Source organism: Macrobrachium nipponense, chromosome 21 (genome assembly GCF_015104395.2).
Source record: "Macrobrachium nipponense isolate FS-2020 chromosome 21, ASM1510439v2, whole genome shotgun sequence".
NCBI lineage: Eukaryota > Metazoa > Arthropoda > Malacostraca > Decapoda > Palaemonidae > Macrobrachium > Macrobrachium nipponense.
Window position 1 is genome coordinate 64,052,774 of NC_087212.1, and position 144,179 is coordinate 64,196,952.

Here is a 144,179-nt window from a genome sequence, read left to right on the forward strand (position 1 = left end):
AACAATTTCGTCCCCCCATGGGATCGAACCACCGTCCAGGTAGCGGGGACGAAATCCAGGAGTTTTAGTTGGACGCTATCCAATCGGCCCACAGAGACTCTAAATAAGTTCATATCGATTCTGACCTTGCAAATCACCCTCGATCTGGATGCTTTCGTAAATTAAATCGATATGAAACCCCGTCTACCATGTTGGCCAATTCGAGCGTTTGACAGAACGTAGCCCTTTTGTTATGAAATAATTATCACATCGCAACGTGATCCATTTATATATCGATTCAAGGCTACAAATGTCCTTTTTTAATATCTAAATTCACTTTACCTCCCAAATGATATATTTTTCATATATGTACCAAAGGGGAATTTTTAAGTTGATAACAATTTCGTCCCCCCATGGGATCGACCACCGTCCAGGTAGACGGGGACGAAAATCAGGACAGTTAGTGACGCTATCCAATCGGCCCAACAGAGACCGCTATAAGTTCATATCGATTCTGACCTTACCAAATCACCCTCGATCTGGATGCTTTCGTATTAGAATCGATATGAAAACCCCGTCTACCATGTTGGCCAATTCGAGCGTTTGACAGAACGTAGCCTTTTTTTGTTATGATAATTATCACATCGAACCGTGATCCATTTATATATCAATTTCAAGCTACAAATGTCCTTTAATATATCTAATTTCACTTTACCTCCCAAATGGATAATATTTTTCATATGTACCGAAGGGGAATTTTTTAATTTTAAGTTGATTAACAATTTCGTCCCCCCATGGGATAGCGTCACTAACTGTCCTGATTTCGTCCCCGTCTACCTGGACGGTGGTTCGATCCCATGGGGGGACGAAATTGTTATCAACTTAAAAATTCCCCTTCGGTACATGTATGAAAATATATCATTTGGGAGGTTAAAGTGAATTAGATATTAAAGACATTTGTAGCTTGAATTGATATATAAAGGTGGATCACGGTTCGATGTGATAATTATTCATAACAAAAGGCTACGTTTCTGTCAGCACCCGCTCCGAATTGGACCACATGGTAGACGCGGTTTCATATCGATTCTAATTACGAAAGCATCCAGATCGAGGGTGATTTGTAAGGTCAGAATCGATATGAACTTATAGCGTCTCTGTTGGCCGATTGGATAGCGTCACTAACTGTCCTGATTTCGTCCCCGTCTACCTGGACGGTGGTTCGATCCCATGGGGGGACGAAATTGTTATCAACTTAAAAATTCCCCTTCGGTACATATATGAAAATATATCATTTGGGAGGTAAAGTGAATTTAGATATTAAAGGACATTTGTAGCTTGAATTGATATATAAATGGATCACGGTTCGATGTGATAATTATTCATAACAAAAGGCTACGTTCTGTCAAACGCTCGAATTGGCCAACATGGTAGACAGGGTTTCATATCGATTCTAATTACGAAAGCATCCAGATCGAGGGTGATTTGTAAGGTCAGAATCGATATGAACTTATAGCGTCTCTGTTGGCCGATTGGATAGCGTCACTAACTGTCCTGATTTCGTCCCCGTCTACCTGGACGGTGGTTCGATCCCATGGGGGGACAAAATTGTTATCAACTTAAAAATTCCCCTTCGGTACATATATGAAAATATATCATTTGGGAGGTAAAGTGAATTTAGATATTAAAGGACATTTGTAGCTTGAATTGATATGATACTACAATGATTATCACTATTACTCCTAACACAGGATAACTAGAATGCTAAACATAACAATACTGGAATGGATATACATTTTAAAGGCAAATTTACGATATTCTTCCCTCCACCCCCGAGATTAGTTATACCGAGTTTTTCCTGCCGCGCTAGAAGTCTGCAGTTTTGCCTGACATGGTAGTTGTCTGTTTTGCCCTTCACAGCAGTAGCCTGCAGTTTTGCCTGTTGCAGAAGTAGTCTGCAGTTTTGCCCGCCACTGTAGTACTCTGCAATTTTGCATGTTGCTGTAGTAGTCTGCAGTACTGCAGTTTTGCCCACCGCAGTAGTAGCCTGCAGTTTTGCCCAATGCAGCAGTAGTCAGCAGATTTGCCCAATGTGGCAGTAGTCTGCAGTTTTGCCTGTCACGGCAATAGTCTGCCGCTTTGCCTGCCGCAGTATTAGTCTGCAGATTTACCAGCAGCGGCAGTAGTCTTCAGTTTTGCCTATCACAGTAGTAGTCTGGAGTTTTGCCCGCCACGGTATTACTCTGCAGTTTTGCCCACAGTGGCAGTAGTCTTCAGTTTTGTCCATTTGGTACTATTCTGCAGTTTTGCCAGCTGCAACAGTAGTCTGCAGTATTTTCCTCCGCAGTTATATTCTGCAGTTCTGCCCGTTGTGGTAGCAGTCTGCAGTTTTTCCTGCCACGGCAGTGGTCTGCACTTTTGCCCATTGCAGTAGTAGTCTGCTCTTTCGCCCGCCATGTTAGTAGTCTTCATGTTTGCCCTCCTCGATAGTAGTCTGTAGTTTTACCTGTCACTGTAGTAGTCTGCAGTTTTGCCTGCAGTGGCAGTAGTCTGTAGTTTTGCCTGCAGTGGCAGTAGTCTGCAGTTTTGCTTGTTGCGGTAGTAGTCTGCAGTTTTGCCTGTTGCGGTAGTAGTCTGTAGTTTTGCCACAGTAGTAGTCTGCAGTTTTGCCTGTTTGCTGGTAGTAGTCCTGTAGTTTTTGCCAACAGTTTAGTAGTCTGGCAGTTTTGGCCTCTTTGGTAGTAGTCTGTATTTTTTCCCCGTTGCTGTAGTTTAGTCCCTGCCAGTTTTGCCTGCTGTGGCGTAGTCTGCAGTTTTGCCCTCTTTGGTAGTAGTCTGTAGTTTTCCCCGTTGCTGTAGTAGTCTGCAGTTTTGCCTGCTGTGGCAGTAGTCTGCAGTTTTGCCCACAGTGGTAGAAGTCTGCAGTTTTGCCTCCCACAGCAGTAGTCTGCAGTTTTGCTTGCTGTTTTCCCCGTTGCTGTAGTAGTCTGCAGTTTTGCCCACTGCCTCAGTAGTCTGCAGTTTTGCCTCCACAGTAGTAGTCAGCAGTTTTTGCCTGTCACAGTATTCTCCAGTTTTGCCTGCTTTGGCAGTAGCCTACAATTTTGCCCATCGTGATAGTAGTTTGCAGGTTTTCCTGCCATGGCAGTAGTCTGCAGTTTTGCCCATAGCTTTGTAGTCTGCAATTTTGCCTGCCTCTGCATTAGTCTGCAGTTTTGCCCATCGCAGTAGTAGTGTGCAGTTTTGCCCGCAACAGCAATTGTCTGCAGTTATACCCTCCATGGATGGTAGTCTGCATTTTTGCCTGGCGCCTCAGTATTCTGCAGTTTTGCCCTTCGGTGTAGCAGTCTGCAGTTTAACCTGTAATGGTAGTATGTAGTCTGCAGTTTTGCCCCCCACGACAGTAGTCTGTAGTTTTGCCCGCCATGGCAGTAGTCTGCAGTTTTGCCAGCCACAACAGTAGTCTGCAGTTTTGCCAGTCACAAGAGTAGTCTGCAGTTTTGCCTGCTACGGCAGTAGTGTGAAGTTTTGTCCATTGCAGTACAGTAATACCCTGAACTTACGCGAGGTTAGGTTCCAGACCCCTTCCGTATGGGAAAGTTCACCTAAGTTTTGGCACGGTCTCTAAAAATGCTAATAAATGCTTACTTATAGGGTTTGAACACTTAATATGATTCTAATCATACTCCCTAAGTATTAAGCTCTTTTAAATGAAATTAAAGTTACTGTAATTGGATTTAAAAGTTAGTTTAATACATTACCCTTAAAAAAGAAATAACTGGTTGACATAAAGATATTTACAGTAACTACAACGTATATACGTATCCATTTTCGTACAATCCCCGTAATTCATTTAATGCCATTTTCTTTTCCCAGAGTAAAAGAAGTTTTCTCTGCATCACTAGGTAAACTTCTTAAGTCTCTTATAATGAAGGTGGGTATATAATTCAATGAAATAAAGAAAACATATATGTACATACGAAATGTTTGCAGAGGGTGAAGATAAAGTTCAATCAATTTAAAATCATGTACTTGTGTGAGGCCTAACTATGAGAGAGAGAGAGAGAGAGAGAGATAGTGTCATGTGAGGTAAAACTCTGGAGGGGTATTATCTTTAGAAAGTACGAATGGGATCACATCTTCTGAAAGTACATTATCTGTATGAGCTGTAATTACGTAACATAGTGCATACAGATTGTATCAGTAATTTTCTCCTAGGATAATATTGTAATTTTCATAGTAATTTTCACAGGACGACAACTCTCTTATGTCTCTAATATGTTTTGCTAGTTGATCATGAAGATATTACATAGTGATAAATACTGAATTATGTATTGCCTTTGTATATATTTTCAAAAATATAATTAGAATAGACAGAATCTTCTTACTGATTTTACACCTTGCTGATTTTACACTTAAAAGCATGAAAACTTTAATTAATATACTAGTATGGACTTCAGAAATTAAACAACTTTTCTGAAGGGATATCATCTTTGAAAAATTGGAGGAACTTTGTGAATGGGTATTGCATCATGTAAAAGTACGTATGTGCACTAACTGTTGGTGCTGTAATTAACTTTGTATCATATTTATGCATGCGCAAAAATAGAAATAATACCTTTTTAATAAGGATATTATACAGAAAGGCATTACAAATTAAATATTTACGTAGTAAAGTAAACATAAACACACTTGCAGTGTTTCTGAAGGATTCGCAAATGTTCTTGTTATTGTGAAGAACTCACGTATGATAATTAGTTAGGTTCCAATGAATAGTTCATGCTCTTGTGAATTTGCGCAACTTGAATTGCATAAGGTTTGGGGTATTACTGTATTGGTCAGCAGTTTTGCCTATCACGGCTGTGGTCTGCAGTTTTGCTTGCTGCTGTAGTAGTCTGCAGTTTTGCCTGCTACAAGAGTAGTGTGCAGTTTTTCCTTCCTCGATAGTAGTCTGCAGTTTTGCCCTCCACAGTAGTAGTCTGCAGTTTTGCCTGCTGCGGTAGTAGTCTACAGTTTTGTCTATTGCTGTAGTAGTCAGCAGTTTTGCCTGCTGTGGTAGTAGTCTACAGTTTTGCCCGTCGTGGTAGTAGTCTGCTATTTTGCCTGCTACAGCAGTAGAGTGACCTGCTGAAGTAGTAGTTTGCAGTTTTGGCTATTGCTGTAGTAGTCTGCAGTTTTACCTGTTGGGGCAAGAGTTTGCAGTTTTACCTTCTATGGCAGTAGTCTGTAGTTTTGCCTGGTCTGCAATTTCGCCCTCCGTGATAGTAATCTGCAATATGACAAGCTGCAGTAGTAGTTTAGCAGTTTTACACATTACGATAGTAGTCTGCAGTTTTGCCTGCCGCAGCAGTGGTCTGCAGTTTTGCCATCTACAGTAGTATTCCGTAGTTTGCCTGTCGTAGTAGTAATCTGCAATTTTACCTGCCACAGCAGTTTGGAGTGGTAGTCGTCTGCAGTTTTGCCTGCTATAACAGTAGTCTGCAGTTTTGCCCATCATGGTAGTAGTCTGCAATTTTACCTGCCACAGCAGTTGTTTGGAGTGGTAGTCATCTGCAGTTTTGCCTGTCAGGGCAAGAGTGCAGTTTTGCCTGCTACGGCAGTAGTCTGCAGTTTTGCCCGTCAGGGTAGTAGTCTGTAATTTTACCTGTCGTGGCAGTAATTTGCAGTTTTGGCAATTGCAGTAGTAGTCTGCACTCTTGCCCCCACTGTAATTGTGTGCAGTTTTACCTGCCGTGGCAGTAGTCTACAGTTTTCCCCATCACAGTTGTATTCTGCAGTTTTCCCCATCACAGTGTTAGTCGGCAGTTTTGCCTGCCATGGCAGTAGTCCACAGTTTTGCCCATCACAGTAGTAGGTTGCAGTTTTACGTAATACGGTAGTAGTCTGCAGTTTTGCCCGTCATGGTAGTATGCAGTTTTACCTGCTGCGGTAGTAGTTTGCAGTTTTGGCAATTGCAGTAGAAGTCTGCAGTTTTGCCCATCACGGTGGTTGTCTGCAGTTTTGCCCACCTTGGTAGTAGTTTGCAAGTTTGCCCTCTGCTGCATTAGTCTACAGTTTTTCTGCCTCAACAGTAGTCTGCAGGTTTGTCTGCTGTGACAGTAGTCTGCAGTTTTGCCCCCACTGTAATAGTGTGCAGTTTTACTTGCCATGGCAGAAGTCTACAGTTTTGCCCATCACAGTTGTAGTCTGCAGGTTTGCCTGCTGCGATAGAAGTCTGCAATTTTGCTCTCCTTGACATTAGTCTGCAGTTTTTTGTGCACCTGCAGTAGTTGCAGTTTTGTCTGCCTTGGCAGTACTCTGCAGTTTTGCCTGCTGTGGCAGTAGTCTGCAGGTTTTCCTGCCATGGCAATAGTCTGCAGTATTGCATGCCATGGTAGTAATCTGTAGTTTTGCCCTCTGCGGTAGTAGTCTGCTGTTTTGGCCCTTGCGGTAGTCTTTTGCAATTTTACCTGCTGTGGCAGTAGTCCATAGTAGTAGTCTGCAGTTTTGCATGCTGCGGTAGTTGTCTGGGGTTATGCTTGCTGTGGTAGTAGTCTACAGTTTTGCCCTCTGTGGTAGTAGTCTGCAGTTTTGCCCACTGCGTAGTAGTCGGCAGTTTTGCCCATCGCATTGGTTGTTTTCAGTTTTGCTTGCCACGGCAGTAGTCCGCAGTTTTGCCCATGGTAGTAGTCTGCAGTTTTGCCTGGTGTGGTAGTAGTCTGCAATTTTGCCCTCATTTTTTTTAGTCTGCTCTTTTTCCTGCAGCTACAGTAGTCTGCAGTTTTGCCTGCTGTGGCAGTCATCTGCAGTTTCCCCCCAGCTGTAGTAGTGTGCAGTTTTACCTTCCGTGGCAGTAGTCTACAGTTTTGCCCATTGTATTGGTAGTCTGCAATTTTGCTTGCCACGGCAGTAGTCCGTAGTTTTGCCCATCACAGTAGTTGTCTGCAGTTTTGCCCGCCATTGTAGTTTGATGCAATTTTGCCCTCTGCTGCATTAGTCTACAGTTTTTCCTGCTTTGGCAGTAATCTGCAGTTTTGCCCCCCACTGTAGTAGTGTACTGTTGTCTGCAGTTTTACTTGCCTTGGCAGTAGTCTGCAGTTTTGCTCATTGCAGTAGTAGTCTGCAATGTTTGCCCCGGTACAGTAGTATTATGTAGTTTTACCCGCCGCAGCAGTAGTGTAAACTCTCGTCCTCCGCGGTAGTAGTCTGCTGTTTTACCCCATGCGGTGATCGTTTGCAATTTTGCCTGACGTGGCAGTAGTCTGCAGTTTTAAATGCCGCAGCAGTAGTCTGTAGTTTGGCCTGCCTTGGTAGTAGTCTGCACTTTTGCCCGCTGCGGCACTAGTTTACAGTTTTACCCACCACTTTATTAGTCTACAGTTCTGCTTGCCGCAGTGGTAGTTAGCAGTTTTTACTGTTGTGGTAATAGTCTGCAGTTTTGCTTGTCGCAGTAGTAGTCTGCAGTTTTGCCTGCCATGGCAGTAGTCTGCAGTTTTGCCTATAACCATAGTAGTTTGAAGTTTTACTTGCCGCAGCAGCAGTCTGCAGTAATTGCACATCACGGTAGCAGTCTGTAGTTTTGCCTGATACAGCAATTGTCTGTAGTTTTTCCCATCGCAGTGATAGTCTGCAGTTTTGCACATCGCAGTGATAGTCAGCAGTTTTGCCAGCCTTGGCAGTAGACCACAGATTTGCCCACCACGGAAGTAGTATGCAATTTTACCCTCAGCATCTGCACTTTTTCACACAGCTGCAGTAGTTTTCAGTTTTGCGTGCCTTGGCAGTAGTCTGTAGTCTAGTAGTTTTGAACCTACCGTTGCAGTTAATTCTGCAGTTTTGCCTCTGCCGCCTGGTAGTAGTCTGGCAGGTTTTGCCTCCCACGTAATAGTCTGCCAGTTTTGCCCTCCACGATAAGTTAGTTTGACAGTTTGCCCTCTGCAGTAGAAGTTTATTTCAGGTTTTGCCCATCCAACAGCGTGAGTCTGCAGTATTTCCCGCAGCTTTTGGAGTAATGTCCCTCAGTTTCCCCCATTGCAGTTGGTATAGTAAGTTCTGCAGCTTTGCCCATTGGCAGTTTGGTGTCTGCAGTTTTGCCCTTTCCTGCTGTGGTACTAGTCTTGCAATTTTTCCTGCATCTGCAGTTTAGCCCGCAGTTTTGTCTGCCTCAGTAAGTATGCAGTTTGCTGCTGTCGGCAGTAGCTGCAGTTTTAGTTCTGGTAGTTCTGTAGTTTTGCCTACCGTGCAGTAATCTGCAGTTTTGCTCTCCGCGGTAGTAGTCTGCAGTTTTGCCCTCCACGTAATTAGTCTGCAGTTTTGCCCTCCACGATAGTAGTTTGCAGTTTTGCCCTCTGCAGTAGAAGTCTTCAGTTTTGCCCTCCACAGCATTAGTCTGCAGTTTTCCCGCAGCTGGAGTAAGTCTGCAGTTTTCCCCATTGCAGTGGTAGTCTGCAGTTTTGTCCATTGCAGTGGTAGTCTGCAGTTTTGCCTGCTGTGGTAGTAGTCTGCAATTTTTCCTGCAGCTGCAGTAGTCCGCAGTTTTGTCTGCCTCAGTAGTATGCAGTTTTGCCTGCTGTGGCAGTAGTCTGCAGTTTTGCCCTTTGTAGTAGTCTGCTGTTTTGCCCCCTGCAGTAGTTGTTTGTAGTTTTGCCTGCTGGGGCAGTAGTTCGCGGTAGTAGTTTGCAGTTTTGCATGGGGCGGCAGTCGTCTGCAGTCAACAATTTTGCCCTTTGCCACGGTAGTAGTCTGCAGTTTTGGCCACCGGGTTACTAGTGTGCAGTTTGTTCTGCCACTTTATTAGTCTGCAGTTCTGCCTGCCATGGTGGTAGTTCAGCTGTTTTGCCCATTGTGGTAGTAGTCTGAAGTTTTACTGGTCACGGTAGTAGTCTGCAGTTTTACCTGCTGTGACAGTAGTCTACAGTTTTGTCCTCCACACTACTAGTTTGCAGTTTTGCCCTCTATGGCATTAGTCTGTAGTTCTTTCTGTCATGGTGGTAGTTCAGCAGTTTTGCCTGTTGCGGTAGTAGTCTGAAGTTTCGCTTGTCACTGTTGTAGTCTGCAGTTTTGCCTGCCGGGTAGTATTCTACAGTTTTGCCCATTGCAATAGTATTCTGCAGTTTTGCCCATTGCAATAGTATTCTGCAGTTTTGCCCATTGCAGTTGCAGTCTATAATTTTGCCCGCCATGGTAATAGTCTGCAATTTTGCGCTCCGAGGCATTTGTCTGTAGTTTTTCCCGCAGCTGCAATGGTCTGCAGTTTTGCTTGCCTTGGCAGTAGTCTGCAATTTTGCCCTCTGCAGTAGTAATCTTCAGTTTTGCCCATTGTGTTAGTAGTCTGCAGTTTTGCCCATCGCAGTAGTAGTCTTTAGTTTTACCCCCACGGTAGTTTTCTGCAGTTTTGGTCACCACAGCAGTAGTGTATAGTTTTGCCTGCCACAACAGTAGCCTGCAGTTGCAATGCCTGCTGCAGCAGTCGTCTGCTGTAGTAGTAGTCTGCAGTTCTGCATGCCATGGCAGTAGTCTGCACAGTCAGAAGTTTTGCCCTCTTCAGTAGCAATCTGTAGTTTGGCCCACCGCAGTAGTAGAGTGCAGTTTTGCCTGCTGCGGTAATAGTTTGCAGTTGTACTTCTCAGATAATAGTTTGCAGTTTTGCCCACCGTGGTACTATTATGCAGTTTTGACCACCACTTTATTAGTCTGCAGTTCTGCCTGCCATGGTGGTAGTTCAGCAGTTTTGCCCATTGCGGTACTAGTCTGAAATTTTGCTTGTCACGGTAGTAGTCTGCAGTTTTACCTGCTGTGACAGTAGTCTGAAGTTTTGATTGTCATGGAAGTAGTCTGCAGTTTTGCCTGCTGCGGCAGTAGTCTGCATTTTTGACAATCATTGTCATAGTTTGCAAGTTTTGCCTGCCACATCAGTAGTCTGCAGTAATTCACATCACAGTAGTAGTCTGTAGTTTTGCCTGCCTTGGCAGTAATCTATAGTTTTGCCTGCCGTGGCAGTAGTCTGCCGTTTTTCCCTTCACAGTTGTAGTCTGCAGTTTTGACCATCGTGGTAGTAGTCTGCAGTTTTGCCTATTGCGGTAGTAGTCTACAGTTTTGCCCCCCCCCCGCACGGTAGTATTCTGCAGTTTTGCTTGCCACAGCAGTAGTGAACAGTTTTGCCTGCTGCGGCAGTAGTCCGCAGTATCAGACTGCAGTTTTACATGCTGTGGCAGTAGTCTGCACAGTTAACGATTTTGCCCTTTGCAGTAATAATATGTAGTTTGGCCCACCACGGTATAGTTTGCAGTTTTGCCCTTCCGAGGTAGTAGTCTGCAGTTTTGCCCTTCCAAGGTAGTAATCTGCAGTTTTGCCCACTGCAGTACTAGTGTGCAGTTTTGCCCGCTACTTTATTAGTCTGTTCTGCCTGCCATGGTGGTAGTTCAGCAGTTTTTATTGTCGCTGTAGTAGTCTGAAGTTTTGCTTGTCTCCGTAGTAGTCTGCAGTTTTGCCAACCATCGTAGTAGTTTGAAGTTTTTCCTTCCACAACAGTAGTCTGCAGTATTGCACATCACAGTAGTAGTGTATAGTTTTGCCTGCTGCAGTAGTAGTCTGCAGTTTCGTTTGCTGTGGTAATAGTCTTCAGTTTTGCTCTCTGTGGTAGTAGTCTGCAGTTTTGCCTGCTGCAGTATTAAGTCTGCAGTTTTGCCTGCCATGGTAGTAGTCTGCAGTTTTGTCCGCCATGCTAGTAGTCTGCAGTTTTGCTTGCCGCAGCAGTAATTTTGCAGTTTTTCCTGCAGCATCAGTAGTCTGCAGTTTTACCCATCGTGGTAGTACTCTGCAGTTTAGCCTGCCACGGCTGTAATCTGTAGTTTTGCCCATCATGGTAGTAGTCTGCAGTTTTGCCTGCTGCTGCAGTAGTCTGCATTTTTGTCTATCGCGGTTGTCATTGCAGTTTTGCCCGCTGCTGCAATGGTCTGCAGCTTTGCCTTCCACAGACAGTAGTCTGCATTTTTGTCTGCCGCGTCTGTATTCTGCAGTTTTCCCCTCCAATGTAGTAGTCTGCAATTTTACCTGTAATGGTAGTAGTCTGCAGTTTTGCCTGCCATACAGTGGTCTGCAGTTTTGCCTGCCACGGCAGTAGTCTGCAGTTTTGCCTGATGCAGCAGTAGTCTGCAGTTTTGCCCATCGCAGTACGGTAATACCCCGAAATTACGGGAGGTTAGGTTCCAGACCCCCTCCCGTATGTGGAAGTATCGCGTAAGTTTTCGTGGTCTCTTAAAATGCTATTGAATGCTTTTTTGCCGAGTTTGAATACTATATATTACTCAAATAATGCTCCCTAAGTATTAAGCTAACTTTTCAATGAAATCAAAGTTACTGTAATTTGATTTAAAGGTTAGTTTAATACATTACCCTTAAAAAAGAAATAACTGGTTGGCGTAAAAATGCTTACAGTAACTTCTACATAAATACATATCCCCTTTTGTACGTAACTCCTAATTCTTGGGATGCCATTTTCTTTTTCCTTCAGAGTAAAAGAAGTTTTCTTTGCATCACTAGGTAAATTTCATAAGTGTGTTATAACGAAGGTAGGTACATAATTCAATGAAATAAAGAAAACATGTATGTACAGTGGGCTCAAATCTCATACGACATGCTCAAATCTCATGCGACATGATTCTTTTTGTATCGTCCATATTCTCAGACTCAACGTGATGTTGCCAAGTAGTGCTATTTTTTTTCTTTTTTCATTTGTAATGTCATTCATGTCGAAAAGTTTGTGAATTCACAGCTAGCCTTATTTTCCTTATGGTTAAATAGATATGATCCCTTTTATGCATTGGTATAATTCTTAATTTGTGTGATTTGAATTGATTTTTTTTTATCTTTACGTTGCTCAGTTCAAGTGTGTTGTGATAAGGTTAGCGGTGCCAGCAATGAAAGCACACTTAACATGCTCCTCGGACTGGTCAACATAACCATGTCTGCAGCATTATGACAGTAGACCTAATAAGCTCAACAGTCATAACAACAATTTCAATGTAGGAATATGAATTAAAACAAGTTTTATTTGAATGTTTTATTTGAATTTCGGCTGCGTTTATGCTGCCTGTATGTTGGAAAATGTTTTATAGGCCTACAAAAAAATCTAAGCCATCTGAGATGTAATGTTACTCATGAATTTATTTGTAGAGATCACCTGTTCTTTGAGGAATATGAATTACAACCAGTTTTCTTTGAATGTTGAATTTTCAGGCTGTGTTTAAGCTGCCTGTATGTTGCAAAATGATTTATAGGCTTAGAAAAATAATCTAAGCTTTCTGAGATGTAATCTTTACTAATGTTTTTATTTGTAGAGATTACCTGTTCTTTGAAGAATAAAAGATGGTGATGATTTTGGTTATATGGAGAAGATGGCTATAATCGAAATATCATAAGTACGTATTAATATCAAGGCATATGGAACACTGGTTTTTCAACTGGTTTACAATATTATTTTCTTAAAAGTCCTTCTGCTCGCTTTTGATGTATAATTTATTCTTTCATAAGGTAACTTGAAGTGCAAGAATGTGTAGATAACCTCTTTTGCATTCTAGCCAGAAATTGTTAATATAGAGATGTGAATGTTAAGCGTAAAAGAAATCTAACACCTAAGCCTAGGAATAATATCTTGGCTTTGACAAATATGCGAATATTTGCTAGTATGCTATCAGTTTTGAAATATTAAGAAAGATAACAAATAATTATGTATGAAAATCCAAATATTCCTTAAACACATAAAGTAAATGTTTTCAAGATAATTTAATGGTCGCTACTCATTGTAGACCTACTTATATACCTGGTGGTTGTTGTTGCACCAACACTGATACGTCACACATGCTCCCCTCACACATTGATATCGGTGGGCGCATTCTACTTTTGTATATACATATTTACATTTTCTCAGCATTGAGGGTAAAAACAATCAAATAGGATTATTTCAAATTTTATGTTTGCTTGAGAAGCATTATTAATGTTATATTTTTTTTTTATTTATTTATTTAACATTTGAACTGAGGTTTGATGGTGACTTCGTTTTGGTCAAATGCTTCAGCAATGAGTGAACAAAAGTTTTGAAAATGTTTCATAAGGGTTTTTCTGAAATTTGGCTTCACGTGACATTTTCTTACAATTTTCAAATATATGACAGATTTCACTCTTGTGAAGCATATTATGGCCTTAGCGTATGCGATGCTCGCGTTTTCGCATTGAAATAAAGGATAAATATGGAGCATGCTAGTTGCCAGTTTGTGAATTTTGAACGAAATCCTATGGAGTCATGTCGCATGAGATTTGAGCATCACTGTACATATGAATTGTATGCAGAGAGTGAAGGTAAAATTCAGTCATCTTAAAATCATGTACTAGTGTGAGGCTACCTGTGAGAGAGAGAGAGAGAGAGAGAGAGAGAGAGAGAGAGAGAGAGAGAGAGAGAGAGAGACTAATACGTATGTCATGTGAGGTAAAACTCTGGAGGGGTATCATCTTTAAAAAGTGCGAATGGGATCACATCTTCTGAAAGTACATTAACTGTATGTGCCATAATTTCGTAAAATAGTGCATACAGAATTTCTCCGAGGTTAATATAGTAATTTTCATTGTAATTTTCACAGAATGACAACTCTTTTATGCTCTGATATGTTTGACTAGTTGATCATTAAGGTATTATTTAGTGACAAACACTGAATTACGTAGTGCGTTTGTATATATTTTCAAAAGTATAAATATCATAGACAGATTCTTCATACTGATTTTACACCTAAAAGCATGAAAACTCAAATTAGTATACTAGTGTGAACTTCAGAAATTAAAAAGTTTCTGAAGGGATATTATCTTTGAAAAGTAAGTAACTTTGTGAATGAGCATTGCATCTCATTAAAGTATGTAAATGCACTAACTGTAGGTGCTGTAATTACCTTTGTATCATATTTATGCATGTACAAAAATAAAAATAATACATTTATAATGAAGTTTCTATACAGAAATTCTTTCCAACTTAAAAATTTACATAATAAAGTAAACGTGAACACTTTTGCAGTGTTTTTGGAGGATTCACAAATGTTCTCACTATCAAGAAGCGCTCGCGTATGACAATTAGTAGGTTCCAATGAATAGTTCGCACTACTGTGAATTTGCACAACTCGTATTACATTAGTTAAGGGTATTTCTGTGGTAGTCTGCAGTTTTTCCCATCGCAGTAGTAGTCTGCAATTTTGCCCTCCACAGTACAGGCAGTCCCCGGGTTACGACGGGGTTCTGTTCTTGAAACATGTCGTAAGCCGAAAAGCGTCGTAAGCCGGAACATTGTAATAAATCCTAAGAAAACCTTACCTTTAATGCTTTAGGTGCATTGAAAACTATGTAAACTGCATTGTTATTGCATTTTTCACAGGGAAACATTTTGGGTGTCATATTTCATCTGCCAGATCAGCGTTGTAGGTGTCGTAACCCTGTAACATGCATCGTAACCCTGGAAATAATGTCTGATGAATATAATTGAGAAGAGCCTTAACCTCGGAATGTCATAAGCCAAACCCATTGTAACCTGGGGACTGCCTGTAATAGTTCACAGTTTTGCAGTTTTGTCCGCCACAGCAGTAGTCTGCAGTTTTTCCTTTCATGGAAGTAGTCTGCAGTTTTCCATCATGGTACTAGTCTTCAGTTTTGCCTGCTGCAACAGTAGTCTGCAGTTTTGCCTGTCACAGCATTAGTCTGCAGTTTTTCCCTCCTCCATAGTAGTGCGTATTTTTGTCCATCACGTAAATAGTCTGCAGTTTTGCCCTACATGGTAGTAGTCTCCAGTTTTGCTTGGCACAGCAGTAGTCTGCAGTTTTGCCCTCCTCAGTAGTATTCTGTAGTTTTGCCCATTACAGAATTAGTCTGCAGTTTTGCCCATTACCGTAGTAGTCTGCAGTTTTGCCCATTGCAGAATTAGTCTGAAGTTTTGCCTGCTGCAACAGTAGTCTGCAGTTTTGCCCATCATAGTAGTAGTCTGCAGTTTTGCCTCCCACAACTGTAGTCTGCAATTTTGCCTGTCACAATAGTGGTCTGCAGTTTTACCTAACGTGGCAGTAGTCTACAGGTTTGCCTGTCGCAGTAGTAGTCTGCAGTTTTGCCGTCTATGGTAGTAGTCTGTTGTTCTGCCCGGTGCGGCAGTAATCTGCTGTTTTGTCCATATCGGTAGCAGTCTGCAGTTTTGCCAGCTGCCGTAGTAGTCTGCAGTATTACCCATTGCAAAAGTAGACTGCAGTTTGGCCTGCTGCGGCAGTAATCGGCAGTTTTCCTTTTGCAGTAGTAGTCTGCACTTTTATCTGCTGTGGTAGTTGTCTGCAATTTTCCCCGCTGTGGCAGTAGTGTACAGTTTTGCCTGCTGCGACTGTAGTCTGCAGTTTTGCCTGCCACAGTTATAGTCTGCAGATTTGCCAGCCATGGTGGCAGTCAACAGTTTTGCCCTCCGCGGTAGTAGTCTGCAGTTTTGCCAGCTATGGCCATTGTCTGCAGTTTTGCCTGGTGTACATTTTTTCCCTCTTCATTAGTAGTAACCAGTTTTGCCCTCCTCGATAGTAATCTGCAGTTTGGCCCGCCACGGTAGTAGTCTATAGCTTTGCCCTCTGCAGTTCTAGTCTGCATTTTTACCTGCCACGGTAGTAGTCTGCAATTTTGCTTGTCGCGGTCATAGTCTGCAGTTTTGCCTGATAAGGTAGTAGTGTGCAGTTTTGCCAATCAATGTAGTAGTCTGCAGTTTTCCCTGCTACAGTAGTAGTCTGCAGTTTTGCCAATCAATGTAGTAGTCTGCAGTTTTCCCTACTACAGTAGTAGTCTGCAGTTTTGCCTATTACAGAAGTAGTCTGCAGTTTTGCCCATTACAGTAGTAGTTGCAGTTTTGCCCATTGCAGAATTAGTCTGAAGTTTTGCTTGGTGGAACAGTAGTCTGCAGTTTTGCCTATTTTTGCCTGTCACAGCAGTAGTCTGCAGTTTTACCTACTGTTACGGTAGCAGTCTACAGTTTGGCCTGCTACAGCAGTAATCTTCAGTTTTGCATTTTGCATTACAGTAGTAGTTGCAGTTTTGCCCTTGCAGAATTAGGTCTAAGGTTTTGCTTGTGGAAACAGGTAGGTCTGCAGTTTTGCCTTTTTATTTTTGCCTGTCACAGCAGTAGTCTGCAGTTTTACCTACTGTTACGGTAGCAGTCTACAGTTTGGCCTGCTACAGCAGTAATCTTCAGTTTTGCCTTTTGCATTAGTAGTCTGCAGTTTTACCTGCTGTGGTAGTTGTCTGCAATTTTGGCTGCTGTGGCAGTAGTCTACAGTTTTGCCTGCCACGACAGTAGTCTGCAGCTTTTCTCCATCACTGCAGTAGTCTGCAGATTTGCCAGCCTGCGGCAGTGGTCTACAGTTTTGCCTTACACATTAGTAGTCTGCAGTTTTGCCTGCTATGGCCATTGTCTGCAGGTTTGCCTGGTGAACATTTTTGCCCTCTTCATTAGTGCTCACCAGTTTTGCCCTCCTTGGTAGTAATCTGCAGTTTTGCCCGCCACGGTAGTAGTCTGCAGTTTTGCCCGCTGCGGTAGTAGTCTGCAATTTTGCCATCTGAAGTTGTGGTCTCATTTTTACCCGCCACGGTAGTAGTCTGCAATTCTGCTTGTCGCGGTTGTAGTCTACAGTTTTGCCCGCCATGGTAGTAGTCTGCCATTTTCCCTGCTGCAGTACTAGTCTGCAGTTTTGCCTACCACGGTATTAGTCTGCAAATTTGCCTGTCATGGCAGTTATCTGGAGTTTTACCTACCACAGCAGTGGTGTGCTGTTTTGGCCATCACTGTACTAGTCTGCAGTTTTGCCTGCCGCAGCAGTACTCTGCATTTTAGCCCGTCGCGGTACTAGTTTGCAGTTTTACCTGCCTCGGCAGTAGTCTTCATTGTTGCCCTCCGCGGTAGTAGTGTGCAGTTCTACTTGCCGTGGCAGCAGTTAACAGTTTTGCCCATCACAGTAGTAGTCTGCAGTTTTGCCCATCACAGTAGTAGTCTGCTGTTTTGCCTGTTGCAATAGTAGTCTGCAGTTTCACCTTCTGCTTCAGTAGTCTACAGTTTTCCATGTTGCGATAGTAGTCTGCAGTTTTGCCTGCCGTGGCAGTAGTCTGCAACTTTGCCCATCTCGGTAATAGTGTGCAGTTATGCCTGCTGTGGCAGTACTATGCAGTTTTGCACATCGTGGTAGTAGTCTGCAGTTTTGCCCATCGTTGTCGTAGTCTGCAGTTTTGCCCTCTGCAGTAGTAGTCTGCAGTTTTGCTTCCTGCAGCAGTACTTTTGCAGTTTTGCCCTTTGGGTTAGGTGTCTGCAGTTTAGCATGCCACGGTAGTATTCTGCAGTTTTGCCCATCGTGATGGTTGTCTGCCGTTTTGCTTGCTACAGCAGTAGTGTGCAGTTTTGCCCATTGCGGTGGTATTCTGCAGTTTTGCCCTCTGCACCAGTAGTCTGCAACATTGTCCACCATGGAAGTAATCTGCAGTTTTTTTCACAGCTGCAGTAGTCTGCAGTTTTGCCTGCCTCAGCAGTAGTCTGCAGTTTTGCCTGCCACTGCAGTACTTTTACAGATTTGCCCATTGGGCTAGGTGTCTGCAGTTTTGCCCACTGCTTTAGTATTTTGAAGTTATGCCAGCCACATCAGTAGTCTCCAGTTCTGCCCATTGTGGTAGTAGTCTGCAGTTTTGCCCATTGCAGTGGTAATCTGCAGTTTTGCGTGCCACGGCAGTAATCTGTAGTTTACCCCATTGCGCTGGTAGTCTTTAATTTTGCCTGCCGTGGTAGTAGTCTACAATTTTACCCTCTGTGGCAGTAGTAGGCAGTTCTGTCCACTTTGGCAGTAGTCTGCAGTGTTTCCTGCAGCTGCAGTAGTCTGCAGTTTTGCTTGCTTTGGCAGTAGTCTGCAGTTTTACCTGTCATGGCATTAGTCTGCAGTTTTGCCCATTGTGGTAGTATTTTGCAGTTTTGCCCTCTGCAGTAGACTGCAATTTTACCCACCGCAGTACTATTTTGTGGTTTTACCCGTGACATCAGTAGTCTGCAGTTTACCCCGTCATGTTAGTAGTCTACAGTTTTGCCCATTGCGGTGGTAGTCTGCAGGTTTTTCCTGCTGCTGCAGTAGCCTGCAGTTTTGCCCTTCACGTTATTAGTCTGTAGTTTTGCTCACCGTGGTAGTAGCCTACAGTTTTGCCCACCACGAGAGTAGTCTGCAATTTTTCCCTCTGCAGAAGTAGTCTGCAGTTTTACCCACAGTGGCAGTAATCTGTTAGCTTTTTCCGCAGCTGCAATAGTCTGCTGTTTTGCCTGCCTCTGCAGTAGTCTGCAGTATTGCCCTCAACAGTAGTAGTGTGCAGTGTTGCTTGCTGTGGCAGTAGTCTGTAGTTTTGCCCTCCTCTGTTGTAGTCTGCAGATTTTCATGCCGCAGCAGTAATATGTAGTTTTGCCCATCGCAGTATTTTTCTTTAGTTTTGCCCGTTGTAGTATTAGTCTGGAATTTTGCCTTCTGTGGCAGCGGTCTGCAGTTTTGCACTCTATGGTAGTTGTCTGTAGTTTTTCTGCACCTGCTATAGTCTGCAGTTTTGCCTGCCATGGCAGCAGTCTGCAGTTTTGCCTATGTGGAAGTAGTCTGCAGTTTTGCCCATCACTATTGTAGTTTGCAGTTTTGCCCACAGCAGTAGTAGTCTGCAGTTTTCCCTGGCACGATAGTAGTCTGCAGTTTTGCCCTAAAGGTAGTAGTCTTCTATTTTGCTTGCCACGATAGTAGTCTGCAGTTTTGCCCTAACGGTAGTAGTCTGCTATTTTGCCTGCCGCGACAGTAGTCTGCAGTTTTGCCCTCTGCTGTAGTAGCCTGCAGTTTTGCCTCCCACACCAGTAGTCTGTAGTTTTGCCTTCCACAGTAGTCGTTTGCAGTTTTACCTGCCACAGCAGTAGCCTGCAGTAGTAGTCTGGAGTTCTGCATGCCGTGGCAGTAGTATGCAATTTTGCCCATCGGGTAGTCCTCTGCAATTTTTCTTTCGTAGCAGTAGTCTGCAGTTTTGCCCTCCGCTGATAGTAGTCTGTATTTTTTGTCTGTTGTGACAGTATTCAATCATTTTAAAGTCATGTACTAGTGTGAGGGCTAACTATGAGAGAGAGAGAGAGAGAGAGAGAGAGAGAGAGAGAGAGAGAAATAAATGTGTCATGTGAGGTAAAACTTTGGAGGGGTATCTTCTTTAAAAAGTGTGAATGGGATCACATCTTCTGTAAGTACATTAACTGTATGTGCTGTAATTACGTAACATAGTACATACAGATTGTACCAGTACTTTTCTCTCTGAGGATAATATAGTCATTTTCATAGTAATTTTCACAGAACAAAAAGTCCATTATGTCTCATATGTTTTACTAGTTGATCATGAAGGTCTTATATAGTGATAAACACTGTGAATTACGTACTGCCTTTGTATATATTTTCAAAAATATAAATAGCATAGACACAGTCTTCATACTGATTTAACACTTAAAAGCATGAAAACTTAAATTGGTATACTAGTATGTAATTCAGAAATTAAACAAAGTTCCTGAAGGGATATCATCTTTGAAAAGTGCATTACTTTGTAAATGGTTATTGCATCTTGTAAAAGTATGAATATGCACTAACTGTAGGTGCTGTAATTACCTTTGTATCATATTTAGGTATGTAAAAAATAAAAATAATACGTTTATAATAAAGATTTTATACAGAAAGCCTTTAGAACTTAAAAATATACATAATGAATTAAAAATAAACACTTTTGCAGGCTTTGCAGTGTTTCTGGAGGATTCACAAATGTTCTTGTTATTGTGGAGAACTCGCGTATGATAATTAGTTAGGTGCCAATGAAAAATTTTTGTTAGTTATGGTTATTACTGTAAGTTATCGTTATTTCTGTAGTAGTCTGCAGTTTTGCCCATCGCGTCAGTAGTCTGCAATTTTGTCTGCTGCAGCATTAGTCTGCAATTTTGCCCATCCCGGTAGTATTTTGCAGTTTTCCACATGGGTGTGTAATAGAGTGCAGTTTTGCCCATTGTGGTAGTATTCTTCAGTTTTGCCTGCCGTGGCAGTAGTTGGCAGTTTTGCCTGCTGTGGCAGTAATCTGCAGTTTTGCCCATTGCTGTAGCAATCTGCAGTTTTGCCCATGCTGTAGCAATCGCAGTGCATTGCTGTAGCAATCTGCAGTTTTGCCTGCCACAGCAAGAGTCTACAGTTTTGTCCCCCACAGAAAGTAGTCAGAATTTTTGCTTGCACCGTCGGTATTCAGCAGTTTTGCCCTCTGCGGTTGTAGTCTGTTTTACCTGTAATGGTAGTAGTCTGTAGTTTTTCCTGCCACGACAGTAGTCTGCAGTTTTGCCATTGCAGTAGTATTCTGCAGCTTTGCCTGCTGCAGCAGTAGTGTGCAGTTTTGCCCATTGCAGTTTAGTAATACCCCAAACTTACGCAAGGGTAAGTTCCAGACCACCTCCCGTAAGTGGAACTTTCGCAGCAGTTTGGCACGGTCTCTGAAAATGTTAAATACTTACTTCTAGAGTATTTTTTAAAGAAATTTAAAGTTTAGACGTCGAACACTCAAAATGCCTCTATTTAATGTTTAGACTTTGAACACTAAATATGACTAATCATGTTCCCTAAGTATTAAGCTAACTTTGAAATGAAATTAAAGTTACTGTGATTTGATTTAAAAGTTAGTCTAATACTTTACCCTTAATAAAGAAATAGCTGGTTGGAGTAAATATAGTTACAGTAACTACTATGTACATATGTACCCATATTCGTATGTTACCCCTAATTCATGGGATGCCATTTTCTTTTTCCCTCAGAGTAAAATAAGTGTTCTTTGCATCCCTAGGTAAATTCTTAACTCTGTTATAACGAAGGTAGGTACACAATTCAATGAAATAAAGAAAACATGTATGTTCATACAACATATTTGCAAAGGGTGAGGGTAAAATTCAATCAATTTAAAATCATGTACTATAAGAGTGAGAAAGAGAGAGAGAGAGACAAATACATGTCATGTGAAGTAAAACTCTGGAGGTGTATCATCTTTAAACAGTGCGTATGAGATAACAGTTTTGCCTTCTGCAGCAGTAGCCTGCAGTTTTGCCCATACGGTAGTCTGCAGTTTTGCCTGCTGTGGTAGTAGTCTACAGTTTTGCCCTCCATGGTAGTAGTCTGTAGTTTTTCCCAGTGCATCAGTAGTCTGCTGTTTTGCCCATCAAAGTAGTAGTTTGCAGTTTTGCCTGCTATGGTACCAGTCTGCAGTTTTTCCTATCACAGTAGTAGTTTGTAGTTTTGCCTGCCATGGCATTAGTTTGCATTATTGCACATCGTGCCAGTAGTCTATAGTTTGACCTTTTGTGATGGTAGTCTGCGGTTTTGCCCGCCGCAGTAGTATTTTGCAGTTTTACCTGCCTCTTTATTATTAATCTGCAGTTTAGCTTGTTACAGTATTAGTCTCTAGTTTTGCCTGCTGCTGTAGTAGTCTGCAGTTTTCCCTGTTCAGGCAGTAGTAGTTTGCCATTTTACCTGCCATGGTAGTAGTCCGCAGTTTTGCCTATCACGGTAGTAGTCTGCAGTTTTGCCTGCTATGGTATTAGCCTGCAGTTTTGCCTGCTATGGTAGTAGGCTGCAGTTTGCCTGCTGTCGCAGTATTCTGCAGTTTTGACTGCCATGGTAGTATTTTGCAATTTTACCTGCTGCAGTAGTAGTCTGCAGTTTTACCTGCAACAATAGTAGTTTGCAGTTTTGCCCATTGTTGTAGTATTCTGCAGTTTTGCCTGCTGTGACAGTAGCCTGTAGTTTTACTTATTGCTGTAGTAGTCTGCAGTTTTGCCTATCGCGGTAGTAGTCAGCAGTTTTAACTGCTGTGGTAGTAGTTTGCAGTTTTACCTGATGCAGTAGTAGTCAGCAGTTTTACCTGTGGTGGTAGTAGTCTGCAGTTTTACCTGCCATGTTAGTAGTCTGCAGTTTTGCCTATTGTGGTAGTAGTCTGCAGTTTTACCATACCTCTTACCGGTTTGTTAGGTTTATTTTCTTCAGTTTTGCCTGTTGTGGTAGTTTTAGTTCTGCAGTTTTTAAACCTCCGTTGTTATAGTTTTCTGGTTGCAGTTTTTTGCCGTTTTGTGGTAGTTTAGTTTTCCCCGTTTGTTAAACACCTGGCTGTGGTAGTTTGCAGTTTTGTGTGATGCAGTAGTAGTCTGCAGTTTTGACTGCTGTGGTATTATTCTGCAGTTTTACCTGTGGTGGTAGAAGTCTGCAGTTTTTAAACCTGCCTGTTATAATTTCTGCAGTTTTTGCCTGTTGTGGTACTAGTCGCAGTTTTGCCTATTGTGGTAGTAGTCTGCGTGTTTTACCTACCGTGTTAGGTAGTACCTGCAGTTTTGACCTGTTGTGTAGTAGTAGGCTGCAGTTTTACCTACCGTTTTTTAGTGGTGGGTAGAATCTGCAGTTTTACCTACCGTGTTAGTAGTCTGCAGTTTTGCCTGTTGTGGTAGTAGTCTGCAGTTTTACCTTACAGTGTGTAGTAGTAGTCTGCAGGTTTTGCCCGGTTGTGGTAGTAGTTTTGGGCAGTTTTACCATACCGTCGTAGTAGTCTTGCAGTTTTGCCTGTTGTGGTAGTAGTCTGCAGTTTTACCTGCTGTGGTTAGTTTGCAGTTTTGTGTGATGCAGTATAGTACGGCAGTTTGACTGCTGTGGTATTATTCTGCAGTTTTACCTGTGGTGGTAGAAGTCTGCAGTTTTACCTGCCGTGTTAGTAGTCTGCAGTTTTGCCTGTTGTGGTACTAGTCTGCAGTTTTACCTGCTGCGGTAGTAGTTTGCAGTTTTATGTGATGCAGTAGTAGTCTGCAGTTTTGACTGCTGTGGTAGTAGTCTGCAGTTTTACCTGTGGTGGTCCGTAGTTTCTGCAGTTTTTACCTGTTTGTGTAGTAGCTGCCAGTTTTAAAACTGCCGTGTTTATTAGGCGGCAGGTTTTGGCATGTTTGTGGTAGTTAGTCTCCGCAGTTTTACCTGCTGTGGTAGTAGTTTGCAGTTTAACCTGCTGCAGTAGTAGTCAGCAGTTTTGACTGCTGTGGTATTAGTCTGCAGTTTTACCTGTGGTGGTAGTAGTCTGCAGTTTTACCTGCTTTGTTAGTAGTCTGCAGTTTTGCCTGCTTTGGTAATTGTCTGCAGTTATGCCTTCTGTAGCTGTAGTCTGCAGTTTTGCCTGCCATGGTAGTAGTCTGCAGTTTTGCCTGCTGTGGTAGTAGTCTGCAGCTTTGCCCTCTGTGGCTGTTGTCTGCAGTTTTGCCCTCTGCAGCTGTAGTCAGCAGTTTTGTCTGCCAAGACAGTAGTCTGCTGTTTTGTCTGCTGCGGTAGTAATTGCAGTTTTGCCCACCGTGGCAGTAGTCTGTGGTTTTGCCCATTTCGGTATTAGTCTGCAATTTTGCCCTCCATGGTAGTAGTCTGCAGTTCTGCCCACCGCAGTAGTAGTCTGCAGTTCTGCCTGCTGCGGTAGTAGTCTGCAGTTTTGCCTGGCGCTGCAGTAATTTTGCTCATTGTGGTAGTAGTGTGCAGTTTTGCCCTCCACGTTAGTGGTCTGCAGTTTTTCCTGCCAGACATTATTCTTGAGTTTTGGTTGCTGTGGTAGTAGTCTGCAGTTTTGCCCACCGCATTAGTAGTTTGCACTTTTGCCTGCAGCAGCTTTAGTCTGCAGTTTTGCCCACCGCATTAGTAGTCTGCACTTTTGCCTGCAGCAGCATTAGTCTGCAGTTTTTCCTGCCTTGGCAGTAGTCTGCAGTTTTGCCTGTCACAGTAGTAATCTGCAGTTTTTCTCTTTGCACTAGAAGTCTGCAGTTTTTTGGTAGTAGTCTGTAGTTTTGCCTGCTACAGTACCAGTCTGGAGTTTTGCCCATCGCAGTAGTAGTTTGTAGTTTTGCCCTCTGCAGTAGTAGTTTGCTGTTTGGCCTCCACATTAGTGAGCAGTTTTGCCCCCCTTCCCAGCCACAGTATTAGTCTGCAGTTATGCCCACCACAGTAGTAGTCTGCAGTTTTACCCCCACGGTAGTAGCCTGCAGTTTTACCTTATGTAGCTATATGTGCAGATCAAGAAACGTTGCTAGGAACCTTAATGTTGTAATTAACCTTTCCTCAGGAGGTATAGACTTCCTCAATACTATATTTTTCTTTGTTATTTTTGGAGACAAGGAATAAAAGGTCTCTGAAGACATCATCAGTCATTCTTAACTAATTTCTATAATCTTCCAGATTATTTTTCTTTAATTCATTCAATAAGTCATATGATAAAACCTCTTTCTTAGCCATTGGTTTCACCCATACTTTACTATTTTTCTTGCATATTTCATGCTCGTATTATTATCATTATTGCACTTATCTTCCTTTTACTTGGTGCCATGATTTAAAAACACTCATTATATCAGGACACTACAGGACTGAAAAGAATACGGCCACTGTATATTAACTCTGCCCTCTCAAAACATGCGTAGAGTAAGTCATCTGTGTGTATGGGCAATACCCAAGCGGACTGGAGTGCACACTAATCCCGGCAGGACAAACCCGATGCCAGTAGCTTAAGTGTATGGCCAGCTTAAGTATGTGATACTGTTCTTACTTATTTCATTTACAATTTACGGAATAAACTTAACAGAACAAGGATTACACGGCATCATTCAGTTAATTAAAATACTAAATGCACTGAGGGAAATACTCTGAAAAGGGGAATCTGTCTCCAGATAAGTCACTAAGAACGAATGGCAACAGACTTTATAAGTGTTGAATTCATGCACACTTGGGTCAAGAGGAAACTTGCATTAACCAAATAACACTTCACATCGACTTACAAAAGGCAGAGAGATGTCTGACGAGTATAAATTTACCTCAATATGCCTATCGTATGACTATTAAGAAAGAACAAGATTCGAGGAGGAATTAATTCACTTCTATTATTGCCATAGGGAATAAATACTTCATTAATTCACTGAATTCAAGAAAACATTTTACAAAGATTTTACACTCCACTTGTAGGTTTGCACTTTTAGGTTAGCAAGGCAGGAATGAAAGGTGAAAATAGGTCAAGAGAAAAGATAAAGGCAGGTTAAGGGCAGATTCCTGTCGATTTCCAGATATACCTGATGCAATTTGTGGAGACTTGGGAAGGAGGTCTTTCTTGGACTGTCTCTCTCGTGCTACTGACTTGCTTTGGTCAGTCATCAAATCTCCCTCTACAAACAGATGCTTTTGTGCGATTTTCCTTCTGGTACAATTCTGGAACACAAAAGAAGTCTGAGAAAGATCAGAACAGGGAGTATTGAAGGGGTGCAGCCCAAGTGTTTTCCCTAGGGGAATATTAGAATATTAGAGCCCTCCAAACTACCATCTTACTCAAATTTATTTGGTTATTACTTTTAAGAATGTTTCAGTTTCCGCAGGAGGTACCTGTCTTTCATGACCGGCGAAGCCCCTTTGGCAGTCGCTGCCTCCTCCTAAGAGGACCTCCCTGGTCTCATCTACTCTTCTCACCATTTTGCGTTCTCATTGGCAATGATATAATGTTTTCTTCTTTGGAAGCAGACCATCTAGTTAAGGACACTTTGAAGGTTTTTGAAGTCCTTAGTTTTCTGAAATGTAGGATGGGCGCACTGGCTAAAAAAATCGAAGACTATCAGGATCTAGCAGGAGACATCACTGCAGACTGACTAGGGTTCTGTCTTGTGCCAAAAAAGCCATTAGAGATGGCGCTCTAGAGCTTCCAGTTCTATTTACCTTTGGTTTACTAAAGAAAAGAGAGCTCTGGTGCTTCTTTACTGGACCAGCATCACCTCTTCACTCGGGACACAGTGAAGAGAATTGCCTCAGGCCTACAAAAGTCTATACAAGATTTATTGGCCCAGTTGTTTAAGTATCCCAAGGATTCATCTGCTTTTCAAACCAGGACTTCCTCACTCCTCCAGCAGCAACCCTTTTGTGGACCCATGCAAATGTTTGATTCATGGCCAAGTCTATTAAGGTGAGTTCTGCCAAGACAGTGACTAAAAAATTAGAATTGAGTCCTTCATATAACCATAGGAGCCAGACATCTAGAGTTTTGGGAAAAGTGAGGAGCCTTGAATCATCAATGTTCTGAAGGTGAGTTACAGCATCCTGCTCTTGGAGAGTCCCCCCTTAGTCACTTCTCCCATCACATTGACAGCATACTTGATAGACTTGGAGAGGCATTTGTCCCTTTTGGAGGAAGTTTCCTCCCTCATCCAGAAAATGGCCATAGAGGAAGTCGAGAACAGGAGCACAGAGCGGTTTTACAACCGATTTTTTGTGTTACTGAAAGCATTGGGGCTGGAGACCAGTCTTTGATGTAATCACCCTCAATCATTTTGTCATGAAGACAAAATTCAAAATGGTGACAATCCATTCAGTCCTTTCATCTCTTCACCAGATTGACTAAATGATAACCTTAGACATGCAGGATGCTTCCTTCCAGATTTCTAAACATCCAGCTTCCAGTAAGTATCTAAGGTTCATCTTCCAGGACAAGGTGTATCAGTTTCAGGCCCTTTGCTTCGGCATTTCTATGGCCCCTCAAGTATTTCCTCGAGTCCTTGCTCCTCTCTCAAAATGGCTCCACTTGGTAGCGCTCCCTCTCAAAGGAAAATTGCATGAAGGACTTCCACGAAACTTCTTCTTACCCAGGAACTAGGCCCTCTTATCAATCATCAAAAGTCCCAGTTGACCCAGTTGCAAGAGATCCTTTATTTGGGGATGAGTCTGAACTCTCAGATTTTTTAGGCTTTTACGTATCCCAAGAGAATTTCCACTGGCCTTCAGGTGCTCCAGAGTTTTCTAGCCATTTTGTCTTGCTTTCCTCAACAGTGGATGAGCCTACTGGGGACTCTGGCATCCACAGAGATGTTTGTCAGACTAGGCAGACTTCACATGAGACTTCTCCAGTTCTATCTGAAGGCCAACTGGGACAGGAAAACTCAGCTAGACAAGTGTTTCCAATCAACCCAAAGATCAAATTGGACCTGCAGTGGTGACTGTTAGAACAAGGTCTGTCAGAAGAGAAGTCCCTTCATCCTCTGAGCCCCGACCTAAACTATTATTCAGATGCCTTGGACACAGGCAGGGAGGGGTCTTCTACTAGGGAATCAGGAAGTCCCAGCACCTGGACCCCGGATCAGCAAAGCCTACTTATAAATATGAGAGAACTGAAAGCAGTTCAGCTACGCCTTCAGAGGTTTTCAATCATGGTCTGCAATGAAACACTAGTGTTGTATGCAGACAATACCATGGCCTTATCATATAACTGAAAACTTTGCAGCACCCATTCCTTTCTCTCTGCTAAGCAGCAAGAGATCTACTCTTGTGGGCAGAGCAAAATTGAGTGACTGGTCACCCTATTTATCCAGGGGAAGTTAAATGTTATGGAAGGCAAGCTGAGCCATTGGAAGCAGGTCCTTCCCACAGAGTCGACCCTGGATCCCCTGGTTTGGCTAGATCTTAGAAGCTGTTGGACAGACCAATGATAGACCTGTTTGCCACTCCCAAGAACCATCCTTTTGCTCTATTTTGCTCTCCAGCCCCAGATCCTCTTGCATGGCCAACAGATAACAGATGCCATGCTGCAAGATTAGTCCAATATGGATCTGTACACTTTCCACCCTTCAGGCTGGTCAGGGAGGTGCTAAACAAGTTTCAGCACACGGCAATATAACTGTGACCCTCTTAGCCCGGTTTTGGCCCCTGAGGGAGTGGTTCCCAGACCTCCTTCGGCTGTTGGTAGATTATCCAAGACTCCTTCCCTAAGAACTGTCTTTACTTAGAACAACCCACTTCAAAATGCACCACCAAAGGTTGTCTACTCTTGCCCTGACAGGTTTCAGACTGTCTGTAAGCTTGTTAGAGTGAAAGGTTTTCCAAGGGGAGCTGCACAGGCTTTTGCACAATGCAGGCAAAAATTTTCTAGCCTCAGTCAAGCCTGTTACACATTCCCGGATATCAGCAGACAGTCACTGGAAAGGCACCATTTTGGATGCGTAGTTTGTTTATCATTCTTCAATTAACCTTTCGAATAGAAAGACCGTCACAAGAGCCCTCTGTTTTGGATATCAGTTTCAACTCAGAATTTTATGGCTTTTCCGTCTGCCAAGAAATTGCAGCTGCTTCCAGATGGTCCGCAAGTTTTTAGCCCTTTTTCTTCTTGCTTGGAATATTAGTGGATGAACCTGCTTGGGACTGTCGACCACTGAGACATTAGTCACATTAGGCAGACCTCATATGAGAGTTTTGCATCCTACCTCCAGTTATCATACAGTTCTGAGGATTCCAGTGCAGACGAAAACTGCTGTAACAATTTTTTATTCTTCACAGCTGCCAAAGATGTACGTAGACAACAGCCACCGTTCTATGCTTCCTGTTCAGCAGTAAGGAAACTAGTCTTATATCACACCCTTCCTACAGTTTTGCTGTGGTGTCTTCTGTCACTTTCTTGGTCTGATTTCCTTTTGGAAAGGCATTACTTCCTATCCTGAGTGTCCTGGGTTATCTTACATGGTCTCCAAGCTAGAAGAGAAAGTTCCATGATCTCTCTTAGACCAGCGCCCCTGACACCAACTCTCTAGTGCCTGGCGCTGATTCCCAAATGCCCAGCGCCTGTTCCAAAGAGGCACTATCTATCTAGTACTTGATTCCACTGTGTAATATCTAGAGACCACTCATGAACAATTCTGCTTTTCCTGAGCTCCCGACACCAGCCACGATCACCTGTCAACAACTCTTCAGTGTGTGTCCCGCATCTTAGTGCCATATAGCCCACTCACAAGCATTTTATCTCTGCAGTTTGTTCCTCCTTGGCCTGTAGTTCGAGATGTGTCCTTTGCAGACAAAGACAATTATGTTCTAAGTTTATGAGTTTTTTTTTAAGAAAGTTGCCTCCTGTGGCATTTTTCTTCATCATCCAAGAAGTCTCTCAAGAAGTTGGGAGTTTGGTTTTCACATAAAGGAATTAAGACAAAGTGTCTTTTGACGTTCCTCCCTGAAGATGCATCAACGGAACTAGATTTTCTTGTCGAAGATATTGTCAAGGTTTCAAAGTACCTTTTCACAGAAGGAGCACTGGCTAAAAAGACTGAGGATTTTCAGTTTTTTATCGAGAGACATGACCTCGGACAATCTCTTAAGTCCTGTTCTGTGCAGCCAAGGATGATTGCAATAACTTTTAGAGATTTCTGCTTTCTACTTGAAATCTCAAGAAGAGAAAAATATGGTGCTCCCTTTCTACTGAGGGAGTCACACAGTTACAGTCAGCCCTGCTATTTTCACCTCCGGACCTACAGAACAGTTTAGAGAATTATGTCTGATCTGCAGATGGAATTGTCACAATCTGGTTTTTTGACAAGGCCACTGCATGTCTGCTAGCTTATTCCAAGCTTGCTGGATATAAGTTGATGCCACGTAATATGTCTTTAGCTTGTACAAGTTGTTGATTCCACAATGAACGTTATCGATTCCACATAAGAAGTCGAGTCCGCATGGATGTCTGTGTGTCAAAGAGTCCGCAGGGTCAGCAGCTAGTCTGCATGGTTGTCAGTTAGTCCGCACGGTTGTCTGTGAATCTGCACACTGATCTGCAAGTTCTCTTGTTTGTCTGCAAGTCCACATGGTTGTCAGTGAGTCTGTATGGCCTGCAACACCTTTTTTCTCTTTAAATAAAAGACAAAGTTCAAGATGAAGATGAACCAGACAGTCCTGTCATCCATTCTTCAGGCCGATTGAATAAAACCTGGGACATGCAGGAAGCATCCTTCCATGTCCCAGCCAGTCTCTGGGATTAACTCAGATCTGTCTTATGGGACAGGGTCTCCCAATTTAAGGATATGTGCTCGATCTCTCTATGGCACAAGACTTCACTCGAGTTCTTGCTCCTCTTGCATTTGACATTTTTTCTGGAGCATCAGTCTTTTCCTAGATGACTGACTTCTTTGATTCCCTTTGAAGGAAAAATGCTTGAAGGTTTTCAACACAAGAACAACTGGGACAGGGAAACATAACTAGACATCTTTGTTTTTCCCATAAGCCTGGATTAAAGTCGGTCCTACAGTGGTGGCTGTCCGAACATAGAGGGAAATTCCTTCATCATGTGAGTACAGACCTGGATTTTTACTCAATGCCTCAGATCTAGGTTAGGGAGCCCACGTTAGGAACTGGGTAGTTTCAGGGATGTTGTCCCTGGAAGAACGGAACCATCACATCAATGTCAGAAAGCTGAAAACTTTTAACCTAGGGCTTCAGTGCTTCTTGACCTTAGTTTTTTACCTAGGGCTTCAGTGCTTCTCAACCCTAGTTTCCAGTCACACCTAGACTTTGGTAGCCTTTAAGACAAGCCCACAGTCCTAACATATACATATATGCGAGCAAGGAGGCTTTGATTTTCTCTCCCCAAACAGCAAGAGAACTTCTACTTTGGGCTGATCAAATTGATTTTTCTAGAAACTATTGAGCTCTGTTGGACACACTGAACCGTCAGAAGCATGTTCATCCCTCCGAGTGGACCTTGGACCCCCTGAGTGGCAGGCCAACTTTGGACCTTGTTTACCACCTTACAGAACCTTCCCCTTCCTATCTTTTGTTCTCCAACCCCAGACCCTTTAGCATGGACAACAGACACCATGCTGCGGGATCAGTCCAGTCTGGACCTCTGCGCCTGTCCTCCTTTCAACATGGTCAAGGAAGGGCTGAACAGCTTCCAGGCTCATCGCAATGTTACGATGACCCGCCAAGTCCCGTTCTGAACCATGAAATAACGGTTCCTGAACCTGCTATGGTTGTTTGTGGACTCTCCACAAACCATATCTACTCAGACAACCTCTTCACAATCCATATCTACTCAGACAACCTATTTTCAAGAGATACCACCAAGGGTGGTCTGCTCTTGCTTGGAAAGGCTTCAGATTCTCCTGGAACTTGCCAGAACGAAGGCTATTTTTTTTAGACTTGCTACAAGAGGCTATTGAAAGATGCAGAGGTCAATCTTCTAAGCTCTTTTTACCAGACTAAATGAGCAATTTTCTGAAGCAGGTGCCTCAGACTCTTAAGTCTCTTCTTCTGAGACATCTATGAGTCAAATTGAGGATTACATCTTTTATGTGAGGAGATCTAGCACCTTGTGTAAAAGGGTATCGAATTATGCTTGCAAAGGATCCTAGTAAACCCAGTTCTTCTGGAACCTGGAGGTAGTGGTGAAATGACTGCAGGGTCTCGCTTTTGATCCCTTTCATTCCTATTCTCCAAAAACCCTTACCCCCAAGACTACCCTCCAGGAGACCTTGGTTTCTGCTAAAGTGTTTTAATGAGATCCAAACCATTGTTTTAGAGTAGGGTTTTGCTCAAGGAGACACGGTTTGCTCGTTTACCCTAGGATTTTTAACCAAGAATGAGGGCCCATCCATTCTTTCTCCTGTAAGCAATTTACAGACTTCCTTAGCTCTGAGGAAGAAGAGAGAGCCCTCTGCCCAGTTAGAGCTTCCAGGTATTGCCTGATCAAGCCTCGTAGATCAGAGGTCCATCCTTAACCTATGGTGTTATGACAAGAACATGTCTCGCCTTCTGACAAAGAATGCATTACCCTTCATCTCAAATTAATCTTATTTTTGAGACACTCAGATTCAGTAGAACAGTTTGCCTATTTTTTAAGTGAAAGCTAAGGACGTCAGAATAGCCTCTATCTCTTTAGATTTCAGGCACAATATGCCCCTTACTTCCATTCTGCAATCAGCCTACTGGAAATTTAATCGATCTTCACCTCTCGTTTTTCTTGAAGGTTAAAACAGTGTTTGAAAACTATTCAGTTCTTTAGGACCATCATTAATAACTGGCATGGTTTTGAGGGAGGAAGCATAGGATTTCCTCCTACTATCTCTTCGCCTCGTAGTAATCAGCCGAGTTTTGGGGAGCTGGGTGGTATAATGTACCTGGAGCACCCACCACTCTCAGTGGATGGGTAGTGTTTTATTTGTGTAGGTGACAGCCTAGTCTTTTTTTTTTTTTTTTTTTTTTTTTTTTTTTTTTTTTTTGTACTGCACCTTGAGCAGGGGCATTTATTGATGCTTTGCTAGCCATCTTTACTGCAAAGTTCCCGCTTAAGTAGAGGTGCTCCACATATACCATCACGCCACTATAAGTTAAGATGAGCACCAGCCAGAGGCAGTATTGTGCAATAGCTCTCTTAACATACAAGAAAATGACAAGCATTGTTGTCAATACTAGCAACTTTATTTTATTTCAAATCATTACCAGAACTTAATGTATTGGAGTAGAATATGTCCATGTATCCCACCTCCTATCAGTATTGGATTCAGGTCTCTAATTATTTGGTAAGTTACTTATATGAAAATGTTATTTTCATAATAAAATTAATTTTCATATATACCAAATAATTAATGAATCAGAGCCTGCCCTCCTCTGATGGACACAAGGGCACAAACAGAATTAGGTTGTCTGCTGTCATTCTTAGTATTCCTGTTAGTGGGCAGGACTAGTCGTACTAACGCCAATTTTGAATTTAAACTGCCACGCAGGCTGGAAACAATAGCTATGTAGTTACTTGATAAGTATATATGTGTCATGGTAATTGCTTTATAGCAAAGAAAGATAAAGGAAAGGAAAACGCATCTTCGAGAAGTTCTGCAGCAAGAAGGCATTTGTGCATGAGTTGGAGGTGCCTGTTCTCATGATGGTTCTAGAATCAGCAGGAGTGTTGTGGAAATTGACAGGCGCCGACGTGACGGGAGGAAGGCCGCGATTTCTGATGCAATATTCCATCGAGATTCTTCTAAATCATTCCGGTAATCTCGGGAGTCTGTGACGTTCACCGTAGGCCCCACCCCCAGAATGCTGTATAAATACGACGGACGAAGTAGGAGAAGGCAGATCATCAGTTAGTTACAGAGTAAGAGATCATCAGTAAGAGCCACAGATCAGATTATCAGTGAGAGATCAGCAGCAGAGATCATCAGAGTGAGATAAGAGAAGAAGGACGAAGGATCAAAGAGAACAAGGCGCTCGAGAGAGTTTGGTCGAATTCTGGTCAAGTCGTCATCAGGAGTGGACGACCGAGTTATTTCGACGTAGAGCAAGACTTCAGAGGAGAAATGTTCTGCAAGAGGTTTAGAGAAGTTCCTGCCCTTCGAGTATTAAGAGTAGACATTATTTTCCGAATACGGAGGCAAGAAGGCGTCTACAATTAGAGTTCTCCTTTTGTGAAGCCATCGCTTCAAGTTGCAAAACTGGTCAGCAAGTACTTTCATTACCTCACTGTTCTCCCAGTTCATGCAGTATAAGATTTTACCTTTTTTATGTAAATAGGAGACACCATTCTGCATTTATCTTTGTTAGTAAAGCTTGTAAATAAACCTTTGTTGTGTTAGTGTTTCTTTCTATATTCGTATCCCCAGTTTCAACTGTTTGTGTTGATTTTTTTTGTTTTGTTTATCATAATATCGAACCTGAAGCGGACCTCTCTCGGTTCGTAACATTGTGGCGACCTTTGCCAGTATATTTTGACACGATAACAGATTGAAACAGGGAGAATATAGAAAAAACTAGAATGAGTGAGATGGTGAAAGAGTTTATTGAGTCAGGTAAGCTTCTAGGTCTAGAGGGGAATGATCTCCGTGAGTATGTTGAAAAGAAAGAAAGAGAAAAGTATGAGAGAGATGAAAGAGCGGCTGAGAGAGAAGTAATGAAAATGCAGCAAGAGAGAGAAGCAATGAAAATGCAGCAAGAGAGAGAAGTAATGAAAATGCAGCAAGAGAGAGAAATGTTGGTAATGCAGCAGGAAGAAAGAGAGAAAGAACGTATGCATTAGTTGGAAATTGCTCGGTTAAGGGAAAGTACTCGTAACAGTTGGACAGCGAGAACGAAAACGAGGCGGATAGGTTAGGCATGAGTGCAGTGCCGAAATTAGTACCAAAGTTTGATGAGGAAGATGTAACAAAATATTTCATGTGTTTTGAGAAGTTAATGGAACGAGTAGGTTCTTCTAAAGAAATGTGGACTTAATATTTACAGTCAATCTTAAGTGGTAGGGCACTTAATGTGTATAGTTGCATGTCTAAGGAGGAATGTGATAATTATGATATTGTGAAAGAAACTGTTCTTAGCGCGTACAGGTTAGTACCGGATGCGTACCGAAAGAAATTTAGAAATTTGAGAAAGGATGAAAATATTACGTATGTAGAATACGGTAAGAAGTTAGAAAGGTTGTTTTATGATTGGTTAACTTCTGCTAAAGTTGATGATTTTGATGATTTGAAGAACTAAGTGTTGTTAGAAAACTTCAAAGATAATGTATCCCTTAGATTAAACTTTATATAGAAGATAGGCGAGAAGTTTCTTTTGCAGGAGCAACTAGGCTAGCTGACAAATATAGTTTAACTCATAATTTGAGTGTTAGTAAGAAACGAAATGATCCTTCGTCTGGTAGAGTACAAAGCGGTAAAGGTTTCAGTCCTAGTAATAGCAATGCGAGTAAAAGTGACTATTCCTGTTATACATGCGGAAAACCTTGTCATAGGTCTAAGGTTTGTAAGAGTAAAATGGCATCTAGGGGCTCAGAATTAACTTGTTTCCGATGTAATGGAAAAGGGCATTTAACAAGAAATTGTGTAGTAGAAAGGAAGGACGGTAAGAAACCAGTGTCTCTAGTTAACCTTTCGTCAGGTAGGAGTGATGTAATGAGAGAAACTAGGAAATTTTTTGGTGAATTTCTGTCAGAAGGCGTAGTTTCCTCTCTTGGAGGAGTGTGTTAGAGAGAAGTAGTCTTGCTTCGAGACACAGGAGCTGCTGTCTCACTGATTAGGAGAGAGAGTGTGCCGAACAGGGCAGAAATCAATTTGGAAGAAAAAGTCATGTTAGGTGGATTTCCTAACACTTGTGTTCTTTGTCCTTTGTTGAAGTTGAACTTAGAAAGTCAGGTAGTGTCAGGAGAAGTGAAACTTGCTGTTGTTGACATTTTACCCGTTGACGGCGTTGACATTATTGTTGGTAATGTCTTAGCTTTATCCAATAATGTGAATCCTGTTGTGAGGGATATTCCAGTGCCTGAAATGGTAGTAACTAGGTTGGGTTTAGATACAGACATAGACTACGGTCATAATTTGTTCATGGATTCGAACAAGACTGAGTTCGTGGATTCGAACAAGTGTGAGTTCGTGGATTCGAACGAGTGTGAGTTCGTGGATTCGAACATGAGTAAGTTCGTGGATTCGAACGTGAGTAAGTCCTTGGATTCGAACGAGAGTAAGTTTGTGGATTCGAACATGAGTGAGTTCGTGGATTCAAACGAGTGTGATAGAGGTGGCGAGGTTGAATCTTGGCATGAGTGTGGCTGAGAGACCTAACTCTATTGTTGACAGTGATAACCAAACGGAAGGTGTAGGTGTCAAGAGTAACGTAGTAAATGTACCGGTGTCTAGTACTAGTTACGGTGATGAATTAGGCTCTAACATTTTGTATAAGGATGAGCTAGTCAAGTTGCAGAGAGAGGACGAGACACTAATCAAATTTTTGAATATGAGCTGGATGATGATCTTGATGATGTGTGTAAGGAAACTTTTTGTTTAAAGGACGAAGTTTTGTATCGTTATGTTCGTCCTAAGTCAGGTAGTAAAGGGGAAATCACCGAACAATTAGTGGTTTCTAGGAAGCTTCGTGAACTAGTTTTGAAGTTAGCACATGATGAGCAAGGACATTTGGGAGTAAATAAAACTTTCAAGTGTATTAGTAGGGCTTACTTCTGGCCTAAAATGAAAAATGACGTAAAGAGGTATGTTTTAAGCTGTCATGAATGCCAAATTGCCGGGAAACCGAATCAAGTAATTCTCAGAGTTCCGTTGGGTAATATTCCTTCAGTAGGCGAATCTTTTGAGAATGTATTTATCAATATAGTCTGGATAAATACAGTCGGACCTTTGTCTGTAAGTAAGGGTAGAGAAGATTACATAACTAATCTTGAGTATTACAAAAACAATTTAAGAGATGGTTGGCAACTAGTGAAGGAGAACAGGAGCCAAGGGGGGACTAAACGGAAACATGATCTTAGAGCGAAAGAGACAAATTTCCGTGTAAGAGATAAAGTTTTAGTACTAGTCCAGAAAGAAGGTTCCGCTTTATCTAATAGGTTCGAAAGTCCTTTTTCAGTGTTAGAGGAGAGGGGAAATATACATCATGGTATTAATATGGGTAAGTGTAGAGCAAAGTCAATGAATGTAAATTTGTTTCAGAATTATAAAGAACGTCCCGTACCATGGCCACTGCCAGTGTTCTATGTGACAGTGTTACTAAGAGAAATTAGTTTTGAGAAAATGCGAGAGGTGTTTTAACATTTCAAAGTTTAATCAGAGATCAGAAAACAGAGAAAGAGAAAAGGATAATGTGATAGCTAAGAGCCTCTCTAGAGTTTTCAGAATGAGTAGCCTAATGACCATTTTCTATTTTGGCATGAGTGGTTGAGTGAATGGACAAGTATTAAAGCTTTATGCAGAATTGTTCCCCTGCTGTTTAATTCTTGTTTCTCTTTAGATAAAAAAAAATCAGATGATTTCATTTTTTTCTCTTTTTTGGGGGGACGTGTCATGGTAATTGCTTTATAGCAAAGAAAGATAAAGGAAAGGAAAACGCTTCTTCAAGAAGCTCTGCAGCAAGAAGGCATTCGCGCATGAGTTGGAGGTGCCTGTTCTCATGATGGTTCTAGAATCGGCAGGAGTTTTGTGGAACTTGACAGGCGCCGACGTGACGTGAGGAAGGCCGCGATTTCTGATGCAATATTCCATCGAGATTCTTCTAAATCATTCCGGTAATCTCGGGAGTCTGTGATGTTCGCCGTAGGCCCCACCCCCAGAATGCCGTATAAATACGACGGACGAAGTAGGAAAAGGCAGATCATCAGTTAGTCACAGAGTAAGAGATCATCAGTAGGAGCCACAGATCAGATTATTAGTGAGAGATCAGCAGCAGAGATCATCAGAGTGAGATAAAAGAAGAAGGACGAAGGATCAGAGAGAACAAGGCACTCGAGAGAGTTTGGTCGAATTCTGGTCAAGTCGTCGTCAGGAGTGGACGACCGAGTTATTTCGACATAGAGTAAGACTTCAGAGGAGAAACGTTCTGCAAGAGGTTTAGAGAAGTTCCTGCCCTTCGATTATCAAGAGTAGATATTATTTTCTGCAATACAGAGGCAAGAAGGCATCTGCAAGTAGAGTTCTCCTTTTGTGAAGCCATCGCTTCGAGTTGCAAAACTGGTCGGCAAGTACTTTCATTACCTCACTGTTCCCCCAGTTCATGCAGTGTAAGATTTTACCTTTTTTATGTAAATAGGAGACACCATTCTGCATTTATCTTTGTTAGTAAGCTTGTAAATAAAACTTTGTTGTGTTAGTGTTTCTTTCTATATTCGTATCCCCAGTTTCAACTGTTGGTGTTAAATTTTGTTTTTTGTTTTTTGTTTATCATAATATCGAACCTGAAGCAGACCTCTCTCGGTTCGTAACAATATGAAACTTGAATTTATTATAAAAATAAAAAAAAATTTCTCAAGGAGATGCAGTTTCCTCCTTCACCCTAGGTTTTTTTGGCCGAGAATGAGGACACATCCAAGCCTTGTCTCATTCATTTACCATTAAGAATTTAATGGACATTCTTGGTAATGAGGAAGAAGAGAAAAAACTTTGTCCAGTCAGAACTCTTTGGTACTGTCAGAGTAGGGTACAAAGCACTCTTTCTCTTACTGTCTGTTTACCTTGGTTTTCGAATTTTGGGGAGCCTAGGGGTACAATGTACCTGGAGTATCCACCAGTCCTAGTGGATAGGTTGTGGTGATTTTTATAAGTATTTTCAGTGTATGTGACAGCGTTGTCTGGTTGTTTTTAATTTTGTTACTATGCCCAGGGTAAGGGCACCTTTTCATAGACTTTGGTAACCATCAGGCATATCCTCTGCTGCAAAGCCCCCTCTTAAGAAGAGGTGACCCACAACTCACCAACCATGCCACTACAGGTTAAGATGAGCACCAACCAAAGGCAATATTCACTTGCAGTACTCTCTTACCAGGTAAGGAAACAACAAAGCATTGTATTCAATGCTGGCAACATTTTTTTCTGTCCGAGACATTATCATGCTTTAAAGTTTTAGAGTAAACTATGTCCATTATCCCACCTCCATTCAATGTGGGATTCAGCAATGTAATTGATAAGTTACTTATATGAAAATGACATTTTCAAAATAAAATCAAGATTCATATGTAGTACTTACCAATTACATAATTACAGAATCAAAGTCCACCCTCCTCCCCACATAGGGACAAGGGCACAAACAAATGCTGGGTTGTTTCCTGTGTTCCCTGGTAGAGGATGGGCTCTGTCACAGACAAAACAGAAGCACGGCTGTAAATTTAAAAAAAGTTGCTGTGCAAGTTGGAAACATTAGCTTTGTAATTACGTAGTAAGTAGTATGTGTATATGAAACTTGATTTATTATGAAAATATCATTTTCATATAAATAACTTATCAATTACATTGCTGAATCCGACATTGAATGGAGGTGGGATAATGGACATAGTCTACTCTAAAACTTTAAAGCATGATAATGTCTCAGACAGAAAAATGTTGCCAGCATTGAATACAATGCTTTGTTGTTTCCTTACCTGGTAAGAGAGTACTGCAAGTGAATATTGCCTTTGGTTGGTGCTCATCTTAACCTGTAGTGGCATGGTTGGTGAGTTGTGGGTCACCTCTTCTTAAGAGGGGGCTTTGCAGCAGAGGATATGCCTGATGGTTACCAAAGTCTATGAAAAGGTGCCCTTACCCTGGGCATAGTACCAAAATTAAAAACCACCAGACAACGCTGTCACATACTCTGAAAATACCTATAAAAATCACAATCACCACAACCTATCCACTAGGACTGGTGGATATTCCAGGTACATTGTACCCCCAGGCTCCCCAAAACTCGAAAACCAAGTTAAACAGACAGTAAGAGAAAGAGTGCTTTCTACCCTACTCTGACAGTACCAAAGAGTTCTGAATGGACAAAGTTCTCTCTTTTCTTCCCTGATGGTAATGTGCCACGTCCGTCTGTTTCCTGACCTCAAGAAGTGCTATCCAAGAAGAGGTGTTCAGATCTTCCTGTTCAAGTTTGTAGGAAGGATGACAAGGCTCCCATCAAGAAATCTTTGATTATAGGAGTCTTCTGTGAGTCAAGCATTTCCCTTTGGGTCATGAAGCCCCCTTTCACACATCCAGTTTTCGACATGTTCACAGACCTGTGCTGTACAACAACCCCTGTCTCCCCATCATTCTCCTTAGTCTAGTTCTCCAGTGAGGGACACTTCATCACATTTGGGTTCACACATCTACTTTGAATGACGGCTTTGCTTTGTTTAACTAGTCCTACGAGTTCTTTTCGTAGCAAACGTCTGTTAGGCTATCACTCCTGCTCACATTCTTTCAGGAAGATGGGTTGACTCCAATTCACGCACAGGTATGTAATGATAGGTACATGCGTGAAGATGGGTTCGTCCGTTTTACTTCTCCAATCAGATCGGAATTGCGGACTCGTACGTTATCTTCCCATCGTCGTTTTCTTTCTCAATCTCCCATGAAGTACCATGGCTAACATTTGGATTCAGATGGCTGTGGACTTAATCCTAGTCCTGCTAGGCTGTGGAGGGATGCACATCCATCGGGCAAGGATAGAGGGTCTACAGCTCATCCCTATGATCAGGAAACAGTTAAAGATAGGTTTCTCATATCAGCTAAATACATGCTAATTTCAAGAAGAGTTTTAGGTCCTGGTCGGCCATATGCTCCAATATTAAACTACAGATCAAAAAGAAAGTAATGAGTGAGATATTTGTGTCGAAGATACAGATGATCTATATAACCAAGAACTTACTATTACTTATATGCTGAAGTGGTGGGGCTGATTCATGAGTTCAACTACTTCCCAATGACATCAATTGAGTTGTCTTGGTCGAACCATGCAGTCAGTACTAGCTCATGTGAATTCTATAGTCTCAGGTAGAGATAATTCTTTATTTTAGCAGATCACTCAAGCTTCCTCCTCCACTTATTCATCATAAAGGATTTTACATGACAACTAATATAGAATTATTATCTAGACAGGTCAACCCAAATTTGGTTCATTTGGCACCAGGGCTGACTTTGAATCAAATTAAGGCAGAAAATGCTGCCTATACCCATCAAGAGGCTTCTACTTTAGAGATTACTGTCTTGTCTGCTTTCCAGGTGTCCTCGTGGATTGATATGTGGTTGGCAGCAGTAGGGAAAATCTCATCTTCTGCTGTCAGAGATGCCGAGGAGGTGGATTGTCTGTCAGACTGTCGCAATTTGGTGCAAAGGTTATCTCCTATTGTACTCACCTAACTGCTAACCTTTGGGCAAATCTACTTCTAAAGAGAAGGGATGACTCTCACTAAGGTTGCTCTTTTAATGGGCTCCGACTCAGTATTAGCTTTGAGAAATGGTGGTATTCTGATCCCAATATCTCTTCCCTAAAGATCAGCTTGACATTGCCATTAAGAGACTTCAGGCTGATGATAATTGTAGACTGGTTCATCAAGCAGTTTCATAGTCTTCCATATCTTCTTGCTCTGTCATCTCAAGAATCAAGCCTGTTCCCAAAAAGACTTCAATTGTAGCATCTACAAGCAAACTCAGTCAACCTGCTCAATCAGTGTCCAAGAAAATTCCCCAACAAAGGCCCTTTCAATCTCACTCTGCCAGAATGGGAAGAGGAGGTAGAGGCAGAGCTACAGGAGGTAGGTAACCAGTCAGGGGATGCCTGGTGAGCCATTTGGCTATGTGGCAAAGATTTGGAGCAGAACCGTGGGAAGTAGATGCTCTTCAGGTAGGATATCTATTACCATTCGACCTTGCTCCTCTTGTCTCTATTCTGCCTCTCCTTCAACTGACATATGCCCAAGGCTCTTCGAAATTCCAAGCTCTTCAAGAGGAAGTGAAGAAGATGATGGAAAAAGGAGCAGTGGAAGAAGTCAAACATCCTTTTCCAGGGTTTAACAGATGGGTCGTTCTGGTTCCCAAAGCCGCAGGCGATTTGGAAGACAGCAATAGATCTGTTGACCTTAAACCTGTTGAGGAGGAAGACAGGGTTCAAGATGGAAACATCTCGAACAGTCCTAGCAGCTGTCAGGAGCAACAATTTCATGCTCTCAATAGATTTGAAGGACAGTTTCTTCCAGATTGCAATCCATATCTTCTCCCAGAAGTTTCTTCACCTCAGTCTTCTCGGGAAAAGTTAAGCCAAAACGGATTATCTTCTCTGATTTTGCTGCAGCTTAGGTATCGTGATAAATTGAGACAAGTCCAATCTTCAACCCAGTCTGAAGATTCTTTACCTGGGAATGATCATAGATATAGTCACATTGAGTCTTTCCATCAGATCAAAGAATAAAAAAGTTCAGGATGGTAGATCGCTCCTTTCTATCCAAACAAAAACAACCAGCACGAGAATGGCAAGTGATTCTAGGTCTTTTGAATTCCCTGGAAAAGCTGGTTCCCAAGGCTGTCTACATCTATGTTTTCTCTAGTGGAGATTGAAAGAATGATGGTCTCCTAAGAGAGATTCCCCTGTGTTTCAAGTCCCCCATTGACACAAGTAAGAGAAGACCTACTGTGGTGGCTGAATGGTGAGAATTTGAAGATCAGAGTGCCTCTTTATTCACCCTCTCTAGAGCTTGTCCTTTTCTTGGACGCCTTATACGATGGGTGGGAGCACATCTGGAGGAACTGCTAACGTTGGGATGTCGGAGCTGCTAATGTTCTGATGTCGAACAACACAACAGTGGTCGCTTATGTAATCAAACATGGGGGGCTAGTGTCACGCCAACTTCATCCTCTGTGGGTACTCTTGTACCAGTGTGCATTAGGTCACTCAGTGGGCCTCTCTGTCAGGTATATCCCATGCAACATGGTGGCCAACAAACTTGAGTTGCCAGAATCAATTCCCAGGGACAGGGTGGTCTCTACATCAAGAGATAGCAGATAGGCTCTTCCATCTGTGGGGGAAAACCAATGATAGACCTGTTTGCAATGAGATTCAACAGGAAACTAGAATTCTACAGTTCAGTGGTTCCAGATCCCTATGCAGCATCCATGGGGCAATCTGGAAGCCTATGCCTTTCCTCCCTACTGCCAGATCCGTCAGGTCTTGAACAGGGTGATAGTCTCACAGAATCTCAAGATGACCCTGGTAGCTCCTTTGTGGCCCCTTGCAGATTGGTTCCCAGATCTGCTTTCTTTACTAACAGCAGTTCCAAGAGAAATTTTGTCCTTCATAACCTCCTTTGCTGACTTTGCATAGAGAGGTATCATCAGTCAGTTCAGTCCCTATTTCTTCACAGCTGGAGACTCTCAAGTATATCCTACAAGCAAAAGGTTTTTCTCACAGATCAGTGACACAAATGTCAAACTATCTCAGAAAGTCTTCCTCAGTCGTGTATCGGAAAATGAGGTGTCTATGGTGATTGGTGTCATCAGCGCAGTTGCTCTCCAGTTGGAACTCCTGTGCAACAGATAGCTGATTTCTGTATTTTTCTTCAATTAGAAAAACATCTTTCGGTTTCTGCTATCAGGGACTACAGGACTGCCTTGGGGATAGTGTTACACTTGAAAAACGTGGACCTGAACTCTTGGGAAATCTCAGTGCTGCCCAAAAGCTTTGAACAATCTTGTTTTTTAAGAGAACTTAAGCCTCCTACGTGGGACCTATAAGTAGCCTTACTCGTGCTCCATTTGAACCTTTATGTTGATCTTCGGAAAAAAACCTCGCCTTTAAGACAGTTTTCTTATTGGCCTTAGCTTTATGAAAGAGAGTGAGGCCTGTCAGGGCTCTGTGTAGCTATCTGAAAAGGACTTGTCATCTCAGGCCAGCATATAATAGACTTTTTGTTAGCAAGAAGTGTCCAAGAATACCATTTCCATTTGGCTACATTAGGTTATTAATTAAACATGCCCATAGTTCCTCGTCAGTTACTAGTGCCGACACAGTGCAAGCAAGAGCACATGATATCAGGGGATTAGACCCTTCATTGGCATTCAGAAAGAACTACTCTGTTCAGAGGATTTTGAAGGCTGGTACTGGGCTTCATTAAACCACCTTCACATCCTTTTACCCAAGGGACGTTGCTCACAGGTCTTTAGATACTTTTTCCTTGGGTCCAGTGGTGGCTGCTCAATAAGTTGTATAGCTCATCCAGTGCCCCTAGAGGGACAGTTTGTTTTTTGCCTAAGATGATGGTATGAAAGTGAGGATGATTGAGATGACTGGTCTTTGTCTTTTTCTCTTTCCCCCCCTTTCCTCTCTACCAGTGGGCAGTGAGAAGATTGAGCCATTATACGCTGGACCTGGTTAAGATACAGGTGAGTGTGCAGTCTTACTGTTTGAGTTTTGTATTCTACAGGAATATAACCTTGTAGTAGCAATCCCTTCCTCTCTCTAGCAGGGAGAGAGAGGAAGGATAACAAACATGGCTGGTGGCTATCGTGGTTTGTTATCTGAACAGATATAGATCTTTAACTTCCATCTGTACAGTGACTCTTAACATTGTAGTTTTAGCCCAGTAGTGAGTGTTTGATATACATTTATCAGACAGATCAGAGGCTTAAGTTTTTTTCCTTGGATTTCTAGTTTCCAGGAAGTGAGACCAGGTGTGCTGAACCTCCAGTAAGTTCAAGACTTTCTTTCCTCCCACCAAAAGATATTCTATCCTAAAGTTAAGATCCAAGATTGTTCCACTTGTGAACAAATGATAAATTTTTAATCAATTGGTATTTTTCATAGCTAACAAACCTGGGGTCATACTGACCACCTCTAGCCATCCCTCTTGTATTTCATGGGCTGGGAGAAACTGAGATGTCACAACGTGTAGGGAGGTCGCAAGCAGCCTCCTCACCCATCAAGATGGGTGCTCTTCGATGCCACCATTTCCTTGCATCAAAGTTATTAATTGTTTTTTTACCAGTCTCTCACTTGCTACTGACTCGCTTTGGTCAGTTATCAAATCACTCTCTACAAACAGATGCCCTTTGGTAATTTTCTTCCTTGAACGATTCTGGAACACAAAAGAAATCGACGAGAAAGAAGATCAGAACAGGGAGTGTTGAATGTTTGCAGCCCAGGTGCTTTCTGTAGGGGAATATTAGAAAGTTGAAGACGATTTGCTTGGACTCTGCGCCCTCCAAACTACCATATCACGCCTCAAAATTATTTGGTTATTACTCTTGAGAATGTTTCATTTTTTTAACAGGCATAAGGCCCGATACTCAAGACAATATATGAATGAAATTGCACAAAAAGAAATATGTAAATCCACTATTTCACAAGAGAATACATTCTACACTTAAGCATGGTACACACTATGCCATCGTGTATCAGCTACGTGATGCAATAGTGGTGTTGAAAAAAATTAATAGCGGCCAAACTGTACTGCAACACTGCTCACTTGTTCTCGCAGTTCAGCTTTCAACGGCAGGATGTCTGCCGATGATGTACTTTGCCAGGAGACTCTACTGTGGGGTGTAGTTTTTCTGTGTGCTGCAAAAAAGAAACTTTTGAGGAAGAAACGTAGAACCTTGTGGTGTAAGCAATGGCTTTTTCGGCGACCTCTGATGGGAAGCTTCTATGAAATATTTTTGGAGCTACAAGTCGAAAATCCAACAGACTTTGAAAATTACACAAGAATGCCAATCCTTTCATTTTATAAGTTGTTGGAAAAAAATTGAACCATATATTTGTAAGCAGGACACCAGCTTTTGAGATAGCATATCACCAGGAGCTCGTTCTTGCAGCTGGAGGATCATATGCAAGCCTCCAATTATCAACCAGGATTTCAAAACAGAGCCTCGGTCTAATCATCCCCGAAACCTGTGAAGCCATCTATAATGTCCTTAGGGAGGATTATTTGAAAGTAAGGTTCAAATATAGGTACAAAGTACACAAACATTTTTTTATTACAGGAAATGCAGCTCATCAAAACACCATAACTTCGGAGCTCCAGACTTCTGTGATGCTTTGATTGCAGACATTTCCCTGTAGAATTGTGTCTTCAGTGTGTGCAGCTTTTTAGTAATGTCTTCATTCTGCAATGTACAGTTTACAAAACTCGATAACTCTGATTTTATGGTTTCCAAGCTTGCACTCATTATGTTTCTCATCTTGTAATGCTTGCATTTGATGTTCCAAACAGATGAATGTTCCTTCAGTAATTCAATAAAATGTAGTGTTAGTCCTTGTCCACTCAAGGGGTTTGGCGGGTGGTGGTGAGCGGACATCCTCCCCCTCAGAACGTTATTGCATCACTGAGCTGCGCAATGAAATGGCTCGGCCCCAACAACACGTTGGTGATGCTGCTTCGTGTTGAAAAAGCTGTTTTTCAACACATCCATCTAACACTGCGAGCATCATGATGCATAGTGTGTACGAGGCTTTACGGTAGACACCCTTTTGTTCTCACTGCATAATTAAATATTTTTAAGGTCATTAGCATATATACTTTCTAGTTATCTCAAAAAAACTTCAAGATTGAACAATCTTGCTTTGTGAGCTCCATCAAAACTGGTGAAAATGTTTCTTCGATTGCTTGATATATAATCCTTATAACTTAATAAACAAGAGTAACCAGAGTTCCCTCTTTTGAGGCATCTAACCCCCAAAGAATTATTATTTAAAATAATATGATAAAAGAACCCACTAAGCAGCCCAGACATATTTCAATTTTTTCCGATGCCTTATACTTTCGTAACAACCTAAGAGAGCGATTAAAAAAGGCTCTACTTACGAAAAATGGGCTGTCAAATCCTTTTTCGTTGATATCAAGTGACGGCATTTGAAATTAAACATAATATGAATGTAGGGATAAGGATGGAATGAAATCTATGTGAACAAAGATACTCGTGCAAAATGGGTAACTCCTCGGATTCATACAAGGCCAGATGTAGACAAAAACTTATTTGATAGACCATTTTTCGAAAGTTGATAATGTTTGTAATCGCTAGCTTAGTTTCAGTTTTGAAGGTATTAAGTGTCGTTAGAGAAATAGATGCATGTATGGGTTGTTAAGCGGGTTCTTCTGTCGTCTCATTTTGTACAATTTTTTTTTAGTTTAAATACCTCAAAACAACTTTTGGTTACTCTCTTTTATAAGTTATTATATTATATGGGTTATAAAAAACCCAAAATTTTTCAAGTTTGAATGTTTAGGAGGATAACAAGAAACTTTAAAATGCTATCGACTTCAATTTTTTTTTAATGTACTGTGAGAACAAACGGATGTCAAGATCACATGAACCTCTGTTTTGTTTTTTTCCTACTAGGACTCCGCTTTTTGTGTCATTTCAGATATGAATAGTTTTGCTTTATAAAATTGTTTTAAAAATGGAAAAACAAGAAAGGAAATGAACTGTTTAAGTAAGCAAAAAATACACACACACTACTTCCTTTTTGGTGTAAATTATTCACTTGGTATAGAGAATTCTATATTAAATAATACTTATGGTTTAATGAATGTGATATGTATGTGATATACATTATACATATATATATATATATATATATATATATATATATATCTATATATATATATATATATATAATATATTACTATTATACATATAACATATATATATATAATATATATATATATATATATATGTATATATATTAACATATATTTTTTTTTTTTATCACATTCATTAAACCATAAGTATTATTTAATGTAGAATTCTCTAGATTAAATAATACTTATGGGGTTAAATGAATAATGATATATATATATATATATATATATATATATATATATATATATATATATATGATATATATATATATATATATGTATATATATATATATATATGTATATATATATATGTATATATATATATGTATATATATATATGTATATATATATGTATATATATATATGTGTATATATATATATATGTATACATATATATATGTATATATATATATATGTATATATATATATAGTATATATATATATATGTATATATATATATAGTATATATATATATATGTATAGATATATATGTATATATATATATATATATATATATATATATATATATATATATATATATATATATATATATATATAATAATACTTCAGGGGGTACCATGAATACATTAGTAGATTGCCATAGTTTATTAAAAAACGTTTCGCACACAATTCTCGGTGCATCATCAGTCTGTGAACAATAAAAGTAAATACATTATAAAAAGGAATTCACAAAATTACAAGGTAATTAAAAATTAATGGTTTAAAAAGAAAAAGCAGAAGTTAAAAGTTAAAAATACGTTAAAACACTGTAAAAAGAGAGAGAGAGAACTGAGACACCAACCATCCAAGGCAAAAGACGAAGAAGGAATAGCAAAACCTGACGTCCCAAACAAAAAGTCAGTTATGCCAAATACAGAGGGGAAGCCGTGGTGTGATTGTTCAAATAAGGGGGAACTAGCCTTTTGATAAGTAATGACTCCAGAGTAGTTAGATGATCCGGTGGGTCCTTTGTATATCCAATAATAGAGAAGTGCTGTTTCAAGACCTCTATTTTGCATATAGCAGCATGATTTTTAATGTTAGAAAAACTCTGGTTGCTTAATTCTCTGGCCTGTACGAAAACTGAAAACCCATGTGGCTGCAATATCTCACTTGCAACAGCCTACGAGTAGATCCGATGTAAGAGCCCGGACATCCAGGGCATGTGAATTTGTATACAACATTAGATCTCATGAAGGATTGCAAGCGATCTTTACAGCTGAAAAAGAACCTATCCTGCATGGATTATTAGAAATAAGTTTTAACTGAAGACAGGGAATTTCTTGTTCAATGATCTGTTTTAGTCTACGTGAGAATTTCGTATCAAACACAAAAGGGATGGAAGCAAAGAACAGTTTCTTAGGAACATCAAAGTTGGGCAACGGTGGCTGGAGAAATTTGGTTAAAAGTTTATTGATAACTCTAAGTACTACGTCTTTGGGATAGGAATTTTTCTGAAAAAAACCTAATAAAAATTCTATTTCATTATGGAAAGTTGGCCAGTTAGACGAATTGTTAATGCCTTGGACAAGAGTTATGAAATGGTGTTTAAATTTAAGGTTCTTTGGCATGAACTATAATATTGTTTTAGCTAAACCTGTATAGGTCTTTTTTCTATAGACAGCTGTGGTGAATTCAGAATTACTTCTTGTAATATTGATATCAAGAAATGCAAACTATCTCTGTTCTCCACCTCCATCGTAAATTGAATATTTGGGTGTTGCTGATTAATATATTCCAGAAACTGTGTGCTTTGCCAAGGGTACTTAAAAAGAGCAAAAGTGTCGTCTACATATCTCCTGTAGTATGCTGGTTTAAAGGAAGACTCACATTGATTTAAAAATTTTGTTTCTAAGTCACACATAAAAAAGTTTGCAAAAATGGGGCCGAGAGGGGATCCCATAGCAACTCCATCGACCTGCGAATAGAGTTGCTGGTTAAAAACAAACATGGAGTCTTGCACAGCAAGTTCCAGAAATTGTTTAAAAATAGTCTATTAAAACCGTAAAAACAGAGTAAATCATTGCTGATAAAAATCTTGTTTAAAATAATATCAATTGTTTCATTTAATGGTACAATTAGTGAAAAGTGATTCAACATCGTAACTGACCATAAAATAGTCACCATCCTGGTTGATAATTTGTTGTTGAAAGTCGTACCCGTTTTTTAATGTATATTCATTAATACTACATTCAGAGAGTAAACCAGCTAAATACTTAGAGATCGAGAACGATGGGCTATTGTAGGCGGCCATAATAGGTCTGACAGGGGTATTTGGTTTATGTATTTTTGGTAGACCATATAAAACTATAAAGGAAGAACCCGTTACAAAAAGTTTTTGATAGGTAGCATCATCTATAATATTATCATTTTTTTATTTTCTTAGGAATCTATTAATTCTATCTTCTCGTTTATATATATCTAGAAAGTTAGGAGCACCATGGGATTGGAATGGTAGTGTCAGTTAAAATGTTTTCAATTTGCCGATAATCATTCTTATCAGTATAACTACTCCCTTGCCTTTGTCAGGCTTGCAAATCACTATGTCATCTCGTTTTTTCAGGGCCAGAGTATCTCCAAATCGTTTTTTTCTAAAAAATTGTGTCCAGGTTGTTCTTAAATTGGAATAAGTTTTTATGTATCAGAGCAGACATTTTCTGTTGTAAGTTACCTGTATTCTTTACCACATCAAGTTTAATAAGTCTTTGAAAACAGCACCTCAAATGGAAGAAAAATCTGGCATAGTTCGGGCTAAAAGAAGGTAAACAAAAATCTAAACCAAACGAAAGTAAGAACTCCTCTCTCTTAGATAAAATGTAATTGGACATGTTAAAAATGCAGTAATTTCTTTGATAAAAATCAGGAATGACAACGCCTAGGTTTTGAAGTTTCTTTTGATGCCTATCACATACAGACGAGATAAAATCATTGACAAATTTATAAAAGAGTCTTTGGTACAATAATCTATCCAAGAGCGATAAATCAGCAAACAGTGCTTTCTTAAGTTGTTCGACTGTTGACGTAAGTCTTCGAATGGACTATTCTTGGTGTCAATTTCATTCCTAATAAGGTCTTCATGCTTCTTGTAAAATTCGGTGTTGTAGAGGGAAGATCTATAGAGCCTGAATCTAACGAACTTCGGGACGACATCATTCAATTCGCAATACTGAAGAAAATCAAGGTCACATTTCGCTTTCTCAAGCCGAAGGGTCGCCTTCTCCAGTCTGCGAGACAGTAGTTATTTAAGGTAATAGCTGGATATTCGGTGTCTCAGTAGTTGGGCAAAGTGGTGAATTCCTCGAAGGCGAAGGCGAAATAGGCGAACAGAAGGAACGAAGGAAAAAGTTGCTGTATCATCTTCGGTGGAATATGGAGGCTCCAGTCGGCGTAGATAATAATACTTCAGGGGGTACCATGATACATTAGTTAGATTGCCATAGTTTATTAAAAACGTTTCGCACACAATTCTCGGTGCATCATCAGTCTGTGAACAATAAAAGTAAATACATTATAAAAAGGAATTCACAAAAATTACAAGGTAATTAAAAATTAATGGTTTAAAAGAAAAGCAGAAGTTAAAAGTTAAAAAAATACGTTAAACACTGTAAAAAGAGAGAGAGAGAACTGAGACACCAACCATCCAAGGCAAAAGACGAAGAAGGAATAGCAAAAACCTGACGTCCCAAACAAAAAGTCAGTTATGCCAAATACAGAGGGGAAGCCGTGGTGTGATTGTTCAAAGAGGGAACTAGCCTTTGATAAGTAATGACTCCAGAGTAGTTAGATGATCTGGGTCCTTTGTATATCCAATAATAGAGAAGTGCTGTTTCAAGACCTCTATTTTGCATATAGCAGCATGATTTTTAATGTTAGAAAACTCTGGTTGCTTAATTCTCTGGCCTGTACGAAACTGAAACCCATGTGGCTGCAATATCTCACTTGCAACAGCCTACGAGTAGATCCGATGTAAGAGCCCGGACATCCAGGGCATGTGAATTTGTATACAACATTAGATCCTCATGAAGGATTGCAAAGCGATCTTTACAGCTGAAAAATGAACCTATCCTGCATGGATTATTAGAAATAAGTTTTAACTGAAGACAGGGAATTTCTTGTTCAATGATCTTTTTAGTCTACGTGAGAATTTCGTATCAACACAAAAGGGATGGAAGCAAAGAACAGTTTCTTAGGAACATCAAAGTTGGGCAAACGGTGGCTGGAGAAATTTGGTTAAAGTTTATTGATAACTCTAAGTACTACGTCTTTGGGATAGGAATTTTTCTGAAAAAACCTAATAAAAATTCTATTTCATTATGGAAAGTTGGCCAGTTAGACGAATATTTTAATGCTCTATGGACAAGAGTATAAATGGTGTTTAATTTGAAGGTTTTTTTGGCATGAACTATAATAGTTGTTAGCTAAACTGTATAGGTCTTTTTTCTATAGACAGCTGTGGTGAATTCAGAATTACTTCTTGTAATATTGATATCAAGAAATGGCAAACTGTCTCTGTTCTCCACCTCCATCGTAAATTGAATATTTGGGTGTTGCTGATTAATATATTCCAGAAACTGTGTGCTTTGCCAAGGGTACTTAAAAAGAGCAAAAGTGTCGTCTACATATCTCCTGTAGTATGCTGGTTTAAAGGAAGACTCACATTGATTTAAAAATTTTGTTTCTAAGTCACACATAAAAAAGTTTGCAAAAATGGGGCCCAGAGGGGATCCCATAGCAACTCCATCGACCTGCGAATAGAGTTGCTGGTTAAAAACAAACATGGAGTCTTGCACAGCAAGTTCCAGAAATTGTTTAAAAATAGTCCTATTAAAACCGAAAATAAACAGAGTATCATTGCTGATAAAAATCTTGTTTAAAATAATATCAATTGTTTCATTTAATGGTACATTAGTGAAAAGTGATTCAACATCGTAACTGACCATAAAATCGTCACCATCTTGGGCCCCATTTTTGCAAACTTTTTTATGTGTGACTTAGAAACAAAATTTTTAAATCAATGTGAGTCTTCCTTTAAACCAGCATACTACAGGAGATATGTAGACGACACTTTTGCTCTTTTTAAGTACCCTTGCAAAGCACACAGTTTCTGGAATATAATCTAGCAACACCCAAATATTCAATTTACGATGGAGGTGGAGAACAGAGACAGTTTGCCATTTCTTGATATCAATATTACAAGAAGTAATTCTGAATTCACCACAGCTGTCTATAGAGACCTATACAGGTTTAGCTAACAACTATTATAGTTCATGCCAAAGAACCTTCAAATTAAACACCATTTATACTCTTGTCCATAGAGCATTAAAATATTCGTCTAACTGGCCAACTTTCCATAATGAAATAGAATTTTTATTAGGTTTTTTCAGAAAAATTCCTATCCCAAAGACGTAGTACTTAGAGTTATCAATAAACTTTTAACCAAATTTCTCCAGCCACCGTTGCCCAACTTTGATGTTCCTAAGAAAACTGTTCTTTGCTTCCATCCCTTTTGTGTTTGATACGAAATTCTCACGTAGACTAAAACAGATCATTGAACAAGAAATTCCCTGTCTTCAGTTAAAACTTATTTCTAATAATCCATGCAGGATAGGTTCATTTTTCAGCTGTAAAGATCGCTTGCATCCTTCATGAGATCTAATGTTGTATACAAATTCACATGCCCTGGATGTCCGGGCTCTTACATCGGATCTACTCGTAGGCTGTTGCAAGTGAGATATTGCAGCCACATGGGTTTCAGTTTTCGTACAGGCCAGAGAATTAAGCAACCAGAGTTTTTTCTAACATTAAAAATCATGCTGCTATATGCAAAATAGAGGTCTTGAAACAGCACTTCTCTATTATTGGATATACAAAGGACCCGGATCATCTAACTACTCTGGAGTCATTACTTATCAAAAGGCTAGTTCCCTCTTTGAACAATCACACCACGGCTTCCCCTCTGTATTTGGCATAACTGACTTTTTGTTTGGGACGTCAGGTTTTGCTATTCCTTCTTCGTCTTTTGCCTTGGATGGTTGGTGTCTCAGTTCTCTCTCTCTCTTTTTACAGTGTTTTAACGTATTTTTTTAACTTTTAACTTCTGCTTTTCTTTTTAAACCATTAATTTTTATTACCTTGTAATTTTGTGAATTCCTTTTTATAATGTATTTACTTTTTATTGTTCACAGACTGATGATGCACCGAGAATTGTGTGCGAAACGTTTTTTAATAAACTATGGCAATCTACTAATGTATCATGGTACCCCCTGAAGTATTATTATCTACGCCGACTGGAGACTATATATATATTAATCTATATATATATATATATATTATATATACATATATATCTATATATAGATAAATATTAATATATCTATTATATTAATATAGATAATTTATATATTATATATATATATATAATATATATATATATATAATTTATATTTTATATATATATACATATATATATATATGGTGTAGATTATTCACTTGGTATAGAGAATTCTACATTAAATAATACTTATGGTTAAATGAATGTGATATATATATATATATATATATATATATATATATATATATATATATATATATATATATATGTATAACTGAATCACGAAAGTTAGGAACGTGATAAATCCATAAATAAAGATATATGCTACGAAGGAAAAACAAACGAAGAAGTATCTGCGAGACCTTTCGACTTTTTTTTTTCCTTCGGGGCTTATATCTTTATATATATAGATATATATATATATTATAATTTATATATTATTATTTAATTTATATATAAGGTATTTATTACATACATATATATCATTCATTAAACCATAAATATTATTTAAAGTAGAATTGTCTATACCAAGTGAATAATTTACACCAATAATGAAGTACTGCTTCTGCATCAGTCAAGGTTCAAATTGTGGCTTGGTTCAAGAGCCGATAGACTGACTGCTAACCCAAAAATCCGGAGATAAAAAACATGTATATATATATATATATATATATATATATATATATATATATATATATATATATGTGTGTGTGTGTGTGTGTGTGTGTGTGTGTGTGTGTGTGTGTGTAAAACCCCCTATTCACGTTTCAGGATTCGCGGCTTTGCCTGTTAGCAGCTTATTCTGTAGAATTGATATCAAATTATTCAAGGGAAATTCGGTCATTTTCGTTGAGAAATATTCACTAATTATTGTATTTTCATTAAGGGAACGTTTCATCATTTGATTTGTGTTTTTAAGTTAACAAATTACAGTCTGACGTTTTAAATCCAGCACTCAATGGTCTGGCAACTGCTACCATGATCCAGGACGTTTTTTAATCAAACGCCATTAGTTTTTTCGGATGTCAGAATTGAAGATTGTTCCATTAATAGACAAGCAGTTTATCAGTTTATTTGCAATGAAAACGTTCTGTGAGATTCAGATTTATACAGCATACAAAGAACCATATTTGCATACAATATATTCGTGTATCATCCGATCCAGTGTACCATGCGGTCGTTAAAATTTTGTCTAAAAACGTGACTTCATATAGTCGTGTATAGTGCAAGATGTATTTTCAGCAGATTACATTATTGATAAAATGCATTATTAATGGTAGATGCCTTTGATAATGCATATTATATCTGGTGTAGCTCATAACTAATAAATATGCCTAGAAACAGAAGTTCATTAGGTTAAATGTGCAATCAGGCTTACCAACCTTGGGATTTGTCTGAGAATTCATTACTATTTCTTATAATTAACAATCACCTACTACCGCGTGCAAAACACTGGCTTAATCAACAGTAGGTACACAGTAAGTAACACACGTTTATTAAGGGTTTAATTACAGTTGGTGAATTGTGCAGATATTCAGTGGTTACTTCCATAAATAATAATAAAATAAATATTTATTTATCCTTCACAGAAAGGAGAGGTAATTGTTATGAAAGTATGCCACTTAATTTACAGTTGTAGCTGTGGCTGAAGAAACAATAATGTGCAGGCTACAAAAGGTTTTGCAATAGGCAAAAGCAATAGCCGATACTGCCAAAATCACACTTTTACTTCATTTGACTCACTGCATTCATAGATGAATAAAGTTACATTTTAAAACCCAGCATTGATAATTAAAGAAAACAAATTTCTGAAATGCGTTTCGTTTAGCAACTAATGGCTGTGATGATGATGGTAAAATGCAATCAGCTGCTGGTTTTAAGACTAAACATAACCAGGCAAATGGCGCCTGAACGCTATGTTCATAAATTATAATACGATAATAATATGACAATAATGCTTGAAATATAGTTGCCTACAGTACATAAAACAACAGTTTTATTAAAATTATGATTATTTTTTATTACAATTGGATTAGTATTTGACTTGCAAATGGGTATCTGTCAAGTACAGCCTGACCAAGGTTAAAAAATAGGTTTCGGAAAGTCACTTGGTACAAGAGTTTATATGGTAGGCAGAATAAGCTCACAGAGCAAAATTTGAAATTACGAGTGGCAAAGGGGAGTGTTCTGAATGCAATTTTAATTTGCAACTCTGTTTGTATCTGAATCTTGGGTGTACAGAATTAGGACGGTGCTTGTACACTCCGTGCTCCACCTCATTTATGACAAAACAAATTTACTCAAAACTAATGTCACTCTGGAGACTAGCCATTTATTGCATATATATACTATGAAATGTACGACACATCCAGGCACTGTACTCCCCAAGGTGGGATGTGACCAAAGTCCTCACTACTCTCTCCTGGCCCTTGCCTCAGCCAAGCAAGTTGGAGAACTGCACACACTCTTGTATAACGTCACCCTATCCGAGGGATGGTCATCTCGATGTCTAAGTTCGTCCTAGACTTTGTGGCAAAGAACCAGAACCCTTCAATCCCAGACCTAAGCTTTGAAACATTCTGAATCCCATTGTGGAAGAACTTTGGAATGATAAGGATGCGATACTCTTGTGCACAGTGAGGGTCTAGAGAGAATACCTTAAGCAAACAACTATCACAGACCTGTTTGCAAGAGATTATTTATCAGGACTGGATGAGAGAATGGAGAGCTCCAGGAACATGATTCCCTTTGCGGTTGAGAGTAGTTATCATGGCATGTGAGGCTACAGAAGGAGACAACCCTTCCCGAGGCATGATAAGGACTCACGGCATAAGGTGCATTAGACTGTCAGTAGCTTTCAAGAATAGCCATTTGGTCCTACAGTTCCTGAAGGCAGGGGTCTGGAGAAGACCGTTATCCTTAACTTCCTTCTGTCTCAAGGACCTTGCACACAAGTCCTTAGACATCTTCATCTTGGGCCCAGTGTTCAAAGCCCACCAGTTGATAAAAAGGTTTTGAGATCTTCAGGGCTCCGACCAAGAAGTGACAGGAGAGTGACAGGAATGCCAAACAGCAGGAGTACTTAGAAGATAACATTCTAATGGTACTTTCTGACAGTAACTTGAGCTCTAGTTGAGCAGAGGATGTGGCTTTTGGGTTGTAGGGGTTGGGGTTAAGTGCAACTTTGACTTCTACGGAGATAAACCCATCATTACTCTCTATGAGAGATTGGCCTGCCACCTCCAAGTGAGACACTATTTTTGAAGGCTTAGGTTCGTTTTTGCGTTGGAACAAATACCAAATGCTAAAGTAATTTGTATTTTTCCTAACATGCAAACCTGTTTTCTTAGATATATTTTTCCCCTCCATGTACCAACCTGCATTGTTTTGATCTCCTCCCAACTGTGTAGCAGTGCGCAGCTGAGGACGGGCTAGTTTACACAATGGAAGAGTATTGGTTGTTCAAAGTGCCACACTGGCGTGGTCAGTATGGTGTTGGTGTACCACCTCGGTGGCTGCGAGTTCGATACTCGGGCATTCCACTGAGGGGTTAGAGATGTGTATTTCTGGTGATAGAAGTTCACTCTCTACGGGGTTCGGAAGTCACATAAAGCCATTGGTTCTGTTGCTGAATAACCACTGGTTCCATGCAACATAAAAACACCATACAAACAAACAAATAATGGTTGTGCAAGACACAGGTAACTGTCTGCTTGGTAGCATTTTGTTTTTTTAGATGACTCGGTGACAGTCTAAGCATACCAAACTTGAGTAACTCCATCTATGAAAGTGTAGATTCTTATGCTAAGAAAAATGCAAATTACTTTAGTATGAGGTATTTTAGTCATAAAGATAAACCACGATTTAATTTGTATGAAGAACAAGAAGTTTATCATTTATGGAGGAAGCATTGCTCAGACTGTACTATAATTTCACTGAGCTTAAGGTTAACAGTTGTGGTGGTCTATGAGAGAGCTTACATTGAGTGAGTGAAGATCTTGCTCTCCAGTGGTGACCATAAAAGTGGTGATTTAAGGGCAGAAAACCTTAAATCACCACTTTTATGGGGTGATTCAATCATCACCCCCCACCCCCCCACACACACACCTTGCAGGGGCTTATGGAACTGCTCTATATTACCCAAAATAGATGACAGAAATTTTGGTTCAGTTCTCTATGAACACATAGTGCAATGAGTCTGTGATGTTGCCTAAGTCATGCTCTCTGGTGCCTAAGTTATTGTCAGTAGCCTTCAAGTTTAAAGAATTTAAAACTTATCTTGTGGGCCTTGATAGTTATGGTGGCATAGACCATTGTAGGATCTTTCCCATCATTTTGTAAAAGGCTACTCCTTTCATTGTTCCTAAGATTACTACTGTATTCAGAAGATTAGTTGGACTTGCAAGTTTTCCTTCTGTTTAGAAAAGTGAAACATTGCTGCAATAACTAAGGGACTAAGTCCACCCTCATGCTCCTCAAAATATAGGCCGATTTCAGTTACCCCCATTTTATCATGGGTTTTTGAGAAGCTACTTTCTAAACGTCTTTGTAGGACTGTCGAAAAAAAATAACCTGATAACTGCATTACAGTTTAATTTTCTTAAAGGCCTTGGTACTTGTGATGCTCTCTTGTCAATATCTACTGTCTTGCAGAGCTGCTCCCTTGTCAATATCTACCATCTTCCAGAGCCGCTCTCTTGTCAATGTCTACCATCTTGCAGAGCCGCTCTCTTATCAATATCTACCATCTTGCAGAGCCGCTCTCTTGTCAATATCTACCATCTTGCAGAGCCGCTCTCTTGTCACTGTCTACCATCTTGCAGAGCCGCTCTCTTGTCAGTGTCTACCATCTTGCAGAATGCTATTGATGAGTGTGCAGAGGCACACACCACAAGTTAAGGTTACTGAGAGTTTTTTATTGTTACTTAAATGAATTCTTAATAGGCCAGAGGGTCAGTTTTGATGGCCTGTATTGCAGCTTTAGTAATGTAAATGCAGGTGTTCCTCAAGAACCTTTGCTGGAAGACAGTCGAGGGCTTGAGACCCAGTGGTACTGATTCATTTATCACTTATATTAACCCTTCTGTGATCGTTCCCCATTGGGGGTATTCTCTAAGTTGGGTGAACTGGATATTTAGCAAAATTTGTAGCTTAAAGATTGTATATGAATCACAGTGAGATAAAAATTTCATATATATATATTCGTGGGTTTCGCTATGGATCATATCTACCCATTGTTCACGGAAAATTCACATATTTGTGGTATTTTTCTATAAGAAATATTCACTACAGGCAGCCCCCGGTTACCATTGGGATCGGTTGCTGGTGCTTTGGTTTTATGTCACTTGTTCAATATATTCATATAAAGCAGCGTTGTCTGCTTATCAGCTTCTTAGCCTAAGCGCCGAGAGACCCTCATCAAATATAAACATAATGAATATGCATCTTTTCCTTGGTTCTTTTAAAAGTTATGCTTTACGTACTTCCCTGTATCCAATAATACTACATGTAGTCTCATATTACTATTATATTATAAAATACAAACAAAGCGATAAGTGTTTTGGTTTGGAAAAATCAGCTGAGGGCAGAGGTAAGTTTATTTTGCCGTATTTAACTCGCTCCAGAACAATTTTCTTGCTTCTAGCTAGCATAAATAAATCTCAAGAAACTCAATTTATATGGGACAAGATTATTTTCGGTATGTGAAGTGTTTTAAAGTCGAAATATTACTTAAATACGTCTAGTTGTGAATAAGATATAGTTATTTTGTTCGTTAATAGATGGCGTTAGGAGCATGTTTTATTGTGTAAAAAAAATTACCAAATTCCGTTTGCTATTTTCACCCTATTTCATCATAATATGAACTTTACGCATTTATCTTTTACGACATGAAAAAAACAGTAAAGTGTGTTCTTTCATGCCCTGTAATTTTTAATAAATTACTTTTTCTCCACTATTATTTGCGGTATAGTTTCATCCTTGTTGCTGATGCACGATAATTTAGTCATCAGCAGTGTGAACATTGTTTTCTCAGCTTCAGCTACAACTGCCGCTTAGATTTAGCAGTATATTTCCTCGCCGATATTTTCTACATAGAGAATAAAGGTATAATGTAAAACATATCAGTCCCATTCTAATTAATGTTATTTGTTACATAACTACGGCAATTTTTTTACTATCGCCAATGGCTGAAATGCAAGCAAAAGTGTTGTTATCTGATTCAGTTTTGGTTGTTTGTAGTAAAACAACTGTTTTCATTCAGTTGATTTTTGCTGTAGTGATTAAACAACAATTATAACATTACTTACGAATGAAATGCCACATTTTTTTTATTAAAGAATTACTACATATTAGGGTAAAATATCTGACCGTGCCGCTGTCTAAGGCATCGATAACCAGAGTAGGGCACCGTTAGGTGGACTGTGGCACCCGTAGACTTGAATTTTGGTTAGCAGCTGTTTTCGGTTACCCTCAAGACCCCAGCAACGGAACCGCTGCCAGTAACCAGGGGCTGCCTGTAAATACTGTATTTTCTGATCAATTTCATGACTAAACGTTTTTTGTGTTAAAACTATTAAAATATTCCGGCATAAGCATTTATAGAGGGTTTTTCTTGTGTTTGAACTAACAAAATAGGCAGTTCTAAGCATTTTTAGAGAGGTTTTTGGTCTTTGTGGATTTTAGTTATTTGCGGGTGTGTTGTATGAATCCCCACGAATACCAGGGTCTACTGTCTATAAACAAGCAGTCCCTGGTTATCAGCCAGGGTTCCATTCCCGATGGCATGACGATAACCAAATTCAGTGATAATAGTGCACAATCCCTGGTTATCGGTGCTGCTGCTAACCAGGGGTCGGTGTCGATAAGCGAGGATGGTGCATATCAATGCTGAAAAATTTAGTTATCATCGTTGCTAGACAAGCTGATCGCCGATAACCGGGGACTGCCTCCATATATATATATATATATATATATATATATATATATATATATATATATATATATATATATATAGAAAGTAACTACTTACTTTATATATTTTGGCCTTGTTATGGGCTCATTTTATGAGATGGAATTCTGTTGTAACTGATCATATTATATATATATATATATATATATATATATATATATATATATATATATATATATATATATATATATATATATATATATATGATCAGTTACAACAGAATTCCATCTCATAAAAAGGCCAAAACATAGTAAGTACTACTTTCTCTATATATATATATATATATATATATATATATATATATATATATAATACATACATACACACAGACAACCCCTGTACTTGCGTCTCAAAATTTGTGGACGCACCTATTCCCCGATTTTTATGTTGACCCTAACTGTAAGCTATTTCCAGGAAATTAGGCAATTTGTGGATTTTTTTTTTTTTGGTTGAGAAATGTTCACTAATTAGATTATCTTGATGTTATTTTCATGACTAAATACATTTTTTTTTTTTATAAAAATGGATTTGCTAATTTTCAAATATAATTTAGTTTAATATAATTGAATAATAACATTAAATAAAAATAACAATTCTCTCTCTCTCTCTCTCTGTTTTGTATGATAAATAAATGATTACCTAATACATAATATAATAATAATAATATTAATAATAATAATAATAATAATAATAATAATACTCTTATTGCAATGCATTTCTATAGTAAGTTATATTAAAACATGAAAGAATAGAATTCATCCCTGCCTTTTGTCTTGTAGCAAGCAAAGGTGGGCCTGTCAGACATGTCACATTACTTGACAGAAAATGTCCGTGGGTCCAAAATTGTTGCCAACTCTTGATCAACTCATTTGTACTTCTTCCCTAACTTATCTCTTTTTTCTCTTTGCCAAAGGGTAGAATGAGAAATGGATAAATAGACAAATAGATGCGTAGTTCAGCCCCCTCTTCTCTCTCTCTCTCTCTCTCCCTGGAAAACTATATATGTATGGCATGACTGAGGAGAATTGTTGACCATAGAGATTCCTTTCAATCTTTTGAAATCATGAGTAGTTATTCTCTCTCTCTCTCTCTCTCTGTTATTGGGGGTGTGTGTTTATATTTTTAATGGTAAAATGTTTAAGATGACTTTGACTAAAGATTAATGCTTATAACTGACTTATAACTGCCAAATACCCAGTACTCATTAAACTAAAATGCTTATAACTGCCTGTTTTAACATTTTCACCACTTAATTTGATAGTTCAAACAAAAATATAGTACCTTAAATTATCATACAAAAACTATTTAATATCATTTCAAACAAAAATACATCCCAGATCATCATCCCAGCACCCAAAGTAACCTTACTCAGTACTCTTCTACTACTGTTACACTTAAGTTGGCTAAATATACCTCTAGAATGCTTGTAACTGCCTATTTTAACAGTTCATTGCCAAACTTGAGAGTTCAAACACAAATATACCTCAAACTATCATCCCAGAAAACCCTAATATCATTTCAAAATCATGTTGCAAAATTATATACTAGCCTACAACTCTTACTCTTAAGTATCCCTATCATTCATATTGATATTTTCCTGTGTAGTAAGATGGTTTTGAAGTTATATTTCCTGTACAGCTACGTATTTTAGGGTTGTATTATGCTGAATGAGTGATAATGACAGAATCATGATGAAGAAGGAATGCAGGTAGGTAGATTACTGCATTTTGAACAACATCAGCTTTTTTAGCTGTCGATTACCTACTGCATGAATATACGTACTACCTTTTTTTAGGAAAGACTGAAGAAAGTGAATTTTCCATTGTTTTAAGTGTATTTTTCTCTTCGACTGGTGTATGATGGATACTTTTGATGGCGAACGAGAGATTTTGAAAATACATTTTAAATCTTTGATTGGTGTTTAATGAATAGGTATATCTTTGATGGAGAGGAGATTCCATTCGGCTTGCTTTTCATTCCTTTATCCGATTCCAATGAATGCCATTGATGGGGAGGGAGAAGTTTTCAGGGATACTTGCATTTTTCCCCTTGTTCAGTATCTAAAGAATACATTTGATTTAGAAGTATTTTATTCGCGTCGGCCTAATTGCTGAATTCCTTTTTTTTTTTTTTTACAACAGTGAAGTTCATTGTTGCAAAACCCATAAATAAACATTATATCTGCATATTCCACATTACTGTAACGGTAAGATCTTGTCTCCAGTTTCTTGCTCACAAAATGAATAAGGAATCTGACACTTGTAACCCGAATACGCTCTACGCAGAAAAGCAAGGCTTTTAGGGTAACAAGCAAAGTGATTAGCACCATCCCCTTCTATGTCATAGCCGTGCACACTGTGATGTCCCATGCATGCCATCTTGCTTGACCATTTAATGATGATGGTTATTTTAAAATTTCACCTCACCGACAAATGAAGCTTTAAAATGCATATGTTTATAGAACGTTTTCTGCTCAGAATGACATTTCTTTCATTTTCCCAAATATTTGCATAAACTTGTGTTACACCCTATATATATATATATATATATATATATATATATATATATATATATATATATATATATATATATATATATATGCTGCATCAGCTGCCAGAAGCCTGTAACCCAGAAATACGAGTTTTTAGTAAATGAGTGGGGGATTGGCTGCCATGCAGGTGTGTACTGAGCCGGCTCTACCATTGGCTCAATCATACGCCTTCTAACCTTATAGTTTGAAACAGGTTGGAATACATGATTTCAAGCCTTCGTACTAGCAACACAGAGCCATTTTCTGCCTGAAAACTACCACCACGTGGTTAATAGTGTTCTTTGGTGTGCCATATCCAGCACTAACTAAAAACCGCCAAATTGTGTTATGCCCTTCTGGTAGGGGATGCCATATATCTATATATATATATATATATATAATATTAGGTATAATATATCTTATAATATATATATATAGAGATAGATAAATACAGAAGTTAGTGAAATAATGCATATCATTGGCATTTGCCATGGTGAGTTTACCGCTTCACTAGGTATTTCAAGGAAGAGGAGACTCTAACTCTCCTGGCCCTAAGCTGAGGACAGGAAGACCCAAGAAGACAACTGAGAGGATTCAGAAACCAATAAGGTTCCTGGTCCTCTCAGTTGGCTGGGCTAGCATTGGTTAGAAAGGAATGAAGTTCCTTGTTGATGATAATTGAACCTAGTGACTGAGCAAGATGTACACTTCAAAGATAAGTGATGAATTATTTTGCTGTCAAGCCTCTTGAATTTAAATGGTTAATAATTCGACAGTTTTTTTCACAAATGTCCATGATCACTAAAAATTATTCATTTAATTTTCCATCTCCTTGAGGGGGTTACAAAGTATATTTCAATGGTAGGTACTACGTGGCCCCAATATCTATAAACAAGCCCTGCTTAAGCTAACCTTCCTGTGGTGGAGTAGAGCCGTTGGTGCATTGTTTGAAGTGCTGATGAAAGGTATTTGCAGCATTTCTTTGGCCCTAGCTTCAACCATTTCTTAGACTTCTTCATTCTTGCTCGTTAACTTCTCTAACAGTTACTACTGTGGAGTTTTCACTCAGCTCAACCTTTGTACTCTTGTACTACATTCAGCGAATTTCTGTATCTTGCTGTCCAATTACTCAAACTCCCACTTTTATAATAATATCGTTTATTTCGGTTCAAGACCATATACAATGAACATACAAAATACACAGTAACATACACAATCTAGATATGAGTCAGCATGATAGGAAAAATTAGTAATCGGCACTTATCCACAAAATAGCTGAGGTAGCATAAAAGATAGTAAACATAATACTGGTAATAGTAATAATATTGGTGAGAAAAAAAAATGCATTGAGAGTTATAACAGTTAGTGCACAAATTATATAGCTTAAAATAGAGACCTTAGGTGGTTACAGTAGTCTGGTCCAGAGGGCTAAATACATAAATTGAATGTATATATATATATATATATATATATATATATTATAATATATATACATATACACATATACATACATACATACATATATATATATATACATATACATATACACATACATACACATATACATATATATACATATACATATATATATACATATATATATACATATATATATATATATACATATATATATATACATATATATATATATATATATATATATATATATATATATATATATTATATAAAACTTTAACTTGATAGTAATCACAGAAATAATGAAAAAATAAAATATCAGCAATAAATATAATAATGACAAAATCTGCAGATGACATCTTGCTAATACAGAGATTAAGTCCTTTAGGGGACAAAGGCCTCATTTTCCCATCTTTCCCACAATTTAGATCTTCTTCTTGCTTCACTCCTTAGGATGCTTTGTATGAGCGAGTTTGCCGCTGTTTCTCACTCGGGTTACCAGGCTGGACATTGTTCGCCGTACAATGATTTTTAAATTGTCCAGGTGGTTTTCTAAGAACATCTGTGTGGCGGAGTGGTAGCGTGGAGTGTTTGTGAGGCGTCTCAGAATGTCATTGTGCACAACAGTGATACGTCTCATGGTCTCTCGGGTATAGTTCGTCCAGAGGGAACACCCATAGATACTGTAACAGTACGAGCGGAAGAGCAGCAGTTTCACGTCTCGGTGACAGAAGGCAAACCTCCTTGCAATCATGTTGCCAGTTGCACATAGTTTACGACGCCTCTGTTCAATGTCTGCCGTATCTTTTAGGTCGTCGGTAATAATGTGACCCAAATACGGAAATTCACGCACAAATTCCAGCCGATGGTTTCCGAGGAAAATTTGTGGTTCTGCAATATGCTTAAGCGATCTCGGGAGCAGCGACATGCACTGGGTCTTGGTTTCGTTGTAGATTATATCAAATTCCTCTGCATATTGGCGGCAAGTGTCGATGAGTCGTTGGAAAAGATGCCATGCACTGATGGGGAAATCAGAACCATATCGTCGGCGTAACAGAGGTTGTTTATAGTTGTTTCATTGACAGTGCATCCGATTGGGAGTGAGTTCAGTTTGACATTCAAGGCATCTGTGTACGTATTAAACAGGTATGGAGAGAGAATGCCCCCTTGCCGAAGCCCGTTTAGGGAGCCGAAGGTGTACGATAAATACGTTGGCCCCATTTGACACAGAATTGCTGTATGGAGAACCAGCAATGTAAAATGCCAATTAGATATAGGGGTGTGCCCCTTTTATGCAGCTTCAGGAATAGCTTCAGGTAGTTTACTCTGTCAAATGCTTTTCTCACATCTACGAAACACAGGAAAACCGGAGATGCTGATGATAGGTAGTAGTTCAGCAATTCTTTCAGTATGTAGATGCAGGTGTCGGTTGAGTGGTTTGCTTTAAACCCGAACTGATTGTCAGTGGTGTGTAGAAAGGGGAGAAGTCTTACAAGAAGAACCGACTCAAGTATCTTCGATGCGATCGTTGTGATTGCAATTGGCCGGTAGTTGCCAGGGTCAGCTGCATCCTTTAGCTTGTTTTGATTAATGGTATCAAGTGAACTAAGAGTAGGGAGTCTGGAAGAAACTGGTGAATTATGCACGCATTGAATAAGGCAGCTAGCAAAATGTAAATTATCGGATGGCAGAATTTGAAAGCCTCTGCGGGAAGACCATCACAGCCGGGCGATTTATTATTAGGTATGCTGTTTATGGCATCGCTGATGTTACCTGGCGTAATACGGTCTGCAAAATGAAATTGAATGTTGTCATTAAGGAGGTTATCTACCTCGCTTCGGGAATCCTGATCATTTATGCAATTCAGGATATTGTTGAAGTGATCACCCCACATCCTTGCGATAGCCTCGTCTCCGACTGCTTCCCCTACTCTCTGTGATAGCTTTTTAGTTTTGGGATTTAAGGACTGGATATCTTTCCAAAGACGAGGGTAATCACCAGATTCTACGTTTCTAGACATTGCATCGGCTCTTAGTTGTTTTTCATTTAACCTGCAGTGCTTAAGAGCAAGTTTGAATTGCGCTCTCGCCTGCCTCATTAGTAATGCAGTGTCCTTCCCTTGGGCTGCCATTTTGCCTCCACAGTAAAAACATTTCTCGTGAGTGTGTATACAGATCCTTAACCAAGTCATTCCAACCAGGTATATTACGAGAATTACCTTGACGAAATCTAAAGGCAGTCCTGCCCGAAGCAAGCATAGCGGAGATTATGTTTGAATAGAATTCATTCAGATCCCTCTTGTGGTGGTCATTTCTACATTTTGTGTTGGTACACAGTAAGGCGTCAGCCGGTTGAATTATTGACCGCAACCTGGTTTCCGTTGTCGCCCTAAAATATCTGGTTTTCTGTTGGTTTTTAAACTCCCAGTTAACCGCTGGAGGGCGGTCAGTTAGTGGGTTCACGGTAGGGAGGGAAGGGGTACTGAAGGACACCTGTAATGGGATGTGATCGTAGCCCGTTGCAAGATTGTAGCGAATATTGCAGGTCATAATAGAATCATGAAGTTGTGGAGATGTGATGCAGTGGTCCAGCCAGGAGGTTGTAATTGCGTCCGCCCTATTATGTACATATGAGTAGGAGGAGGGAGGGAGGAGCATTACATCGCTAATTTGGAGAGCATGATTTTGACAGAAGCGAGTAATTTCATTATAAAATTGTTTTGTGGGGAGAGAATTAAGGTCCCCTATTATACAAATATGATCAGCAGGAGAATCTTGAATAATACTGTGTAACTCCCCTAGGATCATGCAGTAATGATCAAAATTATTGTTATTTTCCCATGGCATATAAACATTAATTATTAGGATTTTAGAGTTCCCTACTGTCACTTGAAGCCCAAGCAATCTGTCACTCCTGTAGGTCATCACCTTTATCATATTGTCTAACGATTTGTGCCACAGGAAAGAAAGTCCCCCTTTCGGACGACCGGCTATGATTTGATCTGTAACTTGCATCGATGAAGTCGAGAAGGTTCTGAAGTCTTCATGAATTGAATCGCAGATGGCAAGGTCATGAGGCCAGAGGAGCGTTTCTTGCAATGCAATGATGCCGTTGAAATTTTTGCAGAGCATGTTTAGGAGAGGAATGTTCCGCTTGAGGCCAAAAATATTCCAAGAGATTATGTTTAATGTATCCATGGCTACTCACGAAGATGGGAGATGAATGCGCTGATCATTTGGGTGGATGGGGGGGTTATCCAGGGGGAGTGGGCAGTCACTCGCCGTGGGCGGTTGGCTGGCACTTGCGGTGGAAATGACCCTGGTTGGAGTGACAGTAAGTTCCCCTGGGGGTGGTTGGTCTCGGATTAGGTTATATCTTGAAACTAATATATTAGGACCGAAATTCTCGCCTTTAAGAACGTCGAGGTGTTGAAATAGGCAGGTAATCCTGTAGGCCACTTTATGTATACTTCTGCATGGGAGTTCGTGAGAGATAAGTGGGTCAGAGCCAGTGAGAAACTTGACTCTCTCCACTATGGCGTCTAGCGTCACCGATGAGCGCAGATTGTGAATTGCTACGTGACATCTCTTCTCAGGTTGGGCTCCGGTCCAGCGGCCAAACGAGAGGATCTTCTCTTCTTTCTACTTGTTTGTATCTGCCAGCCGCTAGACCCCTCAAGATCACTCTCATCTGCATCTACGATGGGGGGTTGGCGGGGAGAGATAGGGTGGGGAGGATCACAAGGGCTGGTAATCATCACAGGAGGTCTATCTTCCACCGGAGGCACTGGGGAGGGAGGGGAGGTTCGGGGACCAACTGTCTCCTCAGAACGGCTTACAGGTGAAGGGGGCACTTCCGTGTTGCTGGGAGGCGAGGAAAAACTGGATGCCGCATTCATAGGAGTTTGGTGGCTATCTGTGCGATTGTCAATCGATCCCTGCACTCCTTTGATCGCATCCCAGATCCGTGTGAGATCATTTGTTTCCACCGTTTTAAGACTGTTAAGGGAATCCTGCAGTCCTATGATCACGTCCCAGATTCTTGATAATTTATCATTTGTCTCCTCGATTTTTTCTGAGTTTTTTCCCATTATTTCTGAGAGGGATTTTGCTGTTTGGAAGGCATTTTCTGCCGTGTGGTACACTGCGGGTAGGCTTAGGTCAGCGGGCCCCTTTGGAGGCAGGTTGTAAGGGTCATCGGCGTAGATTTCCACCGAGCAGGTCCTTAGCCACTTAGTGATATATGATATTTTTTTGTGTGAGGACAAGTTCTTCGCGGATCGCTCCTTGAGAATGCTCTCTGGTATTAGATCTTTGCATTTCGTATATGCAACGTTGATTTCCTCATCGGAGAAGGCATCACTGACAGATTGAATAGCGGACTCGACGTCGGAACGGTTCGATTGGTATAGGGTAAAATACAGACAATTGTTCGCGAGTACGGAACTTGTGTGTGGTGCCTGGGTCACTTGCGCAACGGTTGGAGGTTGGTCGGATGACATTTTTGTGGTAAGGGAAGGGCCAAGCACTAACACATACACTGCATTCTTTTACCCATTTCCCAGGACCAATAGGCCTCGAGTAGCTGTGATTTGAAAGATTTCTAAGGCACTGATTGGAGCAGAAAGAATATTAGAATATCTGCAATTGCATAACACTCTCCGGCTTATACGCCGGGTATTACGTGGAGACACTATTAACACATTGCTTACTGTAAAAGGTATAATCACCAAGGGCGAAAAACCCTTCTTATCTGTGAAAAAACGCGAGAGAGACCTCCAACACGTCCGCCCCACACGCAGTCTGTTTATGTCCGTCACATGAGCACTGAGTGGTAAAAAATAGTCCAGTGCTTGACTTCACAGCCTAAATTTCATAAAATCTAAATCAAATCTAGCTTAATCAAATATATACTTTTTACTTAGTCATTTGCAGAAGACTAAAGACTAAGGTTTATTTTGGGGTAATAGAGAATTAAAACTGAAACATTGAAAAATGTTTAATTATCTGCCGAAAATTGCAAAATTTTTACTCTTTTTTTTTTTTTTTATTTCCTCCATTCCTTTTTATTTCATTTTATGACAAAATCTACATTGTGTACACAAAGATGAGTAATCTTTAATTTGGTGCAATGGAGAACTAAAATTGAAGAGTTAATAAACTACATTTTTAACATAAGCAGACCTGTGGAATTTTTACAGAATTTTTTGCTAATTTGGATATCATCCAATTCCTTTTTTTCCATTCTATGACTAAATCTACATAAATAGAGTACATAAAGAACAGAAATCTTTAATTTGGGGACAAAGAAGTAAAATTGAAAAGTTGAAAAAGTTCGAAATTTTTTTACATAAACAAACCTGTGGAATTTCTACATAATTTTCTGCTAGTTTGGCTTCCTCCAATTCATCTTTATTTCAAATTTACAACTAAATGCTCTTTTTTAATAAATTGTTTTTTACACATGTAGTTCCAGTGGTTATGATAATGGTTTTATCATGTTTCATAAAATTTGTGAATTAGTTTGGTAAGTTGAAATTATTTTTATTTACACCTATGTTTTTTCTTTTCAGGTATGTATTGTGGACTGTCTTGGTTGAATATGTTCTTTGCATCATTCTTTAACACTTAGGTAAGTACTTATGTTAAGAGATACAGCATTACAAATATAGTATACACTATATGTGCATGCATGCATGCTACTGCAGTGTTGGTGACACTACCTGCACATCTCTGTCCTAGTAATTCATTGCCCCATAATCGAAGGTGGAAAAGCGGCTAGTTATGAATTCTTTGGGTGAAGTTCTCCATAGATGGAGTAAATGGTAAAAACTTGGAAATTATTGCTCTTTGAAGTGCAATGGTTTGTGATAAAGACATGATGTTCTACAAGGCAGAGGAGCACCTAGTTCGGGTTGCAGAATCTTATTAGGATTAAATGCTCTGTAAATTGCGGCTGAGCCTCTTCTGTCGAGTCCAGTAACAACCAATCTTTCATGCTTTTTGATGCTGGTAGAGGAAAATAATAGTATTCTGGCTGATTTGTGTACCTTTGAGTCACGAGGAAAAACAAAACACTCAATCTTGAGCTTTTTGGTGTCCTTCAATGGTATAAATGTATGATAGTCTACTTATTTAAAGAGGGAAAGCTGAATGTTTTGCCACTTAGTGAGACAAAAGTGACAGGTCAATGTGTTTAGGAGTGGGAAGGAATGAAATTAATTTTGTTTGTGGTAGTCGTAAGCTGTTGAGCCAGAGAGGGGTATTTCTTATAAGTAGTATTATTTCAAGGATTGCATGGGTAAGATTCCTTGTGGCAGAAGGGAAATTTATTACTTTGAATGTATATGTTTCAGGAATTAAATAGAATGAAAGTGGGAGATAGTGAGTTTTTGGGAATGTGTATGGTTGGTGTAGGAAATATGAAATTGTGGCTGTACTGAGATGCAGAGATAGATGGCCGAGAAGGAGATGGTATTGTCAATATGTTCGGAGTTGCTGAAATACATAAGAATGGAGAATGTTTTGTAGAAATTTCTCTGGAAATAGTCTTGAATATAAGAAATATATGATTCCTAAATAATATTGGTATTAGATGTATAGTAAAAAAAAGGGTATGTGAGTATAATGGTCAAAAGACTGGTATCCAGAGGTTTATCTGATCATTTATATGTTGAAAAAAAGTGTTGTTTAGGAACTGATGAAGATCTGATTTAATGTAATTGTAAAAAGTGACTTTGATGAAAAGGATTTCATAAGACAATATAAGGACGATGATGTGTGAGGTGTGTGAATGAAAAATGTAAGGATGAGGTCCTTACAGACCTTACATCTTTTTTGGGTTGCCCCAGGTCCCTCAGTGTGAGGCACCTCTAATGTCTACCAGAGAGTTGCTAATGCATCTTCCAGTATATTATGCATCTTCCAGTCTTGGATGGTCTGGGATGCAGCTTAGATATTTGTCGAGCTTATTCTTAAACACATCTACGCTCACTCCTGATATATTCCTCAGATGAGCTGGCAACGCATTGAATAGACGCTGCATTATCGGTACTGGTGCATAGTGGATTAATGTCCTGTGTGCTTTCCTTAGTTTTCCTGGTATATTTTTGGGCACTACTAATCTATCTCAGCTTGCTCTTTCTGATATTTTTAGCTCCATGATGTTTTCAGCAATTTCTTCTATCTGTTTCCATGCCTGAATTATCATGTAGCGTTCTCTTCTCCTTTCTAGACTATATAATTTTAAGAATTGTAGTCTTTCTCAATAGTCAAGATCCTTATCTTCTTCTATTCTAGCTGAAAGGGACCTTTGTACACTCTCTATTTGTGCAATATCTTTTTGATAGTGTGGGTACAATAACATATTGCAATATTCAAGTGGACTACAAACATACGTTTTATAAAGCATAATCATGTGTTCAGCTTTTCTTGTTTTGAAGTGCTGTAACACCATTCCCGTTTTTGCTTTGCATTTTGCCAATAGAATTGCTATTTGATCATTGCATAGCATGTTCCTATTCACCATCAGACCAAGGTTTTTATTAACTGCTTCCTTATTTGTTATTGCCTCGTTATTAGGTCCCCTATATGCATATAGGTTTCCTTTTTTATCTCCATAATTTATTGATTCAAATTTATCAGGGTTAAATAACATCCTATTTACATCTGCCCACTCATATTCTTTGTTACGGTCTCTTTGTAGCGCGTTTCTATCTTCATCACAAGTAATTTCTCTACTTATTCTTTTGTCATCGGCGAAACTACTCACTACCGAGTCCTTAACATTAATGTCTATGTCTGCAATCATAATAACAAACAGCAATGCAGATAACACCGTACCTTGTGGCACACCGGATATTACCTTAGCTTCATCTGATTTCTCATCGTTTGCAATAACTATTTGTTTTCTGTTGTGCAAAAATTCTTTTATCCATCTTCGTACTTTGTCCACTATATTATGATTTCTAATTTTCTTCACTAATATATTATGGTCTACCTTGTCAAAAGCTTTTGCAAAGTCCAGATAAACCACATCTGTTTCTTTTTCGTTTTTCATATTTATATATATGTTCTCACGGTGGACTAACAGTTGGGTTTGTGTACTTTTTCCGGGTGCAAAACCATGTTGTCCTATACTAAATAAATTATTTTTTATTAAATGTTTCATAATATTTTTCTTTATTACCCTTTCATACACTTTCATAATATGTTATGTTAGACTCACAGGCCTATAATTACTTGCCTCTAGTCTTGATCCACTTTTGAAAGTAGGGGTAATATATTGTAATTTGTACTCATCATAAATCTTGCCTGTATCTACACTTTGCCTTAATAGTATTGCAAGGGGCTTTGCAATAGAATGAACTACTTTCTTTAACAAAATAGCAGGGACACCTTCCTTTTTTTCATTAGTTAATCTCCCTTCATTTCTTAGAGGGCCTATTTCTATTCTTCTTTTATTCATCTTTTTCGCATATGAGTACAATAGTTTTGGGTTTTGCTTGATATTTACTAGGGTTTTTTCTTCCAAGTCCCATTTTTCATTTTCTTTTGACTGTATAATCTTTTGTTCTGCATTTTCTATCTTACTTTTTAGTTCCATCACTTTCCATGCATTCTTTTTTTTTTTGCAAGACCTTTTTTCCACTTTCCGATTTTCTGGAACAAGATCCTTCTGTCTCTTGGTATGCATGACTGATGTTGACTTTTCTTCTTTGGTATATATTTATCCACTATTTTCTCTAATATTTTATATAATATATCCGTATTCACCTGTATATCATCACTTACGAGAATGTTATCCCAATCTTTGTTTAATTCTTCATTTATTTCTGACCATTTTATATTTTTACTGTAGAAATTGTATTTTCCATATCCTTCCCCTTTTTTCATCTCTTGCTTATCTCTGTTTTCACTTGCTTTGGAATGGACTGTTAATTTTATGACATTATGGTCTGAAACACTTACATTATAAATGATTATTTCTTTAACATAATTCACCTCGTTCACAAATACTATGCCTAAAGTATTTTCCTTTCTTGTTGGCAGGTGATTTATTTGTTGAATGTTGTATTCTAGTAGCATATCTAATAGCTTTTCGAATTGCCTCTTATCTTCTGCACTACTATTACTCTCTTTTTTATATGTATAAATACAACCACGATCTCCTATTCGTTCTTTCCAATCTACGAAAGGAAAGTTAAAGTCACTGGATAGGAGAATAAGCCAGTCCTTTTGATTTCTACATATACCATCCATTTTTTCTACTAATGTGGCAAACTCTAGTATTAGCGGGTCTATATATTACTATGTTCATTAATTTTTCAGATTCAAATTCAAACGCTATTAGTTCACATTCTGAGTTACTATATTTCTCATATATTTTTCCTTGTTTTATGTCTTTCCCAGATATCACGGTTCCCCCTAGATTCCTATTTTTTCTATCTAATTTATAAGTTTGGAACCCTTTTATTTGATCATCATTACAAGTCTCTTGGGAATACCAGGTTTCACTTATATTCATTGTGTCTATTTTCTTTTCAGTTTGGGTTGGTTCTTCTAAGAACTCTATTTGTCTGTTTGAGTTACTCGTAACTTAACCCTGCGCATTCATCACTATGATGGTTTGCATGTTATCTACTTCATTTAATATGGGTAATAATAAGGATTTTCCCATGTCTCTCTCCTGTTCTGGCATGTTGTTCTTTTCTTCATTTCCAGAAATTCTGACATTAAAAAATCCAACTTTTCCAATATATTTGATCTTCCTTCATCATATTTATTAATTTTGTGTATGAATCTGCAATTTTCTCCGTATCTGCGCCATCCCCTAGCATCGTATGTACAGTACTTGTCTCTTGCTCTGTATCTTGAAGCTGATGCTTGCAAATTCTTTGCCGACACTCCATAGCACGATGATGGCTTGTTTTTTTCCTTCACCTCATGTTCTTTGTTCCTTTCTTTATTTGTTTCTTTTCTATGTTGGATTTTATTATTTAATTGATTATTTCATTGATTTTGATTCATGGCTACAGGGTGCATATATTTACATTTTTTGTTGAACTTATATCCTTTTCCTTCTTTTAGGTTTTTGCATATTTTTGGATGTAGATCTCTGCATTCATCCTAATAACCGTCTAGGTATGCACATTTACCATAGATCTCATAATTGTGACATACCTTGGGATGTTTGTAGCAACATTTTTCACCGAATCTGCAGCTCTCTCTTTTCAAAAGGGTGCAGACTTTGTCTTTCTTTTCTATTTTTTCTTGCTCTTTCCCATCAGTATGCAGATCTGGGTAAAGCCTCTTCAGGATTTTATTTTGTGTTGTCATGTCATAATTTATTTCTTCATATGCATGCTGCTTGATTGCCTTATATGTAGTATCTATGAGTATCTCTGCATCCATACTCTTGCCCTGCTCTTTGTTTTCATATTTTTTTCCTTCATTTTTGTTTTGTTCTCTTCTTTTCCATTTTCCCTCTTCTTCCTCGTCTTCTTCATCCTCTACTATTTGCACATTAAGTCTTGATTTAATAACATTGTCTATCCATGAGAGACATGTTGAGCAAAGTACTTTAGTATCCTTTCTCGTATTTTGCTGGACTTCAGCGCATTGGGGATGCGTGGGTATGTTGCATGCATAACATTTCCTGATCAGGTTTTGTGGATTTACTATACCACACCTTACACAGTTTGCATGCTTTAGGCATTCTTTTTCCTATTTCATCAATTAGTTTATTCACAATGTTCACCTTATTCATTTTCTTTGTCAGAATATGTTGATTGATGTAAATTTTCTTTATAAGTCTCTTGACCACTTGAATTTTATTTGGAACTCCTTCAATTATTTTCATGATATTTTCTGCTGATTTATTCCAGTTTGAAGGATGATATTTTCTGCTGATTTATTCCAGTTTGAAGGATCATATCCTTCCAATATGACTATGTATACTTTTGTATCTTTTTGATTAGGGCTGTTATTGATCTCATAGATGAGAAACACCAGCTCCCTTCCTGCTAACTCATCATATTGCATATCATCAATGCAAGCAAGATTTTGTCATCTCTTGCCAGAGTTGGAGCTTACTGTTATCCTGATCAAATTTACAATAATTCATTCGATAAACTAACTTAGTAGATGCTTTATCCTACTATTTTTACATTAATCTTATCACCGACAATTCTTGATATGATTTGTTTTCTAGTCGTTTGTTAAATGTGTGATATCGGTTGATTAATCAGACTGTACACAGGTACGTCTCACCAAGCAAAAGGGCACTTCTCGAGAGTGAGTACATACAGGAAGGCAGAAAGTGGTGTAATGGGCAAGTGAGGCGTATAGTGGTGGGGATACCAGAGGTTATTAATAAGGGTTGCAAGCGCATGACAGAAGAGAGGGTAATGTACAGTTTATCAGGAATATAGTGTCGTCAAGTGGGAGAGAGAGAGAGAGAGAGAGAGAGAGAGAGAGAGAGAGAGAGAGAGAGAGAGAGAGAGAGAGAAGTAAATGCGTTAGATGGAGCACTAAGGTGCTAGATGTTGAGGGAGAATAAAAAGTTACTATACCTTTCAGAGAGAAAGATTAATGTTGATGAACAGGTGGATTGCAAGCAAAAGATGCAAATGGAGTGCTGCCCCCTCGACTTGGGGATCGCCTTGATGCGTTGAGGGGGCTCTTGGACCTCAGGAATTTGTTCCATGGTTTGAGTTCAAGAGTCCCGTATATCATAATATTTTGTTTTTTTTATTAATTTTGGAATTTTCCACATTTGCTCAAATTTATTGGACCTGATAAATGGGAAAAGATATCATACTTGGACTGGGTTTTTATCCGAAGCTAAATAGTTGGACCATCAACTACCCAATAATGTTTGTTCCTGAGAGATATCAGATTGATAGCTCAAGGGCGGAACTATTCTGCAGGGCTGGGCCACGGATTCCAGTTGGATATGGTCTTGGGATGAGACTCGGCATTTTGTCCGGTTTGCCCATAATATGATTAGGGTGGGGTTGATTGTATTCTTGTAATACCCTTGGTACTAGCAAGTGGCTTTGGCTTACTCTTGAGTTACTCTAATCGTGTTGTTCCATCCCCTGTGGGGTGGGTAGGGGCTTGGACATTTGGGAGTGGACTCTCACTTGTGCCGTTGGTGGCAGAATAAACTCCATGAAAGGTTAATGAGATGTTTTTAAGGTTTTCAGGTTTAATTTCCCTCTTTTTATACTTTAATTTTTATGAGTAGTAGCTATAAAAATTCGAGTGCCCTCAGCCCTTTGATGGTACCGTCTTGGCACAGATGACAACCAATGAGACATCTTCCAACCTGTGTTTGGAAAAATCTTAAGAAATATCGTAGTATAATTACACTGGAACCCTATGCTCCAGTACAGAGTAAACCATATAAGCCACCCAAAATAAGTAAATATCGTGTTAACCCAACCTTGACTCAAGGTTCCTCACCTCAGAAACAGACAAGAAAATATCGGCATTGAAATAGGAAAATTTCATATTGAATCGAAATTCAATTTCTGTAATGTCATTCAGACAGATAAAAGACCAGATGTGGTTGATAAAAACCATAAAAAAAATCAATAAAAAATTACTTGACTATATGTACCTTTATATTGATAATATAAAGATAAATATCAAAACAAATGTCAGTATGAAGTGTACAGGTTACCATAGTACTTCTTAATGTTAATTAAGAACCAATAGAAAAGAATATATTGCTGGATTCCCTTAAAAAGAGGTACAGCAAAGTGCAAGATTGTGAAAAATACCACATAGCAAGTAGACGGTGTACTAATGGAAAAAACGTTGAGAATGGCAAAGATAAAATTTGAAGGCCAAGAATTACCCTTGAAAATTAACATTATGGGCTAAAATAGAGAGATGAGACCGTATATTCCAAAACCACTACATTACCAAAACTGTAGTAAGTATGGACATTCAAGGAAAAATTGCTGTAATACTACGTATGTCTGTATTGTGGATCTTACGAACATACCACACTGTGGATGTGCAGTGAACCAAAATGCATGAACTATGGGCAAAATCACTATGTAGTGTCCAAGGAATGTATTTATTATTTGTATACAATACAGAATTAATATTACTGCAGGAGAGAACAGGAATGCCCATAAAAGAGGCCTAATTGGAATTGAAAGTTAGAGGAATGCATCCCACTAGGAAATATACCTTTTCTACTATAAGAAGATCAAATAATGAAACAAAAATAGAAATAGACATTTTAATTTTTAAGGTTAATTCTTGGCTTTCAAATTCAGATAAATCTGAATTAATAACTACGTTGCAGGAAAAACTAAAATAGCAGAGAACCAAGAAACTGATGCAAATCTTTATATGGATAATATTAAGATATTAAGACAAATGGAATAACAAGAGATATTAAAATAAAATTGCAATGAACTGCAAGCTAAAGATAAAAAAAGGCCTTTGAATAGAACTCCACCCAAAACCAAAAGCCAACTATTATTAAAGAGACATCAGTTAAACTAAAGACAAAAGACCCGAAGAAAGAACATAAGCCATAAAATGATAAGAGTATACTAGATATGTCTCCTAAAATAATAATAAAATCAATGGAAGCAGATACCCAAAACATCAAAGAAATAGTAGAGGAAGGAATTATTAACAAGGGTGGTTATGTGAAGGGAGAAGAGATTACTCATCTCCAATAATTGGAGAAGAGATTACTCATCTCCAATAATGAAAACGTGGATGTAATGAATTGTGCAACAAAAACAGAAGCATAACAAAAGACAGTTTAACAGACATAATACAAAATTCTATAAAATACAGAAATAGAGAAACTTCTAGTTTAGACACTCACTAAATAGACACCTAATATGTTATAAACAAAACAAATAAATGTCGTACATAAAATTTTACAATAATGCAAAATGATATTGCACAAAAATAAAATAACACTTGAAGACATTAACGTTATATTTTTGATAATTATATCCCTTAGAGTAGGACACCTTGACGAGTTGAGGAGCTAAGGGACCCTGGCTTTCCGGTTCAGGTCATGATGAATCATCTTACTAGTTTTTGATGAATCTGAGAAGGAATCGTGTTTTGGACCGGGTTTGCATTCGAAGCCAATTGTGGGAATTGTGGTAGTTGAATCGCCACCTGATATGGTTTGGACTTAAGAGAGATAGTGATGGGCTTTTCCCATTGCTATCTTTACTTGGAGATGGGACTCCTGGCTTTTGTCCAGAAGTCCACCAATACGTTGGAGTGGGGAGTCGGTCCCTATTAGCGGGGCAGAGCTCCCAGCAGGCGTATTGGCTTATACCTGGACCACTGCAGGCGTATTGGTGCTATCCTGAAAGGGTAGGGCATGGGATGAATATAACCAAGCAGTTTTGGGTGGGTGGGTGAGCCGGTTTGTGTGTGGTAGTCTGGGGTGTGTATGCTTGACATATTGGGGGTCTCTTTGCTGGCTTTGGAGCCAAATTGTGTTGGGGTGGGGAAGCTAGGTAGTAGAAGCTGCCTGGTTTTCCCTTTCTGATGTGTTGCTGGGGGTCAGTGTGGGGGGGGGGGGGGGGGTTGGACTTTTTGGGTGTTGGTTGTTGACTCTTTGGACTTCTGCACATAGACTGGCTCGCTGTTTTTTTTTTTTTTTTTTTTTTTTTTTTTTTTTTTTTTTTTTTTTTTTTTTTTTTTTTTTTTTTTTTTATGGATTTGGCCACTAGTTTTCACTCCTCTTGATCCGCCGACTTACCAGCATTGGCAATGACATCTGGCATGGAAAAGGATATTATAGGTTGATGCAGTATTTCCATAGGGAACTCCACAAAAGAAAGATTCTAAGAGTGATGAAAGTCACCTTAAAAATCATTGATAATTCTGAATGCATATGAAGTACCTCTTGAATGCCATTATGAATCTATTTTTGTATCATTTAAACAGTATGGGAAAATTTTAAAGATATGTACGAACTTCAATGAAGCTGATGAGAAATGGGAAGCCTGGATCTCTTTTGAGAAACACAAAGGTGCCTTTAGTGCCACATGTAACATTGAAAGTATTCTTCATAATGGTAATATAAAGGGAGCACTTCCTGACAAATTCCCTAGAAATTTCGATGTTTATCGCCCAGCTGACTGGAGTGCAAATGAATCTCTGACTCTTTAAAATAATCTACAGAGAGTACCTAAACTCTCCCAATGGCTTATAGCTACTGCAAAAGAGGAGAATTATAATTATTTTAAATTCAGTAAATATTTGCAAAAGAAAGTAGGCACCATAGGAAATGGTGACATGTCTAGATTTGGTATGAAACCTGTTCTTATTCATTCTTATTTGTGCTTTACAGTTTAAAAGTACGTATATGACAGTGAAATGTTAGTAGATATTAAACTCCATATTAATTTTAGTTATGGAAGAGGGGTAATCTTTAACAGGGATTTACTTATTTGACTTCAAAGAAGAGGAGATATTAGATATGTGTCCAAAACAGGTTTGAAAGGTAGTACATAAAATTTTAAAAACTACAATGATAGTTATTACTTTTGAGGATCATAATGATCCCTCTCTTTTGTATATAAAAAATGAAAGAGTGTCGGTACGGCGGGTACAACCATACAAACAAAAATCATTACAGTGCTTCAACTGTTTCAGATGTCATATTTCTCAATTCTGTGAAAATGACAAGTTGTGTGCAACTGTTCAGCACCAGCATATGGCAGATGCACATTTGGCACTCAATGCATTAATTGTAGTCTGGGTCAAAAGTCCAGTAATAGAAAATGCCCATTTTCATATAAGTAACTTACCAAAAAATTACATAACTATATTTTCTAACTAGTATGACAGTTTAAATTCAAAATATATTGCAACGCTTTGATTATTTATTGCAGGTAACGGTCCTGCCCACTAATGGCAGTACTACGAACAATTCTGTCGGCCTCAATGTAAACATCGGATATTTGTGGCAGCTTATTTCATCATTTGCCGACTATTTAGCCGAATTTCAGTGATGTATTATTGCTGGTTTTGAGTAACATTCAAGCCTATAACTTTCAGAATTAGTATTTTGATATTAAGATCTGATTTAAGTTCATTCTTTTTCGTAAATTGATTAAATACTTCCTTGATTTCTATACTTAGTAAGTAGGAAATCTGCTACTAGTGATGCAGAAGCAGTCATTGTCCACTTAGCATAGCATAGCCAGGCTATAAACTTTACTTGAGTAGAGATACCTTAGGCAGACTGGCATGAAGAACAAGAGTTAGTTAAAATATTGGCTAAAGAATGTTTGATTTTGCAATGAGTAGCTACGTATTAACACAAACATTGCATCCATCTTTGCCAAGTAGCGTAATGATAATAACTGCATTCGCTGCCACCTTTACAAGGTAGTGTAATAAAATGTAAACATTTCATTCTTTACCATCTCTGCTGAGTAATGTAATAAAACGTAACACATTGCGTTTGCTACAGGATCGATATTTTTCGGTAGTGAAATGCATATCTGCAAGTCTCAAATAATGTTTGTTAGAAGTTGAGATTTCCCTGTGTGGTAAAGAAATTAACTAAACATCTCATTAGACTTCCCTTTGCAGAGAACTGAATAATTGTAAGGGCAGAAGGTAGTAAGGAGAGAAATTGTGCTTATTTTGTTTGCGCTGGGTTTTTGGAAGTTTTGACGTTCTTGACAGTCAAGAATTGGCTCCAAGTGCCCATGAGCGCTTGCCAAGCTCGCTTGACGTCCAGTTGTCTGGCACCATATACAACCTGTGAGAACCCAGGGCCCAGCACTTAATTTGCTCTCATGCTACTAGCCCTGTAATTTTTCCACTTGCTCCTGTGCCTGGCTCTTGCACTTCCTTCCATGCCATTGCCAGTTGTGTCTGGGTTAATAGAAGTTAACCTTGTAATAGTGAAGTGTTATGCAAGGGAGGAGGTGTCTACTCATCCCCCGTTGCTCTTAGACAAATGTCCCTGTAAGACTCCCATGCACCAGGACTGAAAGTCCAAGGGAGGTCGGGGGTCACACAGGGGTAGCTGCTCCTCAGTCGAGCCTGTTGTCGGTCCCAGGTATCGATAGACAGCCACTGGAAAGGCATCTTACTGGACGTGTAGTGAAAGAGGTGACCATCCGGCTCCTCAGAGTCCTAAACCCAGTCCTGTTAGACTTCCATGCAACAGGGAGGAAGCATACTGAGGTCCATGAGAGTAAGAAGGGGTTTCCCCCAAGATATACTCCTCTGTTTTTAATTCCAGTCAATGCCCGTATCCGTGTTCTCAAGATTCGTGGACTCACCTATTCGTGGATTTTTACAGTTGAGCCTATCAATAAATTATTCTCGAAAATCCGGCAATTTGCGGACTTTTCAGTCGATAATCTTCACTAATTAGTGTATTTTGATGTTATTTTTATGGCTATGACTGAATACATTTTTATGGTGCAAATAGATTTACTAATTTTCATATATTAATATTGAATAATACTGTATTTAAAGTTAATAAGATTAAATGATATTAAATAATAAAAATAATAATTCTCTCTCTGTGTGTGTGTGTGTGGGAAAAGATACTTACAGGAAACCCCCGCTGTTATTGGACTTGCCTATTCACATTTCTTTATGGATTGTATATACCCATTATTCACGGAAAATTCACCTATTCGCAGTACATATTTTTCACTGAGAATTATTCACAAATTACTGTAACTTCATATAATTTTCCTGACTAAATGCACTTTTTGTGATAAAAATATTAAAATACACAGGTATAAGCATTTTTAGAGGTTCGTTTGTGTTTTAACTCTCAAAATAGGCAGCTCTAAGCGTTTTTAGAAGTTTTAAGTGTTTGCGGATTTTAGCTATTCGCGGGAGGTTCTGGTATCCATCCCCCAGGAATGCGGGTGTTCATTCTACTGCTAATTTGGGTCTCTTAACCAATTGTAATTAACAAATATACACACTGTTTGTGTGTGTGCTCATAATGTTTTAAAAATGCTAGTAAAGGTAATAGATCTTTGGGAGACAAAAACAAACATAAATTTTGTTGTTGTCAGTCACTAGTAAAGAGAAATAGAGTAACATTCCTGTGAAATTAAAGAGATAAATTATCTCTCTCTCTCTCTCTAAATTCTCTCTCTCGTCTCTCTCTCTCTCTCTCTCTCTCTCTTGCTTGGCACAAGATATGTCATAGTGGTAGCTCACTCAGTTATAAGCATTTTTACAGGGGGTTCTAAGTATTCTTTGTTTTTAACTGTTCGTGGGGGGGGGGGGGGAGGTTGCGTTGTGTCTGGTACGCATCTCCCGCAAATATGGGAGGTCCACAGTAATGATTGTCTGGCTATGCAAACTCGTAAACCCAGTCCCTGTCAGACTCCCAGGCACCAGGGAGGAGGCATACTGAAGTTCTTGGAAGTCTGAAGGGGTTTTCCCCCAGCTACTTACTCCTCAGTCAATCCTGCTGTCTGCAGGTATTGACGGATAGGGATGTGCTTTCTTTGTCTGCTACAGATATGGATACCTATATAGACAAGTGGTGTTGATGGCGATCCTCGTGCGTATCTCAGCCTTTAAAGAAACATATCTTCCAGTTGTGGAGCACCAGTTTTTCGCCCCAAAATGTTCTACCAATCTAAGTGCCCAGCAGTTTCAGAGCAGACGGAGTTTGAGCGCCTTTTAAATGAGCGCCTAGTGTCCAAGCACCCAATGTCTGAGCACCCACCTGTATACAAGTGTCTGAGCGTTCACCTCCAAGCACCCAGTGTCCGATCATCCACCTGTCGATTTGGTGCACCTATCAGGCATCTGGCACTAACCTGCTAGGACCCAGCACCAGTTCCTCTTTGGCTCAGCACCTGAACCTTTTGTTTAATAACACACTGTCGTTCTTCCTTGTGCACCAGTTCAGATTACATATGAACCAAGTCTACCCATGGACAAGGACATCAGGAGTGCTGGCTAGAGCCCTCCTAAGGATTTTCAGGTTCATCTGTTGGAATTTCACTTTTCTGTCTACCATACTATACTCTGATGTCCACCAAGGTGTTAGCCTGGTTGGACAGTCTTTATATGAGGTTCTTTGCAACTCATCCTCCAGTTTTCATCCAATTCAGAAGTTTCTAGTGAAGAATGAAAATGCCATTAAGTTCTTCATGGCCACTGAAGATATTCATGTTAATGATTGCTGTACTCCACTTCCTGTCAGTGGCAAGGAAGCTAGTTCTCACGTTCTTCTTGCTGTTTCACTCTTTGTTGAACGACCTTACTTGGGCTCCAAGCAAGAAGAGAAGTGCCTTGCACCTTCTTTATGGTTATGGAATTCTTCAAGCCTTTCATAAACTGTTCCAGGTAATATTTTCCACCATGTACAGTTCTGCATGTTTTCATTTTGTACGAAGGTGTTGAAATCCATGCCAAGTGTTATCAAGTTCATTAATGTCAAGTCGGCAACTAGCCCGCACGGTCTGCAATTCTGCACATTTATCTATTGGTTCTCTCGTTTTTCTACAAGTTCGCATGGTCTTCAGTGAAAGGCATGTCCCATACCCCCTTTCTTTTTCCTTCAATTAGAAGACAGAGTTAAGTAGAGACGGAACCCGGAAAACCATCTATCAATCAGGACTTAGAGGAGAACTGCCATTGTTTGTTAAGACTTTTCTAACACAACGCTTTCAAGTTAGAGTTGGTAATACTCTATCATAAAGTAAATTCCAAGAAGAAGGGGTCCCTGTTTGCACTTGCTATCAGTGGTGTTTCTCCTCATATTCCTTATGGTGTGTTGCACACACTTTTCGTTGATGTTCTTTCTGTTTGCAGTAAATAACAGTTTCGATATAGGAAAAACCTATTTTTGGTAGTTGCTGTCGAATCCTTAATAGATTACCTTTCCATGGTCTATCCATAGTTCCATGGTTACCAGACAAATGTCAAAGAATTCTCTTTTAGCTTTTCTTGTTGCCAGGTATTGTGTTATAATGATACATATAACACGTGATAGATTCAATTGGACTCAGGATAAGAGGACGCTTTCTCTTATCTTCAGCGAATGGTAACCCCTGTTTACCTACATCGAAACCTGCAAGGGGAAGAATTAGTGGCTATGTGTATTTGTACCGTCTTATTGTTTACATATGACTAAAAATGGATCAAGAAGCCATTCCTTTCTGTCACTTCTTGGTGGAAAATTCTGCAAATAATGGGTATATACGGTCCGTAGAAAAATCCGCAAATAGGCAAGTCCGTGAATAGTGGGGATCAACTACACACACACACACACACACAGTCGATCTCCGGTATTCGCGGGGGATGAGTGCCACAATCCCCTGTGAATAGCTAAAATCTGAGAATACTTAAAATCCCTCTGAACAACGCTTAGAATGCCTATGTTGATAGTTCAAACAAAAAAGCCTCTAAAATGCTTATAACTGAGTATTTTAATAGTTTTATCACGAAAAGTGTATTTGGTCATGAAAATGACATGAAATGCAGTAATTAGTGAATATTTCTTAGTTAAAAATTCCTTAATTGGGGAATTTGTAAGGAAAATGTGTACTATATACTATGTTCCATGGAGAAATCCGCGAATAGGTTAATCTGCGAATTACGAGACCGAGAATGGTGGGGGTTGACTATATATCTATATATATATATATATATATATATATATATATATATATATATATATATATATAGATATATATCTATATATATATATACTAATTATATCTATATTATATCTATATATATATAAGATATATATATAGATAGATATATATATATATATATATATATCTATATCTATATATATATAGATATTATATAGATATATATATATATATAATTATATCTATATATAATTAAGATATAATAAGATATATATAGATATATTATAAATATCTTATATTAATGATATTAATAGAATATTCTATATATATATATATATATATATAATTATATATCATATATATATATATATATATATATATATATATAGATATATATATATATATATAATATATATATATAAGATATATATATATAGATATATATATATATATATATAATAGATATTATATATATATGTATATTATATATATAGAGATATAGATATAGATATATAGATATAGATATATATATATATATATATATATATATATATATATTATATATATATATATCTATATATATATATATATATATCTATATATTATATATATATATATATATATATATATATATATATATATATATAATACATAAATGTATAATGTGGATTTATATTTATTAGGATAAATGAGGTCGACAAACATAGTGTTTGGTGTTTTAGAGACAGGTGCAAAGTGCAGCGAATTCCTTAGATGCTCGTGTCCGTTCCCACCAGAGAGACTGCAAGCACGCAAGTGACCTAAATAGCGAAAAATTAGATGTTCATGACATCAGAAGAAAAGGTTATGTGAGGTCACCAATATGTGTGCAGGATAAGACATGTACATGGGAAATGGAAAGCATAAGTACATCGAAACCTAGAATAGACTAGCAAGCGTACATTCTTGCGTCGGTTAGTAGGCATAAGTGCATTTGTCCGTGAGCGCAAAGGAGATCAGATAAAACCCCAATGGGACCTTATCAATTGATTAGACAAGAATCTGCCTGTGGTGATCTGAAAACTGGAGGGCGCTATAAGGTCCATCATAAAGTAAAGTGAAAGAAAGACTTTTAAAAGTTTATATAACGACATTGAGTTTAGTTTCAAGAAAGGGGAAATGTAGACATTTATCCATTGCACTCGTGATATATTTCAATGTTTGATAATTGTGGTATCTTAATTTCCAATGGATTCGGTTGTTGCTACCAAAAAATGAATTCCCCAGGCTTTTATATGACGTGTATTGATAAAGACTCACGTGGTTGTCTGACAAGTGAGGATAAGGGGGATAATGATATCCGAGATGATTTCATGGAAGAGTAATGGTGGTCTAATAATTTTCTTTGGGATTTTCTTTCATTCATTTTATTCCATTTTTATGCTAAGAATTAATGATTAATTTTCAACTATCTACAGGGATGACAGGTGATGGGAACAAACCAAGGTAGGTTTCACTATCAGGTAGGAGTTCTCTCCTTTTAGTTAAATGGGGTCTTTTGACCCCTTAACAGTTGGTGGCAGTGGTAAAGGGCAATTAGGCCTATGGATTACATTTCTGGAGAGACTGGGAATTATATAGGAGTTAGGAGATAAGGTAGATGTTAGGAAATAGGGATTATACGTAGTCATGTATTTTTGGCAACTGTCCGTCTACTGCTGACAAAGGCGGTGAAGTCACCGAAATTCGAGTAGTCAAATGGTCAGCCAGCCTTCTAAGGCAGTGGCATTGTTCATTGTGTGTATTAGGTGTGAAAAGTTTTTTAAAGACAGCGGAGATTATGGTATAATAATTACAATGGGGCGGTCTTATGTGAATTACCATAATAATTACGTGTGGTCGCAAGTGTAACCAAATATATGCATGCTAATGCGGGAGCAGATGACTTAAACGTGTTTAATGTGCCTTCCCTTAATGATGACGTAAATGTTCAGTATTTCCTTTTATTTTTATGTTGTTAACAATTTGCTCACAGGTGTATTTTATTTTGTGTCTGTGGGATTCAAAGAACAGTAGTGGTTTGCTCATAATTGCGATGCATGAGTATGCAGTACGGCGTGTTTCAGTTTTTAATGTGAGCATGTGTGAGAGAGAGGTTGGCCGATTGATTGTGTTAGACTCGGCAAATACCGAGGAGAGGCAAACGTTAACTGCTGATAACTTGGGCTGTGAAATAATTGTGGAGATATCCTCCCATAGAGTTGAGATATATTTGATTATTGGGAATTGGTGCATGCAATTTCTTTTATTGGGGATTGACACGTTATTACTTTTGCTGTTGGTGGTTTGCGTGGGAATAAATTTATCGATGCTCTTGAGGTCAGGACGAATCCTGAATTATAAGTCCCTCTAAAGAAGGAAAAAAGGCCGAAGCAGGTAACACTCAAACTTTGGTGCATAAGATAACTAATATAAGTGAGGGAGTTAGCCCTTTTCGAGGCATTGTTGACGGCGTTCTGTCCCAACCAGTGCAAATTTTTATTGAGGGATTGAAGAACTACTTAAATGCCAAGGGAATTAAAAGTGATGCAGAGGTGTTCACAGAGGCAAATGCCTTGTTAGATTTCAATAAAGGGGATTTGTCATTTAGATGCTGTAGTTTCCAATACACAAAATGTCGGTCATAGACCGAATTACAAGCATTTCTGAGGGCAGCCTATGGAACAAAGGAACACAGATATAATGAGAGACCTAAGAGGTTTTTACAAGATTAGGAAAGGTAATAAAAACTTTATTGAGTATAGGTCAAAACTTTTTGACTCAGCGGGAGAATGGATACAGAAATTGAAAAATTCCACATAGGTAAATGGGAGTAGTATCTCACTTAACAGTTTACAGAAAATAATCAATTTTTCCCAGCTTCTTCACGACGTCCTGGACGCCATTGTAGATAGCTTTAATAAAAAGATTGAACCCACATCAGATGAGGAACTGATTTATTCCCAAATTCAGAAACACGTGGCCAAATGTCCCACAGTGGATAGTACATTTTTTAATGGGACCCGTCCAAGAAATACAACACAAAGAGACTCAGATTTTCCTTCTCCCCGTTTGTGTGCAAAAGTGGAATATAAGAGAGGATGGATCAAGGGCAGCAGCAGTTGCATTGCTTCAATTGTAATAAACCAGGGCATACAAAGAAAGTATGTAGAGTCAAATATTGTGGAATATGCAAAAGTGCACATCACAAGTCCGTCTCAGAAACGGAGGGATGCAAGAACCACACTTCAGAAATTCGGGAGTTATAATATGATACCTTCACAGGCTAGTTACTCAAAGGGGGCAGTGGGATTGGCGAAATTTTTAGAAAGCCAATCAACAAAAAGGGTACAGATGATTTGAACGTGCCATTGTGGTCTCGTTGGGGACGCCCCAGAGCCCAGGCCAATTGTACATGGATTAGTGGGAAACATAAAGATCCCAATTTTTATTGATACAGGAGCATTGGTTAATCTAATGGACATTGATCTATATCAGTCCATGTTCTCCCAATACCCTTTGAAATCCTCAACGGAGATTGTGTGTGATGTGCAAGCCCATAGATTAAATACCTTGGGTTTTATAAGAACACGGTTTACTCTGGGTGTTAGAGCACTGATACATTTTTGGTGATAAAAGGGGTTGTGTTGGGCAACAGACTTTTGCTGGGCCATCCTGCAAGTAGGAGACAGGATATCGGTCCATACAGGTGTTAGTGGTATAACAGTTGGGATACGGGGTGTTTATATTCCATATGCAGATATAACTGAAACTAAGGATACAGAGGTTAATATGGGGAATACCAGCAGTGATATTGGTAATGATATTGGGGATACTAGCGGTGGTGTTGGTTATTATAACTGAGGATACTGATGATCACGGCGGTGTTAATTGGGATATTTTGCTTAATGGCGGTGACAGTGGCGGTTATGATGAGATATCAGTAATAATGATGCATATAATAGGGGTACTGGTGACAATTTTGGCGGCATTAACAGTGGTGGTATGGGTGGTGATACTGATACTTACAATGGGGTTATGGTGGATGGGATGAGGAACACTGGTGGTGGTATTTATGGGGACGTGGAACAGGAAAGTACTAACCACAAATATAAAGGTGTTTTATCAGAGGATGTTATTTTAAATACAGGTTTGTATAAAGACTGTGGTCAAAGTCAAGCTGAGGGAAGTGAAAAGACCCTAAGAGATGTGCATAATTGAGGGCAGTGTGAAACTAAGAGGGGTTATTAGCAATGTATTGGTGAACAAAGTATCAAACACTGGTATTACATGGATGGAATTATTGAACTGTAATGATACAGTTAGGAAATATCAGAAGAATACATATGTGGTAGGCCTCCAGGAGTGGAATAATGTTAGTGGTTCAGTGGCTATCGTAGAAGGGAAAACTGAGTTTTCAGTGGCAGAAATGCAAATAAGAAAAAAAATCTTTAGGGAACATTTAGCCAATGCAGACTACAAGGAACATACAGAAGCGGTAAGTGAACTTTGGAGATACTGTGACTTTAAAAGGGGATAAGTTAGGACTGACTAATGCGTTAGAACATAAGGTAAATCTAGAAGAAGGGACAAAACCCATTTTTATTCCTGCATTCCGCATACCTTTTACAAATCAGAGAACAGGTAGAAAAAGAGGTCAGTAAATGGGAAGAGGAAGGAATTATTAGACCTGGTGCGTCTGCATACAACTTTCCTCTGTTAGCAGTACCTAAGAAGGACTTATCTGTCCGAGTCTGCATCGATTTCAGACGCTTAAATGAGAAAACAATCCCTGACCGTTATCCAGTCGCGTGCATACCAGACCTTTTTGTAGATATGGGGGGGGGCATAGAATTTATACGTCGAACGACCTTGCACAGGGTTTTTTGCAGGTCCCTCTTAGCGAAAATAGCAAGGAGTATACTGCTTTTTCAGTGCCCAAGGGACACTACGAATTTATGTAGATGCCTTTCGGTTTGTCAGGTAGTCCTATGACCTTTACGAGGTTGGTAAGCACAGTTTTGCATGGGTTATTAGATACAAATGCCTCTATGTACATGGATGATATATTGATTGCAACAGATTCGATCGAGCATCACATGGAAGTGTTTAAGGAAGTACTTAAGAGACTTAGGTTAGCAGGATTGAAAATTAAGCTAGCTAAGTGTTCCTTTTTGAAGAAGCAAATTTATTTAGGTCATGTCTTATCTAAAGAGGGAGTTAAAGTAAATGACGATAAAGTCAAAGCAATTGTAGATTTTCCTGTCCCTAGACAAAGAAGCAAATTAAATCATTCCTGGGGATAGCTGGATACTTCCCGAGGTTTGTGAAAGGGTTTTCTACCATAGCAGCTCCTTTAACAGATGTGTTGCGGGAAGATATTCAATTTTATTGGGGAGAATCGCAACAAATAGCTTTTAAGAAAGTTAAGGATGCATTAATGAATCCCCCAGTTCTGAAATTTCCAGATTTCAGCGAACCTTTCACACTAGTGACTGATGCCAGTCAGGAGGGTATAGGTGCTTGCCTTATGCAAAAATTTGATGGACAATTCTATCCGATAGGTTATTATAGCAAGAAATTTAGGACAAATTTAGTTCATTTTAAAATGTTGCTAATGGGGAATAAAGTGGAGGTTCTTACAGACCCTATGCCATTATTAGACCTTTTTAATATTTCCGATCTTTCGCCCAAAAGAGCTCGAGCTTTATTAATTATCAGACACTTTGATGCAAAGCTCAACTATATAGAAAACAAGTTAAATGTAGTTACAGATGCCCTTAAATGGAAGGATTTCAAGTTGGGGTGGTTACTAGTGATTCTATACAGTGGGATATCAGTCTCATAAAGCAAAGGCAAGATGAGGATGAAATTTTAGCAAACGCAAAAGCGTTTCTCAGAGGGAAATCAGTCTAAAGGTTATAAGTTACCTTTATCAGGTTTTGAATTACAAGGTAATCTGTTGGCCAGGAAAATTAAATATAAAATAAGGACAAGTGAAAATAAAGGGGACACGACACAGAAAGTGATTCCAAAAGTCCTAATTCCAGTAGTTTTAGATATAGTACATTGCAAGTTTGGTAGTCCACATTTGGGGATAGAAAAAATGTATGATGAGATGCGTAATAAGTATATTTGGAAAAATATGTGGACAGATGTGGAAAATTTTTTGAAAAGTGTACAGTGTGCAATGCTTGCAAACCCGCAAGGGTAACTTCTTGCAAATTAGGGTCATATCCAATACCAAGTAGACCTTTTCAGAGAATACATATGAATATCTTAGGAAATTTTTGTGAATCAAGATACATCCACAATTATCTATTGGTAATAATAGATGAACTAACGAGGACAGTAGAAATTTTTCCATTTAAGCATAAAATGGCCGAAGAAGTAGCAGTAGCATTTTTCAATGGGGTTATCTGCAGATATGGCTTACCCGAGGTTTTGTTGACCGACAATGGTAGAGACTTTGTAAACAGGACCTTAGTGTCTCTAGCAGAAGTCATGGGGATACAGAAAGTAACAATTATTCCATACAGACCTGAAGCTAACGGGATATGTGAACAAGCAAACAGGAAAGTGCTCGAAGTTCTCAGGAAGACTATAGGAGGAAATGATAGGAACTGGGATAGATATATCGATATAGTTAGACATAACATTAATACTGGTCAGTGATTCCATTAAAATGTCTCCATTTGAAGGATTATTTGGTTGCCAAGCGCGAAGCACATATGATTTGTTGCCTATACCTCATCATGGAGAAGATACAATCGAGGCATTAATTTCCACAGCAAAGGAGAGACATGCTTGTCTCAGCCGTAATCTCGAAGCTAAGACCCGAGAAATGGTGGAAAGAAGCAATGAGAAATCATTAAATGTTAAAATTGCTATTGGAGATAACGTATTCCTGAAAATCAATGTGAGAAATGAACTAAATTACAAGTTAGGTCCAAAGTTTGAGGGTCCTTTTAGAATTATTGAAGAAATGAAAGGAAACAGATTTGTAGTCTTAGATGAAAAGACAGGTCGGGCGAAATTGAACATATATCAAAGATTAAGAAGACTGGATGATTATAAAAAGGTGACACCGCGTAGTTGCATTTTATTTCTAGATTTTGCAAATGGATGACGAAACGTGATTAATCAGTCTTATGTAACATTCTTTTCTTTTATTCTTTTACTATTTTCTTATTATGCGCAACTGCAGCAATTTGGCATAGAAACTGAAAGTAATTGTTGTAATAATGGAGTAATGGTGTGAAAAATGTTGGGAAATACCCTAGAGTTAAGAAATGTTATAAGGAATTTTGGGGGTAATGACTTTTGGTGGTGATGATCTTTGGTGATTTGGTGATTCCTTGTGATAATTTTTGGTGATCTGGTGATTCCTGGTGGTGTTGGTTTTTTTGGGGGATGATTTTCGGTGGTTATTTTGGTGGTTATGATTTTTGGTGGCTATGATTATTGGTAGTGATCTGTGGTTTTATGAGCCAATGGGCTGGTGACTGTGGTTCTTTGTGGTATTATGGCTCTTGGGGGTGGTACTGGTGCATTGTGGTTTTACGGTTTCCTTGGTAAGGTGGTGTATTCTATGAAGTTATATTCAGTGGTTATATGGCGGTATATAGTATGTGGTTGATAATTGGTGGATTGTGGTTTTTGAGGTGTATATCCCGACTAGGTGATTTCTTGGGTGATATATTCATGTGGCAGTATCACAAATGGTTTGCTTTGAGGTATATTTGGCGGTGTCTAAATGGCTTAGGATTTAGCTTGTGGTTGTGTATTTTATATTTGTGGGTATATAATGGAGTTGGACAATTTTTGGGTACCCGTGCGGTAACAATGAGGATTTCTTGAGGACATTTTTTGAGGTTATGTGGTATCAATGAGGATTTTGAGAATTAATGTGGTTATATGGTATCAGTGTGGATTTATTGAGGATTCCCCAGTGAGGATTAGTGAGGATTTAGGGCTAATTTGAAGTTAATGGTGATTTCGGGATTTACGAAGCTAACTAGACAGGGCAATGTTGCTGATTAAGGATATGTTGAATAAACAAATTGTTTGTTGCTGACAATATGTGGTGTCTCGGATGAGACCAATTGTTGATATTTTCTTTTGGAGTTGATTACTCATAGTTTTGTACTGCTCTCAGGAATTCTAGATTATGACATTCTATGGTGGGGAATTTTAAGGGGGTCATTCGGAAAATGATACTGACATGTTGCGGTGGTAATTTATGTAGGTGATACAAACTACATTTGATAATGTGATAAAAGAATTGAATTATTAATTTTTTTATAAGGGGAAACCTGTAATCGGGATTAAGTGGTTTTAATGGTATCCTTACTTAGGGTTTCTATCGTAGAGAGAGGGTGGAATTTATCTTAAGATACGTAAGATAGAAATAAGATTCAACATTATATTTGATGGAGCTTAGTTATATAAACATTACGAGTTTTTGTTGTATAATCATTATGGGTTTTGTTGGTGTACTTGTCAGATAAGGGAGTAATTGTGAGTGGTCAGTTACTGATAAAGGTTCTCCTAGTAAGTTTTAAAAAGGGGTCAGTATATAAAGACCATATTTATTTTAATGAGGAATTTCAATCTTAAGTAATTGACTATGAGGTTGGGCATGTTAGTTCATGACAAATTCGTGTTTTAAAGTAGGAATTTATTTCTAGTAGTTCATAAACTTGTAAGGGGGTCAGTTAAGACCTATAAATAACGAAACACGGACACACGATGACTTTACAAAATTCACAAGCTCACACCGAGCGGCGACAACGAAAACAACTTAGGATCTACAGTGTCTGATGTTTAGTCTTCAAGAATTATAGTGACAAGAAAAATGAAGTTTCCGTTCCAAAATATTAAGGAAATAGATTAGGTCAAGGAGCATAAGAGCTTAATTTAATAACCTCCAAATCTTTTCCCATCATACTGCCCCAGTTTTGTCCATATCAAAAGCTCCTACAGCAAAAGTTTGCTTGGGAAAGAGTTTCATTGCAAGGCTCCTCATTAAAGGGCCCTTGATAAAACTCAGCCTATAGTTAAAGTCTGATATTGCTGTTAAATGAGTTTTTAGACATTTATGTTAACTAGTGTAACAAATTTGAATGCAGTAGGCCCATCTTTGACCCTTTGGGCCCTAATTCCCAAAAGTGGGCGTCACCCCCCCCCCCCTGCTAGCAAGGTTGGGGTAGGTAGGCTACAGCCCCCATCTCCCCGGTCGTAAGTCGATTGGGTGTAGGCTCCTTAACCCTTAAACACCGGAGCGGTAAATAAAAAAATGACTCCCGTATGCCGGAGGGGTTTGAGAGTGAGCGCGTAAGAGGAAAAAATATTTTTTTCAAAAAATCACAGCGCGCTTAGTTTTCAAGATTAAGAGTTCATTTTTGGCTCCTTTTTTTGTCATTGCTTGAAGTTTAGTATGCAACCATCAGAAATGAAAAAAATTATCATTATCATATATAAATAATGCGATATATGATAGCGCAAAAACGAAATTTCATATATAATTGTATTCAAATCGCGCTGTGCGCAAAACGGTTGAAGGTAACAAGTTACTTTTTTTTTCGTTGTAATGTGCACTAAATTGCGATCATTTTGATATATAACACATTGTAAAACGATAAAAGCAACACAGAGAAAATATTATCACAAAATAATGCATGAATTCGTAACGCGCTTACGTAAACACATATTTTTTCAAAAATTTCACCATAAATCTAAATATTGTCCTAGAGACTTCCAATATGTTTCAGAATGAAGACAAATGATTGAATATTACTATACTGTAAGAATATTAGCTTACAAATGCAGTTTTCGACCATATCTGACGAGCTAAAGTTGACCGAATGTCGAATTTTTTATATATATATTTTTTTATATGCAATTATTTCGGAAATAAGAAAAGCTACAACTTTCAAATATTTTTCGTTTTATTGTCTACATGAAATTGCGCACATTTTCATATATAAAACTCTATGAAATGCCTAATATGAAACGGAGCAAATATTCCGAGAATGGGACTTACGCATTTCGGAGATTTGTGGCGGAGAATCCGCGCGCGGAGGGAAGGAAAGTTTTTTTTAAAAATTCACCATAAATTTAAATATTGTGCTAGAGACTTCGAATTTGTTTCACGATGAAGATAAATGACTGAATATTACTAGACTGTAAGAGTTTTATCTTACAATTGCGTTTTTCGACCATTTCGGTAGAGTCAAATTTGACCGAACGTGGTTTTTTTTCTATTTATCGTGATTTATATGCAAATATTTCGAAAATGAGAATAGCTACAACCTTCAACTATTTATTGTTGTATTATACATGAAATTGCGCACATTTTCATATATAAAACGTTATGTAACGGCTAATTTAAAATGGTGCAAACATTACCATGATTTTTTCGGAAGAGTTACCGCGCGGACGTAAAGAAAATGTTATTGTTTTCATAAATTCACCATAAATCGAAATATTGTGCTAGAGACTTCCAATTTGTTGCAAAATGAAGGTAAATGCTTGAATATTACTAGAATATAGGCGTTTTAGCTTACAATTGCGTTTTTCGACCATTTCGGTAGAGTCAAAATTGACCGAAGGTTGAAAATTTGTGTCACTATCATTTTTTATATGAAAATATTTCAAAATTGATAAAAGCTACAACCATGGGTTGTTTTTAGTTGTATTTTGCATGAAATTGCGACATTTTCATCATATACTTTATGTAACGGCTAATTTAAAATGGTGCAAACATTACCACAATCGCATGTATGATTATTTTCGGAAGAGTTACCGCGCGGACGTAAGGAAAAAGTTTTTTCATAAATTCACCATAAATCGAAATATTGTGCTAGAGACTTCCAATTAGTTGCAAAATTAAGTTAAATGATTGAATATTACTAAAATATAAGAGTTTTAGCTTACAATTGCGTTTTTCGACCATTTCGGTAGAGTCAAAGTTGACCGAAGGTTGAAATTTTGGCACTTATCGTTATTTATATGAAAATATCTTAAAACTGATAAAAGCTACAATCATGAGTATTTTTTTGTTGTATTCTACATAAAAATGCGCACATTTTCATATATAATACTCTATGTAACGGCTAATTTAAAATGGTACAAAAATTATGTCAAAGTGACGAAATAATTTCAGAGATGTGTCACAGATACTTTTTAGTGCGGCAAGAAAGAAATTCGCGCTTGCGCGCCTGCGTAACGATTGTCAAAAACAACAACACTTGATCCGTGAACTCCCAGTATCCCCCAAGGCGCGTGATTCAAGAGTTTTCGGCTGGTAGGCCTAAAAGTATTTTTCCGCGAATTTTTAAAAAAACTTTTGTATGTCGACGTAAAATACGTCCAGTCGGCACCCGAGAGACAAAAAATGTCGACGTAAAATACGTCCAGTCGGCGTTTAAGGGTTAATATTGTGGGAAATATTCGGCCCCCGTTCCCAGGGTGTGTTGCACCTCCCTTACTACTGAGGGTTCCTCAAGCCCCCCCATATTGTGCGGAGCCTGTTTGTACCTGTAGAAACACTTTTACATAGATGTCAACCCCGAAAGTTGTAAAAAATTAAGTGGTACCTACAAAAAGAGGGGTTATGACCCCTGTATCAGCTCTAATAATCTATTATCAGCGCTGATAACTTGAAATTGGCGCTTTTCGGCTCCGAAAATCGCCGATTTTCGACGTTTTTCAGCTCCAAACCAACCTCGTAAAAGCCGGATTGCCAATAATCAAGGCCACCGATAACTGGGGACTGCCTGTATATGTATTATATATTTGTCCGGAATTTTCAAGTTGAAATGAATATTGAATTTGAATTTGACCTTAAGAGACACTAACCCTAACCAATTATATGATAAAATGCAACACACAAGATAACTTACCTTCAAGTTACATTTAAACAAAAGGGAAGGTCGCCATGAAAGCCTGTAGTTACGTTAAATTACTTTAGTTTTCCCAGTTCAAGCAGGGATAATAAATCATGACTGGTATGCAAACCAGCAAGATAATGAAACAATAAAATTTAGACAACATTCACAGAAAAGTTTAGATATTTTATATAGTAATGCAAATGCAGGCCCTCAGCTCGTGAATATGTACTTTGCTCCCTGCAAACAGTTGCAGCAGCTTGTAGCAAATTTGAATTAATTGTCATCTAATGCAACTCCTCACAGGTAGGATGGTGGCAGAAACACAAGGGGACGAGATAACATCTCTAGAAATATATTTCCCAAGTAAGGATTCGTTCATGAAAGATTCCCTCACTAGGTGAACCTAAGTTGGGCTGAGACAGAGATTCCTGTCTCAGGGGGAGATCAGAGCCTCCAGGAATGTTTACTGTTTTGCTTGCAGCTGTGCGCTGCTTGCTGGGGCATCCAGATCAATTCGTGGAGTGTCCCTTCATTTTGCACATCTTAATCCTCTTATGCCTAAGCCCTAAAAACCAAAACGTCTCTCCCTTATGCCGAGGCGGGTTTGGAGTGAGCGCGGAAGCGGAAAAAATAATTTTTTCAAAAAATCACAGCACGTTTAGTTTTCAAGATTAAGAGTTCATTTTTGGCTCCTTTTTTTTCATTGCCTGAAGTTTAGTATGCAACCATCAGAAATGAAAAAAAAATATCATTATCATATATAAATAATGCGATATATGGTAGCGACAAAAAAAAAATTCATACATAATTGTATTCAAATCGAGCTCTGCGAAAAATGGTTAAAGTTAACGAGTTAAATTTTTGTTGTTGTATTGTACACTAAATTGCGATCATTTTGATATATAACACATTGTAAAATGATCAAAGCAACACAGAAAAAATATTATCACAAAATGATGCATGAATTCGTAACGCTCGGACATAAATTTTTTTTTTTCAAAAATTCACCATAAATCTAAATATAGTTCTAGAGACTTCAAATTTGTTTCAAAATGAAGAAAAATGTTTGAATATTACGATACTGTACGCGTTTTAGCTTAGAATTGCAGTTTTCGACCATTTCGGACGAGTTAAGTTTGACCGAATGTCGAAATTTTTATATATTTTTTTTTTACATGCAAATATTGCAAAAATGAGAAAAGCTACAACCTTCAAATATTTTTGTTTGTATTTTTCATGAATTTGCGCACATTTTCATATAAGAAACTCTATAAAACGCCTAATATGAAAAGGAGCAAATATTAAGAGAATGCGACGTACGCATTTCGGAGATTTGCGGCAGCGAATCGGTGAGCGGAGGGAAAGAAAGTTTTTTTTTTAAATTCACCGTAAATCTAATATTATGCTAGACACTTCGAATGTGTTTCAAAATGAAGATAAATGACTGTATATTACTAGATTGTAAGAGTTGTAATTTACAATTGCGTTTTTCAACTATTTCGGTAGAGTCAAAGTTGACCGAACGTGGTTTTTTTTCTATTTATCGTGATTTATATGCAAATATTTCGAAAAAGAGAAAAACTACAATCCTCAATCATTTTTCGTTGTATTCTACATGAAATTGCGCACATTTTCATATATAAAACTTTATGTAACGGCTAATTTTAAATGGTGCAAACATTTCGAGAATCGAACAAAAAAATTTCTGATTTTTTTCGGAAGAGTTACCGCGCGGACGTAAGGAAAATGTTTTTTTTTTTTTTTTTCATAAATTCACTATAAATCTAAATATTGTGCTAGAGACTTCCAATTCGTTGCAAAATTCAGGTAAATGATTGAATATTACTAGAATATAAGAGTTTTAGCTTACAATTGCGTTTTTCGACCATTTCGGTAGAGTCGAAGTTGACCGAAGGTTGAAATTTTTGCACTTATCGTTATTTATATGGAAATATTTCAAAACTGATAAAAGCTACAACCATGGATTGTTTTTGGTTGTATTGTGCATGAAATTGCGCACATTTCCATATATAAAACTTTATGTAACGGCAAATTTAAAATGGTGCAAACATTAGGACAATCGCACGAAAAATTTTATCGGAAGAGTTACCGCGCGGATGTAAGGAAAAAGTTTTTTCATAAATTCACCATAAATCGAAATATTGTGCTAGAGACGTCCAATTTGTTGCAAAATGAAGGCAAATGATTGAATATTACTAGAATATAAGAGTTTTAGCTTACAATTGCGTTTTTCGCCCATTTCGGTAGAGTCAAAGTTGACCAAAGGTTGAAATTTTGGCACTTATCGTTATTTATATAAATATATTTCAAAACTGATAAAAGCTACAATCATGGGTATTTTTTGTTGTATTCTACATGAAATTGCGCACATTTTCATAGTTAATACTCCATGTAACGGATAATTTAAAACGGTGCAAAAATTATGTCAAAGTGACGAAATAATTTTTGAGATGTGTCACTGATACTTTTTAGTGTGATAAGAAAGAAATTCGCGCTTGCGCGCCTGCGTAACGATTGTAAACAAAACAAAGCCTTGATCCGTGAACTCCCAGCATCCCCCAAGGTGCGTGATTCAAAAGTTTTTGGCTGGTAGGTCTATAAGTATTTTTCCGTGAATTTTTAAAAAAACTTTTTGAGTCAACGTATAATACGTTCAATCGGCACCTGGGAGACAATTTATGTCGATGTTTAATATGTCCAATCGGCGTAAGAGGGTTAAGTGGTACTGTAGCTTGTTAGCTTCCTTTTGCTGTGAGGGATTAAGTTTTTGGTGGCCGTCCTTTCATGAGGAGAGATGACACGGCTTTAATCTGCACTGGAAGTGTCCTCCCAATGACCAATTCAGCAGTCGGAAGGTGATTCTGTTGATGGTGGCATACCCTCCAGTTTGGCTGTGCTCTTGTCAGGTGAGGCTACAGTCAATGCTTCCAGTGCGGAGGCACCCAGGCAACAGAGGGGTGTTGGGGGACTAATTCCCCAGAGGAGGTCTTGTACCAGCAGGAACTTGACTACGTGCCTAATCTTACTTATCATGCCAATGCATTGGTTCCGAGTGCCCCAACTGTAGGGATGGACTTGTGAAATCTTCTACCCAAGTCATTGTCCAATGAGTCTTTTCATCTACAGTGGCACTGGCTGGCACTCGGGATGTGGCAATCAGACAGATGTCTGATGCGGTGTCCACTGTGGCCGGCAGAGGTAGAACCATCAATGGGTGCCACTGATACTTCTTAAGTGTACAACCTCTCAGGGTGAGGAGTGTCAGCAGGTCATGATGCGGCGGACATGGCACTGATCACATTGACATGCTTGGTAGTTTTTCCATGCTGTAGGCAGGCATGATAGCTGGCATTGTAGTGACCAAGGGCACCATAGTCCTTGCAGGGGCCCCTTGACTGGCTGTGGTGTCAGTGGGTGATGAGATTTACTTGAAAGTGGATGGAGGGGCCCCATTTGTGTTTTTGGACTACTTAGGAGGGTGCTGCTTGCTAGCTCCCCTTTTAATGTAACACCCAGATTCTGAGCGTCGCTTTTTATGCTAGTGGTTATACACTGGAGGTTTTGATGGTAGGTCGTTCTTCAGGCTAGCTGGCTCTGGGCGATGTCTGGGTGGCACTATGCACTGGTGAGACGTGCTGGAGGACAAGGTATAGTGTCATGTATAAATATCTCTTAATGATGATATTCTTATGACTCATGTATTTACTATACTGAATATGTATACAGTATTGATTTGTTAATTGTTCTGACTTTAACATTCGGAGGCTACCATACATTTTAGGACAATTAACTCAGACTAGCCTATACATAACAATTCAAACCATAGGCTAATGTAAAGGTGCCTCACAGGCCTAGGCTACTATACTTCTTGGCCTATTCTTAGCTGGAACAGGTACTTGACCTCGGAGACGGTCGAATCTTCATTGTTGTAATAAGGGATGAGGGTAAAGGCTGGCTCCCTGGGGGGGGGAGGGGGGGGTAAGGGGGGGGTTAATATTAATTCTTAACAGTAGGTGGGTACATTGTAAAAGCAGCATATTCCTAGCTGTACTCCTTCAATACCAGTTAGAACCAACACCGACCTTATACTGGTTCTTATATTGGACCCCTATACAGGTTCTTACATTGGACCCCTATACAGGTTCTTATACTGAACCCCTATACTGATTCTTACACTGGACCCCTATACTGGTTCCCTGTAATACAAACAGTTCATTTAGGACGGCAATCTTGTGCCAAAGAGCATGGTCGTTAGGCCTTTAGGCTATGCTACTCATGCCTAATTTTACTGTTACACATCGCAGTTAGCCTGACTTTATATGCATAACATGGGTGGAATTTACTCTAGAACTGACATTTTTATAAACATATGAAAGACTAATTTACATCTTAACCTACATTTAGTTGATGGTACAATTGCAACAACATGCAAGCTCAGCATGGTGCAACTTACGTAACAGTACCATTACAATTCTTGGCGATTGACCGTTATATCCAAGTAAAAGTATAAAGAAACACTACCAAATGTTATGGCAACATATACATTATAAACTACGACAAGTGCATACCTTTTACAAGGGAGAAATACTTCATTTCAAATGAATATAAGGGGAGATACATTGGTTTCCCCTCAGCGTTGCCGTACTCGTCTGGAACAGAGCAATATGAGCTTATGTAACTGCACACTTGGTTACGGTTACGCATTTACGTACGTACTCTCGATCATAGACAATCTCAACTTCAGTGGCTATCCTAACATCTTGATAAGATAAAAACCAATTCGGTTTTCCAGTCCACCAATTTCCATGAGTACTGTCATAAATGCTAAATGAATGATTTCCATCATTACAATAGGTTTCCCAATCGTCAGTCATACGACAGCCATCCATGAGCGTTTGGATTGTGTGTCATTGAGGTGCACAGTGAGGGGCCCAGGAACTCACTGGAAGAAATCTCCCAGCATCATCCCAAATTTTAGTTATTAACAGTTTTAAACTGTTTTGTGTCTAAATAAACATATCCTGAAGCGATAATGCTAAAAAAAGTTTTAGCGTGGTTTATTGACAATTTTCTCCATCGCTTGTATGACGCTGTGAACACTAGTAAAAAAATTGCAAAAAAGTCTGTATGAATAATTCAGGATAGGCCCAAGTGAGTTATGGACCATTTTCAACAGTTTTATGCGTAAATAAGCATATCTATAAATTCTATTGCTGTAAAAATATTTTTAGATTGGTTCATGGACAATTTTATTCATTGCTTGTACGGCTCTGTGAATGAAAAAGACTGGTAAAAATGTCATTGTCTGTGAATGATTCTACATTGGGTCAAGTCAGATATAGACTGTTTTGGACCATTTTACAATAAATAAACATATCAAGAAAAGTTATTGCTATAAAAGAATGTTTAGATTGGTTCATGAACAGCAAATTGAAAAAAATCATGGAAAACAAATTTTGGAAATAAAATTTATTAAAAAATTATTGTTCACCTTTATATTTTCTCAAGTGTTAACGAAATAGAGAAAACGGCTTATAGGGATAACTGAACCTTCAGAATCTAAATATTTTTTTATTTTCTCATTTTTAGTTGCTCTTTTGCTGTTTCCTGAAAGTTTTTTTTTATTATTATTAAATGCTTCAGTCTCAAAGAAGACTGAAATAATCCTTGTGTTTATTCATTGTTATTTGTAGAATCAGTGGTAAAAATTAGAATGAAATAACCTTCAGTCATGTACCTTATTGAGTGGAGTCTCATAAATATATTCCATTTATATTAATTAAAATAAAAATTTTAGGTAATATATAAATCAGGAGAGAGCACATTTCTATTCATTTAATTATATTGTAAATTTCAGGCCACATTTTTTATATAACAATAGTTTTATTGCAAAAATCAACCTTCTAACTGTAATAGTTTCATAGTTATTGTAGAATAAGCATAATGTTTTTTTCTTTTACCATTTTTTCAAGAAGACTGAACCCAATTCGATGAAACTTTTACAGATTGTAGTATAACTATATATCTTGATTTTCAAAGAGCAAAATTGATTTCTGATTGAAAATGATTTATTTTTGCATATTTTTGAAGTGACATCATGATTTTTTCAGATGTAAAAAAGAATTAACTTAGATGTCGAATTTCTAACTTTTTCTCTTTGAAAAATTTCATTATTAGTTGAAGAATAAGTGGTAAAAATTTGAATCAAATCCCTTCAATCATAAGGTGGCAATAAGCACTTACTACTTTACAATGTGGCCTTATGGAGTCTGCGCTCCCCTTAAACAAGTCCTCGAACTCCATTTAATTTTTCCGTGGTGATCTCATAAGCCTTAGTTATTACCTTCCAAACTTCATCCATGTTTCCCGTTACCCATATTCAGCAAACGGAGGGCGGCCTTGGCTTTACCTTCCATATGCTTGGAGAGAAGTAAGGCGATCTCTCTCGGTGGTAGTATAGGTTGCAAAAAGTGCCTCTACCTCCTCCAGCCATGCCTCTGGCTCATCGTCAGTCCACTTTGATACGAGTGAGTTGATACTGGATAGAGGAGGATTAGGCACGGCAGGTTTGGGATTAGTGGTTTGTTGCTGGACCAGAACCTCGGCACTGTCCTGAGCCTTCTCCAGCTTGATCTCCTTTTCTGTGAGAGCTAGCTCATGCTGCCTTTGTTTCTCCTCCTTTGCTTCATCATGCTTCCTTTGCTCTTTTCTCGCCCTCCTCTTTCTCTTCTTTTGCTTCTTCGTACCTCCTTTGCTCTTCCCGCTTCTATTCTTCCCTCACATTCCACAATACTGGAACCTCTTATCAAATATGAAGGGGCAGAACCATTGGGCAAAATAATATTTATTGAAGAAGACATTAAAAACAAATTAGTCGAACTCAACAACTTCAAATCTCTTGGCCCCAGATAGGATTCATCCAAGAAAAATTAAAGAGCTAAAAGAGGAGATAGTTCCTCACCTATATAAACTACAGGAAAAGTCCAGAACAACGAAAGGCACCAAAAGGATGGAAAATAGGCAATGTGTCCCCAATGTACAAAAGAAGTCCAAGAGAAGAGCCGGAAATTATAGACCAATCTGTCAAACATCGGTTGTTGGTAAGATTTTTGAGTCCATAATTGCAGATCAAATTGGGGGTCACATAGATAGAAACAACTTGTTGTTAAACAGCCAATACGGTTTCAGACAATACAGATCCTGCCTATCAAACCTCTTGGAGTTTTTTTCATAACATGCTTTGTATTTACGACAGTAGTGGAGCAATAGATATACTTTACTTAGATTTCCAAAAGGCCTTTTACAAAGTTCCACACAAGAAATTAATAACAAAAGTCAGAACTTTAGGAATTGTAGGAGAAATAGCAGACTGGATCGAAGACTGGCTAACTTATAGAAAACAGAGAGTTGTAATAAATGGTGAAGAATCAGAATTGGCAGATGTGACACGAGTAGTTCCTCAGGGTTCTGTCCTTGGCCCTCTCTTGTTTTTTATTTACATTAGTGACGTTGATGTAGGCATAACTAGTAGGATAGCTAAATTTGCAGATGACACCAAACTAGGTGTAAATGTAGCAGACCCAGATACAGTGAAAGTTTACGAAATTATCCAAAGAAATCAGGTGAGTGGTCAAAAAGATGGCAAATGCCATTTAACTTGGATACGTGTAAAGGGTTACAAATAGGAGCAAACATCCCTCATGCCAAGTACATGCTGCTTGGGAATGACATAGTTCCTTGCTGGACGAGTGGTTTTCGCGCTCGGCTGCCAATCCGGTGGTCCGAAGTTCAATCCCGGCTCGGCCAACGCGGAATCAGAGGAATTTATTTCTGGTGATAGAAATTCATTTCTCGATATAGTGCGGTTCGGATCCCACGATAAGCTGTAGGTCCCGTTGCTAGGTGACCAATTGGTTCCTAGCCACGTAAAAATATCTAATCCTTCGGGCCAGCCCTAAGAGAGCTGTTAATCAGCTCAGTGGTCTGGTAAAACTAAGATATGCTTAACTTTTGGGAATGACATAAATAGTGTAGAACAAGAAGAGAACCTTGGAGTCATTATTACCAACGACTTAAAATCCACAAAACAGGTCTAAAAAGCTGAAAAGATTGGGATACATAAGGAGACAGTTCAAATACAGAAACAAGGAAATGTTGCTGCAGTTCTACACATCAATAGGTAGACTTCATCTTGAATATGCAGTACAGTTTTGGTCACCAACACTAAGAAAGGATATAAATAGATTAGAAGGGGTACAAGCAAGAGCCACAAGATTAATTTCATCCATCAGGCAAATACAACTAGAGACCCTGAACATGTATGGCTTAGAAACACTATGATTGCGAGGACAACTAATAGAAACATTCAGAATACTGAAAGGCTTAACAAAAGTAGACAGTAACCTATTAGCGTTAAGCAAAAACCAGAGGAGAGATAATGGATGGAAACCAGAACTGACGAGATACAACATATCTCGTTGTGACACATGGAATAAACTGCCATCAGAAGTTGTAAACAGCAAAATTGTGGAAGAGTTTAAAAGAAAGCTAAACAAAATCATTAGGACACTGTGAATGAACAGTAAAACCTGCTCCAAGAGATAAGTGAGCACACAATGTTTCCTCAAATGGACTAATAAGTCTTTGAGACATCCTAATTCTTGTAACTCTTTCTAACTTTCTTCTTTTGCCAGTTCATACTGCCTTTGTTCCTCTCTTTCCTGTTTCTCCTTCCCCAGATTTGGTAACTTTCTGCAGACATGGTTCTGGTAGGTTAGGGTGTATTAATGTGGCCCGGGAATAAGAAGCAACTAGTGAAGTGCACTTTAATCTTTGACACTTTGGTGGAATGGCTCCCTTCAGTAAGGTGGCACTGTGGCTTAGTGTGCTGTGCTAAGGTCACACTAACTGGAGCAGCCCATGTTTAGTGACAATTCGCTGGGACTCATGGACACTGTAGTGACTTGTAGTATTATGGGTGGACATGCTGGTGTTTGCACTCTGTACCACAATGCACAGGTGCAGTTTGTGTATTAATACCACACACTTTCTTTGGTGGTACTGGGGTTGTGGCGGGAGAACAAGCTTAAAAGCAAGCAGGCCAATCCTCTCTCTCTCTCTCTCTCTCCCACCCCCCCCCCCCCACATAAACTTAATCAATCCAGCTGCCAAACTACCCTCAGTCACACTTAACTCTTTACACTACAGAATACACACAGGACAATTTACCTATACCTACATACTGAACAAAAAAACACAAACACGTACTTACCCAACTCCAGATACTCCGGGCTATGCTGCGCTGTCCACTGGTCAAGGTCACTGAGACACCACCAACTGCAAGACAAAAACCAAGAACCACAACAATACAACACCCAAGGACTACAACCCCACAACTCAACAACACAACACCCAAGGACCACAACTCAACAGCACAGCAAACCAACAAGGAACACAACCACAACTCAACAACAAATAAGGAACACAACCACAACAAAAGACTACTGCACAACTAACCACCAACACAAAAACAACAACGCAAAAAGGCAAAACACACACCCACTAACAACGCCAAGGAATCACAACAGCTCACCAACAACAACCCTCAACAACTCATAACCACACCAAGAAACCACAATAGCTCCCCATCAACAACCCTCCACTAAAACAACTCACAAATAACTCAACAGAGCCTCTCAAGCACAACAAAGCCAACAGCATAGGCACAACAACTCCAAAGCAAACAATTAACTCGGCAACAACCAAACAACAAATCAATAACACACAAAACCTAACTGACTTCCAATGCCCTCAGTAGACTGCTGCCGACACTACTGACTATCACCAGCTCTCACCAAAGACTGACTAAAGACTGATTGAAAACACAGAACTCGAACAGCTAACTCCAGCTGCACCAGCAGACAACCCAGAACTCACCAACAGTCAATTCAGTCGTTAACCATCCAGCCACCAGCTACCCTCTCTCTCTCTCTCTTTCTCTCTCTCTCTCTCTCTCACACACACACACACACACACACACACACACACACACACACACACACAGACATTGTCAAATGGAACTCCATAACTCCTCCATAGGGTCCTGGTGTATTCCAAAGAACAACACTAATTTGTTATACAACAAATTGTACAAAGGAAATGGCCCTCTGTGCGAAGCAGAGCACATGAGATGAATAAGTGAAAAAAGGTAAGACACCAGGTGGGTTACTCGGCAGTACACCAGATCAGTGGCACTGTGAAAGGGGAATCCCTTTGGTTGGCATCCGTGGGCGACTATTCCTAGGTACTAGTGATGTATCCTTTCATGTGGAAGAAGGAAGTCATTGTGCGTGCACTTAATGTGTAATTCATTACTTACTTTATTCGTAAGTCATGAAAGTACCCAATTGTGTGAGAGTTTTTGATAAACTATCGTTAATTTTAATTTACACCCAAATTATTCTGTGATGCAGAGGTTTAATGTGCTTCCGTTCTTTATGTGTTAAGAAACGGTTCGAGCATCTGCTCAATCACCTAAAAGTGCTTAATGAAAATCATGTAAACATTTACACAAGTAGCTTTGACACGAGTGCTATACGGGTTAACAGCACTACGCTTGGATGATGTAAAAAAAAAAAAAAAAAAAAGCCAATAAACGCCATCGAACTCAAGGGCTATCCCAGGATTGAATTTAATGTATATAACCTTGAGTTTCACAATTAATAACTCATGCCTCCTATTAATTTTGGTAAAGTAGCATACAGATAAGATTACTAACTGTATTACCTCTCTCTCTCTCTCTCTCTCTCTCTCTCTCTCTCTCTCTCTCTCTCTCTCTCTCTCTCTCTCTCTCTCTCTTTTGAGGAGCGTATATGGTAAAGGGATCTTCTAACTAAATTTTATAGTATTTGGTCAAAATGTCGGCATACTAAATATCGACAGTCAAAATGTCGACGGTCATAATTTCAATACTAAATATCAGTGGACTAAATGTTGATAGACAAAATGTCGATGGTTGTTAATTTTTACATATCATTGACCAAGTAGTACTTTAAGCTGCAAAGGAAAGCAAAAGAGGAACAAAACTTAAGAAAAATAGTGAAGTGTAGTGTGAATATTTATTTAAAGCAATATGATAAGGATTCTAAAAATGATTGAAAGATCCAATACAAGAATAAACATTACAACACTATAAATTTCCAGCTATTGCGCACAAAAATTCCAGTGAAATTTTCAGTGTTGCAGCCTTCAGCAATGCTTGTCACCCTGGTGTTTACTTCAATATATTTCATGTTCTTTCTCCCAATAGCCTTTCCTTGGAATATTTTGGGCCATTTAAACTTTATAAGGGTTCTTTTCTAAGAATTTCATTTGATTGATTTTACATTTGTACAGCTTATTATGAAAAGTTGGAAATTGTGCAAAATTCACAGCAAATATTTACATAATTTTTATTTCTTTGCAGCTTAAGGTTCTTTGTAGATTGACACATAAAAAGTAACGACCGTCGGCATTTTGTCTATCGACATTTAGTCCATTGATATTTAAACTGTTGACATTATCACTGTCTACATTTTGGTTGTTGATATTTAGTCTGTCGATACTTTGTCGACATTTGGTTTGCATACCAAATTAAATAAACTCCACTCTCAGGGATTAAAATAAAATGTGTTTTCTGGTACCTTTTACTTTAATTAATTTGCAAAAGATTTTCAATTTACTGAGCGAGATTTTCGATAGGTATAAGAGAAAAAGAATGGAAAGACGATTGTCAGCGTAGTTGATAAATGACAGTGATTTAAAAATAACAACTCAAGGTCGCAAGAGCAAGTGTGTGGTAAACAAAGCAACACAGGGGCTTGTTTATAAACAGTCTCAGTTTGACATGGCCGCAGTGATGTCACACAGACAACCAGCCAGATGGTGGACTCTCACAATGCAATGCGGGGCCAACTTGTGAACACACGTTCTTTTGTTACTCTACAATACAAAAGAAAGGGAGAGCACAAATTTTTTCTGGTGGAATGATTCGTGCACATGGGTAGATGCAAATTACTTTCTTGAAACACTGCTTATAAGTTTACTTTACTTATGAAATGGAAAACAAAAATCGAAATGGGAGCGAGTAAGCGGAGTAATTCGACTGAGCTGCTCTTTTGGTGGCAGTAGGCTATTTTTAGAACAGTCTAGGGTTGCCAGCTGTGGTATTCCTGTGCCCTATGGACTTACAAATTGTCCTTTCTCCTATCTGAGAGAAGCTGCGCACACTTATTGTCATGTCACATGCACTAAGCTAATCTAGCTAGAAATTCAACATTCATGCATTACTCACTGGCCTGTGAGGTGGCTTGTTGAATCCTAACTTGATAACTTGATGCTCTGATTCAACTCAGGAGACATTTCCAGATGGGAAATTTGAAATTATTCCACTGCTATTCGCTTTCAATTTATCTCTTATTCGTAGATTTTAGTTATATATAAGTAATTTACCAAGTAATTACATAGCTATGAGTTTCTACTTTATGGCACCTCAAAATTTGAAAAATTTCAAAATTCGCAGTGGAGGTCTTTGTTTTGGACTTACGTAACTAGTCCCGCCCACTTTGGGAATAAATAGATACAAGAACGCTGAAGAGCTGGCTGGTCAATGACTATACATGGTTGTTGACCAGCCCTTAGAATTCTTTGGTTCACCAGATGGTTGTGGTTTTCAATGGTTTGGTGACGTATTCAGTTGTTTTGTTAGCACTAATTATATTAGCTTAGCTTTGATGTGTTACTGATTGTGTTACTGATTATGTCAGATTTTAGTTTATCCAGTGCTAGGTTTTGCAGCAAAGGCTGTAAAACAAGACAGACTTCTGCTAAATATGACTCTCATATTTGTTGCATGTCTAGAGAACAAGTTTGCTCTTTAACTCTTTCTTGTGATGAGTGTAAATACTGGGACAAGGGAAAACGGCAGGTGTTAGAAGCTTATTTAACTAAACTCAAACGTGACAGGAATGGAAAAGCATCTGCTAGAGCTGAGTCTAGGGCCTCTAGTCAGGCGAGTTCGCCTAAAAGTTAGAATATTCCTGTACCTTCTACACATTTGACTGCTTTTTCTAATATGCCAAGTCCTCCAACTTTCCCTTCAACTCCGATTCCCAGCTCCCTTTCTTCAAAACGCAGTGCTATTGTCAGTCTTGAGGTGCGGATAGCCCAAAAGGGTGGTCTGTTACTGAACGTTGTTGCTTATATTGAGACTTAAGTGAAAGGCCTTATGGAAAAGGTAAATAGTTTTAGTGCTAGTGCAGTGGAGAAGGTGGCTATCCATCCCAACGACGTTCCTAGACCAAGGTCCATGCTAAGCTCCCCTGCCCCTGGGAGGGAGCAAACTGGAAGTCCAAGGGAGGTTGGTGGGGTTTGCTCATGGGTAGTTGCCCCTCAAACGAGCCTGGTGAACGCCAATCCCAGGATTTGTTGGACAGCCATTAAAAAGGCATTCTGGTGGATGTCCATGCCCTATCTTCAAGTGATTCTGAGCCAGCATCTGTAAAGGGTGCTGTAGGCGATACTCTAGTGTCTCGAGAGCACTGAAAGAACTGGTTCATCAATGGACGATGATTTGCCACCATCTTGTAAATGGGCTAAGGAGTGAGAGCATAGTTTACTTCCCCTCCTGAGTGCCCAGTGTCCGAACGCCCAGTGTACCAGCGCCCAATATCCGAGTGCCCAGTTTCTGAACGTAAAGTGTCTTAGTGCCCAATATCCGAGCACCCAGTGTTCGAACGTATAGTGTCCAAGCACCCAGCATTTCAGCACCCATTTTCCGAGCACTCAAAGTGCCTAGAGTCAGGGAACCCAGGGTTTGAGCACCCAGTATCCGAGCATTGAGCACCCGAGCATACAGTGCATGTTTAGCGCCCAAGTGCCCAGTGGCCAAATGTCACCCAGTGTATAAGTATTGTGTGTCATTGAAACATGAAGGATCAGAACAACCAGTGCTTAAAAGTTCGGTGTTCGAACTTCCAATATCTGGGCTCAGTATCCAAGCCTTCAAATTCTGCTGAACGCACTTTTTTGGGGATGTTTGGGTGTCCAATGCCCACACACCTGTTGTCCATATGTTTACCTGTGTTGTGCATACTTCATGCATACTTCTGCTCAGTTGCAGCAGAAGAGACACGTACAATGCCAAGTTCCAAGTGCCATTTGCCCCCTCATTCGGCACAGACAGATGTGGATTCACAGTTATTAGATTACCTGTCTTTAGCAGCCATCCAGCAACAGCTCAATAGTATTTTTAGCCCTCTGTAGACATCTTCTCTGATGGCACAGAACCCTCTGGACATTGCTTCTTCTGCTATTTCTTTAGTTGGGGAGGAATTAGAACAGGAGCAACCAACTTCTAACTTCTCAGCTTTTCTGAGTTATATCCAGCAGGACCTGCCTAAGATGGTGCTGTCCTCCTCCTCTAAGAAGGCTTTTGCCAAGGCTGACTCTTGGTTGGTAGGGAAGAGTGGAGCTTGGGAAAGCTGTTTCCTGTACCCCCTTTCTCGTCTAGTACAACGTACACAAACATCATATTCCACTGGAGGATTGCCTTCCTCGGGAAATTCTGCCTCTTCTCAAGGGGATTTCTCCAATCTTATCGACTTGTCTAGGAGGATTGCCTTCTCTTCTGTGAGAAATTTTTGTCGGAACTGTACCACCTTATCAAAGATGTGCATAAGGTTTCTGAAGTGCTAAGCTTCCTAGACTGGACTGTTGGAGCTCTAGCAAAGAAAATCGAAAATAGTTCCAGCCTTCAAGAGGACTTTTCCACAGACTGGCCTGGAGTACTTGCGCACAGGAATTAGCAGTGATCGTTGTGATAGTAGTATTGAAGAGGGAGTTGTGGTGTTCCTTCACCATGAAAGCAGTAACTCCCTCTCGGAGATCGTCCCTGTTGTTTGCTCCATTAGCTCAAGCCAGCCTTATCCTGAATATGACTCTAGAATGGGTAACAGCTGATTTGCAGAAGAAATCAACTCAGGACCTCCTCGCACAATCAACTAAGCGTGTAAGAGATGCGGGATGAGCTCCTTTAGCCTCTTCCAATACCAGATCGGCCTTTTTGTGAGGAAATCTTAAATCAGGAAGAGCCAACAAGAAATCGTCAGTTAGACCCGTCCCTAGGAAGTGAAGAACCAGTCCTCTGTGCACCAGTAGGAGCAAGACTTCTACAATTTTGGGAACAGTGGGAAGTCAGGAATGTAGAGGGTGCTCAAAGTCCTCAAGGAGGGCGGTGCCATTCCATTCAGGAAGAAACCTCCCTTAACATCCTCACCCATCAGGTTAATGGCCTACTCACTAGTCTCAGAGAGGTTTTCAGCACTTTGGTAAGAAGTTTTAGCCCTTATCAAGAAAGAAGAAGTGGAATTGGTTGAAGACATAAACTCAGAAGGCTTTTAAATCCCATGTTCGTCGTTTCCAAGTCATCAGGAGGATGGAGACCTGTCCCAGACATCGGTGCTCTGATTTTTTTGTTGAGACCGCCAAATTCACAAAAGAAACAAACCAGTCAGTCCTGTCAACCATCCAGCAAGGGGACCAGACGGTAGTAGTAGGCATGCAGGATGCATACTTCCATGTACCAGTACAACCAGAGCCCAGGAAGTATCTAATATGTTTTTCAAGAGGTTTTCCAATTTCGTGCACTGTGTTTCAGCCTTTCTACAACCCTCAAGTGTTTATTAGGGCTCTTGCCCCTCTCTCCAAGTGGTTACACCTCATGGAGAAACATGTGTCTATATTTAAACAACTGGCTCCTACACTCCCCCTCAAGATCCAAGTGCATAGAGGACCTACAGAAGACACTCAATCTTGCCTGAACAATTAGGCCTGCTAATCAACCTGAAGAAGTCTCAGCTGATTCCCTCTAAGTCGATACTTTATTGAGGGATGAAGATAGATTCTCAGAATTTTCAGGGTTTTTCCTCCTGTCAGATCATCCAAAATTGCCAGAAGAAAGTTTGGAGTTTCCACTTTCGTCCCTCCTGCTCGGCCAATGAGAGTTCGTGCCTTTAGGGAGATTGCACATCAGACCAGTACAGTTCCTCCTAAAGGCCAGTTGGAAAAGGAAGACCGCCCGATTCATTTGTCTTCCCCATCACTTCTGAGATAAAGAGTGACCTTCGTTATTGGCTAGAAGAAAACAGGTTTACAGTGGTAGAGTCACTGCACCCATTGAACCCCACCCTAAAATTATATTCAGATGTGTCTGACTTGGGTTGAGTAGGACTGTTGGACAACAAGGAAGTTGCAGGGATGTGATCTCCAACAGAGAAGGGTCCACATATCAATGTAAAGGAATTAAGAGTGACCCATCTAGCTCTTCAATCATTCCCAATGTTAACATGCAACAAGATAGTAACTGCTCATGCTGACATGACAGCACTAGCCTATTTAAGGAATGAAGGAGAGGCCCATTCTTTTTCTCTCTCCCAAGAGGCCAAAGATCTTCTTTTGTCGGCAAAGAGAAAGCAGATGATTATTCTCACTCGCTCCATTCAAGGAAACTTGAATGTCCTTGCAGACAAACTAAGTCGCAGCAAGTAGGTTCTACCAATGGAGTGGACATTGAATTCACAGGTATGCACCGACCTGTGGAAAAGGTGGGGGAAACCGTCAATAGATCTGTTTGCGATGTCAAGAAGCTATTGACTCCCTCTGTAATGTTTGCGAGTTCCGGACTCTCTGACATGGGCAACAGATGCCATGCTCCAGGACTGGTCGAATCTAGATGTGTATGCATTCCTGCCATTCAGTATGGTGAGGGAGGCACTGAACAAATACATCTCTCAACACCTCAATGGCGTTGGTAACTCCCTTCTGGCTACAGAAGGGGTGGGATGGTCTCAAGACCAACTCAGCTTTCTTGTGGATTATTCAGTGCTATTACCTCAGAAAACAAGTTTTTCAAACAGCCGAATTTCCTGCAGTTTCATTGAGGAGTATCTGCTTCCACTCTGACAGGCTTCAGACAACCAGGAAGCTTGTCAGAGTGACAGGATTTTTAAGAAAAGTTGCAGGAGTAATTACCAAGTGTAGGCGACAATCTTCAGGAAATCTATACCAAGCAAAGTGGTTGATTTTAAGAACATGGTATAGAGACTATGATATCTCTACTCCTAAAACCACTGTAGCTAATATATCGGATTTTTTGCTTTATCTGAGGTCTTCAAAAGGATTAGCTACCTCAGGCATGAAAGGGTGCAGAGCAATGCTGTCATCAGTTTTTAAACATTGAGGCATAGATTTGTCAGCAAACCAGGATTTGATCAAGTCATTGGATATGACAAAACATAAGGAATTGTCTTTGATAGCCTGGACTCTAGAAATTGTTCTCAGGTGGCTTTCAGGCTCCCCTTTTAAGCTCTTAGCCTCCAGACTCCTCTTGATTAAGGGAATCTAACAAGGGAGACGATATTTTTAGTAACCTTAGCTACGGTCAAAAGGATAAGTGAAATGCAAGTCCTTCATAAAAAGGTGGGGCTTTCTCATGGCAACACAGTTTGTTCTCTCACATTAGAGTTTTTGGTGAAGAATGAGAATCCCTCTAAACCTTGGCCATGTTCTTTTCTGATCAAAAGTTTATCTGATATTCTTGGCTTAGAAGATCAGGAGAGAACTCTCTGTCCAGTGAGAGCACTAAACTATTATATTATAAGGACGAAAGGAATCAAAGGTCCTTCTCAGAATTTATGGTCTGTTAAAAATTCCTTATGTGCTTTATCCAAGAATGCTTTGGCATTCTTTTTAAAGAATGTGATTGTAGAATAACATTCAAGATTGCAAGAGGTTTTTCCCCTTATTAAAAGTCAAAGAGCAGTAGCCACTTCACCGGTGTTTGAGCGTAACCTCTCGCTCTCCATGATTCTCCGTCGAAACAATTTATGATAAGTGTAGTACGCTAGTCCATTCTCTGTGGCTGGCATGGTACTGGGTAATGAAGGATATCAGTACCACCCCTTGTTTACCTGTCTCCTCGCCCTGATTAAAGTTGTTGAGTCCATTTTGGGAAGCCTGGAGGTACTTTGTCCTGGAGTGCCCTCCAGTTATTATTTTTTATGGATGGGTTTTGGATGGAAATTTTGGTGAAAGTTTTTGATTGTGATGTAGGTGTTGATTCTGGTCTATTTTCGTTCTGTGCCTAGGGCAAGGGCATTTACTTACTCCCTTGTTGCAAAGCACTCACTAAAGTAGGGGCGACCCAGGGTTTTAATACCATGCCACTACAGGTAGAGATGAGCTCAGACAAGAGGGAGTACCTTCCTGCTGCAGCTCTCTCACCAGATAAGGTTACAACAAGCATTTTACAATGCTAGCTAAATTACTAGTTCATTTTACAATGCTAGCTAAATTACTAGTTCATTTTTGGGTTGATATACATATGTCCATAGATCCCACCTCTTTTCAATGTGGGATTCAGTTATGTAATTACTTGGTAAATTACTTATAAATGATATTTGTTCCTACACAGTATACAATCCCTCGGTCCTTTACAATAGGAATTGCTTACAGCAAAGCTGGAACACAGCCATTATAACTCTTGAACAAGGGGGTTTGGAAGTAACTACCGTCAGGGAGTAAACATTCCACTTTTCCTTTCTCCATCTTGCGATGCAGACGTGTTTTCGTGAGCTCTTGCTTGACTGTCATGAAACTCGCTTTTCCCAGTAGGATCTTTTCTTTTTTTATATATATCAATATATCAGGTCTACTATGTTTCATATTTATTATACAAACCCACGTTTTGTGATAGCCTTGCAGGCCGCCTTCCCCCAGTGTGTTTCTTGCGGCCAGTGTCCAAGGGCATAACATTCACATCCACATGCCCTCATATTATAAGAGTGCGAAAGTATATTTGTTATGATTATTTTGAGACATTCCTCTTGCCACTTGCACTGTCAGAAGTTTTCCAGGAAGAAAACTTTGGCGTGTTCTCCTTCAGTTTTTCTCTCCCAGTAGTCTTCCCTTATGGCGTTTTCTTCTGGAAATATATTTCTGTTGCCCTCTTCACTCACTTGTCAGGTGAGGAGGAAAGGTCGGATGTGTGTAGGCGCTTGAGTGACTTATTCTTAGGGGTCTTCTCTTGTGTTGGAGGGCAGTTTCCTTCAGAATGAGAGGAGTCACATTTTATTAATTATATATATGTTCTTTTTTCTTTAGATTGACAGTGAGCAGTTGTAGGACACAGCTGTAGATGGTTGGATATCTCACTGCATGGGTTATCCTAACCTTCGAGAATGTACCTGTGACCTTCTAGTATGCTATGGCACTACCTCTGTGTTTATGTAGGTCCCCTGTTGTGCCTTCTGTTAGATTGCTATTGTTGCCCTGATAACCAGTCACTGTGCAGCTTCTACTGTGCCTCTGGCGCCAGCTGCCCTGTGACTTGTTTCATTTTTATTGTTGTTTCCTAATCACCATCCTGTAGAAGAAGCCCTGTATAGGAAACGTCATCCTCTGCTACCCTTCCCTTCTTTTTCTGAGGCCCTAGGAGGTCCTGGGAAACTGGATAAGCCCCCTTCAGCCAAAGAAGAGGAAGGCTGCTTCTATTCCCCTAAGGAGTCCTCTTGCAGGATTTCTAAGGGGATTCCTCCTCATGAGGAGGCAGTTGGAACTCTCATTGGCTCTTCCCAACCTTAGGCATGTGAACTGAATTGCCTGCCCCTGGGTGTTGTTTTGGGAGCTGTGGGAGTGCAAGCTTCAGTTTGCATTTGCTGTGTCAGGCGTTCGCTCACGGGTTTCTCTAAGTGCTTGTGTTTTTAACGAATCCCAAGCATCCAGAGCTGCTGATGGAGAGACCTCTCACCGTCCCAGTTGAAGCACAGGGTGAGAGAAAGAGCGAGACATTCACGTTTCATTTCTTCTTCCCAGAGCTACTGTTCGCTGAGTGCTCAGCAGGTTCCCACCTGGTGTCTCGATTTTGAGGATTCAAGCACGTGTAGAAGTGGGGAGGAGTTTCCTTTAGTAGTGCTATGGACTTCTAAAGGAGTGCATCTTACTGAGGAGGCAGTGATTCTCTTGTTTAGTCCAATTCGCATTCTGTTATGGTGTCTCACGTTTTTGGGAACCTCAAATGCGTGATCTAATAAAGTTGTGCTCTCGATCCAGTTCTTAGAATTCTGTATCTAAGACTGGCTCTGTCACTGTTTCTCCTCAGTTTCTTCAGAAGTCGAGGTAGGACTATGATGATCGTTCTTACAAAATTCGGGAGTCTCACCAAGTGCTGAATTCCCTTAGAATTTGAGTGTTCGCCAAGTCCTTTGATTCTTTGGAATCATGAGTACTCAGAATGCAAGAGAAAGATCACTCCCTATAATTGTTCTTACAATATTTTGGAGTCACACCAAGCACTTGAATTCATTAGAATTTCTGCTGCTTACTGAGCACTCAATTTCTTTGGAATTCCTAGCAATCTGAAATTGAGATAAGACCACTCCTGATGATTGTTCTTATGAGATTCGGGAGTCTCGTCAAGGGTTTGAGTTCCTTGGAATTTCTGGCGCTCACCGAGCACTCGGATTCTTTGGAATTTTCAGCACTCAGGCGAGAGAAGACACTCCAGATGATTGTTCTTACAAGATTTGGGAGTCTTGCCGAGCGTTTGAATTCCTTAGAATTTCTGGCGCTCTCCGAGTGCTTAGATTCCTTGGAATTGTGAACATGTGGAATTTGATAGAAGACTGCTCTCGATTATCATTTTTATGAGATTCAGGAGTCTTGCCGAGCACTCAAATTCCTTGGAACCTTGAGAGCTCTCCAAGTGCTTGGAATTTTTAGAATAATGAGCGCTCGGCTGGTGTTTCTCAACCAGTATAGGGGAGCTTGCTCTCTAGCCTGGTTTAGGAACAGAATGAGAGAAGTGATGAGACACTAAAGTGTTTTGACACTGCCTACCAGCACTTTTGTAAGTGCCTGGTCAGGTTCCATCCTTGTGACTTGGACCTTAGGGTCTGAGGACGTAGGATAGCAGACTCAGAATCCCTCCTGTAACTGTCTTCCCTAAGGGCTTCATCCTCAAAGGAGACTAGTGCAAATTGGAGAAAAACGATAGTTCTTAGCAGATTAGTACGGCTCATAATTGCATTTACGTTACCTGCTCAGCTCACTCAGTTCAGCCAAATTGAGCGCTCGGCTATCTGCAAGAACTTTCTGCACTCCTCAGGTTGGTGCTTTGCCATAGCATAAGCACCCTCCTTCCCTGTGCTGCAGTCATTACAAGTTGATGATCGCTCACGATCTATCCCTCCTGCTGGTTCTTCTAGCAGGAAAGGTAGGAATACCCTTTCTGCTTACCAATTCTCCTCACCCCCTTGCTTGTTCTAAGAGGTGCTTGGCGGACAGAGAGAATCCAGATGGGTTTGTCTCTTTTTTGGAATTCGGCTACAAGGGTTAGTAATTTGAGATCGATCCTCTGATCGTCGTGCCATACTATCGAGTAGTCGAGAAAAGTTTCATTAGGTCCTGTTAAATCTCCTTTACATGGAGAGGAAATTGGGAGTTTCGCATCTCGGGAAAAACTCAAGGGATATGAATACCCTCGATTTCATTCAGCACAGGTCTTTCCGCCGTTTTGTCAGCTCATTGCTCTCAGAAATAGGGCTGTGGCTTTTCCTGTGAATAATCTTCACTGCTGGAGGCCCTTGCTCTTCCAGGAGAGACTAGGGTTTTTGTAGGGGCACTGCATTCCTTGCTTGTGAGAGTGTTATCAACTAGATGAATACCCTTTCTCCAGACAAGGAGTTCATTCCGGCTTTTGAGATGCCCAATCAAGCTGTCTCATCTCTGCTGCAGGGGCAGGAGCGTTTCTTCTTTACCAATCTCGGGTCTCACGCTGTTTCTTGTTGCCACGAAGGAGGGTATTCCTTTTTGCAACAGAAGACAGCAAGCCTGGCTATGGTTTCCCCCCAGGCAGTCCCCTAAGAGATTTCATCCTTACCTAGCACCAGTCTGCAACCTGTGGGCAATTCTGGTGTAATTCGGATCTCCAGTTTTGTAAGTCCCGATGTTGTCTTGACCCTTAGGAATGAACCTTTTTTCGGTTTTGCCTATCTGTCTTAGAGAGTAACTGATACTGATACTTTCAACCTTCTTTCCAATCAGAAAGAAGGCAGAAGGAAGGACACAGAATGAACACTCTTACAGGCATTCTCTTACTGCTGGTACTTGGAAGAGGTGTTGTCTGTCAAGTCTCTGGATTTGATAATGACACAGCTAAGACCCAGTAGTGGGTATCCTTCAGGAGAAGTACCTCCTTTTGTCTGGCTCTCAGCTATCTTCCATAAAACTTCTGCCTCTCTTGTGTTCTCGTTTCAGGATCAGGCAACTGGGCTAAGAGCTAGTCATCTTCAGTATCCTGTTGTCGCCATAGAAGCCTCCCTTCAGGGCAGCTTCACCTTTGCTTTCTTCATTAGCAAATGAAGGGGATTTGCTTTTAGTCCTTAATCCTTTTTCTCTCTCGAATGATGAGGAAGGAATTAGGCTGATGCTTGATCAACAGGAGCCTTTGTATATACTTGTATATTTTCCTCACAACATATGTCTGTTATTGGATGCACCAACCGAGTAATAGGCGCATACCAGTAGGGTTGCTGTCTCTAGGTGTGTCACCAAGAGATAGTACCTCCTCATCAATATCCTGAGACTCAAGGTAGTCTTATGGGCCTTTTGAGAGTTTAGGGACTTGATTTTGAGACACCGAGTGGTGTTGTTAAGAAACAATACCACTGTAGTGGCATTTATCACCAAACAGGACGGTTTTATTTCCTAACTGTTGTGGTTAGCATGCATGTGCTCCTGGGTAACTGTTGTGCACTCGATAGCTCTATCAGCCAGACACATTTCAGGATGAAATGCACTGACAAGCAAACAGGAAACTGCTTTCTCACAGAGAGATTGTTCGTCTTAGTAGTGTTTCTCTTCAGTCGAGGGTTAACTACTAATGAGTAAGCTCTCTGGCTTGCCATCACAGAGACCTAAGGTCTCTGGGCGGCATTTGACTCTCGTTTAGGGTTCCTGCCTCGTGCTCCACACAAACCCTTCTGAGAATCATCAGATAGAGGTATGTCTCAGTGGACTTCTCATCATCTTTCTGTTTACCACCCAGTGCAACAGAAGTCTGTAGGTCTTCTGCTCCATAGCACCTGACCCATGAGCCACTACAGTGGCTCAGAATGAATTTTTCAGACAAACTCAACAGTTTTGTCTTCTCTCTACATTTTTTTTTCTAATTCGTAGGTGCTGAACAGACATTGTTCACCCCAAATTGAAAATAAATGACAGAAAACTTCGCCTGTTGTCTGACATGCAAACTCTGCTCCCAAGTTAATGAAAGGAGTTCCTCCCTGGCCCAACCTTCAGTGCCAGTGACACAAGAGTGGTTCCTCAGGCAGTACATCCCCATGCCTTCATGGCTAAAAGACTATCTAGCTTTCCTTGAAAGCATAGGCTTTTTTGCCGAGCAGCAATGGGAATAGCTGGATAACTCTTTCAGTCCTCTGTAGCATCCAGGGATTTGAGCTGTTTTTGCTGGCTGGTTGGTGTCACTGATGGGACTTTGCCTCTGGTCAGAATTGCAAGAGTTACTTCTCTCCGATTTGATTATGAAAGACAGATATTCATTTGCCCTAGTCTTTCACATGAAGTAGTATTGTTTTTCCTCATTTGAGATTCAACTACTAATGAGAAACATCTCTCTGTCTTACCATCACGGGGACCTCAGGTCTCTAGACAGCATTTAACTGTCTCTCTCTAGCATTGGGGAAGAGGCTGGACATTTGCATGGATCTCCATTAATATACCCTTCAAAAAGGCGAGTATCAATGTCTTGACTCTATCTCAGATGTTCTAATGAACTCTGAATCATTCGTCATCTTTGCAAGGTTCGAGTCGTTCATGATCCCCTGCACCTTGGACTTTGTAATCGATGATCCAGATCAATAATTACTTTGTTAATATTAGCGTGTTTGGTGTACTTTCGGAAGACTCAGCATCCCAGACATGGATGTCGACAACCTTTCACTAGTACTGACTTACCAGGGGAGGGAGAAGTGTCTTAAGAACACGTCTTTCTCCTGGTTTTGCGAGAAGATCAGGAAGAGGTTCTCTGCAGGTGGCGACGTCAACTGTACACTATTCCTGAGAGCACATGGTATCAGGGGCATAGTCATTTCCTTGCATTCCAAAGAATATGTTTGGCTGGAAAAGAGATGGGGTATCATCAGAACCACGTTTATGTCTTTCTACCTTCGGGTCTTTGCCCACAAGTCCTTGGAACCTTTTTCCTTGGACCTGTGGTGGCTGCCCAACAAATTGTACTTTCTTACCCGCCTCTTTTAAGAGGACAGGTTGCATCTCTCCTATGGTGTGCGGTTCTAGAGATGAGAAGGTTTCCAGAGTGACTGGCCTCTCTTCCTCCTTCCTCGTTCTTCTACTTTCTTCCTTCGGGCTGAGAATAGGACTAATCTACACTTGCTGGATTGGCATCTGATGTGGTAAGTTTGCACATCGATCTCCCTTTCTATGTTTCTTGTTAGAATCATAGAAGTAATCCCGCTGCTTCCTCTAGCAGTGGGTGGAAGGAGCCTGGCAATAAGGCAAACCCTTCTCGGATCTTTGCCTTAATGCCTCCGACTCTTAATATTCGACCCAGCTGTTTTCATATGAGTTACGATTCCTTACTCGTTCAAAAAGGCTCAGAAGTCTGACTCTTGATTCTGCAGATCTCATACTCCGATCAAATTGTCAGAGGCAGGATACTTCTCCTCGCTCTTTCGACTAGGAATAACCCAGGTGTGCTGAACTCTAGTCAGTGCAAGAGACTCGTTCAGATTCCTCCCTCCAACCAGTGAGTCTTCCTATTGTAAAGGACCGAGGGTTTGTATATTATTGCAATGTTTCTCAGCCTTTCTTTTTACCAACAGCACACCTAAGATCTCGTAAGAATATTACGGCACACTAGGCAAAATTTAAAACATTCAAATATTATGAGATGGAACCAAAGACTTAAATAAAAACACGTGTAAATATGAATTTACTTTATTTAAGTATTCCAATTAAGTCAATTGTACAGCTTAGTAGTGTGAAATATGTGCCTGTTTTTTTTTATACTTCTTCAATATGGGGTCGAATTAGTCTTTGTCGTTATTTAGGGTTGAGAAGCTTAGTTCGCATAAATTTTTTTTAGCTAATATGGGATATTCTTCCTGTGTAGAAATCCAAAATGCATCAATGGGTACTGTCGAATGGTTTTATTTTAAGCCCTCAATCACTAGAAATGGTGGCCAGTTCTTCTTCACACAACTGTAGTCATATATTAGAAGGGATGTTAATGAAGGGATTTCGAATCCAATCATACTTTTCTGTGCTCATTGATGGAAAATAATGGTCGATATTTTCATATCAAACATATCAAAATTACCTGAGCTTGCTCTACATTTTCAAATATGTAACAATTTTTTGTTTTAAGGCAACCAACTTATCTGTTGAAGTGAGAATATTTTCGTTTCTACCTGGCATGCTTACTGTTTGTATTTTTTAATTAACTAAATATTTCCGTTAAGTATTCCAATTTAGACATCCAAAATTTGCAATATAGATTTTCACAGAATTTTCCCTGCTTTTCTCGGTCAAAAAATGCTATTAATTCCTTGTGCAATTCGTGAACACGACTTAAACACTACCTTTCGATTGCTGTTTGGTTCACAAATATTTCGAAGTAAAAGTCGAGTGTTTTCCTGTGAGTTAATTTAATATTCCAAGGAAAAGTTACTCAAGAAATTCAAAAGTTAAAATATTGTTATGGTAAAGAGGATAATGAAGGAAGAAATTGGGGTATTAGTGGCCACTTCTGTTCTGATACTTACATTTGACTTCCTGAATCTCCATGAAACTTTATCAGCAGCTTGCTACAAATGTTTGAAGGTGTAAACACATTTCTGAAACCCAGAGACGATTCACAAACCTGTTGAATTTAGAAATGACCCATGTCATGTCAGCTGTCGAGGAAGGCATGCGGCTTCATGCAAGAACTGAGAGAAGAATTCATATGAGAGAGAAATAGCAAAAAAAAAAAAAAAATTATTTCTGAAGCAAAAGAGATAGTGGTTAATGGTCTCGTGTCAAAATTTAACACATTTGCAATGATACAGAAGAAGAATGGATCAAATACAGGTACAGCAAATAAAAACGCTCACTAGAGACAGCTGAATCACCACCTGAATCTCCATGAAGCACAAAGTGTGTTAAGACAAGAATGGCTCAGGAGAGAAGAGCTAACCAAATTCCCAGACCACCATAACATTAGATAGCTACTTCACACACAGTAGGGATGCAGCAATGGCAGTTGGTACCTCTACCTCCTAGAGACATCTTATACATACCTCTTTGGAAGTAAAGTTAGTAGATGTTAGCATCCTAGCACAAACATTAATTGGCGATATATTCTCTACAAAGGAATAGGTAGTGAATTCAGGTCACCAGAAAATATACGTGCCTTCCTCTGTATGACCCAACATTAGCAACAGAGATAACTCTGTGTGGTAACTATTGGCAGCCAAGCAGAGAAACTCTCTGTTGTATCCAAAAAGTCAGGTAATTTAGGGGACAATGAAGACTAGTTTTTGGATTTCTTCAAAACTAGCCAGCAAACCATCAGAATTGCTTGTCAGAAGCAACAAGATAGAAATGTGCCCTAATGAAGTGAATAAGAACCATCATAATAAAAGTTGCAAACATCATTAGGATTCTCCTATGTGACACAGTGGCACTGTTAAAGACTTAGGACTAATTATGAGAAGCTAAAGGTACTGCTATGAGAGAATTTTCTATCAGGGTTATATTTGCAGGAGGCTGTTGTGAACAAACCTAAACCTTCTACGAAAGAATGTGTTTACCACAGAACTCGGTAACATTAAAAAAGGGAAATATATGCCATGTTCCCCTTAATTTCCCCCAAACAGCCAGTTTAGCCAAGAGGGATTTATCGACTTAGTTTACGAGCTTCATTGGCCATTTCTCCTCATGCATGACTTTAATAGCAGACACACTTAGTGGAGAGATATATTATCAAATCAAAAGGGAATGAGAGACCCCAATTTCCACATCCAGACAGTGACTGTATAGTTCTGATAATTAGTTTTTCCAGCTGTAGTACTAATTTTAAATGGAGAAAAAATTATGATTGGTAGAGCAATGATCTCCCGTTATCATCAGCACCAATAACATGCAGTTTGTTCAGAGATCACCATGGTGGTGTACTGAAACTGAAAAAGGTAAATTAAGGAAAATTTAAAGTTATTAGTGAAATAGAGGACATGCAGATGATTTCCCAAGAGTAGATGATGCTATTGGTGTACCAGATGGGACTTTCCATGCAGCTGAAATGCACTCTGTGCTGAGATCACAGGACTGTTTAGAAGGCACCTTGTTCCATGGGAGTCAGAATTTAAGACTTGTTAAGAAGACAGTGTTCCATGATGGTCAGAATTTAAGACTTGTTAAGAAGACAGTGTTCCATGGTGGTCAGAATTCAAGACTTGTTAATTAAGAACAGTGTTCATGGTTCCATGTCGATTTAAGACTTCCAATAAAGGACAGTGGGTTCCATGATGGTCAGAATGTAAGACTTGTCAAGAAGACCGTTTCCATGATGGTTCGAATTTAAGACTTGGTTAAGGAAGAAACATTGTTTCCAATGGTGGTAAGAATGTAAGACTTGTCAAAAGACAGACAGTGTTTCCATGATGGTCAGGAATTACAAAGACTTGTTAAGAAGGACCTTTTAAGGGTTCCAAGGTGGTCAGAATGTAAGACTTGTCAAGAGGACCAGTGTGCCATAGGTGGTCAGATTTAGACTTTTAAGAAGACAGGTTCCATGGTGGTCAGAATTTAAGACTTATTAAGAAGACAGTGTTCCATGGTGGTCAGAATTTGACTTGTTACGAAGACAGTATTCCATGGTGGTCAGAATTTACAACTTGTATATCAAGGTGCATGGACTTCTTTAACCAGTTTTCATACACACCAGACTGGAGAAAAAATCCAGACCTTGGTTTCAAAAAGCAATGAAAGCTGGAAAAAGGCATACAATTATAAGCAACTCTCTTTCATAAGTTGACATAAGAAACTCAATCAGAAGCATATAAATAAAAAGTCGAAAAATTTGCGTAAAATTTACTCTGAACGCTCTTCCAGTGCTTAAAGTGATTGATGCTCGTACAGCCAGTGTAAAGTAACATTTTTGAAAGGATATTTTGCTCAGTTCTCTAAAAATCACAGTTCCCATGACATCAATATGGAAGAAAAGAACAGCATATTAGACTGCTGTTGTTGACATGTCCTCTGATTGAGATGATATCCGTTATGATATGTCGAGGCTTATATTAAGAAACGCTAAACATTTCATGATTAGCATGATCAACTATGATATGGCAGCGGTTACAAGCCACATGGGAGATAACCTTTTTCTTTAGCCAGGGAAAGACCAATTTTTAGCATTCAGTTGCCTACAGTCTCCATTGACTTCCTGTTCATGTAAATTAATGGAAAATATGGTAAATGCAAGACGTGTAGTATCTAAAGTTTAATAAATATATTATCACTCAGTGTGATACTAAAAGAATGCATTGTACACTAGATACTTTATTGAAGCTAAAAACCTATTTTAGAAGCATTTGTGGGTGTCTGCTAAGGAGGTTAGAAGGGAAGGCTCTAGTTATAGGGAAACACGACCTAATATTATCTCAAATTTTAGTTTAGCTGTATGGCATTTTAGCAACATTTTGCTACATTATTTTAGATTTACAATAATTCTTCAGTGATTGTAAATCATTGAAATTCTTTTGTTGATCATCCGTTTTTTTAAGTAGTGGCCAGGAAGCGAAATTTAATTTTGGTAGGTACCAGCCATGAAAACTTTTATGAAGATGAAAGGATAGATCAGCTAGCTGAAGTGGCAGAAATTTGGTTCCACAGCAATGCCCGTTCTATGACAGAATTTCTATCGATGTATTTCAAAATCAGTTTAGAGTTTGTGGCAGGAACAGTGGATGAAGTAAGTCTCAAGAAAATGAAATCGTTTTGAACATGCACCCTTTGAAAAGCTGGTTTTTCAGAAATAAAATATGAATCTCACTGTACAAAAATATATTATATGTATTTACGATGCAATGGCTATTTATACATTCTTTGTAGATTCTTCTGAAATATTTAAAATGGTAATACTATATAATTTTATTTTATTTTTTTATATGTAAAAAATCTGTAAAAAAATAATTTTACAGCATTAGTGATCCTAATAGCAGTGACAGATAAAACATTCAATCTCAGCTCTGTGTGTAAACTAAAAGGTACCTCAGGGTCTTCAAAGGTCAGAATGATCACTGCAATTTCTAAACACTTCAAGAAGCTGACGAATGTAGTCTACCAATTCTTACGTCCCTCCCATGGATCTCCCAGCTCTTACATTGGTATGACTTCTATGAAGCTGTCCAAGAGGATTTCTTGCCATGCACAGGGAGGTGATTAAGAACCATACCAGGACAGCACACCAAGAATTATTTCCCATGACGGTATTATCAAGAATACTAAGCTAATAAGGAGGGCCCTTGACCACTGACATTTGTGACTCTGGAGGCTTTCCTTATACAACAGGAGAAGCCCGCACTAAATACGACACAGGAAGTGCTCTTCCTCACCACCAACTTAGGAAGGCATATGAATAATACCAGACCAAGTGACACCCTCGGCCAATGAATACCAGGTGAGACAAGCTCCCCAGCAGCCAGTGAAAATTTGGGCCGCTGTATTGTTACTCAACGTCATGCAACACCCAGTGATGTCACACCTCAGCTTCGACGATCTGCCAGATTGCAGCAACGCGACCTTCAGCGATGAGAAGTGGCTTGAGAGGCACTCTCTCCAGCCAATAGGAGGAAAGCACTGCGCCACCGACCAATGAGAATTCAGTGTGCGGTTAACCCCCTGCTGACATACCACTATATATTGAGTAGATCCTGACTACATTTACAGTCTACTCCGACCCACTCCCGTGATCATACTCGGATGGTACCGAGAGAAACATTGGCCCACGACAAGATTTTGACTACACCCAACATTGATTTATACTTATGATAGTATATATAACCCTATGGGCTGTCACTCCATATTTTATTCACTTTCTATAATTTTATAATGCATAATACCCTTGAAAGTGACTCCTCCTTATGAATCACATCGGCGCTCTACTTGCCAGATGTAGTAACAGAAAGAAAGCTGTTATAAGAAAAATAGAGAAGACTTTTACAAGTTAAACTTGGCTGATGCAGCAATATCTTTCAATAATACCTGTTTGAAAGAGGGTCTCTTTTCAGTATTTTATTATTATTATTATTATTTTTCTGAGAAAAGGAGTAGTTTACTTCATGTAAAGAACTGCTACTATACTACTACGATCTTCACAATACACATCATCATTGCTCCTGTTAGTAAAGTTTTCCATTCTGGAAAGAGCAGTAGTGTAATTTGCATAGATGACACCGTTACACTTATTTTCATTACCTTAATACTGATAACAAATGTGGAAAAAACCCTTAACAAAAGAACAATAAACAGATAGCCGGGGCCACGTTTCTTACTTTGTTCACAAAGTTCAAGAGTGTTATACCAGTAAATCGACTTTTTTTTTTTTTTTTTTTTTTTTTTTTAGCAGACTGCAGATAGCCTAACCCATTGGAATACCGCAAATAGAATGAAAACTGAAATGGGAAAATGTCAGTAGACGAGGGCTATATTTTTCTGAAAGTACTACGAGACCGAAATTTCAAAGCACCTTATGAACATTGTTGTAGCTCTCTGAATGTGGCTGACGTGTTTTGTTGGATGTTTTACTGTAATTTTAAAATTCGTTGAGACAAGAGTTCCAGTACTATAAACAAAAGACCTCATCAGTTGACAGTTCGTATATGTTTATTTTATAAAGAATTCCATAGTTTAAGGTTGATAAAACACAATGAATGCAATTGTAATTTCTTCATTAGGTTACGTCTACAAACATAAAACCAAAGTTTTTTTTCTTTACTCAACACTTGCTAGGCGCCAGTACCTTGTTGCTTTGTCTGTGGAAAAGGCATAACCACACCAACCAAGGCTACCCTAGAGTCCTAGACTTGGTAAGTGGGAATACTGGCATATCCGTTACTTGTTGGGAATACACAATCACAATGAGAGTGTACTTTTGTGAAATGATCGAGACAAAAGTTTCACCTGTAGGCTTTGAAGGACCGCCTCACCACTTCTTGACTTAGAGGAATTAAGGAACTCGGTTCATATGGCATCCTTTTCAAGGTAAGATTGATTGATAGGGACGAGGTGTGGTCATTGATAGAGTGATAACTTAGCACAATAAGTGTGAAACGCCTCTTGTATCAACCTTTTGAGAGGGTATCACAGCAGCTTGCTAACCAGTCAAGATGACTCCAAAAGTGGTTAATTCTGTCAATGTTCGAGAGAGAGTCTTGTCATTAGGAGAAAGATGGCGATTACCAGCAGGAGGGAGAAGATTTGTTTCTTGCCCAATGTGTTGCTTATAAATATTTTTAGATAACTATAGAGATAGTGTTCTTTACTGGGGTACCCTACATGTGTCATAGTGATATTCATTTAGAATCTTAAATGTCTTTACCTTCTGTTTCCCACCCATCAGGAATCCATATCTTAGATCATAATTATAGTCTGTAGACTTGTTTATGTAACGTTTGTCATCATTGTCAAACATGGAAACTGCTTTTCAGCATGTTTGCTCTATTTTCTAAAGATGTCGTGTGTAGTGTTTGCTTTATTAATATTTTTTCTTCTTTTATTACAGGTGAGTCCCACATTGATGGCATTCATATATCCTAGGTAATGTGTTTAAAGTATAATATTTACCACAAGATATTAAAGTAAGCTTAATTATGTAAAATCTGAATCAGTTCATTATTATTTCTGCACTTAAAATTTGAAGGTGGTTGCAAGCACATTATTCCTTCAAAATATACATTATATATATATATATATATATAGATATATATAATATATATATATATATACATTTATTATATATAGAGGCAGTCCCCAGTTATTGGCAATCTGGTTTTATGGGGCTTGTCTAGAGTTGAAAATCACTGATTATTGGCACTGAAATGCCCTGATTTTTTGCTATCGACGCTGATAATGTTGTATTGGCACTGATGCAAATCTAACAGAGGCGTATTATTCCAGCTATTGGCACAAAAATCAGTTAATTAATGCCAAAAAGTGCAAAAAGGCAATTTTCGCTTATCAAGCCATCGGAACAGTATCCCCCGTCCAAAACCGGTAAACTGGCTGTATATATAATATATAGATATATGCTATATATATATTATATATATATATTATATATATAATATATATATGTATAGATATATATATATATATATATATATATATATTATATATATGATATATATATATATATATATATATATATTATATTATATATATATATGATTATATATATTATATATCATGTATATATATATGTTTATATATATTATATATTATATATATATATGTATATATATATCTATATGTATATATATATATATATATATAATATATTATATCTATATATTATATATTTATACAGGCGACCCGCAGTCAAGGGCGCAATCGCTCAGCGGCGAATCGGTTTTACGGCTATCGTAAAAAATATTCATTAAAAAAATAAGGTATTTTTACAGCACAATTTTCATTTAACAGCACCGCTAGCGCCGTTGTATAACGAGTTCATACATTTGTAGAAATGCTGTTCAGACCATAATGGTTATGCAAATTATGTTAACACATTTTATGGAGAGTTATTACATAGGTATTAGGGTAAAATATATGCCGCTGACGCTGATCTATGCCGAAAATATCGAGTTACATAAGTGCAAATTTAGCTATGGATGTGTCGATTTATAAATGTTCATGCTTTTATGTTTAAAATTTGTATGAAAATGTATTACGTATAGGGTATTTTTATTTCTGCACAGAAATATGATACGCTTTCAAAACTGCCCTTAACACGTTATCAAATACGATGTTTATTCACGTTCTTTCTTGTGAGCGCCACCTGCCGCTCTTCCGAAATATGAGTTAAAAAAAGTGGAAATTAGCGATCGATGTGACGATTTTATAAATGGTCATGCTTTTATGTTTAAAATGTGTATTTCTGTGCAGAAATATGATAAAAAGGCAAAAGGCAGCTTTTGAAACTTCCCTTCATGTTATCAAATACGATGTTTTTGCATGTTCGTTCTTCTAAGCTGCCGTCTGCCACTCTTCCGAAAATATAGAGTTAAAAAGAGTACAAATTTAGCGATCGATGTGTCGATTTTTTTAATGTTTATGCTTTTATGTTTAAAATGTGTATGAAAATATATTAAGTTTAGGGTATTTTTATTTTTGTACATAAATATGATACTAATTAAGGCAGCCATTGTAACTACGCTCCACGTTGTCAGGGGATGCTTTTTCATGTTTGTTCTTGTCTGCCACTGCTCCGAAAAATGCATGGTGTTATTTTATTATTTATGCATCTTTTCCATAAATCATTTGAAAAGTCATACATTACTTAACTGTATCCAATAATATTGTATGTATTCTCATATTACTGTATTATGAAATACTACTGCAAATCTAAGCCAGCATTCCGCGGAGCGGCCAATGTTGTGGCTTGAAATCAGCTGATGGCAAATACGAGTTTGTTTCGCCATATTTAACGCAATTCTGAGCGAATTCTCTTCCTTCTAGTCAGCATAAACGAATATCTAGGTACTTGACTTATATGAGACAAGGTTATTTTTCCTTATACAACGTGTTTTTAGGTGGAAATATGAGAATATGTCTTGTTGTGAATGTGAACTATTTTTTATTTCATTAACAGATTACATTGGCGGCATGCTTATTGTGTAAAACAATTACGTGATTCTGTTCGCAATTCTCCTTTATATCATTGTAATACAAACTTTGCGTTATTTATCTTATATTGGCGTGAAACCAACAGTAAAATGTGTTCTTTCGGAGCCCAGTAGTTTTGATTATAATGATTTTATCTCAATTTTATCTAAGGTTGTGTTTGATGGCATATGTTTACAGGAGTTCTATCCTTGTTGCCGATGCCCGATAATAGTCATTAGCAGCGTGAACAGTTTTCTCAGCTTAAGATATAACTAGGTTTAAATTTTACAGTATATTTCCTGATTTATCTTTGATCTATATTGATCTTGATCTATAGCGAATAAAGTTATTACATTAAGATATCTGAGTTCTTTTCTACATAACGTCATTTATAACAACTACAGTAATAGTGTACTATAGCACGATGATTGAAATACAAGCCAAACAGATGTTATCGAATTCGGTTGTACTTTAAAGAAAAAAAAAAAAGTAGTTTCACGTTTGGTTGTTCATGGCTGTACACATTTATGCAATGAGTATAATGTTAAAACCATACTTTCATCATTCTCTTTTGCTGTTATTGAACTTATGTAACTAGAAGATGGGATAAAGTTAGGCTATTGTAATTTAGTCTCTCATAGAATCGGACTATCATAAGACGAATTATCGTAACTTAAACACTACAGCTACCTGTACACTGTATAAAACTTATTATATCTTTACATACTCTAGACACCCGAAGAATTAAAGCTAGGCTTTTTTCACTTTACAGTATTTATAATGTTATAATGCTATAATGTACTGTACAGTAAATTTTATAGTACTGTACTGCATAAATGTAATTTTACTTATTGTGCCCTTGTGGGATTACGGCGCCTTTGACTGGTCTAGAGTTTCGAAAGATGGTGTGCATCGGCCGAAGGCTTTAAAATCGCTTACTGTCGAAAATCACTTAGCATCGGCTGCCAGGAACGGAACCCCTGCTGCTAACCGAGGGTCGCCTGTATATATATATATATAATATATATATATATATATTCTTACAAATTGGTAGCCTTGAGATCCCAAATACGTAAAGGAAAAATATTAGAGGGAATAATGGAGAATAAAGTGCTTCTAACTTACCTTAAAAAGGATTGATTTGGTTACTTTTACTCTAGAAGGTCGCCATTAAAAACTAGCTATTTACTCTACATTCTTTATTTAACATGGCACTTATGGAGGCGTTCCTTGGTGATTGATCCGGGAGGATAAGAATCCTTATGCATGGAAACACTGATGAAATGGGTGTTCCGTAATGACGGACACGCAGGTAAAGAGCTACCTGTACTTCTGATACAGGTGCAATGGCACTTATGGAGGCGTTCCTTGGGCAGCACTAGTAGTGCTGGTATACAAGAGGCCGTTGAATGGCCTAGGAAAAAGTAAAGGCAACTTGTCTGCACGTGGACCAATCCTATCTCTCACAATAGGGAAATCTGGCCAAAATCAGATTTACTTCAGTGCTGGTTTCCAAAATTACTCATAGTTATCTTGCGTTAAGGTAGCACTTGCGAGCGAGGAGACATGGACACGTGACTCAGCAAAGATCTGGAAAAGTTCCCAGATTAGACACAAAATAAAATAAAGACTCCTTGCACAAATTTACAGTTACTCACTTTTATCTAACACACTGGGGGAGGAACTCTAGTGTTTAAATGAAATATTCAATGAAGACTTGGTTTGTCTGGGACGATCGCAAAAGGTGGCATGCGGCCACGATACAAGGAAAAGGAACAAAGGTATGTTCATTTGAGAATTAGGAGTTCGAATTGGAAAATGTGGAATAGTTTACTTGACCCAGAGGAAAAGAACCGGCAATATGACTTGTGTCTCAAGACGTACCTGGATGCCTTACGTAAGTGGACCTTTGTAGGATATGGTGTTGGCTTTGTCCGAGGTCAGGGCCGCCAGTTAGCTCCTTTTATAGGCCTTATTGGAAGGCTGGCTTGGACATCTGTCCTAGGTCATGGATTGGAGTGGACTGAGAGCGATGTCGGGCACGAAGCTTGGGTGTTGGGGTCAGCTTATCCCCCCTTTCTGGCCAGTCATCTTGGGAACAGAACATAATGCCAGCAAGAGGTTCACAGGATAAAAGATCTTAAGAGTAAACCTAAGAAGTACCTAGCTAGCTACACACTTCCTTTTGGGATACGTCCCTAAGGCTTCCAGGAGAAAAAAAAAATTCCCCACCCCCCGCGTGCGCGCAACTAACGGCTGGCGCTGTACATGTCTATCTGGCCTGAGTTTTCCCTCCAACAGTCAGCTGATTAGGAGGAAAATGGCTGCTCTTCTACAACTGAATAAGAATTATATTGTGAAGGCGAGGGGGCCAATAAACGTAATATATATATATGTATATATATATATATATATATATATAATATGTGTGTGTGTGTGTGTGTGTGTGTGTGTGTGTGATATATATATAATCAATTTAACACGTGATTCATTTATCACAGATTGCCACAGGTGATGAAATAAATATGGGGTTTAGGTCCTGACTGCCCCTAGGTTTGATTTCCAAGTCATTGATGAAAGACTTATTTTTCACCTATAGTAGTCAGTAGCGCTGTTAGGTGGGGATTGGCATCGATAACCATGGACTGCCTGCATATATATATATATAATATATATATATATATATATATATATAATATATATATATATATAATATATACTACATAATCATACATACACACACACACACACACATATATATATCTATATATATTATATATTAGTTTGGAGACTTAGTGGGAGACAGGCATTGATTCCCCCACGTAATGTGTTTTTCTTTCAATTGCTTAGTGTTGCTGAAGGGGCTGTAGCTTAATGGGATGCATTATCTATCATGCATAATTTTTAAAAATTTTACATGGCTTATTGTTAGACTGTATTTTTTGTAAATTAGGATTTTTGATTAACACACTCTTAGGGATAGAAACTGAGGGTTGTGAGAGGAAAGGCGAAGCACTCAGGGAGGTAGAAGGGAAGTCAACTTCACGAGAGAGAGAGAGAGAGGAGAGAGAGAGAGAGAGAGAGAGAGAGAGAGAGAGAGAGAGAGATCTTCTTTGCCATCGCTATCAAGCACCTGCAACAAGTTTGGAGGTAGATGTCAAATATAGCTGTTGGATTTATGCATGAAATTTTATATATATATATTATATAATATATCTATATATTATATATTATATATATAGATATGATTTTTTATATAATGTCACATAATTGAGATTAATTTACATGCATTAAGCTACAAATGTCCTTTAACCCTTAAACGCCGACTGGACGTATTTTACGTCGACATTTTTTGTCTCTCGGGTGCCGACTGGACGTATTTTACGTCGACATACAAAAGTTTTTTTAAAAATTCGCGGAAAAATACTTTTAGGCCTACAGCCGAAAACTCTTGAATCCACGCGCCTTGGGGGATGCTGGGAGTTCACGGATCAAGGTGTTGTTTTGTTTACAATCGTTACGCAGGCGCGCAAGCGCGAATTTCTTTCTTGCCGCACTAAAAGTATCTGTGACACATCTCGGAAATTATTTCGTCACTTTGACATAATTTTTTTACCATTTTAAATTAGCCGTTACATAGAGTATTATATATGAAAATGTGCGCATTTTTATGTAGAATACAACAAAAAAATACTCATGATTGTAGCTTTTATCAGTTTTAAGATATTTTCATATAAATAACGATAAGTGCCAAAATTTCAACCTTCGGTCAACTTTGACTCTACCGAAATGGTCGAAAACTGCAATTGTAAGCTAAAACTCTTATATTTTAGTAATATTCAATCATTTAACTTAATTTTGCAACTAATTGGAAGTCTCTAGCACAATATTTCGATTTATGGTGAATTTATGAAAAAACTTTTTCCGTCCGCGGTAACTCTTCCGAAAATAATCATACATGCGATTGTGGTAATGTTTGCACCATTTTAAATTAGCCGTTACATAAAGTTTTATATATGAAAATGTGCGCAATTTCATGCACAATACAACTAAAACAACCCATGGTTGTAGCTTTTATCAATTTTGAAATATTTTCATATAAAAAATGATAAGTGACAAATTTTCAACCTTCGGTCAATTTTGACTCTACCGAAATGGTCGAAAAACACAATTGTAAGCTAAAACGCTTATATTCTAGTAATATTCAAGCATTTACCTTCATTTTGCAACAAATTGGAAGTCTCTAGCACAATATTTCGATTTTATGGTGAATTTATGAAAAAAATAACATTTTCTTTACGTCCGCGCGGTAACTCTTCCGAAAAAAATCATACGTGCGATTGTGGTAATGTTTGCACCATTTTAAATTAGCCGTTACATAACGTTTTATATATGAAAATGTGCGCAATTTCATGTATAATACAACAATAAATAGTTGAAGGTTGTAGCTATTCTCATTTTCGAAATATTTGCATATAAATCACGATAAATAGAAAAAAAACCACGTTCGGTCAAATTTGACTCTACCGAAATGGTCGAAAAACGCAATTGTAAGATAAAACTCTTACAGTCTAGTAATATTCAGTCATTTATCTTCATCGTGAAACAAATTCGAAGCCTCTAGCACAATATTTAAATTTATGGTGAATTTAAAAAATCTCCGAAATGCGTAAGTCCCATTCTCGAATATTTGCTCCGTTTCATATTAGGCATTTCATAGAGTTTTATATATGAAAATGTGCGCAATTTCATGTAGAATAAAACGAAAAATATTTGAAAGTTGTAGCTTTTCTTATTTCCGAAATAATTGCATATAAAAAAAAAGTATAATATAAAAAATTCGACATTCGGTCAACTTTAGCTCGTCAGATATGGTCGAAAACTGCATTTGTAAGCTAATATTCTAACAGTATAGTAATATTCAATCATTTGTCTTCATTCTGAAACATATTGGAAGTCTCTAGGACAATATTTTAGATTTATGGTGAATTTTTGAAAAAAATATGTGTTTACGTAAGCGCGTTACGAATTCATGCATTATTTTGTGATAATATTTTCTCTGTGTTGCTTTTATCGTTTTACAATTTGTTATATACCAAAATGATTGAAATTTAGTGTACATTACAACGAAAAAAAAAGTAACTTGTTACCTTCAACCGTTTTGCGCACAGCGCGATTTGAATACAATTATATATGAAATTTCGTTTTTGCGCTATCATATATCGCATTATTTATATATGATAATGATAATTTTTTTTCATTTCTGATGGTTGCATACTAAATTTCAAGCAATGACAAAAAAAGGAGCCAAAAATGAACTCTTAATCTTGAAAACTAAGCGCGCTGTGATTTTTTGAAAAAAATATTTTTTCCGCTTACGCGCTCACTCTCAAACCCCTCCGGCACACGGGAGTCATTTTTTTATTTACCGCTCCGGCGTTTAAGGGTTAATATCCAATTTGCTCTACCTCGGAGTATTGGCTCCGGTATATACCTAACAAGATATGCCATTAACTAGTTATTGGTGCCAAATCCAGTTATCAGTGCTGATATGTGCCAAAAATCTCTTATTTTCAGTTATTGGCAATTTTTGTTTATCATCAAGCCATCGGAATGGAACTTGCACCAATAACTGGGGACTGCCTGTATATCTATATATATATATATATATATATATATATATATATATATATATATATATATATATATATATATATACATACACACATATATACATACACAGGCAGTACCTGGCCATCAGAGAGGGGTTCTGTTTCCTGATGGTGTGACAATAACTGATAATTGGAGATAATAGCGCCGATAAGATGGAATTCAGGACTTCATTGTTGTTACTGACTTGGCAACAAGTGAGGGATATCAAAGGTATTTGTAGCTTAATGCATATATATATATATATATATATATATATATATATGTATATGTATATGTATCTAATAAAAGGAGCCCATAAAAACACCAAAATATAGAGAGAGAAATACTCTATTTCAGAGACTGCTGTCTCCGTCTTCAGGTAGATGAATGAGAAAGTTACAGAAAAGGTGGCATTTATACCAAGAGGTCCATCCACAGGTAAGCCAATTTAGGTCACTCCCACTGATAATCTTCCTTTAATCTACTTAAGCGTCTGTCGAATGAAAACCTTGTCAATGATATCTGAGTTCCATGCTCCCTTTGAGATATTCATTACCTGCCTCTCTTTAATCAAGGCCGATTCCATCATTTGACTCTTGTACCAGCAGTTGCTGCTATAAATTATACATGACAAATTCCAGTTTATACTATGGTTATGTTAATTTACATGGTTGAAAATAGCTGAGTTCGGTTGTCCATACCTAACTGACCGTTTGTGCTGGTGCAAGAGTCAGATGATGTAATTGCCCTTGATTAAAGAGAGGCGGGTAATGAATATCTCAAACGGAGCATGGGACTCAGTTATCATCAACAAGGTTTTCATTCAGCCGACGCTTAAGAAGATTAAAGGAAGATTATCAGTGGGAGTGACCTAAATTGGCTTAACTGTGGATGGACCTCTTGGTATAAATAGCACCTTTTCTGTAACTTTTCTCATTCATCTATCTGAAGAGGGAGACAGCAGTCTTTGAAATATAGTATTTCTCTCTCTATATTTTGGTGTTTTTATGGGCTTCTTTTATTAGATGGAATTCTGTTATAACAGAACATTTTTACCAGTCTATATATATATATATATATATATATATATATATATATATATATATATAATATATATGTGTGTGTGTGTGTGTGTGTGTGTATGTATATATATATATATATATATATATATATATATATATATATATATATATATATATATATATATATATATATATATATATATATATGTATATATATATATATATATATATTATATATATATATATATATATATATATTAGGGTTGTGCCTTGTAAGATAAGGCGCCCTATGAGGTAATGTTAGACTTGCGATAATCTTACGCTAAGTCGGTTGGTATTGCACTTCCATATTCATTGTGGTGTCTTGGGGTTTGTAGATCACTTACGAAGTCGGTATTATCTTCTTTGGTTATGACGACGATGTGTTAAACTCATGATGATTCGGCAATGATGTGAGGTTCTTGTAGAAAACACGAAGTATAAAAATACTTATATTCTCTGAGTTACATGGTGAAGATCAGGTATGATTGTACAGGTCTTCTAATGACGATAGCTTGATCGCTTCTGCCAATGATGATGGCTAATTCTATTCTCTCTACATGATAAAGCTTAGGTAAAGAGGTACAGGTCTGCCAATGATGATGGCTTACTCTATTCTACTACCATCTCGGTTACAAGTCATAAAGGAGAAGACAGTAGCTCGAACATACGAACATACAATCAGATGACATACTTACATACAAACATACAATCAGATGACATAGTTACTAATCACGTAGGCCTCTTGAGCTATAGGTCACGGTGTTTGTCTCAAGCAGGAAGCTTGGACTAAAGTTTATAAACAATTGAATGACTACAGGTGACGGCATGTCAACTTAGCCTACATACTTTATCGTCTCTGGTCTGATCACATTCCTGCGATTTATCTGTTTGACCTCTTAATTTTAGTCTTGTATATATATGGACTAACATTCCATATTTTAATTATGTAAACACTTACATATATATGTACAGTGGAACATCGACATACGAAAGTCCCAACTTACGAAAAATTCAAGTTACAAAAGCAAATACCAAGATTTTTTTTTGCCTCTGCATACGAAAATAACTCAGGTTACGAAAGGGTGTTACTGTAAAGTCCCAAGATTCGCCCGGACCACGGAGAACAATTTTAAAACTCGTGTGCCGCCAACTGAGTAGAATCGCCACCATCCTCCCGCTCTCCCATTGGTTCCTGATGCTAGTCACCGCCGTAAGATCCTGCTCTCCTATTGGTCAGCATCTACCCCATCGTGCTCTACGTATCCTATTGGTAAAAGGATGCTGTAAATTGAAAAACTTATTCATGCAATACATTTAATAAAAAAACATTTGTGAATTAAATATCATAAAATATAAAATTAATGAAAGACTGCTATCATCGAAGCCAGCAAATATTTTCTAGAATTCTTCCTTCTGTTTTAATGTCATTATATGTTTCATTATAGCTTTCGGTAACTCGGTATCTCCATTAGGTAAAGATAGAATAAAGAATAGAAATGAATGGTTATTATACTGTTTGGTAGTTTCAGTAGTTGAAGAGAGATAATGAAAATTTATGATTACTGTACTGTGTGCTAGGTAAAAGTGGTTGCTTGGCGATCGTTCGCTACTCGTAGCAGTCTCTGAAATATAGTACTTTTCTCTCTATATTTTGGTGTTTTTATGGGCTCCTTTTATTAGATGGAATTCTGTTGTTACAGCAATTTTTATTTTTACCAGTCATATATATATATATATATATATATATATATATATATATATATATATATTATATAAATACACATATATATAATAATATATATATATATATATATATATATATATATATGTATATATTTATTTATTTATTTCCCTTAATGTCTGCCCACTAGAGACTTGCAAGCATTGGTGGCTTTTGGGCCTCATCCTCAAAGTTTTTGGGCCCTCTACAGGCCTGCTACTCCAGCCTTGCAGGATACCTACCTCCCTCCGAGGAAGCAGCCTCTGGGTCGGACCCTTCAATTCATGGCTGCCCTCTATAGGCTTGCAAGCCTTGAAGTCTTTTGGGCTTCATCCTTGAAGTTCTTGGGCCCTCTCCAAGCCCACTTCCCCAGCCTGGCAGGATACCTGCCATCCTCTGAGGAAGCAGCTTCGGGCTCAGACCCATCCCTTCATGGCTGCCCTCTAGAGGCTGGGAAACCTTGGTGACTTTTGGGCTTCATCCTTGAAGTTTTTGGCCCCTCTTCAGGTCCACTTCCCAGCCTGGCAAGATTCCTGTCTCCCTCCAAGGAAGCAGGCTCTTGGTCGGACCCTCCCTTCATGGCTGCCCTCAAGAGGCTGGCAAGCCTTTGGGGGATTTTGGGCTTCATCCTTGATGGCCCCTCTGCAGGCTCACTTCCCCAGTCTGACAGGATACCTGCCATCCTCCGAGGAAGCAGCTTCTGGGTCGGACCCTTCCCTTCATGGCTGCCCTCTAGAGGCTGTAATCCTTGTTGGCTTTTGGGCTTCATCCCTGAAGTACTTGGGCCCTCTATAGGCCCACTTCCCCAGCTTAGCAGGATACCTGCCTTCCTCTGAGGAAGCAGCATCTGGGTTGGACCCTTCCCTTCATGGCTACCCTCTAGAGGCTGGTAAGCCTTTGTGGCTTTTGGGCTTCATCCTTGAAGCTCTTGAGCCCCCTCCAGGCCCACTTCCCCAGCCTACCAGGATACCTATCTTTTTCCAAGGAAGCAGGCTCTCGGTCGGACCCTTCCCTTCATGGCTGCTCTGTAGAGGCTGTCATGCCTTGCTGACTTTTGGGCTTCATCCTTGAAGTTCTTGGTCGCTCTCCAGGTGCACTTTCCCAGTCTAGCAGGATACCTGGCTTCCTCTGAGGAAGCAGACTCTGGGTCGGACCCTTCCCTTCATGGCTGCCACTAGAAGCTGGCAAGCCTTAGTACCTTTTGGGCTTCATCCATGAAGTTCTTGGGCTCTCTCCAGGCGCACTTCCCCAGTCTGGCAAGATACCTGCCCTCCGAGGAAGCAGCCTCTGGGTCGGACCCTTCCCTTCATGGCTGCCCTCTAGAGACTGGCAAGTCTTAGTGGCTTTTTTGCCTCCTCCTTGAAGTTCTTGGGCCCTCTCTAGGCCCACTTCCCCAGCCTGGCAGACTACCTACCTTCCTCTGAGGAAGCAGCCCTTGAGTCGGACCCTTTCCTTCATGGCTGCCCTCTTGAGGCTGGCAAGCCTTGTTGGCTTTTGGGATTCATCCATGAAGTAATTGGGCCCTCTCCAGGCCCACATCCCTAGTCTGGCAGGATACCTGCCTTCCTCCAAGGATGCAGCCTCTGTGTGGGATCATTCCCATCATGGCTGCCCTATAGAGGTTGGCATGTATTAGTGTGTTTTGGTCTTCATCCTTGAAGTTCTTGGTTCCTCTCCAGGCCCACTTCCCCAGCCTGCAAGATGCCTGACCTCCTAGGAAGCAGCCTCTGGTCAGACTCCTACCTTCATGGCTACCCTCTAGAGGCTGGCAAGCCTTGGTGGCTTTTTGGCTTCATCCTCGTCCTTGAAATTCTTGGGCCCTCTCCAGTCCCACTGTGTCGGATCCTTCCCTTTATGGCTGCCCTCATGAGGCTGGCAAGCCTTGGTGGCTTTTGGGCCTCATCCTTGAAGTTCTTGGGCCCTCTCCATGCCTGCTTCCCCAGCCTGGTTGGATACCTTCCTTCTTCTGAGGAAGCAGCCTCTAGTTTGGACTCTTCCCATCATGGGTTCCCTATGGAGACTGTTAAGGCTTGGTGGCTTTTGGGCTTCATCCATGAAGTTCTTAGCCCCTCTTCAGGCCCATTTCCCAAGCCTGACCGGATACCTGCCTTCCTCCGAGGAAGCAGCCTCTGGGTCGGACCCTTCCTTTAACGGTTGCCCTCTAGAGGTTGTCATGCCTTGGTGGCTTTTGGGCTACATCCTTGAAGTTTTTAGGCCCTCTCCAGACCTTCTGCTCTAGCCTGGTAGGTTACCTGCCTTCTTCCAAGGAAGCATGCTCTGGGTGGTCTAGAGGCTGCCAAGCCTTGGTGGATTTGGGCTTCATCCTTGAAGTTCGTGGGCCCTCTCCATGCCCACTTCCCCAGCCTGGTCGGATGCCTGCCTTCCTCTGAGGAAGCAGGCTCTCGGTCTGACCCTTCCCTTCTTGTCTGCCCTCTAGAAGCTGGCAAGTCTTGGTGGCTTTTTGGGCTTCATCCTTGAAGTTATTAAGCCCACTCCAGGCCTGCTTCCCCAGTCTGGCAGGATACCTGCATCCCTTCAAGGAAGCAGACTCTGGGTCAGACCCTTCCTTTATTGGCTGCCCTCTTAGGCTGGTATGCTTTGGTGGCTTTTGGGCCGTATCCTTGAAATACTTGGGCCCTGTCCACGCCCACTTCCCTGTCTGGCTGGATAATTGCCGTCATCTGAGGAAGTAGCCTCTGGGTCGGACCCTTCCTTCATGGCTGCACTCTAGTCTCTCGCAAGGCTTGGTAGTTTTTCGGCTTCATCCTTGAAGTTCTTGATCCCTCTTCAGGCCTTCTTCTCCAGCATGGCAGGATACCTGCCTCCCTTCGAGGAATCAGCCTCTGGGCCGGATCCTTCCTTTCATGGCTGCCCTTTTGTGGCTTCTAAGCCTTTGTGTCTTTTGGTCCTCATCCTTGAAGTTCTTGGGCCCTCTCCAGGCCCACTTCCCTAGCCTGGTAGGATACCTTGTTTCCTCAGAGTAAGCAGTCTCTGGGTTGGAACCTTCCCTTCATGGCTGCCCTCTACAGGCTGGCAAGCCTTGATGGCTTTTGGGCCTCATCCTTGAAGTTCTTGAGCCCTCTCCAAGCCCAATTCCCCACCTGGCAGGATACCTACCTTCCTCCAAGGAAGCAACTTCTGGGTTGGACATTTCCCTTCATGGGAAATGTCCATGAAGTTTTTTGCCCCTCTCAATGCCCATTTCCCCATTCTGGCAGCATACCTGCCTTCCTCTGAGAAAGCAACCTCTGGGTCGGACCCTTCCTTACATGGTTGCCCTCTAGAGGCTGGCAAACCATGGTGACTTTTAGGCTTCATTCATGAAATTCTTGGGCCCTCTCCAGGCCCGTTACTCCAGTCTGGTAAGATACCTGCCCTCCTCCGAGGAAGCAGCCTCTGAGTTGGATCCTTCCGTAAATGGCTGCACTCTAGAGGTTGGCAAGCCTTGGTGTCTTTTGGGACTCATCCTTAAAGTTTTGACCCCATTCCAGGCCCACCTCCCAAGCCTGGCAAGATATCTGCCCTCCTCTGAGGAATCAGCCTCTGAGTCGGATCATTCCGTAAATGGCTGCACTCTAGAGGGTGGGAAACATTGGTGCCTTTTGGGCTTCATCTTTGAAGTTTATGAGCCCTCTTCAGCCCTGCTTCCCCAGCCTGGCAGGATACCTGTCTTCTTCCGAGGAATCATTACCTGGGTCGGAACCTTCCTTTCATGGCTACCGTCTTGAGTCTGGCAAGACTTGGTGGCTTTTGGGCTTCATCCTTGAAGTTTTTGGCCCATCTTCAGGTCCACTTCCCAGCAAGGCAGGTTACCTGCCTTCCTCCAGGGAAGCAGGCTCAGGGTCAGACCCTCCCTTCATGGCTGCCCTCTAGAGGCTGGGAAGCCTTGGTGGCTTTTGGGCTTCATCCTTGATAGCCCCTATGCAGGCTCACTTCCCCAGTCTGACAGGATACCTGCCATCCTCCGAAGAAGCAGCCTCTGTGTCAGACCCTTCCCTTAACGGTTGCCCTCTATAGGTGGGCAAGCCTTGGTGACTTTTGGGATTCATCCTTGAAGTTCTTGGGCCCTCTCCAGGCCCACTTCCTCAGCCTTGTATGATACCTGGTTTCCTGTGAGTAAGCAGTCTCTGGGTTGGAACCTTCCCTTCATGGCTGCCCTCTAGAGGCTGGGAAGCTTTGATGGCTTTTGGGTCTCATCCTTGAAGTTCTTGAGCCCTCTCCAGGCTCAATTCCCCATCCTGGCAGGATACCTACCTTCTTCCAAGGAAGCAACCTCTGGGTTGGACATTTCCCTTCATGGCTGCCCTGTAGAGGTTGGCAAGCCTTAGTGGCTTTTGGGCCTCATCCTTGTAGTTTTTTGCCCCTCTCAACGCCCATTTCCCCATTCTGGAAGCATACCTGCCTTCCTCTGAGAAAGCAACCTCTGGGTTGGACCTATCCTTACAAGGTTGCCCTCTAGAGCAGTGGTTCTTAAACTTTTTCAGTGCCGTACCCCTTGATATCTCAGAAAATGTTCTTGTACCCCCGTACCCCTTGATATCTCAGAAAATGTTCTTGTACCCCCATCCAATATAAATACCATACAAACATATGAAAAAGATTAGTGATACAAACCTTGCTGAGAAATTATTGGATTTTTTAATTACTGAACAAAGGTACTTTATTTCAAATGAAAAGTATCAATTAGTAGGATAATAAATGCAAATTATATCAGTAATTGTGAGTAATGCTACATAATACACCAACACATTTTTAGTGGCTCTTTTGCTGTTGTTTCTCATTAATGATGATGTTCAAACGAGGTTCTTTCTTTGAAAGTGCCAGACGCATGTCATCACTTGCATCCAAACGATTTCTGGCTTTTGTTTTGATATGTAGGAGCATTGAAAACCTGCCTTGCATAAGTATGTAGTTGCAAATGGCACGAGGACTTCCAAAGCTCTCCCTGCCAACTATGGGAATATTTGGAGTTGTGCACACCAGAACATATCCAGTTGCATTTTTTCAAACGCCATTCAGATTCTGTCATTGGTCTGCAACTCCACAAGATCATCCTTCATCATATCATTATCATCCATCGAATCAAGGTTGTAAAGAAATAGATCCCGTATCCATCTTTGTGCCATATAACCTTCTTCAAGGTGAAAATACCCTTGGAAGGACTGGATCAGTTCTTGCAAATGTTCTCTTACTTCATTCACAATGGGCAGCTCTTCTTCAGCACTAGCAGCCTCATCAAGAGAAGGGAAATTTGCAAAATTTCCTCTTTTATTGCACTTTATCCACACTGGAAGCTTCTTTGTGA